This window comes from Lichenostomus cassidix, chromosome 4 (genome assembly GCF_008360975.1).
Source record: "Lichenostomus cassidix isolate B80296 chromosome 4, HeHo_3.0, whole genome shotgun sequence".
In the NCBI taxonomy this organism is placed as follows: Eukaryota; Metazoa; Chordata; class Aves; order Passeriformes; family Meliphagidae; genus Lichenostomus; species Lichenostomus cassidix.
The window spans coordinates 56,520,658-56,664,836 of record NC_139484.1 but is presented as its reverse complement, the minus strand read 5'-3'; the positions used below and the strand labels follow the sequence as shown (position 1 = coordinate 56,664,836).

The following is a 144,179-nucleotide window of genomic DNA, read 5'->3' as shown; positions in this document are numbered from 1 at the left end:
TACTTAGACATAGGTCAGATGCAAATTAAATCACCATTTGAAGGAGACAGGAATTCAATGTAGTAGTCCAAAGTTATAAGACAAATGCAGCAAACCCTCAGCTTTAGTTGCTTGGAGGAAGCAAAGTCTATCTGTACTCTTGCTACACAGTTTGATACAGGGCAGTTGTGTCCCAGCAGAGCTCTGCACTCTGTATACAAACCACACAGGAAACACAGAAAGGTTTATGAACTTTCAAACAGCTTCTTTATGCAGCAAGGCACAGAGAGCAAAGCAAGCAATATCCTTTAAAGAACTGAGAACATGCTGGAGACATTAAAAAAAATCCTTAAAAATATGATTGAATATTTTGAAGAATATGAATATTATAGTAACAGATTATCTGGCAAAGATCTGACAGCCAATTACCTCATGCATCAGGTAGATTTTATACTGCACTTGCAGCAAGTGGTGCCAGTTATTTAGCACAGCACAGTACTTGGTGTCACTGCTGTTTGCAGCCCTGCAAGTGGGAAGATAATTTTCCTTGAGCCTGGTTTACAAAAGAAAGGAGGTCTATGCAATCGCTTGGTTTGCTTGTCTGCTCCTCTATCTGTCAGCCTTTTTTGTTCCCAAATCTTGTGAACTGATTAGCCAATTTCAAACAGAAATTAATGGACTGGGCTGCAGAAATCTTGTTTTTGTTATTTCTATGAATGGAAGCCACAGTATCCTGTTCTGAAGGGATTAACCCTTCCTGATATCTGATACTTAGACTTGAACATATAATGAAGCATTTTGTCATCAGAAATAATCTTAAAGAATTTACAGGAGATGCAAATGTAATTAGAGTAGAAATCAGTGTGAAGTTGCATAAGATCAAGACAATACCACAATGCTAAAGAAGAAAACCAGGTAACATCAACCTGGTGAGCAAAAAGATTTGGGGTCAGGAAGCGAAATCCAGCTTGCTCCACAGACCTAAGGGAGTGCAAGACCCTTGAACTGCCTATTTTACCTCCTTTCAGCCTTCCTCATTCCACTTTATCTTCTGCCCTTGCCTCCCATCCCATTCAGGGAATACTGTTTCATCTCTTCTTTGCTGAGGCACTGTTATTATCTTAATTATGCCTCTCATAGAAATACTCTAGGGCCAGAAAGTTTGCAAGGAGTGATTTCATGCTTGCATTCATGCTGGTAAAGAATCTACCACCTTCTGAAACACTGGGAGTATGTGCTTTTACTGGTTTTTAGTGCTGCCTTCTCAACTCTGCTTGTCCTATTTATTCACCCTGATTGGGCTGCCAAGGCTTGCTGAAAGGAGGCTTGACATTTACTTGTCTTTGACACTCCTTGTGTGGTTCGAGGTGTTACAAAATCAGCAGCAAGGACACCTTCCAGAGCCTCTGAGTCTGCACTCACTTTACTTATTCATTCTGGGTGAATCAATGTCATATCTGAAGAGAAGAAAAAGTTTACACAAATCAGGCTACTGAAAAAATAGCATTTTTTAAAGTTTTAAACCTTTTAATTAACTATTCCATCATTCCGCTCTAAAAGTGACTCTTACACTTACTGAAGCTATGTATCTTCAATACCCAGAGCAAAAAGAGTTCATACAGTGTTGCAGCATAGACTGCTTAGGATAACTAGCTGGTTTTCCCAACATGGTATTTTCTTAGTTAATGAAATGAAAATCACAAGTTTCACATGCAGAAAAATAACCCCAAACCAAAGCCATTAAATTAAAGAGCTTCTCTTGTACTTGTATATAATAAAATATCATACCATTCAGCTGTGAATACCTTGCATTCACACTTACAGGATGGTGAAAATAAAGAACAATCAGTGGAGCCTGTCAAGGTGAAACCCATGTGCTTACTGAAAGGAATATAGGGAAAAACTTCCTTTATGAGCTAATTCTTACTGAACTGTCTTCTACAGATCTTTCTGCACTTTGTGCACCATCAGCAATGTGGACCACAGGGGCCACCAGCAGTGTCAGAAAGAGAGAACACTGTTATCTCTCTTATGAAGATATGATACTATTGTAACCTCTGGCAGCCTGATAGGTCACTTTAAAGCTGAGGTTTCAATTCTGCAAAGTTCACATGATTTCTGGGAAAATGAAATCAGAAAAAAATCATATTTTATGCTTAGCATACCACCTGCCAGTGCAGGCTATGGTCAGAGCACAGGATTTCTCAGGTCTTTCAGAGCTGCCTAGGCCTGGCTGAGATATATCACAAATGTCCTTTCTCACAGTTAATCTATTAAAGACAGATGCTTGGTAAGCAATTGTTAAAAATCTGTCAGTAATTTATAGTTAACATTCTGGCATTGCATAGCTTCTTTTGTTAAGATTTTGGGATTTGAGACTTATTTTAAGTTTTGACTAAGGAAGTAGAATTGCCCTCTTTGGAGAGTACAGTAAGGAACTAACTTCCTTCTTGCAAAGAACAATTAATGCTCCCTTAGATGATTGTGCCTTGTGACAACTAATCCAAGCCTGTGGGCAAGAGAAAGAACTAAAATAACACACTGTGTGTTGATAAACTATGTTTTTATGACTACTGCAAAGCTGATTCTGGTAAGTTGCCTTCTTCCCTCCGGTAAAGTCAGATTAAACGCCTGTCGTTTACAAACAAATTAATTTAGAGCAAACAGAGTGGGGTGGTTTGTATTCATCTTTTACTCACACATTAGACGGAGCATGTCGCTGCAATTATTTGAGCAATGATTCCGGGAGCTTTACAAGTAATTTCCTGGGGTTCATTTGTGTGCGTTATTGCCCGTAACTTCCCGAAGTTTAACTCGGGGAGGTCACGGCAAACTGAGGAACAGAGGGCAAACAGCATCCAGGCTCTCGCCTTCCCTCCCCCAGCCTCGAAAACCCCTCGTTTGGCTCTAAAACCTGCCGAACGGCCGGAGCCGGCGGGGCAGGGGCGCTGGGAAGGGGCAGCGCGGTCCGGACACTGCCCCGCCGGACCCCTTCGGCCACGGGCAGCCCTGGGATCGCCGGACAGCCCAGGGATCCTCGGTCAGCCCAGGGATCCCTGGACAGCCCAGAGATCCTCGGTCAGCCCAGGGTTCCCTGGACAGTCCAGAGATCCTCGGACAGTCCAGAGATCCTCGGACAGCCCAGCGCCCCCCGGACAGCCCAGGGATCCGCGGTCAGCCCCGCGCTCCCCGGACAGCCCCGCGCTCCCCGGACAGACAGTCCCCGCTCGGCGGACGGCGGTGACCCGGGGCGGGCGGGGGTCAGCCCGGCCTCCCGGGCATCCGGCGGGGCGGGGGCGGCGCGGGGTGGCCGCAGAAGCCGCTGTCCCTCGGCGGCCGGAGCAGCTGCCGCCGCCCCTCAGCGCGATGCCGCTGCAGCAGGGCAATGCCCGGACGCGGCAGCGCACGGTCCTCCTGGTGGGGATCGTGGTCCTGCTGGCCGCCCTCGTCCTCGCCGTCGTGCTGGCCTCTCTCCTGACCCACGGAAAGCACGAGGTCAGTCCCCAAATGCTGAAGTGGAAGGATAGGGGGACCACTAAGAACTTGCAAGAAGTCGTCCTGGGAAGATGCTACAACTACATCACGGCGCAGTACCCGGAGCTGGGGTGAGTAGTGGTCTGGGTCATGCCTCAGGTGTCAGGGGAACAGAAGAGATCTACCTCTCACCTCCACCAGTCTGTGACAGCTGGGTTTGCAGTGTCAGGGAGAATTCAGGGGGTTAAGACCTCTGTTTTGTAGAAAAAAGTGCAGACAGAAACTCGGCGCCCCAGTGGTGGCTTTTTAAGGAAACAACCTGCAGAGCCAATAAAAAGTAACACTAAGTCAAAACATAATCATAACTGGATTTTACAACTTCCCTAACGCCGGCTGAAATAAAAGCTGGATTCTAACAGGTTTGAGTACACGGAGGTGAAGCAATCTGCTGTAAAGCTGATCTGCCAAAAATCCTGTAATGTGACACTGCAGTCCTGTAACCAAAACTACATGGGAGGGAGGGAAAGGAGAAGGTTCAACACGGATTTATAGGACAGACAAAAATGTTAGAAGAACGTTGAGAAGTATCTTGGGGTTATCCAAAACAGATGATTTTAGCGTGTGGATAAGACTTCTCATTGAGCCCAGACAACTTGCATGGAGAAACAGAGGTGGGTCACAGTACCAGCTCAGCAGTCCCAGGCAGCATCTTCCCCCAGAGGTGGTCCTGGCTCAGCTCCTCACAGCAGGTAGTGCAACACCCCAAGCAGCCCATCCTTTCTCTCCTGCAGAAGAGATTCCATGGGGCCTGGTCTACAACAGCATCTTAAAGCTGAGAACAGATTTTCTGATCCCCTTCACCGCAGAGAAAGGCAAAGTATGAAATAAGGGGTGCCCCAGGCCCCCCAGTAGGTACTGGGGACAGCCAGACCCTCAGGACAGGATCCAGAGTAGCCAGGGTCTCTCAGCAGGGAGCCATCCATCACTTCTGTGCCACCAGCTGCCCTGTTTTGTGTCTGCAGTGAGCTTCTGGCAGGCTTTTCCAGCACCCTGGGCTGGGTGCTGTGGGGCTGCCCCACACCTTTGCCAGGTGACAGAAACATCCTGTTCTTTGTCCTAGAAAAGGCAATTGCCACCACTTGTTTTCATGACATTGAGCTGATGAGAACAAAGCTGGATATTGTATGCTTACATTTGGGTTTCTTTTAGCTTGGATATCCTGTGCTCTACGAAAAAGCTGATTTGCAGCATTTGAAGGGTCATGTGGAAAATCATGGCCTGAGCATGCACAGACCTGTTCATGCTTTACATTAAATACTTGAGTGGCTTTAGTAAGGGAAAGGAGGATTATTTTACAAATAACATTAAAAAGCTCCTGAAACTTGCAAAATCATTTGCATGTTTCTAAAGTATACATTAATTTATTAAAGAAGTATACACCCAATATTTAAATCTGAAATTATTTTCAAGCCTAATAGCCTTTATTACTTGGGCTCATTTCATTCAAATTGGGATGCTGAAGTTGTGGAAAACACTTTTGTGTTAATATGCATTCAGCCACTGCCACCTATGTTTTCACTGACAGCACAGTCTGAATCTGGACCACAAACATCCCTAGGAATGATTTGTTTAGGCAATTAATTCAAGGACAGTTTTAAAATTTTACAAATCCATGATCACAAGTTTTCTAAAAAGTTTATTATTATAATAATATTTTGTGCTATTCATAATCCAACAGTGTTTAATAGTTTTGTGGCTGTGAGCTCACTTCCTTTCAGATTAAATTACTTCGTACAATAGGACCCTTTTTTGCTTTATTTTATTTAAGAGACAAGTTTTTCCGAGGCAGATAGCACAGAAGAAGGAAAAATATGCTTGTTTATGTAAGTCTGAAATGTTCAGAGGTTTCCTGAATGGAGAATTAAATGTAAGTGCTTTTCTGGGAATCAAACCCAAGACTGCTCATTTCTGATTGTGCTGAGCTCTGTGCAGTTTTTGGTGTAACCAACCACTTCTGTCACTGGCACTTTGTGATAATGACATGGGTGCCTTTGGGACACATCAGAGAGTGGGATCTTTCATCCCTCTCTCTCTCATCATTAATGTAGGCCTTGGATCCTCTGTTGTATGGGATCTGTGGTGCACTTAATCAAAGAGAAGGAGTAGGAACAGGGAACTGCAGAAACATGGACAGGCTTATGAGCTGAGCAAGCTGTGCCCTGTGCTCTGCCAGGACTGTTGCTGCCACTACTTCCCACCAGGGGAACCTTGCTACCTTAGTCAGAAATCTTCTCATTTTCTCACAAATTTTTACATATTCTGTTCTTGCCCTTTTAATCTTACACTGACATGTGCATTTGTTTAAAAATATCTGATCTAGTAGATTCATAGACATTTCCTTCTATTTTTGCTTTTTTCTTTTATATCAGAGTTACTAAGTTCCACCTTTGATTATATTTTCTGAATATAAAATCTATTCACTGTGGTAGTGAGTGTGACATTCACGACATTTTGGAGTGCCATATTTCAAATTGGAATAGCTGGCAGGTTTTGTAAAAAAGGGGGATTGTTGACATATGACTATGGATCTCATACTGTTTCTAGCTATCACAGATGGATTTAACAGAGTTCAAAAGTCTACAGCCCCCATTTAGCTCTGCTTTTGCAACTGTGTGCTGTAAATCACGTGAGAATGCCTCAGACATGTTAGTGCACACCTTCATTATCACAACTCTTTAATCCTTGGGGGTATCTCCTTGTACTGCCCCTCGTGTTATGGAGCCCTAACACCATGCTCAGTCAGCTTGCTCTGGTCGTGCTCCTCTCTTTTCCAATACAATCTTTGGGCTGAACCCAAGCCCAATGAGGCCACTGAATGGCTGCTGCTGTCTGCAATTGAGTTTTGTAAACAGATTTTTTTTCATGCATTTAGATTTTATCCTGTCAATTTGCTTATTCATCAAATGCATCAAAACTCTGCGTTGAACTTGCTCATAAAAGGACATTTCTCTGGCACTGTATTGCAGCATCTACCAGTAATAATTTTGTTTGGCTGCCTGGGTGCAATACAATCCTCAGGTTTCTTTCTGCTGCTGGCTGGCTGACTCTTATCATTGTACTCTTGCAATTTCCTCATTCTTCCTGCATAGAACTGTTGTCGTGACGAAGTTCATGAGGAAGAGGAAGGGAATACCAAACACTTCAATAAAGCATTTTTGATATTAGCCCTATCTTTTGGGAAAAAATATGGATGTTATAGCAGCAGGCTTTAGGGGGTTTGTTCCCTGTGCACAGAGTTGGACACTTACATACTGACAGTAAAGAACAATAATTTTATTTTGGCTTCCCTGGAAAATACTGGCTCCAAAGAAATAGTTTGTTCCAGCTTGGTAGTCTTAGCTTTTTTTTCAACATTAACAGAAGCTAGAAGTTCTGATTTCAGTGGTCTTGTAAAAATCCCGTGTAGCCATTGGTATGTACTGTAGTTTTGGCTGAATAAATCCAAAGGCAGTTTGGTCTGAAGAAACAGTTTGACCTGAAATTACTTTATCCTCTCCTTCCCAGCAATGCGGACTCCCTCTTGTGGCTAACAAACCACAGTATGTCTCACCTCCAGTCTCATGCAATGCCAAATTTCCAAGAATTTATCCCTGGGGCAGTCAGAGCAGGGAGCTGAGCAGGAGCTCAGTGCTGCAGGCTCAGCAGCACAGGTCAGGGCATTCAGCAGATCTCTGCTGACACAGACAGTTGTGGTGACACAATAACTCTCCCATCACTCGGAGGATGCTGCTTGTGATGGTTTGGCACCTCGGTTCCTGCTGGGGGAGAACAAGTGGCAACAGCCACAGCCTAAGTTAACTGGTTTAGGTTTCCTCTTCACCACGTTTGAATTGTCAGACTGAGGTCAGGTACCATCAGCACTTTGTGACCTGGGGAAAGAGTAGAGAAGACACATTATCTAAAAGGTCATAGTCATTAATGCCCAAAGAATAAACGATGCTTTTTTTGGATCTGGAAATAACTGATTTTACATTTGCAGCTAGAGAGGATTTTCATTTCCAGCTAATGACTGCTGGTGCCTCACTTCTGCAGTCACTTCTCAGTCTTCAATTCACAGAGTCACATAATGCCAGAATGGGTCAGGTGGGAAGGGACCTCAGAGGGTCAGCTGGTCCAACCTCCATGCTTAAGCCTGATCATCCTAGAGCACATTGCACAGGGCTGTGTCCAGAGAAACTTGCAAGGACCTACTATTTAAAAATGGTTGAAGTCAAACCAGCTTATTTTTTGTCTAACTTCTGACAGGAAGAGAGCACTAAGGACACAGGCAGGGAGCAATTTCATTAACACATGTGACTGCCAGGCCCAACAATGCTACTGTGCCTGACTAAGCAGTACAAAAAACTAATGATAAAGCTGAAAGTGTAAAATTTCAATACATTTTTCATGCAATTTTGTGTGGACACAGAATGCATTATCCCCTTAAATATAATTAGATCAACCAATGTTGTTTTTATCATTAGTGGCAAATTCTGTTTTAAAAAGATTTAACAGTCTGTAATTCCATTAAATTTAGTAAGAGCTGGTGCATGTCCAGAAGAGCTTTGTCTTCTGACTGCACAATCATGAATGCATTTTGCCTTTCCATTCCTTTGCAGCCTGTGGAGAGGGAGATATATTTTGTCAAAAAGAACATATGGATGATGATTTTGTATGAGATATTATTGCATTCAGAGCATAATTTCTTCCCGAAAGAAATCTGTGGTTTGTTGTATGCTTACCTTTGCATTTTGCCTTCATGCTTTACTAGGCATTTTTAACCTAATTTTCTTGTGTTTCACTGTTTGTTTTGTGTTTCCTTGTTTGTTCACTGATTATTAATGCTTTTGCATCAATGGTACTAAATCAATGGTACTAAATAACCATTATTTGATTCAGTGTCACAAAAATCCTAGCTTTACTTTTTATAGGCCAGGATATTATACTGAAACTTGAGATTTTGTTTTTTCATTGAGAAAACATGCATGAGAGAAACACTACTGAACCAGTCTTCTGAAGAGCATGAGTTACTACCCAATTGTAATGCACTAGACCCTCTTGGAGTGCTCTGCAGATTTCTAAAATTTCCTAATTTGATATCCATCAAACTGCAAAGGATTTAGTGCTGCTTTGTTTTTAAGAATACGCTTTCTAAAAAATATCTGTAATCATTGCTGTGTCATCTGTTTTGGTCCCAGAGCAAACAAAAGGCTTTATTTGCACTGTCTGTGGAAAAGGACACAGGGGGTTGGTGACAAGCTGAACGTGACCCATCAATGTGCCCTTGTGACAGAGGCCAGTGGTGCCTTGGGCTGCATGGGGAGGAGTGAGTGGGAGGGAAAGGATCTTTCCCCTCTGCTCAGCCCTGCTGAGATGTATCTGCAGTGCTGGGTCCAGCTCTGCTCTTGTCACCACAACGGAGGCAGGGACATACCTGGAACACATCTAGTGGAGGACCATGGAGATGATTGAAGTGTCTGAGATATAGAGAGGGGTTGAGAGAGCTGAGACTGTCCAGCCTGGAGAAGGGAAGGCTCAAGGTGGAAAATACCAGATGAGGGGACTAAAGAAGTGACGGTCAAGCTTTTCTCAATGGTATTTAGTTGCAGGACAAGAGGCAATGGGCAATAATTAAAGTACAGAAAATTCTATGAGGGTGATCAAAGAATGAAACAGGTTGACCAGAGACTTTGTGGAAGCTCCATCCTTGGAGATATTCAAAACCAGGCTGGTCTTGGTCCTGAACAACCTTCTCTGAGCCAGAGGTTGAACTAGATTGTAACCAGATGTGCATTCCTTATCTTTCATTTCTTAAGAAATGCTTTTAGACTTGTAAGGGGTTCATTGGAAAATTAGGACAAACAACAATGAAGAAATGTTTTGGCTCATATCTAATGGAAATTGTATGGATATCTTGTTCCTACATCTGGTTTGTCTCTCAGTGTTAAGATGGGCACTGTATCATCATAATAACAAACTGCTTATTAAAATGCCCAAGTCCTAACATTTGTATATGGATGTCAGTGTTCCACTCCCTATTTCATGTGCTTGTGTGCTGACTTTAACACCTTTTGTGTGTAAGCCTTTGTTATATGAAATGTGCAAAGCTCTGCTTTTCATTTCTTCTGTCTTTCAATGTATAAAACAAGGTTTTCTCTTACAATCGTTTTCCCCTAAATTGTATATAAGTGGCTTTGACAGTTGTTGTAATTTCTTGGTAGTGACAATATCATTATAAATATGAGCAATTGTTTGAGTCTTACTTACAAGTACACTTCTATTGAAATATGCTGTACTGAGCTTTACTGGGGAACTGAAATATAATGTTTAGTAGGCACAAATAGACAGTGATTAGTACTTGAGAATATAGAGGCAGGGTTACTGGCTCTATAGTTTGTCCTTCAAAAGAATCCTCATGCTGTTTAAAGCTTGTTTCCATAACTACTCTGGGCTGTAAGATAGGACTGTATTTGGGTTTTATTGTCATCTCTTTCTAAAGGTTGTTCATTAGAAATAATTAATTTTCTTTTTGCAAGAGACAAGTTCATGTCAGTGGGTAGCTATCATTTATTTGTTCTTTTGATAATTAATCAGCAGCATATTTATTTCTGCTCTTCCGGAGTATAAATGCCACTGCTAGGCTGTGGAAGGCCAGCCAGTTCTGTGCAAAGCTCATGCTCAGTTCTGTGCAGAAAATCTGCCCTCCCATGCTGTAACTCCACAGACAGCCCAAGGTCTGAGAGTTCAGCGAATTTAAGGGGGAGATGTCAAAAGATACATTGTCTTTTCTCCATGGCTGACATCCATGTACTGCTAAGATACAGAAATGCTGAGATCTGAACTTATCTCTCACTTTGACAGCCATATGTAAACTTACCTGTCAGGTTTCTAGATTGAGTTCTTATCATATAAAAACTGTTATTAAATGATTCTATATTTCTCATATACTCAAACTTTCCCCATTTATTTTACAATGTTTAGATATTTAATGGTTGTTACTGCAAGATTCCGTAGGATTTCAAATAATTTTTCACACTTGTATTAGTCTACACATATTACATCACTATCTTAAAATATCCTTCCAGTCAAAAGTCTCCTTTAGCTTTAATCCCAAACACTAGAGAGAATATTATTCTGTCTGTACTGACCTTCTACATGTTAATCAGAAGCATTTGCTGATGAAGTACTCTTCAACTTAGTTTTCCACTGTAACTCTTTGCATCTATTTAGTTATACAGTCAGCTGCCTGTTCTTTACCTTCTCTCTTGTTTATTGATTTTATAGAGTTCAGTCTGCAGGCTTGTCTTGTGGCTGTCTAAATTATAGCAACACTCTAGGATTGAAATTATTAAGTGTTTTTAGGAGCTGGTTGCTGAAAAGGGGAACACTGTTCTCTCCCACTTTTCCCTGGTTCAGTTCTCCTATAAGATCTGTAGAGATGTCAGTGAAAACAACCATTCTCAGAGGTCATATCATTCATCTGTCATTGCCAAGGTATGGTTAAAACTCAAGAACAGTTTAACACCTTAGAGCACGACGAGGAAATATAAATCTGCTTATCCACAGGGATAGGAGGAATAGATATTTTTTCCCTCTAGGGTCAAATAAAAGTCAGTCTCAAGTGTCCAAGGATGAAAACATATGCTAAAGATGCATTCTGTCTTCCCAGGAGATGACAACAAAATAAGGAATTATTTTAAGGAATTAGTAAGGAGCTCACTCACAGTTGTACTAAATCCCTGATCTGTTCCCTTGTCTGTGTCCTGCTGGCACAGACCACCTTTGAAGCAGGGACTTCTCCTGAATTACAGCATTTACACCACCTCCCAGCAGCCTTAGTTCTATTAAAATCAAGCAAACAAGCAAAACAAAACCAACCAATGGAGTGAAAATTCATGTTGGGGGTGAAGTGAAGCTCAATTAAGCCATTGAATATTTCCCTGCTGTAACATACTTTAATTGAGATCACTGTTACAGAAGTGTTTTTACAAGTTTAATATTAACATTTAATATTAACATAAGACTCTACTAAAAATACCCTTATTGATAAAGGGATTATAAATTAGCTTAAATTTATTCCCTCTATATCTGCTGATGACATGGCCCTGTCTTGGAAGCTTAAACTATAGAGCAGCTATGACCCTCTGTCAGAATGCAGTCCAGGTGAGCCTTCTGCCCTTCTGGAGGCTCTGTTCCGCTTATAGGGCATCTCTGAACACACCATCTGCTCCAGCAGCTTGTTTTTTCACTCTGTGAGGCTGAAATCCAGGCAGAAAAACAATCTACTGATGTAGATGAACTCTTCTCTGGTCACAGCTGCCACCTCTTGGCTAACCCTTCCGGAAGGGTGATAAGGATTAGTGTTGTCCTGCAGCAGCAATTCCTGACTCACATAAAATACTGTAGGAGCAATAAACCAAAGCCACAAATACTCCTGCCCTTAAAACCTTCCTGTTGCTGCCAAAGGTGAAGGGCTGATGTGACAAGGAGCTATCAGGTCATTCCTTGTACAGGAACATGCAAATCCCTGAGGTGCACCCAGCAGCAATCTCACTTAGTACTTCTTTTTGCAGACCTCCAGGCTCCCCCTCTTTGCCATGCAGAGTTTAATTGCTCTGCCTACAGGCAACCTTTCCAGAAGGCATCTTTCTCTGAGGCAGGGTTCTGGATCTCCATCTCTATCCCCAGTCAGTTCTTCCAATGCTTTCTTTACTGGCTTTTGAACTATTTAATTAGCAGAAAGCAATCCTTAGCAAATCAAGCTGCCAAACAATCAAGCATGTAATTTTCATGTTGACAAGAAGTCTGTTACCAGAAGTGTTACGGTGGCAGACACTTTGCAATAATTGAACTAAATGGGAAATGAGAGCCTTGTGCTTATTGAAGACACTGAGATAGACAGGTTTGATTTTTTTCCTTCATCTTTTTCCTTGCTAATTTCCCCTCTTTCCATTATCCTAATGCTAAAACCAGCAGACAGTAGTGTCCTCAAATCCTCAGCAACGACAGTGTTTTGGCTGACCTCTCTTGATTCACATCTGTCTGATTTTTAGGACAAAGATACCTGATGGGAGGTTTTAGATGCTACAATAATAAGAAGGAGGAAGCTGATTTATTGTATGCATGTCCCCATGTCATAACTCCGTGCTCTGGAGATGGGTCGGGCTGTCATCCAGCATGAAGAACCCACGCTGTGGGGTTGAGCTCAGGCACTGCTTCTGAGGATCTCCTTCTCCCGCCTGATGGCAGTGTTCTCCTTGCTTTTAGCTCCCAGCCCAACCACTCCAGAGACCTCCAGCCACAGCTGCCTGGGCTGTCCTTGGCAGCAGCTCCAAAAAAACTGCTCCAAAGCAGCAGTGAGACACGGCAAGGCTGGAAGTAGGGAAAGAAACGCTGAAGAAATAAAACCTCAGAAGTATTTAGGGCAGAAAAAATTATTTATTTATATAATAAACAAATATAATATTTATTTATATAATAAATTATTTCTTATTTAGGGCAGAATTTTTGAGGGTAGCAAGAGGATTCTGAGTTACAGAGGGCTTCCTCAACACAAGCATGTATGTTAATGTTCCTTGCATAATTTCTGACAACAGAAATACATAGCTACATGTTACAGATTGAATATGGATGTAAAATTGCACTGCTGTTTACAGCAAAGCAGTTTACCAAAATGCAGCAGATAAACTGACAGAGGCAAAGCTGGGTCTGTCAGATGTAGAAATGTTGCTATGTTATTTAGCTCCTTTGATATGCATTTTCCTTCTGAGATATCTGGGCTTTTACAGGTGAACACCATGCGTTCGATCCCCAGAAGAGGGAAAACTGGCTTTGTGCCTATAAGAAGCTATGTTATAAGCACAAACATCTTCCTGACTTTTTCAAGAGTCAGATTTCTGAGTGCTTAGGTTCATCAGTATTTTGGCTAGAGGTGGTAGTAAAGGAGGAGGATTCTCTCACACAAATTGCAGAGTTTGATCACTGCGCAGGTTAGGTACCTGGGCTCAGGGAATTATTTCCAGCTGTAACTTCAGAGCCTCACCACAGGGACACAATTAAGATCTCAGGGTGGCCTGAAGACATTGCAATGTTTTAGAAATGAAATTCTGGACCTTGGAAAATGTGCTATTGATTGCAGAGGAGAGCAGGTCCCATCAGCAGAATGTCTCTGCCTAGAAGAGTGATTTGAAAATGTGGCAGAGTTGATTGGGTTCTCCAGAAGAGAGTCTGGAAGTAATTCTTTTCTTGTAAATTTGAAATGGGTCCCATACTTGAAGGATCTCTTTCAAATTCTTGGGTAGAAAACCAGAGGCAACACAACCCAAGGGAACACTGCCCTTCTTAAAAAGTTTTCAGCATTCGGTGTCAATCCAGTGCTGAACTGAAAGCAAGATGTTGTTCATGGTATAACTGAAATCAGCAGGGATGAAACTTATCCTTCGTATTATACCAATTAAATCAGTTTCAATTGGGGATGAATTTGCTCCGTCATGTCCAGTTAAAGAAAAAAATATAAAATCATAAAACAAAGAAAAAGAAAATCTATAGTGACAGTGATTTACCAGATAGCTCAATGCCATCCCATTCCTTTCAGTAAGGATACTCTTTCAAGGTTAGCCAGACCAGTGTATAGATGTGCAAGAAATAATGATGCAGAAGCTGTCCATTTTCCTAATAATCACATTAAAATTTGGCTGCTGGGACAGATGCTAATGGAAATATTCCTGGCCCCAGCTTTTGCTTGATAGATTAATGTGATATTCATATGCAAGGCAAATGGATAGAAATGCTCAAATTTATCGGAAAATGCAACTTCTACCCCAATGTAAGGACAAATGGAGGATATGCTTTGCAGCATGTATAACATTTGGATTGAATAAGGAAAAGTTTGTTTGTATCCCAGATCTTATTGTATTCTATACTGAGTTCAAAAAGGCCTTAAGGCAAGTTCTTCACTCCTTGTTTCCCAGTAAAAAGTTGCAGTTTTCAAGTTTACAGAAGGTTTCACTGTGTTCTTTCTGTTAGCTATTATTTCACATTTGCCAGCATTTCCAAACTCTATTAATAAAAATAAAATTTGAAAAAATTAAACATAAATTTAGGGTATATTCATGTTACATATCACTGAATTTGGTTTCAATAGCTCAGAGTTTAAAGTAGAATAAAAGGCCTTAAATATTTCAGCATAAACAAAATTAGCCTCAAAGGAAGAAATACATTATGCCTAAAGAGATGATATTATGATATTTGCAGATAGAATGCAGAATTAGTTCTAATACAATCCAAAATACACAAACAAAAACCAGACAAAGAGGGCACCCAAGGCTCACAGCAGTGTGGCACATAAGAATACTCCCCATGGACTCTTGAATTATCTGAATTAGATAAATTTAATTAACTGGTGGAGTGAGAATCTCTTTTGCAGCCTTTCTTTCTTTTGTAAATCCAGAAGGGAAACTAAGTCAACACGATCTATGACTTGGAAGTTGGGAGCAGCCTTAAGAGAAAAGTTTGTTTCTCAGGCATTTTTTGGCAAGGCACATGTTCTTCTTTCACCCTGAAGCTGTTCTTGCTGGAATTTTCAGCATACCACATGCCAGCAAATTTCTCATATGTTTTCAGAAGGCCCAGAGCTACAGCAGGTCTGCCCTCACCTCTGCTCAGTGTGGGTTAAATGCTTCACGGCAGACAAATATTTTCTTTCTGTGCTGGAAAAAGGGTCAGATGAAACTTTATTAACAGAGTCTACCTCAACAGTGAGACTGGAAATTATGGCAGATCTTCCTGGAACTGGGACTTGCAGGTCCTCAAGTCTTCTCAGTGCTTATCATAGGTAAACCAAAATCACAGTTCTATGTGCCTGGTAATCTCTTTAGGATGTAAGACAAAATTTGTGATTCATAGCCAAGAAATAGCTTTCCAGTGGCAAGTCAATGATTTATTATTATTCATTTGTAAAAAAATGCATGTTGATAGGTGAGGACAGCAGAAAGAAAAAGTTGTTTCGCTTTTGTATGCATTTTTTTTACGTTGATGATCTGTATTATTATTTCTAAAACAATGATGAAATTGCCTAGTTTCCATAAAAGCCCATCATTTTGACATACCATTCTTCAGTGTGATACAGCTAACAGTGCCATGCCCATTAGCAGCAGTAGAAGAGCCTCCCCTATCTGCAGGCTAAGTCCTAGCAGCTTCTATGACATTAAACATACAATTTTATGCACAGGGCTGTGCATAGAGACACTTCTCTCAGGTATTGGTGACATTGACACACATCATCCAGTGCTGAGTTTGGTGTTTTGAATTAATAGAACACTGATGCTTTGGATTAGTGACTCAGCAATCTGTCTTGGCATGATCATTAATCTCCTGGATGGTGTTCTTCGTGCCTTTCACGGCCATGACTTGAATCTAGCAGCAGAAATGCTTTATACTGTGTCTATCTCCTACCCCTCTGCTTTGGAAATAAAAAAAAAAAAAATGGGTTTTTTTATGGTTCCTTGAAAAACATTTTGTCTTCTGAGACTAATCTTAAAACTTTGCCATATGAAAGGATAGATCACAGGGTACCCAGCTGTCACCTGTGGCTGTTAACATAAAGCAGATTTTGGGAGTAGCTTTAAAAAAGAGACAAAAAGGTCCTGCCTGGAGGACAAATCATTTGACAAATTAGAAAATGCCAGCCATATAAATGTCTATGAGATATGCCTGTGCTTACGGCCAAACTCAACAAATTATCTTTATGATGCCATTGGCTGTGCAGAGCTAAGAAGACAGCTGCCTACTCTCTAATCTCACCCCTCAATCAGTAGGACCTCTCTCTCTTTTGGATGATTCACTGTGTCCATGTTGGAGTCCTTTGTGGCAGGGAGAAGTATTTACAGCTTCCTAACCCCTAAATGAAGTACCAAAGTTTGGAGCATGGTCTCTGTAGGTTATTTATGCTTTGCAGCCAGAGAAAGGTTTCTTCAGGAGAAAATTTAATACACCCAAGTTAAATCCTGCTAAGTAAAATGTGAATTCTTGCTGACACAAGAGTGCAACAGCCAAACAATGACTGTGCTCCCTGCAGCATATGCAGTTTGGATTTTTATGTCTACAGTGATGTAATTTGCTGAAGATACTCTGCCTTTGTAATGGATCATGTATTTGATGCCTGAGCATAGTTGTAGTTCTTTTAACGTCTGATCCAGAGTGTTTGACCATAACAGAGGGAGAACTTTTTACAGACACAAATACTCATTTATTAACCATGTTTTAATCTTTTGGCAGAGATAAGGATTGCCTAAAAATATGGGAATCATTAAAAGAGGCATTCATTTACAAGAATCCCTGTAATATCACATCAGAAGATTATCAGCCTTTAATGGAGTTAGCAAGTCATCCTATACCCTGCAACAAGGTAACAGCACAATGTGGGGTGGGCATTGGTGGGATGGCAGCTCTGGGCAGTGCTCTGAGCAGTGGGATGTCATCCATAACGATTCTGGGGGTCTGGAGGTTGATTAGGATAGTATTTTGCTTTTGCACTTATTTAAACAGCCCTGCAGTTACACCTTTGGACCCCAGTAACCCTGTCCATACCCTATCACTGGGAATCATCCCTGTGTAAGTATTGCCTCAAGTCTGAGATGATTTACCAGGATCACCTCAGTGAAACAACAGAGATGTCCCTGTCTCTGTAAGGAGCATATCATCATGCTCTTAGAGGGACACTGCTTCCAGAAAGCTGTGCTTCCATGTGCAGCTCAAAAGCAAACAACAAATTTGGTATTTATCCTATGGGAACTAGTCAAAACTTTTCTTTCAAAATCCTTTAAAAGCTGAACGTGTCCCTTTCCAAAAAAAAAGAAACCCACCAAAACCAAAATATTTTGCTAATGAGAGCGTACAAATAAGAACTGACCCTCTAGGGAGAACTTGCTGCATTTCAATAAAATCTAAAACTTCTTCATTATCATGAACTTTGTGGTTTTCTCCAGAAAAATTTTCTGACCAGCTGTAGTATAGCTATCACTTAACAGACATTGTACCTTCCTTCACAGTCACTGTTTTGGAGCAAGACAGGTGACCTCGTTCATCGTTATACAAAATCCAATCAAAATTTCCTTACCTTGGAGGACACCTTGTTGGGTTATATGGCTGATAGAGTTTCGTGGTGTGGAGACCCCTCTGCCCCAGGTAATCTATGCTGAAACACCATCCTTTTCACATTATTTTCTAGTGATTTAGTTTAAAACCTTAACTGTCCAATATTTTGGAAGTCAGAAAATAATAGCTATTTCTCAGGTTAAATTAAAAACCTCAACTTTGGATGTTAACACCAAGCTGTTGCTCGACCTAATGGTCCCATCTAGCCCTCTTTCCCTAGTTTTCTTGCTTCCACCCTCTGACTCCTATTGGACAAACTGCAAAAAAAGGATGTAATTCAAAAAGGACCTGGCCATAGGCCAGTCAAAGTGTTGGGGCAGTGTGCAGGTACTGTGAGTGTATCACTGCCCACATGACTCCTGGGCTGGTGCTCAGAGCTAGAAACCTTTAAACTGGGCTGGAATTACTGAAAATGTTGGGCAATGTTTAATGTTTCAATGCAATCAGACAGTACTTGTCAGGAGCCAACCTGTTTCTCTCATTTTGGGATTGTGTGTTTTCCCTTCTCAGTTTTCTGAGAATTGCTTGTGATACTGCTTGTGTCTGCAGCTCCATCCCTGAAAAGACAGTGAGCAAATGGGAAGACCTTTGAACACATGCAAACTCCTTTTTCTCTTATAGCCCTCTCCTCATGTAGCCCTCTTGCTTTGGTAGAGGAAAAATGGTTTTGCTCACAAAGCCACATAAGCCTTGCAAAAATATTCACTCTAACCTTATAAATATATTTTTTCTCAGGAATCAACTATGAATCTTGTCCAAAAAGAAGTGAATGTGAGAGTAACCCTGGCTCTGTGTTCTGGAAAATGGCATCCAAGATGGTAGGATCTAGAATAAATCTTCCTGAATCCAAAAGCGTGGAAAGGTGCTAAGTTCCTGATGTTGCCAAAATATGATTTTGCAGATTGGACTTAAAACATGGAATAGTAGAAGTTGACAAAAGCTTTAACTCCAGGTGTTAAAAATCATGGTGTTGGAATCCAAGGTCCCGTATTTTATGTACAAGATTTTATGTCCTTGTAGTTCAGGCATTCTTTTCTGGGGACAGAGGCTGAGTGTCAGTGTCCAGAACTTGGCAGAGAGCTGGAGCTCTGCGAGTAATGCTCACAACTATAACAATCACCTTAATTAAATCACAGCACTTAAATTGCTACAGTAAAATATATTTTAGTATGCTAATGTGGAAAGCAGCACCCAAATTGGCACAGAAGTCTTCCAAGAGGCTGAGAATCCCCTTGTACTTCCTGGCATAAACCTGAAGAGCACATCCTCCCACATCGGTGTCTGGCAAGGCTCCTGTGATGTCCCCACCCAGAGGCACATGCCAACTCCCATCACAGGAATGAGATCCTGCTGGTCCCAGTTAAGCAATTAGCCTGGCTTTGTTGAATCAGCACTTTGCAGGAACAAACTGCCAGAAAAAACGCCGATGTCCTTTAATTTTACATATGTCTCAAGACTTCACTCATGGTATGACTATTAGTAGATGACTGCCCAGGTGGAACACTAGCATTCCTGGTATGCTTCAGCTCTCATGTATGTAAGAAAATGTCTACTCACCATAAATAAATTAAAAAATTGGTTTGTGGGTAAACTAGGAGTGCAAATGGTTTCTCTGTTCTCTGGACTCCCCAGTTCCAGAGTCTGGGAGAGATAGAACCACCATACGGGTTTGCTCAGGTTTGCTCAGCTGAAGGCTTCCTAGCCATATAAATTCAAGTTCAACTAAAACTCATGCTTATTACATAAGAAAGTTACACATAATTGAACTTTCTGAAACTTTGCAGCTCTCAAGACATGAATTTGAGCCACATTGTTTAAGAGGACATGAAAGATTTGATAAGTACAGTCACCTGCATTAAGCTTTTTAAGAATTCTTTGTCTTACCAATGGATTATGTATCTAGAGTAGGTACTTTGTAGACCTTAGTAGTCTTTAAATATTTGGACATGTGTTTTAAAGAATAAAAAAGCAGTGATTACATGATCCAGTATATTAAAAGTCAAATCAAACAAAACTCAACAAACAAATCCCAAGCCACAAAAGAACACAGAGCATGAGTCACAAGGAAACAAATATGTGATGGTTTGTATGTCCTTAAACTAGTGGTACCTCTGTCCTGGCTTGTCTTTATTCCCTGAGCTAAAGCAGTCTGAGGATTACTGTGAGATACTGCAGACAGCTGTAGCTGCTGGGGTTCTGGAAAGCCCTACAAAAACTGAAACCAAACAAGTTGCTGCATCAATCCCATGCAGCCTCAGACTGCCAATTCATAGCTCTCTAGTGAGGTTTTATCACAGTTTTGCCATAGCCTTTAGAGGCTTTTTTTTTGCACTGAGATGTTCTGCAAAAATATTGTCCAGATCCTCTGCTTGTATTAGACAGTTCTGAGGACATCAATGAGTTCTACCAGCCCCAAGTCTGACATGGCACTGCATGTAGTGGCAGAGTGTAATGTCCACTGGTTTTATTCAGTTTGCAGAAGCAGCTTGTGGTGTGGTTCAAGTGATGCTCAATGGATCAATAGAAGCTGGAGCTTTCAGAAACAGCAGGTATTCACCCAAAATGCAACAATCCATGTTTCTGTGGGGCTGCATGTGGTGAGTGTATCTGTCTGTGAGTCCCAGAGCAGAAGGGATTTTGGCAAACTCACCACTGGCTGTTGTAAAGCTGATTTTTTAACTCCTTGTATACAGAGACAGTAACTGAAATCCTTCAGAGGGCATGCAGGTGGGGTAGCCTGTGTGCTTTTACTGCACAAAGTAACTTGATTATTACAGTTTCTACAATTTCACCTCACTATATTGTGCATCCTTGGGTTACCTGGCTGGAAGTGCAGTATGAATAATGTCGAACCATGAAGAATATGCTCTCTGGGGAAACAGCCATGGTCATTTCCCTGGCACCAAACCAAATCAATAGCCAGGAAACTGAACAGAAGAGGCACTAAAGATGGCAAAACTTCAGCTTGCTTCTGTCTGCAAACAGTTTCAAAAGTTCTCCTGAAAGTGAAAAATAAGAATGGGGAGAAAACATTCCACCATAAGGCAATTAAATAGTTTATGAAAATACATTGACAAGATAGTGTTCTCTCACAGAGTGTAACAGCAACACTAATAAGCACTATATTTGGGGAACATACTCTCTACATCTCTCTGAGATAACTAAGAGTGTTTTGCTCTTTCATGTTCCATTCTTACAGCATCTTTGGAAGTATTGAAGTCTTTAACCTGAATCCAGATAAAGTCTCTGAAGTGCACATTTGGCTTATGCAAGACATTGGTGGACCTCAAAGGTAAGTCACACCGTGCACAGTGATGAGCAGAGTGTGGAAAGCACAGGGCACAGCTCAGTCTGACAGTGACACTGTCTTAAACTCCAGAAACCTCCATTTACCTTCTAGATGCTTACTTTGCAGGAAAGAATAATGTTTGTACTGTTGTTTGCTCTAGTAGTTTTGTAGGTGCTGCTGAACAGTTATAGCTAAGACACAGAGGCATTTTCCTTGCTTTCAAGAGGTGCCCTGACTTTTAAGTTCCTTTCAATACCACTGAGCTCTACAGACCTTTGCTATGGGTGCAGCACTGAAGTCAGAGACCAGGCTATGTTTGCAAGGATAAACAGCTGGGAAATATGTTTCTCCACTGGAATAGTATAATTATGTTGAGCACAGCCATTTCTGAATGCCAGAACAGGTTGGGGAGTCTCCATCTGTGGACATACTCAAAACCTAACTGGGATCTGGGCAACTTGCTCCAGCTCATTGTGGTTTGACTAGGTGATCTCAAGTAGTCCCTTCTTACCTAAATGTTTCTGTGATTTTTAATAACAAATCTGTTGTTGAAATGCGTACCATGGAATTACTGATACCAGAACAGTGACCTCAAATCACGTCTGAGCCTTTCTGAGTGATCTTTTTCATCCCAATCAGATTAAATTGCAGATCTACCACATTTCAAGCAAAAAGTATGAGGCTCAGTGCCTTTGACCCTTCCTTTCAGAGCCAGTTCTGTGGCTTACATGGTCCTAATGCACTGCCACAGTTTTTCCCATTCTTAAGGATCTCTGTGACAGAAAGAGGAGATTTGGTGCCGTGGATCAGGAAGCAGGCTGTGATGATGCAGTGCAACTCAGGAAGGAGTGTGGACCTTGCTCAGAGAGCCTCACTCTCTGACACAGTTTTGGCTTCAGTGTTGCAGCCTCTCCATTAGCCCAGACACCCGGAATTGTCCCCTTTCCTCATGAGCTGACATATCTGCCATGGTTCACAGGTGTGCATCTGTGCCGTGGTCAGCATAGCAGACTTACTCTTGTGCTCCTTTGCATAAAGATTTGCTGAAGAAAGGGATGTTGAGTAATCTTTACACCAGTTTCCCCAGAAATGACACTGGATCCTTTATTCCATGATTTCCCAGCATCAGAAAAGCCATCATGTTGCCCCTCAACAGCTTCAACAAGACAGTGCCCTGCCAGCCCTCTTGCTGGACACATCCTCCTCCTGTGACAAGTTCATAGCAATTTCCTTTTTATTTTCTACTTCCTTCCAAGGAGAGAGAGGGAGGGTACCTCCAATAGTGTACGTTCCTTTTGTTCTCTGGTTCGTATTCCATGTTGCATCACTTGTAACTTGTCAAGTGAACAAAGAAGAGCTGGCTTTGCTTTCCACTAATGTCATATGTTAGGAACTGGATTTTCCCCCAGTAGTGGATATGTGTTCTATACTCTGGACGAGGATTTTTACCCTGAGGTAACAAGTCTTCCCCAGTGTCTCTGTCTGTGCCTATGACATTTGTCAAACCTCTCACTACAGCTTTGGGGCCCTTGGGCTATTCAAGTAAATTAAACACAGAGATAAAGATCTTGAAGGTATGAGAGTGCTACATGCTCTGTGAAACCTTTATCTGGATGGGAAAGAAATACACAAGTTAGGGGTCCTACCAATGCAAAAGTGGTTGAAACAGCCCCTTGTCAGAACAGATCAGCAGCAGCAGCAGTAGACTGAGTCAAACAGAGAGGAGGTGCTCATAGCCTGCCTCCTCCCATGTTCTCTATCAGTTTCCTCCTATCTTACTTCCTACCTGGGACTCAGCTGCTAGCTTTCATGATTGCCCTTATCACACAGAGGACTTGATCCTTTTGTCCTTTCACAGGTTTCAGTGAGCCTCATATTGTGCTGCTGTGGATGGAAGCCACCAGCAGCAATGGAGCAATTCTAGAGCACCTGAACTGTGAATGGGACATTTCCCACAGATGTCCTGCTGCACGAAGCTCTCATGCAAGAGGCACAGCTGAACATTATGTAGTTTTGACCAGCAAAGGCCCAGTGGTAGCCAAAGCTCCACAAACCCAATGGACTTTACAGCACATTAGCAAACAAGCTTTTAAAGAATCTTACCTATAATAAAGCAGTGACATAGTGTGGAATTTAGGTGAACATTTTGTATGCCCAAAGAGCACAAGTAACTGAAGTCTTCTCTCTCCAGTGAATCCTGCTCAGGTCATTCCATTAAGAGGTTAATAAGCATCTTAGAAGAGCGAAATTTCAAGATCACCTGTGAAGACAATTACAGGTAATTATCCACTCTTATTGGTGACAACTTTGCTAACATAAAACTAATACAGCAGGTTTACAGCAAGCCAGAGCAGATTTCCTCCTCACTGCCATGACATCCCTCCAGGGTGGCTGGGTCCTTCTCAGGGGCTGCCAGCCAGGCTGCAGCCCAGGTGCTGGCTCAGTCTGGCTTGCTCTCTGCCCTATACTTCCCATTGAGCACATGCAGCTGTTCTCAGGGAGGGAGCAATCCAGCTGCCAGATTTTCTTCTGACTGGGCTTTTAGCTAAAATAATCTGAATTAAACAGGCAGCTTTCCTCCCTGTTGCATACAGATAACACAGGATGCCAAGGGTGGGCTTTACTTCCTTCACCATAGTTGGACTGTGCTTTCTGTCCTGCTGCTTTGTCAGAGAGTGAGGCATGAGACAAAATAACATTACTAATTACAATAATTTACCATTGTGAGGAGCAAAAAACAGGAGTCTGGGAAACAGTAGCCCAAGTCCTGACTTGCCTGAAATCACCATCTTCCTGCTGAGGAAATACAAAAGCCTGAAACCCTTTATCCCTCTGTGTGGGTTCAGAGACCTTCACACAGAGCAAAATTGTTCTTTAGAGACGTTAGAAAAACAGCAAACATTCAATATTGCTTATATCTTATCTGTCAGGAACAGCTTTTCAGTGTCAAGGACTCATACTTGGATAAGAACATTTCCAAAGTAAACATACATTTCTATGAACTTCTGAGTTTGTGACAATAGTTTAAGTAAGGAAAAATTGGTCTGCAAAGGAGACAAATGATAGGCCTACAATTCTGAAGGCAGAGCAATATATTTCTCTGAGTATTGCTGAACCTGATTAATGGGTTCTTTGCACTTTGTGAAAATATTAGCACTGGTGTGGTGCATAAATCTGCCAAATCGTGTGCTTGCTTTCTCTTTGGGTAAATGGAACCTTTAACCAATACTCCCAGGACCTGTAAGTAGGCACAGATTATTTCAGCCTGTGATGAAATAAGCTATGAGGTGAGGCAGGAAAGGGAAATATATCGTAAGTTAAACCTCTTGTGGCTTAGCACAGGGGGGAACCTGACACACTCATTGCTGTGTCTCACAGCTCACTTCTGAAGGTAGAGTAACAGGGCTTTTTGTCAAAGCTCAACTAACACATACATAAACAATGGTATTGAGCAACATGGACAATTAATTTTACTATTTTATATGCAGAGCAATAATAAAATAAGAAATTTACAGGTAAAGCCAAACTTCAGGATAGACTATGTAAGTTGGCTTCACTCCCCTGTACTTGTCACAAACAGAACTGTGTGGGTCTGTATCAGCTGAGTATCTGGTTTTTCATGCCATGCAGTAGCTGATGCTGACCATTTTCTCTTGCTTTTTTCCATGCCAACAGTGTCTTCCAGAAGTAGCTCTAAAACTGGATTCACTGGATGCATAAGAAAAAATCTCATCATATCTGACATTCATGGCAACAGCTTTCTGTTGTAGCAGTAGGGGTTACCAGTGAGTAAGCCAGATGGTGAACTTCCAGCATGGCAGCAATTCCACAGTCTGTGCAAGAGATCTTACTTCTTTTTCGTAATTATTTTTTATATTGCAGCATAGCTGACACACTGTGAGGTCAGATCTTACTTTGTTTTGTACCAACTTGTTCTTGTCCCTAAACACACCAAATTTACCTTTCTGTAGCAAGATCAGAAAGAATTACCATAAGAAAAGACATCTTCTTGATAAACAAAGGTGTAACATCCACTTGGACTTTCACATTGCATTCAGGAACTGTGAAGTTATTCTGTTGTACTTGCAAAGTGATTATTAAATATTTGCTTGGTTTTGTGTCTTCTTTCAGACCTGTCCAGCTCCTTCAGTGTGTGCATAACCCTGACCACACAGACTGCAGGCTTTGCACCAACAGCACAGCAATTCCATGAAAGAGTCCTCTGCACTACTGAAGAATTTCGTTACTCGCGTGTAAAGCTGGAAAAGATGTGGCTACATAGCTAAGAGTGATAACAGTAGCATGGTGTGTACTGAGTCCATAACCAGAAATCCTTGCTGTGATACTAACAGCCAAATAGCAGGAGATGATACCTGAGGTGTGAAGCTGTACACACACGCACACAATTCCACTGAGAGCAGCGACTGAAGGCAGGGGCTTTACCCTGCTTTGCTCCCTCCCATACAGCTCTCTACAGACATGGTATAGGGATGTCCTGGGGCATGCACAGAGAAGAAACAGACTTTCCAGGAGAGGCAGAACTTGCCCAGATCAGCACTTGTCTTTCTTCCTGCTGAAAGGCTAGGTAGGAAGTGACCAGGGCATGCTACACTTTCCCTGCATCCCAGTGAAGCATTCCCCAGAGGGGAACATTGCCCAGTGGCACATAGTATAAATCAATGGCTTTCCCAGGTCCTGTGACACTTCTGAGCAGGTAAAGCAAGCAATGGAAGAGGCAGAGTGGTCCTTACCTTTTAATGGGTATCACAGTAAGCAGCTGGTGGGAAGACAGCTGAGCTGAGCCAAGAAAAGATCAGAAACCACTCAGAGGGTTGCCTGCACATGTAGGAACTGCTGAGTGTGCAGCTGGGAGAGAAAATAGTGAGACTGACTCAGATATCTCCATTAAAATCCTACTGGATACATCATTGCTGGTCAGATTACATTTTGTTCTTAATATAGCAGTAAACACCAGCTTTCCAACTTTCACAAAAGGTCCCTCAGGCCACAACTTGGCCATCCACTGGAATAGAAACAAACATCAAATGGTTGCCACAATAAGGAGTCTCTCTTGACCTCAGCTTCTGCAGTGAAAGGTGATGCCTTGAGGTGAATAATGCACGAGCACAGACTCGCCACAGCACACTGAAACAGCAAGTTTCACTGATTCCCTTTGATTTCTGTCTTACTGGTCTCAAGTGCAGTGTTTATAGCAAACAAATACATAGCTCGTGGCCATGGCTGCAGTGCTATTGACACTCAGATAACAGAGCAGGCTTTGCTACAGATGCACTCCTAGGTGCTGAGGTGGCTCTGTCACCAGCAGCTGCCAAGCCATTGGGCAGCCTGGGGTTGCAGCATCCCACAGGGACAAGATTGTAATGCTACACGTTTTGGTGACTACCCAGAGAGCAAAGCAAGCTGGTGTAATTTTGAGCATCTCTAGATAAACCTCATCTCTGTGATAGCAATGGAAGGCCTGCACTGAACCTGGCTGGACCAACCCAAGACCTCACCCATAATGTTTACATTAAGTGAAATGTATTTTTATTTGCAAGCTGTTATGTAACTACGTAGATGCATCAACATAGACACATACCAATGCTTTCAAATAGGTAGTTTCTGACTATCAGTCAAAAGTTTGTCTTCATGCTCACTTTTGTACTTCTCCTGTTGCAATATAAAATATTGACTGTAAAATCAAGATCTATAATAAAATTGCTGATGACAAATGTTGTTAATTCAGTTTCACATTGTACCTAACCTCAGAAAGTTAAGAAAGAAAGATTCTCATAAGGCCAAAATAGGCCACTTCCTGAAAACAGCTCAGAAATCTGTTCAGTGTATGGAACACTGTATGCAACCGCCCAGGAAAGCAGAGAAACACAGCACATCCTCCCCAGGCTGTGTTCTCCATCTGGTACAGAGAAGTCATTGTCTTTGTAGGTGGCTGGAAGTGAAGCATCCTGAGTCTTTATCTTGAACATAGACATATGTACATGCATTGTTCTTGGCCATAACAGTTAAGAAAGATGATTGTTCTTATCAGTGGTTATGTAGTAAGATGCTAAGAAGCAAACTGTGCTTTTGGAAGTTGAGGTGCACAATTAATATGTGCAGCTGTGCTGGAGTCAGTGATGGCTTTGTAATTCAAGTGGCTGGCAAGTCTGGGCTGCTTGGATCACATACATGGCAGAACATGAGCAAGCTCCTTTCCAACAAATATTTTTATTAGGCATGATCACACATCTGAAATGCCGTGCAGACATGCCCTACCAGACTAGTATACTTGCAAATCCTATTGCTCTGCTGAAGATTTATCAACCAAAACCCCCTCCCAAACCAATAGAAAGTGTTGCAAATTCACAGAAAATAAATAAAACGAAAAATAATTATGCATTTTTCCCATTATGTGGAATAAATGTTTCTTAATACAGTTTGGGAAAGGTTGGGTTTTGAAAATATGCTTTTAATCTGATAAAATTAACTCTCATAATTTGTTCAAGGTAAACAGACTGGCTTGTGCCCCAGGCCCACATCAAACACTGCTAAAGAGCACTGCTGAGAAACACGAGAGGAATCTGAGTTACTGTGTGATAAGGTGATATCAATGTTATCACTCCCAGAACCACACAGAGCCAGGAAAGCTACTTCTATGACCTTATCACAACAGCATTGCTGCTCCCCCAGTCTTTGATGCACTTAACCTGATCAGAGCCTGCAATCATTAAACTTATTGGGAAACAAAGGAAATGTAGAAAGATTTGTTCTCCCTGACAGCCAGAACTCGGCGTTATGTTTGATTTCATATACTTATGGAATGGTTTGTGTTGGGAGGGGCCTTAAAGATCATGTAGTTCCAATCCCCCCTAAGAAGAGGTCTAGACAGAGACAAATAATAGATATAAACAAAACTGTAATACAGATAACTCATTCCTTAGGCTAAAATTGCTATTAAAACAGAAAGTAGGAAGACAGGTAGAGTTTTCAAAATTTTTTATCAGATATTCCTGACTTTCATGAGTAATATCAGACATTGCTGATACCTGATACGTGGGGCTGCTTCATGTGGAGAAGTAAAATAATAATACATGGCTTGATAAGTTTAAGTAGGTCCTGGGATGTTTAAATCTTTTTTTTTTCATTGCTCAACTACATTTCTGTTTGAGCTGTGGCTGAATTGAATGTACTGTGTAGATAGGGATTAATTTCTATGGCTGCTAGGGACTTGCTATGGCACACTGGGCAAACAATTTAATCTCCAGATTTGAGACTTCATGCCTGAATGGGTGGTATGATAAGCTGATATTTTACAATTTTAAGGTCATAAGGGTTATCATAATGTCTAAACTCATCTTATGAACATCACAGCTTTTTAGATTCATCCTATGCCATGCCTCCACTGTGTCCTCAAATTGTGCTTTAGGCTGACACAACCTTTGCAGAGTGGCACTGCTCTTGTGCTCTCTGAGGTAGTGAAGCACTCACTTTCCATCACAGGCTGTTCAAGTAATTGCCTGCCACCATCACTGGAAATTAATTTATAATTTGCCTACATTGGCCTGGTTGGATAGAGTTCTGAACAACCTGGCATGGTGAAAGGTGTCCCTGCCCATGGCATGGGAATTGGAACTAGAGGATCATTGAGGTCCCTTCCAATTCAGGCCATTCTATGATTCATTCTGTGATTATACTCAGGTGTTAACAACTTCCTCTTGTATCTGGTGTTAAAGATAATTTCTCCTGTGGGGAAGGGCACCTTTTCCTCCTGATAGGAGTTCTTAACCCAAGAACTTTTTATGCTCTATTCCTGGTGAATTAAAGAGATCAACCTTTGTAAACATTCCAGGGTGATGCATTTGCTAGAACCTGTGTCTATTTTACTTCACCTTCTCCTATTCTTTATTATTCTCTTAGTGCAAACATACATTCATTCATTCATTCATTCATTCATTCATTCATTCATTCCCTGTGGCATGTTGATTGACACAGCTAGACTGAAATTCAGTCCATACTTTTATTGTATTTATCACTAGTGAGATATAATAAAATGATTACAGAAAGTATTCATAAGTTTGCTGGGGCAAAGTTGAGAGACCAATTCTCTATGTTAAACCAACCCAGTTGTTATAACAACCAGCAGATGCAGATGGACATTGTAGTTCAAAATACTCAGCTGCAGGGATGTTTCAAGGCACCTCTCTTTCAAGTATGTCTTTCATTTGATCTATTTCACACATTGTTTTTCATAATGTGACATCATGGCATCAATTAACACATTACAGCATGCAAATTTTTTTTCAAACTTACACCAGAATACTTTCTTATCATTCAGCCATGGTTAATTGATTACAAAATAACCTTTCCTTTTAATTATTAGCCCAAACATTCTTGCTTAACAGAACTATATCAAGCTGATTTTTTTTTCCAATCCAGACCTTTTGTCACTCCAACCTTCTTGAGAAAAAGAATTTTCCACAGTAGTATACCTTCAAGTACAAGTTATATATATCAAGCTTTACTTACTAGCCTTCCTTAAAGCAAAAAAGCTCTCACCAGCATCAACATTTCTCCATCCCAATTAACCAGGAGCAAAACAACAATCCTGGGAAATTAAAGACCTCTTTATCGATGTCTGAGCTATTTGCTCATCTGAATCATAAGCTGAAGCACAGAAAATCAAGGAAACATAGCTGCAGACCTCATGATGCTCTGCAGTCACCTTCAACTTCCCAACCTGCTCAAGTGCCACAGGTGTTCCATTTGGCCATAATTCTACGAATATTTTCCTGTTTATGCCATTTTTACTGAGTCCTCCAGTAAAACGGAGATGTCCATAAGTAAGCTAAATGGAAGGCACAACACATGGACTGTGGGATATAACTGAAGTGACGTCAAAATGAAATGATCTACATTTCAAAGAAAAGGAGAAAGAACGCTTAATATTTGATGTTCTTTTGGTTTGGACTATTTGTGTTCACAGCCTCACAATATTACCTCAAAGTAGCAGAGATAATTTATTGGGAATGACTGGTTTTGATCCTGGGATGTACAGCGTGACAAATTGTGCCAGTGCAAAAGTAATTGCTTTTTAATTACAACGTCAAAAATTATACAGTCCCATAGTAGAATCATACCAGTCTGCCATTCTGAAATTGCCTTTCACTTTCTTCACTGACATAATCTTCAATTAGCTCAGGAAAGGTTACTGTAGTCATGACTTGACATGATAAAGCTTGATGTAGAAAATTAAAAAGGAATAGGACATTATTAATCTATCAGTCCCTGTATTATTTTCATCAGCAGGTGAGTTGTACTGAATATCAGTGCCTGGGCTGTCCCGTGAGCTGACAGGCACCTGCGGTCAATGAACTCACTCCCAGTCTGTTGCAAAACATCCCTCTCCAGAGATAGGAATGTTGTTATTACCTGAAATCAGTTAAAACTGTGGTTGGTATTGATAGGGATATTCCAGTTAATCATTACTGAGACAGAGCCCAGCCTTTGGTGCTGCTTTGTCCCCAGTCCTGAGTCCAGCCAGGACAGAGCCCAGCCCCACACATGTGGAGGGAGCAGCACCTTTAATGTCCTGTTGTCCTAGAGCAGCTCAGCCCATGGCATCCCAAAATTCCTGATGAACACTGCAAAGAGCAGTGCTGACAGGGACAGACTACCTAGAGATGGAGAGCATCAGCCATTCTCAAGCAGCTCAGACCTGAGGAAGAGGAAACAAGAACCACTGCAGGAAAAAAACCCTGTGGCTGGATTGGAGCCCTGTCACTAGAGACACAGCATTTCCCAGAAATAAAAGCTGTAGAAGGAGTGAAGAAATATGATGTATGCTTGGCAGTAGTGAATGTTTCTTCCCTGTGTGATTGCCAGGATTTTTGATTGCTTTAGAAAAGTCAGTGCTTGGTAAAAATGATGAGAGCTTTCACCATGCACCCTGAGGATGAAAGTGCAGCCAGAAGAGAAGGGGATTAGCCAGCTTCTCTGACCACTTTCCCACTCAGCACTCAGCAAAGCCCTCCAAACACCCACATTTTTTGGATGCTCAGCAAACACAGTGAGTTCAAATCAAAATTCATTGCTTTAATGAAATAATACATATTTATTGGTAATATACACACATTACTAACTACGACGGTGGCCTAGCATAATTCAGAACTTTTGATTTTGTACTTAAGTATATCCCTGTCATGGATATAGTATCTTAATACAGGTTTCAACAAAACCACAGCTCTTTTTACCAACTGAAACAGAACAAACTGTTCCCTACAGAAACATTGTTTCATGGGATGTTCCTGCCTGCAAAATTCACAAGATAGCCTCAGGTAAAGGCTCTTTTCTTGGCTATAGTAGTAAGCAAACAAAAGCTGATGAACGTTGGATTTTGACCTGTCAGCTTTGGGTTTAATTTTTTAAATTTTCTGCAATCAGCAAGTTCTGTAGAAAGTATGCTGCTTGCAAGCCATAGGGTTATTTTGGGTAAGTCTTTCAATGAAATAACACAGCAGTAAGAAAAACTCAATCTGTGACCTATAGGACCTTGGACAATGGCACACATCAAAGGCACATGTCTAAACTGCAAGAAGCACAGATAAGATTAGCATTGGTGTCACACACTTCTAGAGCTGCTGCAAGTTTGTCTCTGCTCTCTCTGTTTCATCTAAGAAAAATAACATCCTTTACCGTGGTTGCAGATGGCATGTGAAATGACACAAGTCCATCCAAAATGTATCAATGGACTATTCATGTGCTGTTTTCCCTCAGTTATGTTTAAACTACTAGGTGTCCATAAAGCTGGGTGAATGCTGCAGTCCTCAGAGAAATCCAAGACTGCACTTCTTGATGGAAACATGGACAAAGGTCAGGCAAGGCCATGCACATTGGTCCTACAGTTTATTTCCCCAAAGGAAAATCATGCTGCAATGCATTTCTCTTTCCCCCAATCTCCACAGTTTTTAGTGTAACAGGTTTCTGCTCTGTTACTAGCAAACAAGGTGTTCAACATCCTCAGAGAGCCCATATGTCCTACTTGTTGTTGGACAGATGCATATCCAATCTGCAATAAACCAACCAGGGACAAAAGGAGCATTGGTAATTGTTTTTCTACAATGATTTTCAAAGGAGATTTCTTTTATAACTCCAGTCTGGAGCCCCTGAGGCTCCTGAATGTTCTGCACTGCAATGCACTGTCCAGACTGTGCCTGTTATTTGTTTTCTGTGCACCAGCAGTATGACTTTTTGGTGATTCAGCACCATATGACCAAATGGAACACAGCAGAAAGAGCACTAAACATCCTCCAGCAGAGCTCTGAAGCATAATTCAGCTCCCTCTAGCTCATCAACTGATAGGTCAAACCCAGAGCCACCCAGATTTCCTGAAAATATCTTTTCTTATGGCATTAAGAGTTCAGAGGCCAAGTTTTAGAGCATGTTAATTGACTTCTGAGGACCAGCAGCATTTGGAAACATCAACACCCCAAATAAAAGTGAGAAAATAGGACCATGAAGGGGTCTAGTATAAAAGATTTTGCTTACAAACATCAGATATGTCGTAGTCTCTTGCACACCCTCAGTTGGTGGATGAAGTCTGAGGTGACTATGAAGAGCAGTAACTCATCATAGCTGGTTGCAGTAACAAGAACATTTAAACTAGCGAGAACATGCCTAAAGAAAGCAAACATTTCAGGTGCTGCTGCAAACACTGAAGTTTGTTTCCTTCTGAATGGAAATTAGGAGGAATGCTGTGACAGCAGCCACTGGATTTAGACTACTGCTCACTACCAGTGATCACTTGAATTTTGGGCTGCAAGAGAGTAACACCCTTAAGAATGTCCCATCATCAGCAAAAATCAGGAGCCACCAGCCTAAGAGTGGGAATAACACTCCATGATAACTGGATGGCCCAGACACAAAATTCAGACAGAATGAATAAGTTGGGATATTTTTAGGCAGACAACTGTTCCCTATCCATCAGGTCAGGTACATTCCCTCTAGGTACCAGTGGGGTTGTATCAACTGGAGTGTTTGCTGAACTCCTGCATCAGCTGTGTCTTTTATTCATGAAGAAGCATAAAACACATGGCTTAAAATCCATGACATACAAGAGTATGGAAAGAGAGAGCTGTTGAGAGATAGACATTGATTGTGCCTTTGCTATTTTCTCCTTTGATTCTGTTCTCAGTTTTTTAATTAATTCTATTTGCAAGCACCTGATAATTTGGCCACGTCTGACTTACTCATCAATAGTAAATTACAGTAGCTATTTCAAAGGATAAAATTAATCCTAATGTCAGCCACAGTTACTTCTGAGCAGTACTTATGCAAGTCCAGAGGAGCTTCATCAGCACTGAATAGACATAGGTTCTTGAAAACAGAGTTCTTGTGTAAATGGGTGGAGCTCAGCAGGAAAACCCAAGGCCACTCAAGGAATACAAAAGTAAAGACAAATCAAATTCAACATCCAAGAGATAGGAAGCATGATATGTAGACTGATGCCCTGAGGAAAGTGAGTGAGCTTTAATCTCGAAATACCTTTCTGTGCTTCCAAAGGCTGAAGCCAACATACTAATGGGAATTCAGCTGTACTCTTGCCAGACCTGTCTGCAGGGGCAAGTATGGGGCAAATCCAGATGAGCCATGCAGGTATGAACTGGTATCACAAGCTCTTTACCAGTCTCTGTTTTCTGGGAATTATGCTTTTATTCACCACTAAGCATCACTCCTACATAATCTCATGTGATCATTTCTTAACATTTCTTTTGCAGGTACATTTTCTCTCCTTTTAGTTTGAAAAAGTGAACTCTACAAACGTAATTTATACTAATACTAGTCTGGTATCTCTCCCCTCCCAGTTTAAGCACTCAAAAGTTGTGGATCACCCTTATGACATTAAGTTACAAAGCAATTTTTCAGGTAGTAATAAATAGGGGACTCTTTGTGTTTGTAATTTGGCTTTTGAACTGCTGGTATGGACTTAATTTATGGTTTTTAGCCTTATTCACACTGGGAGGGCAAAGATGCTCACATTTTCATAGGATTCTGTGGATTGTAGTGTAAATGAAACATCAAGCTCAAGGACATTCAAGATAAAAGCACTGGATATGAAGACAACATTTCCAATTGTTAATATTAAATCTGCCTCTCTGAAAACAATTTTTCTGGTTTTATTTTTACACCATCACTTTTAACTTTTTTTTTTTTTAGTGTCTTGTCTCAAAATAACAGTCAGAAATTGCCTTAACAACAGGTCTGCCTTCACACTGGAGTGACTTCAGTAAATATTCTCCCAGTCCCCTGCCCACATTAAACCAGCCACACCAGACTATTAACCAGTCAGAGCACACAGCAGTCTAAGACAGTGAAGAAAGCTGCATCTGATCGAAATTCTGAGAAGAGCTTGGGCAGCACAGTGTAATTACCTCTCTGGACATTGGCCAGGACATCATCAGCTGATGTCCTCACTTGCAATGACAGTGACAGTGGCAGCTCTGGAGACCCTGTACCACAGTGACCCAGATGGGGGCTGTGCATCCCAACACCCCACCTGCAGCAGCTCATGCAGCCCATAATATATTGTGTGATGGTTTCTTTGGAGACATCCAGCATCCCTAGTGCTCCAGCTCTTCTCTGTCTCCAAACTCACCTCTTTAGCTCACTTCCGTGCCATTTGTAAATGTAAATGAGGAATAGAGGATCTCTGAGCATAACACTTGCCTGAAGTCCTCCCTGTTGGGCACTAAGGACTGCAGGCTTTGTAACAAGCAGTAGGACCTGAGTTGCCACAGCACATACATCTGTAGGGATTCAGCTGCTGTGGAGTAGCCCCAAAGCTGTGCAAGATTTGTCAGGGAATCACACCACCTCTAGAGTCACTCTAGAAACCACAGCACCTTCAGGCAAAAGATGTAAAAGTAACTCCTATGATATAAATAATATTCTATTATCTAAGCACACTAATAATGTATTAGTGCACATATTATGGATGTATAGAATATATTCCTGTTACAGACAATGTTGCAATTCCTGAATTTTAAGATTGATTTTAACATCAAGCATTCTGGCTGGCTGGAACAACTCTCCTCTTCCTTGGCATACACAAAGCACCACACAGTATTTATATGTGCACACTGGTGGACAGTTTTGAACATGTTGCAGGCTCTCCTTATATAGCAAAGTGCCTTTGATGTGTCTGTTTGTTGCCTGAAAATCAGTGTGAGAGTTACATGTTCCACTGGGAGCTTCAGGTTAATTAAGTTTATCATTTCTGCGTGGGGTCTGGTATGATCTGTGGCCAAGGCAGACAGGTAACATTGGCTTGATGGGACCTCTTCACTGTTCTTCCACCTACTCATTATCACTTCTTTAAAAACCAGCTATTTCTAGTGGGATTTATAAGCAAGTTTGGAAGAAGTTCTAGTAGCTAAATAAAACACATACTTTACATGGATAGCAGCATGTTTCTGAAGAAATCCCTTACATGTCAATCCTTGTTAAAGAGTTAAGCTGGGCCCTAATGCATCCTTTCCTGCTACAAAGCTCTGCAAACAGGTAAAAAGCTGTATGACATGGCCAGTCCCCTCTCTTCATCTGTGATCATGTATTGTCTCTGTGTAGAAATAGCAATGGAAGGAGCAGGAGAGTCACACAGCTATCCCTCTGAGCCCTGCAGGTGTTCAGTGTCTGATAACCCTAACCTTACCAGGCATCTTGCAGTCTGCCTTCTCTCTCTGGCTCTTTGAAGAGAGGTGATGACTGCAGACAGGGTTCAGAGTTCCCCTGCTTGGTCAAGGAGGGAGCAGAAAGAAGCTCCAGGATTTTAGAACACAGAAATGCCCTAGAATTTGCAGCACTTATGTTGATAACAGGCAGAGGACATGCATGCTCTTGTCAGGAGCATCATCCAAGTGATGAGATTGCAAGGAGACCCTGCACGCTGGAACGTGAAGAATTTCCCATCCTTGAAGCTGGATTTTCCCTTTTGATCAGTTCCTGGTGTGGTATCACTCTTGGAACAGCCTGGGGGAACAAATTATATAATATACTGAATTGGAATGCAAACCCAGCAAAGGTAGGAGTGAGGTGCAGCAGCAACCAGCAAGCGTCAAGCTGCTTTGCTCAGGGCAGCATCAGAAAAAACATAAGGCAAAAGTGGAAAAGGGAATGGAATGTATTATCTATGTTCAGCTCTGTCTACACAGAGTGAGCACGGCAGTGTAAAATGTGTCTTGTCTGAACACAGCCTCTGCTATGGTTGGTCAAACCCAGGTGAGGTGATATCAGGTGGTAGATACCCATTGGCCCCCTCGGGGGAAGAGGAGGGTGGGGAACTCCTGGAAGCAGGAAGGTTGAGTCACTTGGTTCTATTCTCCTTCAAGTAGTCAAGGAACATGTGAGATTAGATATGTAATCTCTCCTATTGCCAAAGTGGTAAATGAGTAAAGGGGGTTGCAAAAGGAACGGAAACTCATTTAAATGAAATTGTGTGTGAAAGTGGGCATAAAATAGACCACAGGAAATAGTAATGAATAAAACTTTGAGGGAGCTGAAATTTTACAGATTCTTAGGTTGTGCTGCACTGCCAGAGCTATTTGCTGGGCATTAGCAATGTCTTCCCATTTCCTAGTGAATACAAAGAAACATGTAACTTTTTCCAGATAAAACCATCATAAGATATGGGGATATATTCCATATTGCAAAAGAAGAGAAACTCCCTAAATCTTCATCTCTGAAGATGAAAAGAGTTTCCTGTCTTAAAATACTCTGTCTTTCTTCCCAAGTAAATATGCAAATTATAATACCCATGGTTGTCTGGAAAACAAACTATAGAAAGTAAGCTAATTTTTCACAAAGATATACTCCTAATAATTTAAAAATAACTAGAAGTTAGCTGGGTATCTTCAAGAACAAATCAATGTAGTTCTTGTGCAGAATGGTCTAATCATGAGGCATGGGAGAAGGGAACCACTGGAACTCCACACCTCTGTCTGGTTGCTGTTCCAGCCACTGATTTTTTTCCTATGATTGTCAAGGTCATCCAGCCTTCCTGTACCTTGTCTCCCCAGGTGTAAAACGGGGCTTATTTTTCTGTAACTCACGTTAACACTAAGAAACTGAGATTGTCATGATTTCAATACGGTAGCACAGAGGACTTTGACTGCACAGTCAGAATTGAAACCCATTCATTGTTTCCCTTCATTGTGGTCCTGCCTGCCCTGCTAGAAAAGGTGTTAGAAGAGTCACAACAATCAGGTTCTTCAAACATGAAGTTCTGACACAATGCCAACTGCTGCACCTGAGACAGAGTCAGAGAATAGAGCTCAGCTGTGAAATTTTTCATAATGAGCAGACGTCCTAAGATGAACAATACAAGGAAAAGGATTTTTTTATGTTAAGTAGCTTGACTGCAGAATCACCAAAGTTATATAGACTTCAGTGACCCCATAAATGCCCCAAAGAGAGAATCATATGGGATTGCTGTCAAGAGATTGCTTTGTGGATGTTGGCTGAAACACAAGGGTTGGCAAGTGCAGTGACATCTTAGATCCTATTAGCCATAGAGTTGTGGTCAGTCTGATTATAGAAAAGGCTGTAATCGAGTCAGACTCCAGATATATTTGCCTCAGACCCTGCTATTCTGAATGCACCCTTCTGAAGAAGAGTCAGAGCTACACACCTGTGGATGTAAAGAATTCTATACTTTGGCTGAGACAAAAGCAAAGAGCCACACCTGAAGATAGAAGTCAGCCCTGAATGGAAACAAGAAGACAAGGCAAAAGAAATATAATGCATCCCTGGAGAGGAACGTGCAACTCCAGCACGTGGGTCCAGGTGCTGACAGTCCTCTACAGGGAGATGTAGCTCACAGCTCTGGAATCCTGGGTTGGAATTTACCCTGGGATATGTCACTGGCCCACTGTGCCTGGCTGGCTGGCTGGCAGCCACAGGGAGAGCAGTGCCTTCTGGCAACTCAGAGCAGAGCAATCGTGCTTCAGGCAACAAAGTCCTCATCATAGTGATCCCAAGAGTAACAGCAGCTAGGGGCAGATAGGATTGGACATTTTCCAAAATATCTGGAGCACGTGAGCCTCTTAAGCCAGGCCTGTCCAGTGCTCTGGTTATAACCTGGAACTAATGGAGAGGTGTTTGTATAGCGGAGCAGACATTAAAAGTTAATTCCTGCAGTGTATGATGGCTTGGGCCAAATAAAGCTCCTAATACTTCCTCTGCACCTTTGACTTTCTTATCTCAGTCATCTCCTAATGTGACGTGGTGTAGGCCAACCCACTAGGTGTCTTGCAGCTGCAACTTACCTGTCCTTACTGTATTTATGTATCTACCTCCATAATAAGGAGCTGCTAGCTGTTTTCCCACCCTGCTTGGCACCAAAATGGCTGTGTCTTCCAACCTCCACAGGTGTTAGTTAGTGTTGATGCCCCTTTCTACTGGAATTTTGCTTTGCTGTGGGCACCACTCCAACCAAATTTATGCTGCACAGCCTAGTGACAGCCAGTGTTTCCACAGGGCATGCAGAGACTGGCACTTCAGTAAGAAGAACCTGCTTCTTTTGTGCTGTTTGTACTTGGAAAAATGCATCTGAATCCTTCTCAAGCACAATTTGCCTGACTAAGAGCAGCATCCCCCATTCAACTCATAACTACTCATCAAAAATATTCTAGCAATGACATATTTACAGAAGGAAATGACTATATTTTCTCAAGAAACAGGAACACTTGTTTAATTTCCCAGAAATTATCAGGGAAATTGTTTTTCATGAAATTTCAAGTGTCTTCAAGTGGACCACTAGAAGAATGCCATACTTCTGTGCTCAGATCCACAAGAAAAGTTTAAGTTGCATTTTACATTTCTTCCAACTGAAGTTTCAAAAATTAGCAAAGATCCCTTGTCATCCCTTGTCCCTTGTCTACATTTTGTGATTTATCTATTCTTAGAATTTTGGGTGGGGTTTTTGTTGTGGGTTTTTGTTTGGTTGGTTGATTTTTTTAATACAGATGAAGTTTAATGAACAGAAAAATATTAGTGTCATCCATACAGAAAGATAAAAAAATATGGAACTTCGAAATAGCATACAGGCAGTGTTGAATATGAGCTCTTTAGCTGTTGAATAAGGGATTCAGTCCTGGGCCCATGTAAAAACCTGTATAACTCATTCAATCCTTGCATCTCTGTTTACCTGCCAGAAATTAGTACAATGTGCTTCACAGGAGAAGCACATCACTCTATAGGAGAATAGAGGGAACTGATGTTTTCAAAGTGTTCTGACATCCTTTGGTGAGATCAAAAAACTGAATATTTGCACACTTATTGAAAAATTGGAAAATCTTGTTGCCCTTCATTACTACAATGATGGCAATCTAATGATAATGTAGCTCGCTGTCAAAAGCTGAAGTCTGCAAAGCTGCAGAAGTATTTTTAAAACTGCTTTATAAACAACATTTCACCTAGATACTCTGCAAGATCATTCTTTGACAAAGGCTCAGCACTTACAGATAAAACACAGAAAGAGAGAGGGAATATTTTTAATGTACTTTGAAGTTTATTTTTCTTAATAATTTTTAGGTCAAAAGCAATAATTTTTAGGTCATTGTACATAACCAAGAAGTGCATGGCACTGAGTTCATCACTTTGGCTAGCACAGCTCAAAGAGGGCCAGGAGATTAGTGATACACTTCTGCACAGAGTATGTAACATCCACTGGTAACACATCCCTTGGGTAGCAATCTGTGGGCACATAACATCGATATAACATCTTCAGCTGTGTTAAGTGTAGTCTGTTGTGTATATACAAAATCAGAAAAATATATTCCTTCTTGCTTATATACACTATATAACATAAGAATAAAATCTGCAATGGCTTGCAGTAACTTAGATGAGACCAGGCTTTCATGCTTCAGAGCTTTAGAAACACCTCCTCAGCATCGTTTGTCTTGGACCATTGTGATAAAAAAGTTGCAGAAAGAAAGCAAGCTTTCTGGACAGTATTCCTCAGCCACCTTTTTCTGGTCAATGTAATCTACGTCTTCGACACAGTCTTGAGGACTGTGTTCTAGCCTGTTTTCAGTCACAGAGGCATCTGCTGGAGTCTGAACTTCTTTTGTGTGATGTATTGTGTTGTCTTTGGCAGGACCCACTGCTGTTAGCAGGCTTGAGCGAGTCAGCCTGAGGTGAGCACTTTGTGGGCCTTTCCTACATAATTTAGATTTTAGTACACTTTTGGGGTCTTGACAGATCTGCTTCTGCTTTTTTAGGGATCGGGAAACTTGTTTCCAGTAGGATCTCTGGTTTGCTGCATACTGTGCACAGCTAGAGGGGTCTCCAGAGAATTCACACCAGAACTCACTGTCACCGTGCTTGCACTGTACATGCACAGTGACAGCATCCGTGTCCATCACTGACCAGGTGCACTCTGCATTTTCTTCGGTTTCAAACTTGCCTTTAGGAGATGATTTTCCTCCTTTTGACTTCTGCCCTTTCTCGTTTCCTTGGTTAGATTCCTTTTGTTTTTTCCCACCATGTTCTATGCCTTGTCTTCCCTTTTTTCTTTCCGTCTGTCTTTCACAGTTAGCTAGTAGCATCTGGGAGACCAGCAGCAACATACAAAGGAGTCCAAAGCTTTTGATCCTCATGGTCTCTGTTCTGCTTGTTATCTGCCTTCAAAACAACAAACAAACAAACAAAAAGATAAAAACATTTTCACTTAATGCTGGATTGCACTTGACAGTTGAAGTTTTTCAGACATGGCGTCGCACTGCTCTTTGATACCTGTAAAAGTGAGGTTATCAGCAAAATTATCTGTCCTTTGTGTAAATAATACCTGGTTTCTAGAACCACTATGAATTATCCTTGTAAGGGGCTGTAGAATATCTTTCAGTTACTTTGTTATCTATGCAATGGGGAACAGAAGAATCACTGCCAGGACATCCTGCTGCCCAGTGACTGAAGTACCTTAATTAAAATCTCTATTGCTGTTGGAGAAGGACTTTGAACCTGGGATTTGTCAATCTCAGATGGGTATCTTAAGTTATAACAATAAAGCAGTTGTTCCCGCAATCTCTTATTTTGTAAAATGATTCATAAGCATTTTTTACTCCAACCTCTGGCTATTCTTCAAAAATACACCAAAGAGAAAGGAAACCACTCGGTTCAATTTGAAGAAAACTATTTTGTAGGCGTCCTGAAAATCATTGTAATTCACTGGTTATGCCAGTATGTCAGATTTCCTCGGAAAAAAAAGTTATGGTCGACTCTCCAGACATCAAAAAGTAAATATTGATGCATTCTTTTGCACCTTGACTGCTAAGCAAACAAAACTACCTTTTTGCTTTTGTAGATAACCTGCAGTGTACTGGACTGTGTTTAAAGCAAAAGAATTCCAGGGATAGATGTGTAACTTCAGTTTTGAAATGTAGCTAGCTAGCAAATTATTATCAAGCTGATCTCTGCATCTGCACAGAGCGTGATTATTTCTGTGGGTGTTGGTCTTTATAAAGCAGTTTTCAGGATCAGAGCAGGGTTTAAATCTGGCATTTTGATAATTAAATCCCTAAATGCATTTTTTTAGACGTTTCCATCACAGTCATTTCTGTATCCAGGTTTTTGGGTTAGAAAGCAGAAATTCATGTGCAGCCACGCCGGTAAGGAATCTATTTGAACATTCAGTTATCTGCAATTATCTTTAGTTACATAAATTTAGAATGTAGAATACATAGGCAGGAGCATATGTGAGCAGGCCCTGTTTAGTTCTTGCTTGACTTGCTTCATGCCTTATACTATACACAGATTTTCACTCCATAAACCCTTCTGTAGGGAATCTCATATGGGATTTACAGTTCTGTTGTAAACACAGCAAATAATAACATTAAAATGAATAAAGATTTGACAGCAACCTTCTGTTGCAAGTGGAACAGTGCAAAAGTAAGATAACTAAAATACATACCTTGCACAGGACTCAGAGATTCCCAAATGCAGCTCCAGATGCAATTCCCCTGTTTCAAAAGAGTCGGAGCTCGCTGGAAGAGCAGCTCGGTGTTTATAAAGGCAGGGACACACCTTCGGGTGTCCAGGAAGACTGTTACAACACAATAGGATACTGCAGTGCCATGTTCACTTACCTCTGACACACCTCCCTGGAAAAGTGCCAGTTCTCATTCTTAAGCACAAAAAAAGCGCCCGGCTATGGGGGTGACAAGGTGTGCTTGTGTAATTTAGGTGTTGCTTTAGCCAAGTCCTTCCCTCCTCATGAACAATGATAAGATCTTTATCAGATCATGAGCTTCTCTAAAATGTCTTTTACCAGCTATTGAGGGATGTATCCTGCAACGCCCTCAACAAGTTGCACTATCATTGTGCAGAATTTGATCATGATAATGAAAAGAATTCCACAAAGCATTTCAAAGTTACCTTTCGAACTTTTTGTTACCCTGTGTCACAAAAACAGTATTGAAGAACTTTAAATACCTAAGATAACTGACTATTTGAGTAGTAAGTAATCCAGCCCAGAGGAGAGCCACGAAGTTGATCAGAGGCAGGAGCACTTCTCCTGTGAACACAGGCTGAGGCAGGCAATTTCAGCCTGGAGAAGTGAGATTTTACAGCAGCCTTTCCATACCTAAAGGGGGGCTACAAGAGAGCCAGAGAGGGACTTGGTACAACGCATGCAGGAAGTGATGGCTTTAAACTGAAAGAGGTTAGGATTAGATTAGATATAAAGAAGAATTTTTTTTTTTGTGATAAGGGTGGTGAGACACTGAATAGGTTGCCTGGAAGGATGTGGACTTCCCATCCCTGGAAGTGTTCAAGGTCAGGCTGGATGGGGCTCTGAGCAAAATGGTCTAGTGGAAATCCAACCCCATGGCAGGGGGTTGGAGCTACATGGTATTTCAGGTCCCTTCCAATCCAAACCATCCCAGGATTCTCTGATTCTTCGACTGCATTTAGGGCAGTGTTCATTATGGTGAGATGGTCATGAGCATGAAACTCAGCAACAAATTCAAGCTCCTGCAGAATTAGTGACAGAGAGGTGTAAGATTCACAGCAATGATCTATGTCCTCCCTTTCTGCCAGATTTTGTGTGTGTAAAGAAGTGGGTTTCATGATGAGTGCTCATTATGGGACCAGATTGAAAGAAAAAGCATTAGACAAATATAGAAACACATTCAGAGCTGGGGATAGGCATCCCTCTTTGTAGCTTGGTTGCTTCAGGTGGTTTTACTGAAGAGATGTGAGGCATTTGTTGTATATACTCAGGAAATACCAGAATAAAAGAGGGATGCAAGAAGAGAGAAAAACAGAAACTGATGTGAGATACAGGCAGATACACCTCTCTGGCTCTTTCCCATCTGATATAGATGGAGTGATAAAAAGGGACAGAGCTATAGGCAAGGCATTTTCTGGAGTGGTTTGGCAATGAGAAGACTGTTAAATTTCTGTAAAAAAAAATCTGAAACCAAAAAAAAGGAAGAAAAAGTGCAATTCTGCAACATGTACAGGAGAGAAATGTGGGGAATGGGATGCATTTACTTGAAATCCAAAGGGTCTGATCTGTGTATCAGGACTATCTCATAATCTTGGTATGCTTTTTGATCCAGTTCAGCAATCAGATCTGCCTTGTGCACTTTTGATTGGCATTAGTATGTATGAAACTATTTGCAACAGTCCACTAAATATGAAAGATTTGTAGTTAACACTGGCAAAGGATAATGAATTAGAGGCAAGGATGAGTCAGGGATCAGAAAATATATAATAATGTTTCAGGTTGGAAGGGAATCAGAGAAGGAGGACAGTGTAAGAGGTAAGTAAGGGAGGCACTATCACGCTCAGGAATCCTAAGCTAATACCCCAGAGCAGGCGCAGTACCATCTGAAGTGTTTAGTGTTTAGCAGGGGTCCTCAGAACTGCACAGCTGCATTAGTGTGGCTCTGTGCTGTAGCTAATGAGCCTCTCATCAGGGCTAATTACCCTGGGGACAGCATAAATCCAAAGGGTTATGCTAACCTCACATTCTGGTACTAATTTAGGTACAACTTTATCATGCCTGATTGCTTGGGTAAACATACTATAAATTGATTTTTGTTTGGCAGATGAGGGTATAGGTTCAGCTATAGGAGTGTTGAGCAATCTGCTCTTTTGGCAAGGAACTGCTGAAGTTAAAAAAATCACCAAACCACCTGGAAATGCCTTCCTACTGCAGCTGAACAATGTCTCCAGACAGGTAAGAGAGGAAGGTTACAAGTGGGTAAGGAGCCACGGGAAATGTGACCAAGCACAAGGTTTACAGGAAGGAGCTCTGTGTTCCTGTCCCAGCTCTTTCTCAGAGATATTCACCAGGAGATGCCAAATGGTCTTCACCTGGAAAGGGAATGTTCTTGTAGATGATGTTGCAATGATTTTTTATTGGTGTTTGCAAAATGCCATTTACTGGTGAAACCAACCACAAGGTATTGAAAATATTTAAGCATTCCACCACCACCACTTCCAAAATTGCCTATTTTTATGGCTTTGACAAGCAAAATAAGTTTCAATGTCAGTCTCAGTTCAGCTGCCCCATTGTCAACAGGACATATCAGCCTAGTCTTACTACTTCATGGAAATGGGGGAGGACAGGCAGAGAAAAGGCTGCACAAGTAAAGATCTGCTTTCTGCTGCTGTGGAACTCCCTCCCCGAGGTTGTGGCAAGCTGGACATGTCAGCTCTTCCTGTCTTTAGCGTGCAGAAACTTCTGTAGAGAATTCTGCAGTCGAATGTTTGTTGATATGGGCGCTGTCATCTTTGAGATAATCTGTCTTGAGCCAGCTGGAGCTCTTGCCTGACCTGCTTAGATGATTTCAAAATCTCAGTAAACCAAGGTTTACATACTTTTTTCTTCCTGTCATGCACATTATTTTAAAATATAACTTAGTGCCCTTTGCTGAGCTGAAATGCTGTTTGCTTGTAAACTGCAGGAACAGTTTTGTCACAGAACAAACAGTGCAGACAATTCATCAAAAGACAATTTGACCCATGCAAAAAATGGCAAACCTGAACAGCTATTTTGGCAAGGTAAAATTTGTGGAGAGCTGTTTATTTATTTATTAAAATAAAAAGGCATAGAAAAAAATTGGCAACACTAGCGAATAAATGTAATAATTGAGAATTACAAACATGGATACCTAAATCCCAGTGTAAATTTTGTGTGGAAAATCTCAGGCCAGAGATACTCCTGTGCCTTTTGACTGAAACTTCAGACAGGTAATTAGCATCTTTAGTTTTTTGTCAGAACTGTTATAGTTAAATCTAGCCAGTGTCTCTCTGCTGTTTAAGCAAAGAGAGGAAGAGATTTTATCCTTATTCCTAGCTACGATTAATTGGTGTGGAAGAAGCATAGTATTTTCTCAGTTAGTTCTTATTGCTGCTTAAATATTATCCATATATACATATATTTTATATAGGAAATTATTATCATTTATATTATTAGTTCCACTGGTGCATTATTTGTAAACTGCAGGTTCTTGTGGTGTCATCTCTGTGACATCATGAGGCTCTTGTCCACTCTTAACTTTTTCCTCACAGAATAAAAACTAAGTTTTATATACAAACAGTAAAATTTTAATTTAATTTATGAGTAGTAAGCGGTTGATTGAACTCCCTTGACCACCTACCAATGTGGCTCCATAGAATAGCAGCTATTTTTCAGTCATACATGTGGATAATAGGATGTTTTCCTCTCTGCAAATGCTCAGGCAGAGTGAATTAAAACAGACCCAGCATCAGTGATGTGAAAAGCCACTTACACTTCAAATTAGGGCCCATGAGTAGTGTCCAGCAGCATTCAGGCAATTTTGGGTGAATAGGTACACACTTTATTAGTATGGAATTCTTACTATAATTAAAACCAAGTGGGCTGTTCATGCACTGCTCACTAATGAAATACAATCAGGCACAGGCTGGGTGTGCATCATTCCAAGGGAACACCTGCTGGGAGACTAGGTGTGTTAACAGATGTGGCAATCACACCTCTCCCTCGCAGTGCAATAACCTTTTTACTGTGACTGTGGGCTGTCCTCTGGCACAACATCCCCATCCCCAGGTAAACAGCTTCAGGCAAGGAACTTGTACCTTGATTTCCTTTATCATTGTGTGTGTCGAAGATTTACAAGAGACAGCAAGCCAACAGCCCTAAGTGCTGCAGGCCTTTTACACAACAACAAAATAGTTGTCACACAGAGAGTGACACCTCTGCCAGCTCTTCTATATCTCACTGCCTCTGCTCAACACTTTGCAAAAATATTCCACAGCCTTTTGGCCTTTCTCTGGAAGAGGCTGGTTAATTTAAAATCTAGTGAGGGTTTCAGGGCACTGACATAATTATTCTACATGGAGGCACAATTATTTGAAAGAAGTCGAGGCAAACTCAGCAGTTAGCAATTTTCAGTTACTTTTGACTGGGGGTTAAATTCATATTAGTTAAATGTAAAAAAAGAAACCAGATTCTCTCTTCACTGAGTCTTTAACACTGTCCAATTATTTCACAAGCTGGCCAAAACTGACAACTGAATTTGGCAGAACAGGATCCCAATGAAAATTATCATGAAACACAAATAAAAAGAAACAAACACTAGTTAATTTAAGCAAGTGTTAACTGTACATGTTAATCTCAGAACAACAGAAACCACACAACTCTTTTATATTTTAAGCTAATGAAAAAAGAGCACTTTGCAAGATTAAATAGTAAGGTTTTTTTACAGCAAGCTCCAGTTCATGCAGAGGCTCACCTTTGCATTTAGGAACTAAATTCCTGGAACATTAGTAAATTGAGTGAACACTGCTGCTTCATTCAGAAGTTATCTCTCACTGAAACAGCTTGATCATTTTATCCATCATTTGCAGGTCTAGTATTACTGTTTACCTTCCTCATCTATGAAGTCAGTAGTTTTTACTTGCAATGTTTCTTTGTTTACTTGCCGCATTATGTTGGCAACATTTTGATTAAAAAAATCCTGAAACTGATTACTGCCAAGGTGTAGTTTCTGTTCAGCAGAGGCTCAGCCCTCCTGGCTCCCAGCCTGTGCATGGCAGTCAGCAGTTGTTAATGTGCCTCTGACCTGCTCACTGAACACATTGTCACCTGCAGCTGGAAAAGGCAGGGTTTGCTTTCAGACCTGCAGAGCCTTGCTTTATCTCTGTAGGCAAGGACAGCAGCATTTCCACAAAAATATAAATGGTTTTGACTGACTCAAGTAGATCCAAGCTCCTGATGGAGCATGACCATTAGGAATGTTTCTGAAGTAATGAGGAAATCCCTCTTCATTAATGAGATGATACAGAGCAAAAACCCACATATGATATAGAAGACCGAAAATTTTGATGCTAAATAGAGTTTACAGTGTTTTGCCGTGACAGGAGGAGGCCTTCTGAATTCAAACAAGGGAAATTTGAGATGTCTCCTCTCCCTTAATTTTATTGTGAAAGTATGTCAGACCAAGCTTAAAGAAAGTTTGCCAAGACCTTGAAACAATTCAGAGAAGTATAAATATTTGCCATTAAATAAACATGATTACCCTCTTCTATACAGGATGTTAAAGGCTGATGCTGTGATAAAAGGGATTGTTATTATACAAGACACAAGAGTTCGTGGTAAACATATCCAAATCCAAGCAGACCCTAAGATTCTGCTTGCTTCTGATAATGCTACAGGACCACCAAATAAGAGATGGTATTTGATAGATAAAAAACCCTCAACTGTTTTTTCTTCTTCTGTAGGATTTCTCTTTCACAGAATACAGGGGATATATTTTAAATGAAAAGAAATCTCAGAAGAAAAATAACATGAAATAAAGGGATACTAGACTGAAATGTGCTTCATAGTGATTTTTTCAATATCAGGGAGAACTTATTCTCAAAACCTGAATTTTTATATTTTCATTTACTGTTGGTTCTAAAAAAAGTTAATCACTTCTTTACCTTAAGCACAGCTAAAGATTCTCCAAGAACAGTCATTTCAAAGTCCTGTGTTTTATTTGAGCAGGCTGGCTGCTAGATTTATAAGCATAGATTCCAGATATTCAGGACATGCTCAAGTTGGTTTGGCAGCCAGGGGAAAAAACTATCGACTAATTGCTGTCTTAGTCTGCTAAGAGTTTAATAGCTTAGAGCAATGCAAGAGCCTCTCTGACTGACCAGAAAAGCTTCAGAAACATAATCAGGCAAAGGAAGGGTCTTTTACAGGGAGACAAAGTGAGTAAAATAAAGAAAAGATGTCATTGTAAATTACTGACTGCCTTGAGTCTGCTCAGGGTAATTGCAAGTCATGCACTACTATGAGAAGGCAGAATTGGACACATTTAATGGAATCATCAGACAGTATCACTAGAACATCAGGGACTGTCTTGCCATAAGCACTGAGCCTGATGCTACAACCTCTTTCAGCACTTCAGGGAAAAATTCCCCATATGCTTTTCCAGAAAAGAAAAATGTTTTTGCATTAAGGCAATACTTGTAGAGTTACTTCAGGAAGATGAAGGTAAGAAATGAGATTCAGCCCTCCTCTGGTTCTAATCCATCTTCTCAAATTTTTTTTAATTGGGAATTTTAAATTAATTAGGCATTTGTTTTAGTTTCTTTTCTGATGTACACATCGGTCAGTACAGAATTACTTTGTGTAGATACAGCAGAAATGCTAATTTATCCTGCCTAGGTGAAGGGAACCGAGATCAGTGAAGGGTTATAGTATGGAACATTTCAAATACTGACTAGATCAGTGGTGAAATTCTTCCGCACTGTGATGTTGTTGCAGAGTGACACAGAATCAACATGAGTGGAATTGAACACAGAGTGTGCACAGGCCAAGATGTGGTATATTAGAAATACATCCTTTCCTAGCTGCTGACTACTTCTTTTGAGGTTGTGTCTGGGCTTCTCTAAACCACATATAATTTGAACCTTTTACTTTCAGAAATCAAAGCAACTTGGATTTCCTTTCTAGTTTTTCTCTAATGCAGTCTTGGTCAAAATACAGGGACTTTCAAAACTCTGGTTTTGCTATCAGTGATAACTCTGGTCTTTGTCTATTCTCATGACCCTTTGCATAAATCTTAAGTATGTAAATAAATTAAGCTGTACCAATAAATATGCATGTGCATGTATATACAGCTGAGAATAGAACAGAATAGAATAGAATAAATCTGTAATAAGCATTGGATAATTTGTTTCTGTCATAGTCATTCATTTCAGTGGTTTTATTTGTCCATGTGTTGAAAAGAACAGTGTGTATTCTACATGGAGGGAGAAGAATGGATGGATCCACCTTGACTAAGAAACACTATAAACTAAGAATCTGTATAAACTCTCATGAGTCTCATCGGATAATTTTGTGAAGTTCAGCACTGGTTCCAAAGTGCAAGACATTTCTTGTACTTGCTATGGAATAAACATTCATTTCATGCACACTTTTAAGGTGCAGTGGGAAAATGGAAACAGGAACCAAGAAATTGTTCCAGGAAAAGGGAAACAGGAAAGAGGAATGGGAAACCAAGGACTTTATGGTGTAGGAGACTGCTGGGTCTGGCTGGGATGTATTTAGCTCTTTATAGCAGCCCATATGGTGCTGTGTTTTAATTTGTGACTAGAACAGTGCTAATAACATACCCATGTTTTAGCTGCTACTAAGCAGCACAAAGGCCTTTTCTGTTTCTCACTGTTCCCCCTCTCCAGCAAGAGGCTGGGGTGTGCCAGAGATGGGAAAGGAACACAGCCAGGACAGGTGACCCCAGCTGACCACAAGGATATTCCATACTCTGTGACATTGCAACAGCAATAGAACTGGGGGTTGTCCTTCTAGTGTAACCCCAGCTTGGAGACTTTCTGGGCACCAGCCTGCTTGGGGGAGGTGTGAAGTAAATGTCTTTGCATCACTTGATGTTGTTTCTCCCCTTTTCCTTTCACTTATTAAGATGTATTTGTCTCTACCCACATTCTTTCTTCTCAATTTCTCTCCCAATTCTCTCCTCCATCCCACAGGAGAGAGGGAGTGAGTGGCTGGTGGGAGGCTTCACTGACACCTGGCGTCACCCACCACTGAGCCTTCAATCCTGCAAATAACTAGCAGGAGTTTTTATTTCAGTGGATTACAGATGAAAAGGAACCAACAGAGAGTGCACTCCCAGAAGCTTTCTGTCACTAAAAATACTGATGTCCAAGCCACACTGACACTGCCTTGGCTCCTGAACCATGGCAGTTATTGAAGGTGCAGTCACAGATGAGACAACTATTTTGCTGAGTTAGATTATTACTTCTTCTTTTGAAAGAAGCTATTTCAGCTACATAGAAAAAGTGGTCTTGGGCTAACACAAGCTATGCCCTCTCCAGGCACATCAGCCCCAAAGTGTGACCTGTCTCCTGATGGGATTAGCCAAAAAGTTTATCCTCCATGATCCTTGGGTTATCCTTGAAACATAGTATAGGCTGTGAGGTTCCAGAGCTCACATCTGGAAGGGGATCTGAAAACTCCTGCTGAAAGTCAGAAAAAAGACTGTAAAGGTCTGCATTTCACAGCTGCTGTGTGGGCTGTCAGCTCTCAGCATTTCTCTGAAGGCACAGAGAAAGGACAAAGGAAATGGACAAATCTTATTTGAAGTCTTATTTGCCATTTTCATCTTACTGATCTCAGGATATTCTGGTATATATTGAATAGAAGCCACTAACAAAGTAAGTAGTTTCCTGATACATCTTTCCAAGTTCTAGTGCAACTTGTTGTGGTTAAAAACAGCTGAAATGATGCACAGACCGCAGCATTTATGATAAGTTTGGGGGTTGCTCAGTTAACCTAGAGAAGATACGATGTCTCTGAAGTGTTTTTTCTTGGATCATTTCTAACTCTACAGCTCCTCCATGTGGAGATCATCAACAGACAAGAAATTAATACTCTTAAACATTAGGTATTAATACTTTTTAAAATGGGTTTGCAGAGAACTAGCAATATTCTGAATATTTAGGACATTTTTAAAAAATGTTCAGTCCTGTTCAGTCAGAACTTTTCTGAAAAAGGGTGAAAAGCAGCAGCAGTGCATCAGAATGTCACTGCTGAAGGTGCAGCATTACAATTCCAATTGTAGTTTAAATTACTGCTTTCCCATCTGACATCACATGTGGTTCACCAAGTAATGTTTTACTAATTTTTAATTCTGTTTGTTCCTCTGTGCCTGTAGAGGAATGTCATGTCTATGTCCTACTTCATGCCATCACGGAATTCAGGGATTTTTCTCCTGTATGAGGGTAAAGGGGACCTAAAGAACAGCCTTCCTATAACCACTTCCCATATGGCCTGTTCACAGCCTTCAGAAACAGAGTCCTAGATTATTTAATGCAATATTTAATTACCAGATAGTGAATATTATCTCTGTGTTATTGATGACACAGTCCAAGTGGCTTCAGGTTCTGCAGAGGGATCTAGACACGCTGAATCAGTGGATTGAGTGTGTGAGGTTCACAAGGCCAAGTGCTGAGTCCTGCCCTTGGGTCACAGCAACCCCAGGCAGTGCTACAGGCTAGGGCAGAGTGGCTGGAAAACTGCTCAGCAGAAATTTCTGCAGGTGCTGTTTGCCAGTGACTGAACTGTGCCAGTGACTGAACTGTGCCAGTGACTGAGCCAGCTGTGCCCAGGTGGTTGAGAAGGCCAATGGCACCTGGCCTGTATCAGCAATAGCGTGGCCAGCAGGAGCAGAGCAATAATTGTCCCTCTGTACTCAGCACTGATGCTGTCACATTTCAAATCCGTGTTCAGGTTTTGGCCCCACTGCGAGAAAAACATTGAGGTGCTGGAGTGTGTCTAGAGAAGGGCAACTGAGCTGGGGAAGGGTCTGGAGAACAAGTGTTGTGAGGGGCAGCTGAGGGAGCTGGGGGTGTTTAGTCTGGAGAAAAGGAAGCTCAGGGAAGACCTTATCACTCTCTACAACCTCCTGAAAGGAGTCTGTAGCCAGGTGGGAGTGACCTCTGCTTCCAGCTAGCAAGTGACAGGAGGAGGTCATGGCCGCAAGTTCTGCCAGAGATTTAGATTGGATATTAGGAAAATATCTTTACTGAAAGGTTGGTCAGGTGTTGGTACAGACTGCCCAGGGAAGTGGTGGAATCACCATCCCTGGAAGTGTTCAAAAGGCATGTGGATGGGGCATTTGGGGATATGGTTTAGTGGTAAACACAGTGGTGCCAGGTCAGGATTTGACCTCAGATCTGAAAACAAATGGAGCTAACCAATTTCTTTTGACAACAGTATTTTACAGTATAGTTGAGCTCAGCAATGTACCCTTAGACCTGCCTCATTTCAGCACCACTGAAAGCCCAAAACTGCTCTGAATTAGGACAAGCTGCTGACTGAAGTGCTCTCTGTAACTATGGTCTACACCAGCAAAGGGCTCAATGGCTTATCCACTGCTGTGGTAAGAGGTGAGATGGGGTGCACTAGACAGGATCAAGAATAAAAATTATAACATTTGGACAGCTTCTGAAAGAACAAAAAGAGATTTTTGAAGGTCAATAAAACCCATGAAATGATCTCACAAAATAATTTCAAACCATAATTTATTTAAGCATTAAATAAAATAGAATAATTACAGAGGGCAAAAGCCACCTTTTTCATTGCTGTCTTCTTGCCATATGGACACTTGTAAATTTTACTTTGGGAATAATCAATGAAACCTTGGCATTACCAAGGGCCCTCTCCTGTTAACCCATCAGTATGTTCTCTGTTGATCCAGCTACCCCAAACCATCTGCTTAGTATTTGCACAAAGCTTTTTTTAAATATAAAAACACCGACTAGGTTTTAAATATTATTTTTGTCCCTCTTCTTATCAGCTTTTTCTCCCATCTCTAAGTCATTGTATTTAAGGTAATGAACAGAAAGTAGTAAAGAGTAATGGTTTTAATAAAGTATAAACATAACTAAACCAGAGAAACACTGCTGCATTCAGATGGGAGATTTACATTAAACCATGTCCTGGCACACACAGGCAAATCTGTATTCACTGGGCACACCATAGATATTAATGGCACACTATATATATTAATCTGCACTTTGCAGCATGACAGATTTATGTTTGGAAGAACAGATATGCAGGCAGATACAATCACAAGCAGCAAGACCTGAGAAAGTGATGGTTTGCAGGGCAGTATTTTATCTGTGTGCATCACACCCTGATGACAGACAGTGAAACCATGGGACAGGCTGGCTCTGCCGGGAGCCCTCACTGCATGTTCCAGGCACTGAGCTGGGCATGTGAGGGACAGACTTTGTTCCCATGTGGATAGTCATCTAGCAGAATTACAAAACTGTGGGTTAATTTTTTGTTTCTGCTTAAATACACACGTAGAACAGTTTAACATCTCAGTTTCTGTTGACACATCTGCTCTCAGAGGCTCCCTTATGTGTCTCTCTTTCCTAACCTTTTAAAGATGGATAATGATACATCTGTGTCACACAGATGCAAGAAGCCACGTTCATTTTTTTTCCCCTAAACATACTGAAATGTACAAATAGAAGGCAATGTGGAATAAAATGTATTACAATTTAAAAGAATGTCTACAACTGAGAAACTTATAGCTGAGAACAGTATTCTCTTGCATTCAGTTTTCCTTGCCAGGTCTATGGGCTAACAGGTGATGCACTCACACAAAGCTGTTGTAGAAAGCACACTAGCAATTAAAATATTACATGTGTCTTTATTATATGGCAAGAATTGTTTTAATAAATTTTATATAATGCAGAAAAAACACAGACATGAAAAATTAATTACCTGAGGATGTCCTTTTCAGGTGGATTTCTTCCTGTCTCAGATATTTAGTGTGTGCCTTTCTTATCACAGATGCTAAAGTCAGTCAGTCTTCTACAGTGCTTTCTAGTCCAAGACAGTTGACTTTTCTTTGCTCAAGTCTTTGACTTTTCTTTGCTCATGTAAATTATGCTGTAGCTGCAAGGCAGTAATATACCACTCTTTGCTATTTGAGTTAAACTAAAATGTAGATGCTTTAAAAGGACTATGATATACCCAGAAGAACAATTTCTCTGGTGGTAAAGATTAAAAGTAATCATTTATTTTGGATCCTGCATTTTTTCAAAGTCAGAAACGCTTATGACACAATCCTCCACCAAAAGAAAAGAAAAAAAAAGAAAGAAGAGAAAAAAAAAGAAAGAAAAAAAAGAGATTAATGGTGAGGAAGAAAAAAACCCGTTTGTTCCTTCAAATCACTGTGGTTGTTTCTATTGTGCTTCAAATGATGTATGTTCCTGCCAAAGAACACTGCTGCTGCCGAGGTGAAATATGTAGAGTTCTACAAAAAGTTTTATAATTCCCTAAGGCAGAGGCAAACAGTGTTTCTGATTTCTTTCAGCTGCTGACTTACCCTGAGCTGAGGGGATGTCCAGATGCCATGTGATCAGTATGAAACAAAACCAAATGCTATGGAATTGATTCCAACTGGGCAAAAGATTTCAGGCCCAAGAAGGCAGGGGAGACACATGACTGCAGGTGATGTTCTGTGTTGCTGTTGTTTAATGGCTCTCACCTTGTCCTGTCTGGTACATTGTGAAAAATACCTCCTGTCCTCCTGGAGTAGCTTACCTTTGTGGCAGACACCATGTGGATTTGTACAGAGGGGCTTTAACAGGAGGTCTTGGAGCATATCTCTGCTGAGAGAAAGTGGCGTGGGATGGGTCATGGGGGACAGCAGTATTTGGGGAATGTCCTGGGGAAAGGCAGATATCTTGTTCTGAAAAACCACATCCCCACCTGCTCTTGCACCCTCCTTTGGGGCAAACCCATGGCCCAAGCTCACCAACATGACTTGAAAGACATCTGTGCTCCTCCTGACGTGGCTCCCACCCTCCAGCAGGGTCCTGCCAGCCACCCCTCCCCTGCTGGCCTTGCAGAACAGCCAGAATCCAGCATCTGGCAGCAAACCCCATCTTCAGCACATTCAGCACCCAGAGGCACAGCCCAGCCCAGCATCCCAGCAGGGACAGCTCCCAGGGCTGGCACAACCCCTCACCCTGGGCCAGGCAGCTCTGGAGGGATCCTCCTGGAGGCCAGGTGAATTCCCTCTGTGCAAAAACAGGTGCTGCTCAAACTCTTGGGCTTCAGCCTAATGTGTACCATCTGAGGCCCCAGACAGCCACGACAGGCTCAGGTAATGTTTGCTGCTCACAGAAAGCCCTGCTGCATGGTCCTACTCCTGTCACCATCCCACACTGACCAGCTCTCCCACATTATTCCGAGGGCATCCGATAACCTTCCCCAGCTGCTAACATGCATTTGGGGGTTCCCATGGTAAATTTCTGGAGCACAGAAGACAGCGGGACATCTCCATACCCCGGTGAGAGCACCCATGTGCTCTGCATGTGCCTTGGAGCAGCCCAGAGGGGAGGAAGGGGACAGAAATCCTGCCCTCCTGCTGGGCTCTTTGGCAGAGGAAATGGAGAGGTCAGAGTCTGAATTTTGCTCACCATTTCCTTTGCTGGGAAGCTTCTAGTCCTCTTCAATTCCTAGGCACATTCTTCACTTTATTACAGCTGCATTTGTTGGAGGGCCCCCATGTTACACCAACAAGACAAATAAAGGGGCAACCACTGTCACCACTGGCACATTAATTTTTACAGGGCACAGCAGCAGTGACAGAGCAGTGCAGGCTTTTTTACATCTGCAGCCATCAGAGTCTAAAAGGACACCTCTGTTTCCCCTCCTGACTTCAATCTTTGTGAGCCCCAGGCAGCAGGAGGCACCATGGGAGGGTTATGCAAACAGTTTTATAACCTGCTGAGGAGGCCAGCGGGAGGGGAACACGAACTTCCGCTGCAAATGAGACATCCGCTGAGTTTTATTCTCCCTCTGTACATACTGTAGCACAGCTACTCTGGAAATCCACACCTGCCCTCCTGCCTATCGTTCAAGCAGTTTAATTTATATTCAAGATGGGAAAGTGGACAACATATCCAAGAGAAAACACCAGTGTCTCGACATCTACTGACTGCACCTCCTCCGCTTTGAGGTCTTACTCCTGCTCTTGTGCATGTATCACATATTTTTTGTCACTGTAAAATGACCTGTGAAGTCTGATTAGAACAATCCTCATTTGTAAGGGGAAAAGCAGAGAGCTCCAAAAAAAAATCTCCTGTGCTGCGTCTGACTCCTCTTCCTAGAAGAAAGCAGAGACTGGGAAAGGCAACAGCAAGAGAAATGGAAAAAGAAAATGACAACCATAAAACTTCTACAGAAGCAGGAATGGCAGTTGGGCAGGTTTAGGAAATTTTAGTTTTTTCTTTGTCCTTTTATTTTTGTAGGAAATCCCTGTCCTGAAAATCCATGCCATATTAACTATGACATCTGAAAAATCAAGAATGCAAAAAAATTAAGTCTGCAAGCGATGCAAGAATGACCAGAGAAGACACCTAAACAATTCTCTCAGAAAACACCAGAGTGCACTACTGCATAGCTGAGATGATTTACAGGCACTCTGAGCAATACTGTGGAGGTGTGGATTTCGCCTACCTTGGCAGAAATAACCTACACACTGCAAACAGCAATTTTCTTAGTTTTGGCTATTTGATTTTAAGTCAAGCAGATGTGATATTTGGTGTTCCTTAACACCTGACCTTCTTAGTGATTTTCTCTGCTGTCAAAACCAGGTTAAATCAAAATATATACCATAAGTCAGAGGCACTGAGCACAAAGCTAACCCAGATGATGCATCTGACTTAATAATCAGATCTGCCATCAGCAAGTACTTTAGAAAATAATCTCTCCTGTTCAGTTTGGCAGAATGGCTGATCCAAGAGCATTCTTTGGACTTTAAGGATATACAGATACTAAGATAGGTGTTCATTACTGAATAACCAGAACTTTTACATTTTCCTCTGTATTCCCATTGTAAATCATAGAAACATTCAGGACAGAAGACCCCTTAGGAGGGCTGTAGTAGTCTTCTCCTTAAAGCACAGTCACAGTCAATTCTGACAATGTTGCTTTAAACTTTGTCCAGTTGGTCTTGAAAAGCCCCACAGATGTAGATTCCAGAGCTGCTCTGGGGAACTCACTCCTGTGTTTATCCTCCTAAATGAGAATGTTTTTCCTTTCACTTAGTCAGAACCTCACCTCTATCAATTTGTGACCAGGATCTCTTTTTCTCCCATCACACGAGTCAGTGAAGAGCCTGGCTCTGTATTCTCTATAGCTTTCACATATGGATTGAGGATCAGCTGTTAGGTTCCCTCCCCAAGTCTTCTCCAGGCTGAACAAAATCTGTTCCCTTGGCCTCTTCACACAGGAGAATACTCCAGTCCTGACCATACTGATAGCTCTCCATCAGACTTGCTCCAGTCTTTCTTGGATCTTAACTATGCATGTTAAACACACATCCTTTCATACACAGGCTCTCCAAATGTTTAATTTTGCTCTTCTTGGAGGCTTCCCTTATCAAAGTAGCAAATACTTGTGATGCTTCTATGGAAACCTAAACATGAGGGTTCTGAGGCAGGTGGACACCTCACACTGCACTGAATTAGCAGCAGAAGTATCAGGCCTGGGCATCAATTGTCTCCCTGCCTGTAGGAATCCAGACAAACTCTTTTATCTGCTGTTCCTCTGTCAGGAAAATAAATACAAATTCCACCTCCACTTGAACGGATTTCCTGAAGTACTTACCTATACTGGGACCAATTAGTTCACCCAAAATGAATGAAACAGCACATTTCATTCACTCATGAAGTACCCAAAGATTGCACTAAACTCACCACAAACACTTCTCAATTCATCCTTTCATTAATGAATAGCACTTTCATACCTAGAAGGAAACTGAAATGTCTATGGCTAACGTCATGGCTATATGTTGTGCTAAACACAATTAAACACATCACTACAAATGGTGATGTAGCCCATGCAGTCACAGTGGCATTATACTGAAGTGGGGCACTTCAGTTAACACCCAATTTTTAAACATTTTGAAAGCAAGATCATTTTAGTTAACTGACTTGCTGAGGGTGCATAGTGTTACCTAATGAAATGCAATACATGCCATGCACCACCAAAATCTCCAGCTCTTTCTAAACTGTGGTGCTTAACTATTATCCTGACTATGTTACAAAAAGCATTTCATGAAAGAGGAGCCTTTGGTGCAAGACTTTGATTTCTGCTTTCAACAGTGAAACTTCAGGTGGTTGATCCAGGCAGCACAGTACAGGGAACCCTTTGCAGCAGAGCTCTGCTCTACTGAAATGAGACACGAGCTCCCTGGGAAGCAGCATCTTGGCGTGTGTGACATTTGTCCTCTGCTGAGCAGAATTAGTGATAGCCAGGAATTTTAGACTGTATCAAGAGTTCTACAATGAGTCAGACAGTTCTGCTGCCTCCTGAGCTCACTGCACATACACAGAAGATGGCATAAAGGGGAAAATGTTCTTCTGGTGAACTGATGAAACCTCTTTTCTCCTGCTAGGAGTATGGTGGGTGACCGATCCTCCCAGACATTTTCCAATGCAAGTAATTGTCTCATTTTGAGATAGTTACTGTTTTAGTGGATATTACTGCATAATATTCACTCTGCAGAGTGGATTTTGCATCATAAGTAACAGGAGTTTTAAAACATTTTGAAGCACACGTCAAGAAAACCCACAACCTCCCCTTAACACTGCAAACAGTTTCCTAGTATCACTTTGATGCATTGTGCATATTTGCAAATCAGACAATTATATTAATTTCTATGACAGAATTAGGTGAGCAGGTGTACTACTGCATTTTTTACTCAGAGCACAAGAGCCTGGCAATGGTAATTGAAATCACAAAAGAAAATTAACCACATTGGATTCATGGCAGAGAAAAATACAGCTTCCAAGCTTTACAGCTTGGAAATGTATCAGCATTCAAACAATATTTCTGCCTTGTACACACAACCTTCTGCACCAGTCTCCTGTGTTCATGACTTGCAGTTCTTTTCCATATATTTCAGGAGATTTGGAGAAAGAAAATTATTTCAAGTTTTTTGGTACAAGGCACAAAGTTTAATGATTGGACAGTTATGATCTGTAATTGTGTAGTGAGAATTACCAATCTGTGAGTAAAGCTTGAGAAATACTCCAGTGAACAATACCTTGCAGAAACTTTGCAATGGCAAACACAGAGCACTATTAAATTCTACAGTATGAAGTTTTTCCAGTTACATCCCAGCTGCAAAGCTCACTTGAGAACAAAAGGGATCATTGTTAAATAATAATCTACATATGATTGTGTTGTAATGTGACAACAGGCCATTAGGTCTTGTTTGGTGTTTTGAGGAGATTTAGGCAAGTGCCCAAGTTGCCAAGTGAGTACTTTTCAAAGTATCTACTGAAACCAAACATTAATATTACCACTAACAGGTCCTGGTAACACTGAACTCTGCAGATGCATCACTGACAAGCACTGCTGATCTGCTATGCTCAGAAATGTATTCTTACATTACTCTCTTATTTCTACAATTTTTTTTCCTGCTGGCTGAAACTCATTATTGTAATATAAGCCTCTTAACATTGAAAATATTAATGAAAACTTGTTTACAGTGGGAAAGCAATGACTCAGACCTGTAACTTCTTTTACACATTCCATGGACAATCTCTTTAAGAAACAAGTGTAAAATACCATGACTTTACACAAATAGCACCAGGTAAAATTTCAAGAAAGCACACCAAGTACATTTTCAAAAACCTAGTTTTTATTTTGTCTATACTAATTGTATCATCATTAAAAGCTTTCAACTCTAACAAACTGAAGCAAGTCAGTACACACAAAAACCTATGCAAGGTCAAGCAGATCCCTGGTTACATAAATGCAGTATACCTTGATGTGTAACAAGCCCAGGGACAGTTAGTTCATCCTAACACTTTAAGCACAGTCACTCCAGTTTCATGCACTTTTCAGAGCTGTTAAAAAGTTTCATTTTTTTTCTTTAAAGAGTAAACAGCTGCAAGATTTATAGAAATTACTCATTTTTAAACCAAAATTCTTATGTCTAAATTACTAAACTGCAGCAAGGACACTTCTTCAGCTGTAACAACTTTGCTCTGCAAACAAAAAAAAAAGGGAAAAAGAATTAGTCACTTTGCTGTATTAGGCATAAATTATCATTAGCAGCCTAAACACTTGCCAGCTCATGCTATATATGCTCCCATTGCTTTCAAAAGTTTGCCAGGTTCACTCACCAGCTCCTGGCTTTCTCTCTGAGCTGGAACAGAAGTGGGTATAAAACTAGTCATTTCTGCAACAAAGGGCTTTGCATGTTTAAATGCTGGCTGAAAAACTGAGATTTACCAGATTTAAGTGCCTGCATGTGATCCCCTATAGTCCCTACAGTAACAGACATGAACCAGGACAGCCCACCTGGGTTTACTCATTTCATGCAAGTGGTTTACTAACTAATTTTAAAAATTACAATAGTTATTTACTAGCAGTTTTGATGAATGAATTTTATTCTCTCCGTTTCTGAATGCAGTTTGCTCTAGCTGATGCATTTGTTACTGGATCTGATGCATTTGTTATTTATCTTAATCCCCTGGTGTAAATCCAGAAGCCAGCACAAGAGGGAAGAAGTGACAGAAGGTGAAAAATTAGCCCAATTCAAATAGAACTGAAATACCACAGGATTAACAGATAGGGCAAACATCTCAGTACATTCTGAACACCTCACAGGAGGCTATAAGGGAGTCCTGGACCAACACAGATCATGGAAATTTAAGCTGCCCAGCCCCTCAAAAACCACAAAATGGGCTTTGTAATGCTAGATTTTAGCAAGCAAGCTTAGAACTTCCCAGTCCACATCCCTCAGAGACCCCCAAAATCAAAATAAAAGTACAATAGAATTACCCTTAGGTATATTTTACTGTGCTTCCAGATTAGTTTACCTGAAGCAAATCCTTAACCCCTGAAGATGCCAATGATGTAGGAGCAGACACCATGCAGGGATTCCCAGCAATGTTCCCGAGCCAGTTTCATTGCTTCTGTTTCATATTCAGATCTCTGACCATGTTGGGTCAGGTCAGAGTTTTGCCCTGCTTCTCTCATAGGAATGAAAGCTTTCTGGACTGATTCTTCCTCATCTGCTAGATCTTCAGGCTCCACACCAGCAGCTATTTGCTTCATGAGAGCCTCTGGGTGAGCCCTTTGGCACATGGTGATCTTCAACACTTCTGTGGATTCACAAGCATGCGGGATCTTTCTGAGTTCCATGGCGATCTGATTCCAGTAAATCTTTGGATTATTTCTGAAAGCACGACAGACAGATGGCTTGCCAGTGAATTCACACCAGTAGGACATGCCTTGGCTTTTGCATTCAATTCTAAGTCTCATCTCCTTGTCATCCCCACTCCAGCTCATAGTGCAAACATCTTTGGTTTTAGTCCGAAATTTGATTTCTTCACCATTGCTTCTTTTCTTTGGCTTCAGCTTCTGTCCCAATCCTCCCATGCCACAGACCACAAGGAAAAGGAGAGCAAAACTCTTCATGGTGAGAAGAGTTGACCGAGATCCTTGACCAACACAATCCAAAGAAGTGAAAGAACTAAGTAAATGGCTGCTCACAATTTAAAGTCTTGGTGCACAAAGAAGCCTCTTTCCAGCAAAACATGGGGGTGTAAGGGTTGGGCTTTTTTATAAAAATAATAAATCACACTTCAGTAGGCATATGCCCATAATTTATAGCCTGAGGGAGTGTCGAATAACCTTGGGAGTGTGAACTCCCAAGAAGGTAACAAGACAAGTCTTGTAAATGCAGTTAAATACAGAACTATAGTTGTATAACTGAGAAGCACATTCCTATCCAGGATGAACATGTCATATTTGATTTTTAACAGGTATTTTACATTTTCCAGCTGCTTTACAGCTATCTTCATGCTAGAGCTTGTAAGACCATATGAAATTTAAAAAATATAGAAGTGCCAAAGCAGTATCTGCAGCTGCACCTGGATGATCATAAATGTCCTGGTAAAAAAAGGCTGACTTGTGGAATGGGTTTTCTATGCATTTTCACAATAAGGATACAACTCTAGCATTTATTTTTCTCAGCACGTGACAAGCAGCGGGGATGCATAGAAGGATCAACTCCACATTCTTTGAGCCATGAAAGATTTTTACACTTCCAATATGTAAGCAAGATAAGAAATAAAACTTGAACAAAATAAGGTGTTACAACGCCTAAACATACACCAAACATTTGGAAGTCTTATCATCATTGTCACACCATGAGTTACTTTCAGGCAACAGAGCAAGACAGCAGAACTAACTTATCACAGGTCTCAGCAGCAGGAAACAGACCACAGAGCCTGTCAGACAGATAGTGGTGCTTTATCACCTGTTTTGTTTTTTTTTTAATATAGATGTTTTCCTCCTCATAACAAGTGAGCTCTAAAAATCCCATAAAACAAAGGCAAGAGAACAGAGATATTTTAGTGCAGAATCCTGTTACAGTAACTAAAAACAGAGATAAGGAAAAATCGCTGTAACTCCCTTGGCATTCAGGTCACAAGGAAAAATCCCTCCTGTGCTGTGGCAAGCCACAATACTTTCCTATTTAGTAAGACCCCCACTTCTTCCAAAGTATATGCTGCAGCCAGCCTGACCTGATCAGCTCCTGGAAAGGGCTGTTGTACTGTTTAGCTATGCTTCAGTAACGGTGGGGTGCTAGAACCCCTGGGTGTAAGACTGGCCATACATACTGGGACAGAATAGCATTTTGTGAATTCAGTCACTCACTAGGCAGTGCTAAAGAAAATACCAAGGCAAAAACATTGCTTTAACACAGTCAGCAAGGCAGAACAACAACAAAAGCTTCTTTGCTAGAAGAGGGACAAGAGTCCCTCGCTGCTGTGGCAGCCCAGCTAACCTGGAAGCTGCCTGCTTGAAGATGGAGCCACCTAAATAGCCATTCTGGGTTATCCTGAACCTTGTTCTTCCAGTCCATGTGCCATCAAGTTCCCCAGGACTAAATATCATCTGACATGGAGAACAACCTTGTTTTCGTCCCCTTTCTAAGGCTATTTTAACAACATTTTAAGCACAAACCTCATCTCTAGTTTCTTGCCATTAGTTCCTCCTGTCTCTTCAGTGGTGTGGCTTCAGCCACGATAGAACAATGGCATAAGCCTACTTAAGACTTACAATTCACTTCCTCTGTTGTTTTCTGGGAAGTCTTCTCACCCTTCATCCAGCCAGATGGAAGAATCTTCTTGCCCACCTCACACGTAATTTCAAGGATTTCAAATCCCTACTGCAAGCACACAAATACCCATTCTGACAAACAAATGTAATGTTTACACTCTGTTATGCACAACAGCACTGAGAGTTCCTAGATTAGAAACTAAAGACATCTGTCTCTCCAGGTGTAATAATTGCTAAGTCCAGAACAATTTAATTTATACCAGTTTCAGATCTCTTGTTCTCAAAGTTTTTCAAGTCTAATAATGAAAACAAATAAACTACAAGGATAAGGAGAAATACCAAAGCTTGGACTCAAATATATTTCTGTATTACAGTTACTTTGCTACCACCAAGTGTTTGACTCCCATCTGACATTTCAGTCCTGCGTCTGCCTGTGCTCCAGATTAAAGTTTGCTGTCTCTCATACCAGTGGAAACCAACTGTCCTTTAGCAAGGTAAGGTAGGATGCCAGTAGTGAACTATGGGAGCTGAAGAACTAGCAAATGTTTAATTCTGCTGTCAGTGCTACTGGAACAGGTCAAATGGATATCCTCCACAACTCATGAGCTTGAATCCTACATCTTTGCCTAATTCACATCCTTGGTGGAAGCTGGAAGCTCCTTCACCCTGAGTCAAAGCTCTTTCAGTCCTTCCTGCTCCAAAAGTGAAAGTCAAATACAGCAAAAATTTTTAATCAGGGTAAAAAAAATTCACTCTCATAAGATTTTAACTTTGAGCAACTCCTCTGAGAGATGTCTGTGCAACAAAACAAGAGAGAACCAAACATAAGGTAGTTAAGCAAGTTCTTTTTTATTTAAATGAACTGGGAACATTTTCTCAAATTAAAAATAGAAACTTTTAAAAATCTGCAGTTCTGAACATTACATATACACATATGCTACATACTGTCAATTAGAAATGTTTCCATTTATGACATAAAAATTAAAAATTTAAGGTTATTCTGGATTAAAGACTGGTATTACTTTTCAGCATTTCTTTAAAATTGTATTAATGATTTACAGGATTATCCCTACTTCAAGACAACGAATTTTGAAACAAAGTTAACAATACTGAAATAGAAAGAGATACTATTTTAGATCAATATATTCACTACTTCACCTGCTGGAAGGTTTTACACTGGTAACATAGTTTTGGCCTTGTTGATAACTTCTGTTGTTAACTAATTCCGCAATTCAACCATATGCCTAAGCTCAAGGAAATAAGTCTAACAGTACAAGTGTTAACTCCAATTGCTAAACAGATTTGAATTTCAACATTGTAAATCACAGTTTAAAAGTATTTAGCAAAAATACTATCACTGCCTCCAATAGAGCCACAGTGATACTATTAAGGACATTACAGAAGTGGGAGTGAAAGAACAAAAGAAAGACAGAGAATGTAAAGCATTCTAAAGATCGCCAACACAGGACATCCCTCATGCTCTTTTTGAGTACTACTGAACTCTAGAAAGCTTTGCTTTTTCACTATATTATGCATCCCACACTCCCAACCCTCCCACCCAAAGTTTAAAAACAAACTTCTCCAAAATGCCCCTTTCAGATTTATACAGCAAAACCCACTAAATATTAAATAATTAAAAAAAAAAAAGAGGGAGACAACGAAACTGCAACTGAACTTCTCAGACACACAAAGAGACACTGTGGATCCCATTACAATTATAATTTAGTCCAATGTAGTCATTCAAGAGCACCAAATAGCAACACTGATCATGCTGGTAAATTCATTTGTGAAGAGTATTATACAATATTAAAATCTTAACTAAACACTTAGAAGTTTTAAGAAAAATGTATATACAAAAGTCTCTGTATACAAAATGTATTTTTATGTAAACGTGTATGTACTGTATTTAACACAAATCAACAATTTAAGATAAGACCTTGCACAATTGTCAGAGAATTGCTAGGCAAAGGCTGTTAATCTAATTAATTTATATACTATGATGTAAGATAGAAAGCCCAGTGTAAAAAAGTAAAAAACCAAAAAAACATTTTAATTCAAGCCTTGAACAGTGGTATTTGAGAGGCAGTGCCCTGATCACAGAATATTCTGTACAGTAGTTTATGGCATAACATTCAATAGTACATTTGAGATTTACAGTACAGCTGACATAAAACAAGTGGCTCAGGATTTGTCAGATGAATGGAAATGCCAATACACTTGGAAGAATAACGATGTACTCCCATAGAAGAGTCTTGAGCCTCATTTATATAGCCTGGAAATAATAACAAAAACAATTCAGGAAAAAAATTTCAAGAAGACAGAATTTCAATGTTACTTAAACAGAATGAAGGGATAGATTTTCATACGAACATCAATATCACTGAATAATTTTTTTTTATTTTTAGACCTTACACCACTCACATTGCAGAAATCAGAGCAGCCTTCCTAAAAATAGTAAAGTAGTAATAGACCTAGAATTGAGTTAAGCTTATTACTTACCCCTTAACATTTCCAGTATGTGTTACCACTGTTCCACAGAGCTGCACAAGGAAAAAAAACACAAACCCATCATTTTCTTTTGCCCACAAATGGAACAGAAATACTGTGTCTAACTTAGGTGAGATAAGCTCAGCTGGCATAAGCTATTCTCAATCTTTTACTCATTTATCAAGCATGTTTCAAACAAGAGGAAATAGATTCATGGTTTTCTCCACCAACCTTTCAGGTTATCTTTGTTTCATGACAGAAATAAATACTCGGATTGCCTATTCAACACTCCTCTTTTGTGAATTTGATCCAGCCTCACATTTTGCTCTCACAAAAATGGAGGCTGCATTTGAGGTTACTTGTATCTTTGACATGTATATTAAAACACCTGTGTGAGACACATATACCTCATATGGCTCTCACTTGTACTTACATACCTCAGTGTTATGAAAATATTTTCCCCTCTTTCCAGCAAAATTATTCTGCTGAACTTGGAGGATTAAAAAACCCCAAACCCAACCCTACAGGACTCTTTAAACCTGCAAAATTAATGTGTATCTATTCAAAGTGATATCTCACAAAGTATCTCCAAAAATAATTTTCAGGAAATGAGAAAAATCAAGGATAGCATAAAAGCAAAGAGTATGATGAAATGAAAATTAAAATCAAGATTTTATTCATATGGGAATGCCATATGGAGAAATTCAAAGCATGTATGCCATAGTTAGCCATTTTTCAAATTATCTCAGCACATCAGAAGACTGCACTGCTTCAAACTGAACCTTTAAATTTTATCATGGAAGCCCATTTTGAGTAACTTAGAATTTAGGAAAAGTAAGTCAGGATTGAACTAGTGGATCATTGTGTAAATGATTATTTTATGCTAGTTATTCTTAGGTTGTTCAACAACACTGAATTAAACTATTTATAAATGACTGAAATATCACAATAAAACATGCTATGAACCTCAAGAGTATTAACAGTCATATTAAAGATTCAAAGATCAGAAAAGGACTTCTAAGGCCTGAGAAACTATTCATTTTCTCTTACATAAAATACTTAAGGTCCTTAAAACTGAGAGTCCTTTGGTATGTCAGTGGAGAGTATTTTGGAATTAAACTCCTTGTCAGTTAATTTGGGAGTAAGCACCCTTAAGTTGCAGAACAGATCACAGCAATTGTGATCTTAAATACCACTAAAAACATTGTTATATAAAGATTTCCTTCAGAAGGAGATACAGAATGAAGATTTGGTCAGCAAATAATTATTGTAAAATACAGTTCTAAATAACAATATTAACTACCATCATCAAAATGTAACCATAAACTCTGTCAAGATCCAAACTTTGAGCTCTCAGTATTTTCCTGTTATTTAAAGCATAATGGTACCTTCCCTGCAAATACTCAACCTACACATTCAGTCATGAAGTTGCAAGGTAAGGCACAGTGAGCTACAGATTTCAATCATAACTTCAATCCTTCCTTAAGCAACTTGCAAATTTTGCAAACCCAAATAATGAGATTGTGGGACATCCTGTATTATCCCTCTGGAAACTGAGTCTTACAACTAGTTAATGTTTTACAGCACAGAGCTGTAGAAGCACAAAAGAAACCCAATTTCCTCCTTTTTTTAAACGTAACTTGAGCATCTTGTTTTGTGATGCTACATTCTAGTCCTTCCTATGCAAAACCACCAGTTTTCTATATTCATGCTTTCTGTATACCTGGATCACTTGCCTTTTGTACAGGAGCTCTTGTCTCACTACTTAGAAAATAAAACTACTCAAGACTACAAATGCATCTCATCCTATCACTTTCATGTACTATCAGAGCATTTTAATAGATTTGTCAGTTTAGGACCACCCACTGTGCTAACTAAATACCTGATAACCTGGATTTTAAGATCAAATTTAGGCAACTGTTAAGTGGCAGGAAATTACTACTATATCTGCTGTTATGTAAGGAATATTTGAGAAATATGCATCATACAGCATTTTCTATAGTGAATAATCATGCAAAAAAAACCAAACAGAGAATTAAGAGATTCACTTTAAAGAATGAAGAAAATTGAACAGGTGATTGAAAGGGAAGCTGGAGTAAGAACACATGAAGGCATGCAGTTTCAGACTTGGTTTACCTTGTAAAAACAGGATTGTGTATACCATATAAATGCTCTTTATGATAACCATTATTACCATTTTCTGTACTGTAATAAAATAAATACACCAAGAAAGACCATGTTAACTATGAGATGCACTATGTACAGTATGGCTTCTAAGACATGTACATGGATGATGCCATCATATGCAAAGATAAACTGTGTCTGTACAATAGAATATAACTTTTCCTTTATAACATTCAAGAGTTATGGTATAATTATAATTTTACATTTTATAGTATTTTTATATTCTCCAAAAATCAATTCATGATTTTTTTATTCTTGTTGAGTTGGAGACTCTAATATAATATATCAAGTCTGGTGAAACAGAACACGTTACCTCTTTTAAAGTAACAAGTTACATTAAAAATATAAACCCTCCTACATTAATAAAATAATTTTTAAAAATATCAGCAAAAATGTCTTACGTTTTCATGGATATATTTTCAACACTAAAAAACACAGAAAAGGAGGAGTAATTAACTATTCACTAATAAGTGAGTAATTTCAGCTGTACATGCCTGTTTCTGCTCTGCTGATTTGTGAATGTGCAATGGAAAACAACCACTGTGAAATGTGAGAAATGCAGTGCACAGGCTAACTGAACAATGAGCAAAACAAAGAGTAGAAAAGAAAACAGTAAAAAAAATTGATAGGAAAATACGTAAGAATAGTTATCATAAAGTAAAATGCCAAGTCCCTGAGACAGAGGAACTGCAATTGAAAAAGGAAAGACTGGTTAGGAATAACTAAAACAGCAAGAAGCAAATAATTAATTCAAGGAGGTTACAAATCAGGCATAACTCACCTTGAAAGGTTACTTAGCAAAGCTAATAACTTGCACATTTGGAACTTTTTAATATAAATGCTGCTCACAAAGCTCTGAACACCTCCTTGTGACATAAGTTTCTCAAAGCCAGAGCCAGCATTATCTGCAGTCATGGCAAGCCAGGGCTGCCAAAGGCCACCTGCAGGAAGCACTTTGCAGGCACTGACCCAAACCTGCAGCATTCCACACAAACATGCAGTTCTAATCTGGCAGCACAGGTTTAAGGATTATAGAGCCTTCAAGTGAAACACTAGAAAAAACATTTTAATCCATTTGCCATTTAGCTTATTTTGGAATATATATACTTACTCATCATACACATCCTCTGTATCCATTCTACGATAGTATTTAGAGAGTTTTACAGCAAAAATTATGGCAGGAATTAGAAACATTGAAGAGCCTCCCAAACCAAACCAGAAGGTATTCTGAAAGAAAAGCAAAAGCAAAATCAAGGAAAAAAAGGGTCACAGAGAAAACTAATCAGAAAGGTACTGAACCCTTGCTTGATATTCTAACCATTGTTACAAGAAGAACATAGCAGAAATTAGTTCTTGCAGTTCTTATCAAAATATGAGTTTCCAGCACTTTCTCAAGGCACTTTATAACTTGCTAACTGCAGCCCTGTTTGTGTAACTAATTTCATTATTACACAGTTGAACTGAGTTATCACCTGATGTCAAAATGATGATTTTTCAAATTTGATTTGCATTGGCTGGAGGCATTTTGACTTTCATGTGACTCAGCTAAGTTCTACCATCAGGAAAATCATGGTGTGTCTCTCACCAGATGGTTAATGGCTCCACAATGGAGAACAGAAGCTATGTAATGTATGAGCTAATCAGTGAGTACAACAGAGGTTAGGAGGTTTTCATGGTTAAGCATTATCAAGATTAAACATTTCATGGTTAAGCATTTATCAGGGTTAGAGAGCTTTGACTTTGACTGATTACATGTATTACTGGTAGTATCATTAGGATCTGGCTAAAAATGCCATAAAGCTAAGTAATATCTAGGAAGTGTTTTAGGTACTTTCCAGGCACATGGTGTCTTACTTTAGTACATGCTGTTCTCTTTCCAAGCTCTTTTGGCAAGATGAAAAAGCCCTTATATCCTGCAACAAGTCATGCTCAAAGTCTCCAACATACAGAAATTAATCAAGATCTGTCTGCTACAAGTCAAGTGATAAAACCTCATTCAGGTTTTCTAGAGTTCAGGAAAGATACTTGAAAAAGTTCTCCCTTGGTCTTTTCCACTTGCTGGCTGCCCACACCTCAACCGTGTAAGTTAGCAACAGTTACAGATGAAACTTCAGATCTTTCTGCTTTTTCCATTTTTCATTTCAAGGTGGCTCAGAACCAGTTAATTTTACAGAACTCTTGCTAACAGAAGCTGAAGTTTAGCAAAAACCTGTAAAGTCCAGCACTGGTTTATCTTTGGACTTGATCCAGATCAGAACATATTATTTGCATAACTTTGTATGTGATACTTTATTATCTCACTTCAGAATAGTCCAGCCAGAATAATTAAATGCAGATGTATGTTGAAACAATTTTCCACTTGATGCCCCAAATCTGAGAAACAAAATATTTCTTACCACAGAATCAGTTATGTAGCTGCATAAAAAAATATCTACTGCTGTATCTATCACATTGGCAATAGGCTTGCATGCTGCTACTTCCATGGCAATCTAAAAGAAAGATTAAAAAAATACAGTTTGAAGTATCTAACAGAATAAAATAATAATCTCTAAACTTGCTTACAGTAATAGATTACTAAATTGTTTTTTCTTACCCTATCCAAATTCAAAATGAATACCAGTAGGATATGCTATCAACTGAAGTCTTTTAAACATCAGCTTACTTTTTCAAAGGCGGCAGCTGAAGAGAGTAAAATTAAACTAGATGCTAATTACGTGACTTTGAACTATGCAGGGTCGGGTTCAGTGCAGTATTAGCACAAATGGTAGATTTCAGGCTAGCCCTGAAAATGATACTGTTAAATCTGCACTGCATTCCAATCAACACAACTCATCATTTCCATTCTGCAAACCCAACAAAACTATAGAAGACTGATTTTCCCACTCACAGGAAGTATAAATGGATTAAAACCTGAAACTACAAAACACACTATCAAAGTAACATCATTATTATTATTATTATTATTATTACTACTACTACTATTGCTGCTACTACTACTACTACAACTGTTTGGCTTTCTTATTTGTTTTAAATGTAGTTTCTCTTAATGAAGTAAATGCACCTTACCGACTCCTTGACCCACTCAGTGTATTGCTCAAAGTAGCCAACTATGGTATCCATATACTTTTTTGTCTCCTAGAATCAGACAAAAGAGAACAAAAGCAAGTTAACCTCTATCTCCATGACATCATACATTAATGTATTTTGATCAAATAGAGCTTACCTGGACAATAACTTGAGAAGCATTGTTATTTATGAGATTCTGGGCAGCATTAACAGCACCAACGACATTTTTCACCTTAACCTGGAGAGGAAAAGATGGTATTTAATATAAACAAATCCCCTTATGGCTGTTGCAGTGGCTCTACAGCAACTGCCAGGAACCTATTCTCTTGATAAACCAGTGTCACTGTCTTGTCAAAACCTGACAAAAATGTAATTCCAGGCAGAACAAGAGCCTGCGTAATGATTCGTGATCATCTCAATATTCTCTCATTCTGAAAAAGGATGTATCAGTGGTTACAACCTGGTATCTTTTCCTGGAACCTACATAACTAATTTATATACCAAGATCAGTTTAATCTCCCACTCCCTTAAGTGTAGAAATACTCAAATCAATGTCTATATATACACTACAGACACACACAGTGCACAGGAAAAAAGCAGTGGGCCATATACTATCACAACAACTCTTGATGACTAAAGTAGGATTCTGTACAGAAAGAATATGCCCCTAATCAATATCCTGAAGGACTGAGATGCTTTTCCAATGTATGTACAACCCCATAAAGTCTCTCATAGAACACACACAAAGGATAGTGTACACAGAACCTGAAAATGTAAAGATGTTTCTTAAATATACTTCAGAGTCAAACATCATCCCTTTCTTATCAACCTTATTTCATGGCTTCTTCCCTCCTGACCCAGTTTCAAATCACAGATTCTAACAGATATCTAGCTGCTCTGCTGCAGTGGATGGGTGAAAACTGCAATGGGAAGCCTTAAGGTAGGTATGGTCCATAAAGTTGTTTAACTATGACTGTGCCACTAGTGTGGCTGGATTCTTGCTACCAGAGCCAAGGCAGGCTGCTGGCAACAGAAAGCTCTGCTTCCAGGAAAGGAACCATCCTGTTGCTCACTCTGTGGCAGAGTGAAGCCAGCTGGTCTGACTGTGGTGCAGGCACTACCTAGAGGGGACACATGGGCTGCCCTGAGAAAGCCTCTGTACAGATGCAGCATCCCAGAGCAAGACTGATGGTGCAGAACCAGGAAGGTAATGAGTACGACTTGAAGAAAGAGATCCCAGTGGGAGCTGGGCATAGAACAAGAGGTGGTTAAGGATGGGAATCACAAAGCTCTCTTGTGTCAGTAACATTTTCACATTGAGTTTCATTGTTGTTCCCCCCAGGTTTTGTATTCAATGATTCTATAAGAAAACCCCTACATTTTGAAGAAAATGACTAACACACTATAACAGAATGATACTGAAGCCTATTTTATCATCTGACAATTCAGTTTAAAATTCGTACTCCCAAAAACATCCCGAACATTTTTTTTCTCTTTTTGCAGAAGAGAGATCTAAATCCTTGTTACTACCTCAATGCAGTGCAATCTCTTGCAATAACAGAAGAGCTAGTAAACAGTACTGAAAATATATGCCCTGCACATTTGGCAGAAGGATTTAAAACACAAAAATGCTCCTGTTGGCAGAAAGAAAAGCTTACCATCAGTTCAGATGATGTCCTCTTCAGCAGCCTAATGCTCTGATTTAAAGTGCTCTATTGGAAAGAAGGGAGAAAAAAAGCTTGAAGTCATTCCCACAGGTAAGAGCCCACCTGTTTTAAACTTACATTCATGCTTTGATCTTCCACAGATTATTTTGTTATTAATACTACATACCACATATTATACAACAGTAGCAACAACTGCATTAAAATCAATACATTGTGGGTTTAATCATCGAATCAGTACTTCACCAAGAGCACTGATTTAACTAAAGTTAGAAGCAATGAACTGAGTAAGATTTATTTGGAGGGCAGACAGAACAGTTAAAATCAGACCCAAGTGTTCAGAAAATTCTGTACTGTGCAATTTCTGAAGGGAAAAAGCACTTACCCTAGCTTTAACATATTTCTTGACAGTCAGTTTTGTAAAAGAAAAAAGAGATGAGAATAATTAGGAGTTAATTAGGAAAGAACAGTATAGAATCAGAGTGGACCAGAAGACGTAATACTTTTCTATAAGTGGACTTTATAGGGGCAGAAATACTGTATCAGATGGGAGGATAAACTAAAATTCTTCATGTTATGCAGAGGAAAAAGCAACACCTAACACGCAGGAGATTCACAGCTGGATACTATACAAGTCCATGTCCGGCAAAATCAGGCAGAAGCCCTTTCTCATCCCTCATAGCATCAATAAAAAAGACTTTGGCTCTAAATATTACTCTCAGAGTTTCCAATTCCAATACTGTTAGGTGACTGCTCACTCCAAGAAAGAAAATGTCAAAGTGATAATGGCTTTTATTACTGGAGACAAACCACAAGCAAAAAACAAAATGAGTGATTTAAGGGGTTTTAGGGTTAGAGTTTTGTGAAGTTCTCCCCTGCTGCTTCTTCTATTCATATATAATCACAAATAGCTGTAGAAAAAAATGGGGAAGAAAAAGACCATTATTTTAGACAGCATTATAAAACAGTAGTATTAAAGTAGGAAAACTATTTCTTAAACACATACTTTAGCCAGATTACTCTTCATTGACATGATCTGTGCTAACAGAAGTCCAGCTTTCTAACCCCTTTAAGAGATTTAGAGATTCATATTTTCTACAAGTACATTTCAGTATTGCTTTAATGTTTTACCATAGCTTGCTCCAGTGGAACGACTTGCTGGTTATGAATCATTCGAATGTTGTTTGCGTGTCCTTTTAAGGCATTTTCCAGTGCTCCTTTTGGCTGCAAAAAATGCAATTATGCAGTATTGTTCAGTAACCTCAAAGCTTTCCAATAAAGCAAAAAACAATGAAAGTTACACATCCACTCCAGAACAGCTCATGCTAAAAATGGAATATGGCAAACTGAATTCCTCAACATGAGGAGGGGAAAGAAGCACTGTATTAGTAATTCAAACCTCAGCAACTAAACTAGATATATCACCTTGCTTTTCTGGTTATAGCATTATCAGGACAGATTTAACTGAAGAGCATTTTCACATGGTGCACTAAGTTATTTTAAACACAGAAGAGTGAGCACATCCCCCTCACACTTGCCACAAGCCAAACTTCACTGCAAGAACCCTGCAGCACTGCACCCCAGCTGGGACAAGCATCTCCCAGTCATGGATACTTGCTTTTGTTTTGCCAATGTGGACATCACCCTGAGGCATCCTCTGCTTTCTGAGTGGCACAGAATTTTAAGTAATTTCACTTGGAAAGGTGCCTGTGAAAGGTATATTCTATTTTTGTGGTTCCCACCTTTCAGTCAGAAGACACGAGTTTCTGCTCTGATTTTCAAGTCCAAATGCCTGTCTGGAGCTCATGCCCATTGCAAAATCCTATAAAATTTGGTTATACTCTCAGATATAAATTTATTTTACATTTCCTTTTGGTAGCAAAACCACATGGCTCTCTGCATACACTCTGCTAACTCCATTTTGGATGTGTAATAATGGCAGACCTCAGCACTCAGAGATGTGTTTGCTTCCTGTGAAGTGTTCATGAAAGCACTCAGCTGGGTCACTGAGCAGTTTCAGGATGCTTCATCTCCTGCACTGACAAGGTGAATTAATTTACCTAACAACACATATTGGTACTATTGCTCTCTCCTCCATACCCTGACACCTTGGTTTGATGCAAATTTATTATTTATTATTTGCTCTTTCCATGTAAAAACCTATGTTCAATATTGTGCAAGGTGCCAAAAGATGGAAACTAGATACCCAAAATTAATTAATTCCAAATGTTTTTAGTTTATTTTTTAATTGATGGTTCTAAGAGCTATCACTAACAACAAAGTGAGATTATAAAATATCCTTGGAAGCCAGTACCATTTTTTCAACAATCTAACTTTTGTAATACCTTATCTTATTGGGGTTTGGGCCTCTTTTTTTAGCCATTTCATAGATAACACTAACTAGCATCACAAGAAAGAAAAAAAACCACACACTGTAACAGTGAACAAACAGTGAACACACAAGACAATTATTCTGTCTGATCTATTCTCAATTTTGATGCTTCCTTAAGCATCTTCTAACTGAAAAAAAATCATTCAAATAATCTTTTCCATAATTTTCCACCGATTTTTCTTTCATCTGGGACCTTAAAATGTAAACACCATAATAGGAAATACTCAAATGGAGCATTCTGCTCATTTCCCAAGCAAATGGTGCAATTTAAGAAAATACACTTTCAAAGCAGAAAATGTACAAGAGTATACAAAAATCAGTAATTAGCAACCCTTAAAATACAGGTTATATGCAACATTGCTCCTCAGTGTTTTTCCTTACATGTGAGTGCACCATGAATGTAAATATCTGAAGTACAAAAATTCTGCCATATGAAATCAATTTTGCCATATATTTATACTTATATGGTATAAAAATTATATGTGTTATGTATTATTGTATTACTGAATTGAACTTACCAGCTGGTCTGCTCTTGCTTCTAAATCATTAGCAAATGAGAGAAGATCAACTTTGGTAACACTTTTATTGATCTGAAAGATGTGAGCAGTAAGAAAAGGAGTATGTTGTTATTACATTTAGAGACAGTTTGCACTTAACTACACAACCTACTCTGTCTACTCTTTATTATTTTTAGTATTTACTGACCTTAACTTCTGAAGGTTTTTTCCCTACTGTTATGATCCTCCAAAACATGGTGTTTCACACAAAAGCAGATTTTTCTGGTTTGCCCATTGTTAAAGAAACACTTTATTTTACACTTCATCCCAGACATGTCTGTAGTTGACTACAGTCTCACCTCTGTCAAATATGCTGAAAAGTCTATCCCATCTATTCCTGATGCGCTGAAATTCAGAAGATTCTCCTTCCCAATTTCATCCAGCAGAATGATTTTGCTGAGGTCTATCTGAATATGCTCAATTTTAAGTGCTACATCATCTGTATACTGAGAGACACAAAAGAGAGCACAAAAGCAGTTTGCAGCCAGCACATATTCTGCTATAGCCCCTGCCCAAAGCACCATGCTTTTGCTGACTCCTCATTTCCAGGAAGAGGCACACATTGATTTTTGCTCACATCAGTTTAATTCAGTTAACAGAATCTAGCAGGCAATGCTGGTGGTAATGTTCTTCCCTTCCCTGCAGTACCCACAGTATCTAGCCATGCCATGTTCTAACCTGCCTTTGTCTCTTTTATACCAATGGACTACTTGCCTTCTATTCTATTTTAACCCATATCCCTCCAGGAAATGTTATCCTTAAGGATGTTAAGTTCTACCCCTGGTCCTAAGAAAGGAAACCTTGAAAAGTCAGTATCTCAGTTGTGGCCAGGACTCTTTGCCACAGGACAGGACAAGACTCCCCTAAATACCATTATTGGTGACTGAAGATGACTTGGTTATTTTCACCTGAACTCTTCCTGCACTGCACCCAAACTACGTTACCTGCAGAGCTGTAGTTGAGGAATCTGAAAATCTGGCTTCCTTCACAGCCTCCTGCATTAGTCCATGGTGGAAAATCAAACTAATTTTCCCTCTTAGTGAATCTACCTTGGTAATTTTCATTGTATATTATCTGGGGCAGAGACTGTATGTATTAAGTGGGTACAGTGCCTGGCAGAAGGGAACTTATCCCCAAGGGGTTGCTGTAATGAAGACAGGTATTACAGGCAACCCCAAAATTAGCGCAGACCTGTAATGGCAGTGCAGTCATGTATCACTGCAGCTTAACTGAAAAGACAGTTTTATCCCAACTACTTCAAACCAAACCCAGAACCATTCTCAGAACCAAGGTAAATCATGCTGGATCAACATGAATCTGACTGGAATCAGAGGAGAACACACCAAGACAGGCATTTATATAAAAAGAAGGCTGTCATTGAACACCGTCAGCAGCCTTTGGAAGATGTTAAACTTCAACCTTCCATTCAAGTTTCAAAGTTAAAAAAACCCATAATTATCAGTGCATAAAAAAAAGCATGTCAGAAAATCTTCCATGGCTCATTGAGACTGGTAAAAAAAAAATCTTATTTGTAAATAGAATTCTTTCTTTCACATTAGCTTGGACAGCTCTTGCCTCCCTGCAGGATGTTTTGTCTATAAAAAAGAAAATCCCAACTAAAACCCAGATATGCTATATGGTTTTTTAAGAGCCAACATCCTTCAGAAACAATCATGCACTCACTCACAGTTTCTTTACTTACCATACTAATATTCAAAAGCTCATTGATGTTGAACAGGTATTCTAGGTGTAGGGAAGTATAAATTCCCTTGTTTTCCTTGCAATCACTGAAAAAATACAAACACAGATCAGCCTAAAAACCACCTTGAGGACCAAGTATTAAGAGCATGATTAAAAATGTTTTCTTCTTCAAAGAAAATAAGTACTTTTGAAAAAAATACTGAATATATTTTTTAAAGCCCAGTCTGTAAGAGAAGTGGTTAACAGTTTCTGAAAGATGCTAAGTATTTTATCAAATAGCTTGACTAGTATTGTCATACAGTATTATGCTGGCTATCCCTAATAACTCATATATAGGAAAAAACTACTTTTGCTTCTGAATCACTAGAAATTCAGAATGTCTTCTGGAAAATGCGCAATTTTTGGATGTGTCTGAAATATGAAGCATAGAAGACACCACAAAACCAGTATGTATAAACTGAACAAAATAAAAAGGAATTAAATACAAACTGAATTAAATCTTAATCATAACTCTAATACCTGTACACCTTTTCAAAAGTCAAGTTAACATTTGGATTTTTAAAGATGATGCCAGCAAGATAGTTTTTCCAGTGCTGATTTAGTAAGTAAGGTGTATCCAAAATCTAGAAAACAAAAATCAGTAATGTTACTATAATTCCAAGTTTCTTTATGTATTTATTCATATATGGTCTTTTGACACATAATCACATCTATGCTTATCACACACTAATGAAAATACAAGCAAAACAGCAAATTCAAACTCTCTGGTGCAGAAAGTGGATATTAAAGCTCCCCATCACCAAGGAACACTGAATCAGAAAAATCTGTCTCCAAAGGAAGACAGGCGCGCAGTATTAACACTGCAAAGCAAATTAAACCAAGAAAGGATGAATGTCTCTATTTGGTTTGTAAGCAGAAAATAAAACCAGATCCGAACTCACTTGAAGTGTCCAATAAAAATGATATACCATACAGAACTGACAAGACCATTGGGACTCATGGGGATTCTGTTAATTGTTTAACAACATGAATAACCTCACCTTGAATAAATTTTTATCTTCAAAGGGCTCACAGACCAATTTTTCTACATTTCCACCTGTGACAAAAGTGAGCACCACTACAACCATCAGCACCCAGGAGAAAAGAAAACTGAATCCAACACCACTGAAAAAGAAGTAAGTTGAATAAGTTTTTTCTTTACAGGAATATAGTGTACACGTATACATATATATATATATTTACATACATACACACATACTTGGGGCATTAGTGAAGCCAACAGTTAGCAGCTATAGCAGATATGAAAAATGATAGATGGTTGAAATACTTCTGTTTTCCAAATATATTCTTGCCCTCTGAATCATCTTAAATGTTTCAGCCCTCTAAAATATTTAGCTAAAATGCATTTAAAAGCTTGCATTTGCATTGAGCGTGCAAACTGTTTTAAGAATTACCTTTAAGGGCCAAAAACCACACAATTTTCTTTTTTAAATTCAACTCTCTAGCCTTGTGCTTTCAAAAAAGTTTTAGACAGGTTTCACATATAATCTTCTGTACCCAGCAGAAACTACATTAAACTACTACTATGCACTTTTCAACTCCAAACTCCAGAAACACTCTCAGAAGGTCAAGTGCTTCTCGTCTTCTTGCATGGCTTTTTTAAAATTTCGAGCAAATGTTCAAGTCTACTAAAAAGCTATGAATTTTTGCTCACATTATTTGCCAGTACTTGCCTTGTAATGGTAGATGCAGAGGTTTTATCTTTCAGCTGTGATCCTCAGTGAAAGAACAACCCCAAATCTGCAAGTCCCTCAGTGTAAGTATGTGAAATCAATATTTACTTCTATTCTTTTCTCAGTAGATATACATAGGCAACAAACCAAATTCTTTTCACATCTATGTCCTTTAAAAATTCAACCAAACCAACCTTCTACAGGTACCTTTATTTACTTTTTCACTCGTAAGTGAAACTTACGCCATAAGAAAGTTCCCTCCAGTGTTGGAGATACAGCCTCTGGTTGTTGGAGAAGCATGTTTGTCATAACCACAGGTGCCACATAGCAAACCAAGATAGTAAAAGACCAGAATCAGGACCAACATGCAGCACAGAATGAGACAACCCAGCCACCTAGGGAATAAAGGATAAAGTTCTTTGTTATTTTCACACCAAGAACACGCTGGAGACCTTCAGGAGACATCATGCAATATTATATTCCCAAATGGCTCACTCGTGGTTCTGTTTGAGCAAGCAGTGTCAGCAAAGATAAAAATATTTGCTACATTAGCATGCATTTTGGCCCAGCACACAGTCACTGATGGATTTCAGTCAGCTGGTACTGAAGAACTGGGGAACAAACACCAGAGGAACAAGATGTTCCCAAGCTCAGTTACTGCAGGTGGCCTCTGCTGAAGCATCAAGGTGCTCCACGTGGAGCAAACAATTACTCAGAGGAAGCAGATGCTCAAACACCTGTTCAAAAGTTATTCAAGAATCAATGGAGAAATTTAGGAATGTGGACTGACCATTGCTGATGAAGTACATAGTTGCTCTTACTGGGAGGCTTACTAGCGTTTTGCACACTCTGTTAGGCTTGTCATTGAAAGTAACTGTATTTAAGGCTGTAAAAACCTAGGCTTCATGTGTCTGTGCTGTACTTCTTTCAATGAATGGAACAGCTAATGGAACTTGATCAGGAGAAAAATCTTGGATAGGAAAAGAACTTTCATATTTTTTAATTACATCACGTAACAGTTCTATCTGTACAGGTAGTTGGAGCATATCCATTTATTCACACATTACATAGCTATCTTTCATCCTCTCCCAATTCACTCTGCACTTCTTTTTTCCTTCTGTCGTCACTTCTGTCAGCTTTTATTTTTAAAGTTCCCTTTTCTCCTCCCTGTACTTTTGTAGAGAAAAATCTGTAGAAGAAATATTGTAATGAACATGCACAGCCAATAAAAAGAAAAACATGAATGCTGACAGGCATATTTTGAAAAGGAAATTTATTAAGAACAAATAATGCACCTGTAATTAAGAAAGGAATAGATAGAAACTAGGCTTATTGGTTTCATTTGTACTTGAAGTACTGTTAGGTTAGGTTTGACAAAAACAGGCATTTAAGTGCCATGTAGATGAGATACGTTCTCTTGTTGCAGAATAAAATAATATATTTATTTGATTAAATGCAATATTATCTTCAAAGAAAATATCAATAAATTTGTGAAATTAAGGCTCACCACAAGAACTGTCAGATAGAAATGGGCTAAAGGCTCTAACTTTTAGAGCCTTCTAAGCAAGGCTCTAAAAGTTCAGTCTTCTGTTCACTTTTATTTATCACTTCATTAAAGCCTGCAACACACATTCTGCAGCAGTGAAACTGATTATGACACAAACACAGAGACAAATATTAGTTATAAAATCGACTGAAGTATCCAACAAAATGTCAGAGAGAGTTTGATGAGCTTAAAGACAGAAATCTCTAATCTGGACAAAGATAAGATGGTATGAAATGAAAAGCTTTACACTTCAAAATATGAGGTTATTCAACTATAAGAGACACAAAAGTCTCAAGGAATATGTTTTTCTCGAGGTACAATCAACCACAAGGACAAGTAGGAGCAAGCATGGGTGCACAAAGAGTTACAAGGTGTGAAGCAGATTCCCTGCTGCTCCTCCTCAGCAGCACAAAAGGTGCAGTAACAAGGGATTGGCTTCAAGGTCTCTTTGAAGCCAATTTACCAGCACGATTTACCAGCAACTCAATGAAAACAAGGCCTAGATAAAGGTCACCCTGGCATTATGAAACAATCAGTTCCTTTTTGTGTTACATCTTTGACATCGACCTGTATCTATCCTTCCTTTCTGAAAAAGATCTGAAGGTCTACAGAGTAGAAACCACCTCTTGCTCTGTGGTGAAACGGCACCCAGTTATTGATTAGCTGCGTTTTTGGCTTCTGCCAAAATGCCAGTACCAAACAGCCACTTGGTAGCATTTTCTTTCACTGTGTTCATCATTAATAGTTTACTTGCCTTTACAGAACACTAAAATATTTCAAAATATTACCAACAGATAGATCCTTCAGTACAGCCTTATTTCTTGTACATACCTGTAGAAATCATACTGCTCCACTAGAGGAAAATAATCTTGAACATATGCCTCACTCTGCGTAAGGTACACCATCAAATCTGCTAAAATCTTCTGAACAGGGAGCGCTTTTGTGAAAGTAGTAATATTTGAACCAATGGATTCCAATACGCCTTTGATATCTAAAAGAACAAACGTATTTCACTGTTACAAATCCACAGAGGAAACTTACATCTCATGTATGCATTATAAAATGCTATAAAGCCATTTGCCACATGGAACAAGCAAGCCATGAAGACAAGTGTGAGGAAGACAAAAGCAGGCAACAAAAGCATCAAGCTTCCAAGTAGCACAATGGCATTTCAAAATGCACACTTTGTTTTTAGCATTCAGTTTAATGATGAAAGATGTAGACGTTGAGCCAGAGCTCTTCCTCTTTCCTCTCACTATAATGAATGTGTCACTTTTTATCTAGCCAACTTAAATCTTGCTTTTCATGCAATATTGCAAATGGCAACACTGAGCAAGACAATTAGCCACTACATTTACAAAGGAGAATAACAAAATCTACTTAAACTCCATGCCTTGGGAATACAACACTGTGAGAGAAATTAGACTGCCTATATTGAGAATCTATACTAGTTATTTTCTACCTTATTAAAAGAGATTACCTAAATGAACTCATTCCAATTAGTTAGCAACACTCCTGAGGTAACAATCCATTAAGCCATTTTCCCCTCAGATTATGATCAAACATGATACCCTCCACTTACAGGTTAGACAGACACTACTTAGATACACAAAGCCATGATTAATTCACTTATTATACATATGGTCTACGTGTAAAATGCAGTTTCTCTATACTCTTCCCTTCTTTCAACTGGAAACATACTTGAAAGAGTAGGGTATGTAACTACATGTTGTAATTTGGTAGTAGGCAACACTTCCTCCTTTCTCAAAAAACAACTGGACAAGTTTTTGTCTGTTTTGATGATTACGCCTCAAATTCAACCAGGTAACAAATCACACTTTTTTTTTAAGTTTAGAGATAAATGCAATTTTTTTCTAGTAAACCTATTTATTTTATTTGCTTTTGTAACTCAAACCCAGTTGTTATACAAACAAAGCCCCAACAATTTATAAACAGATAAATTGTTTTGTTTGTGTTTTACATTTCAGATATGGAAAATGAGTAGATCTGCTCTAGATTTCTTAATGAAAAGCGTAATATCAGTTTTAGAAAACTGGCTCATTATAGGCAAATTCACACAGTACACTATGCTTATATCCATACTGTGTTTTATTTTGCCCTGGAGGGGAAGAAAACAAAACAACAAACCAGAAAAACTTACAAGGAACAGCTGCTTATATATAATGCAGAACAGGTCCACAATGCAAGAACAAAAATTAAAACAGATTAGTGTGCATATGCTATACTACCACACAGGTACAGTCAAAGAGCAAAAAATGTAAAGCCCAAGTAACAAAACAACTGAGACAGCCATTTAAATTATCCTTAAGGCATATTTTGACTTTCACTTCACCATCCACCATATTTTAACATAGCAGCAGGGATATTCAGTTTTTCTAACATCCCACTCCTAAATATGTCATAAACACATCGGTCAAAGAAAATTAGTTTTTCAACCGAATAAAGCATCAGTGTGAAGTGAGGATCACAAGATTTCTCATTACTTGAGCAGTAAAAAGCCTAACAGATAAAACTCCTTCATAAAATACCATATGGTCTGTTTTTAGATTTAATTTAGGGTCCTCATCAAGATACAGTTGCTTTCCACGTTGTTTTTTTTCTCTACACCAAATTAGAAAAAAAGTTAAGTTTTATATTTCCATTTTTAATGATATTTAGCCAAGAAAATATATTACCAATAAAAGAAAACAAAACCATTAATCAATCAAAGTGAAAAGCTAGTTTGTCCTCACCCGCTAAAATGTTCCTGGTTTGATTCACCACCAAGTCTGGAGTATCATTAAATGCTGCATAACCCTAAGAATAAAAGATGGAAAAATTATGGACTGTTTCTCATTGCCAAATTGTTTGCAGCTTTTTTCCCTTTTAGGATCAAAAGTACACACATACTAAAATGTATCTGGTAATACTAAGAAAAATATGGTTTTATCACTGCATATTAGAAAAAGTGAAAGCAAAATAGGAACTCTAAGTATATTTCAGATTCAGTTTTATCCAGAATATTCCTTGGGGGAAAAAAAAAATCTATATTTAAACACACATGAATCAGTCACAATCATCTCAAACTTTGCTGCCTGTCAGATCTATCTCATCTAAGAGCCAGAACACACATATGAAGATTCACAAAGCAAAAGGAGCTTCTGTGCCCCAGCCTAACACCTCCTGTTTGCAAGTCTATGCCTTCCAAACATGAAATGCATATTACAAACAATGAAACCCAACTGCTCTAGAGACATTGCAATGCCTCTTCAGTGAGACTGGGAAAGGAGTCCATACTAAGGGGACCTCAGTAGCTCAGCTGGACAGAAGGGAGAAGCCATTGCAGCGGATGCTTAAAACCTTACTCCCCACAAGCCCGAATACTTCAGAAGCAGGAAGGGGTTTAAACCCCTACCCCCAGCCTTTGGTTTCAGTAAGTGCCTTCTGTTCCTAGCACACATTTTCAGATTCCTAGATTTTTCAACTGCTCAAACTAATCCACCATTTTTCTAGGTGAAAATTGTAGTGTTTTTTGTAAAGTCTTGCAAAAAATACTAATAGCAATTACACTTGGTCCATTGCACCCAATTTAATATTAAATATGTACATAATGAATTTGAATAAGTATTTCAAAATAGCTGGAATACAACAGAACTAATTAGGAAACCATGGATTTTTTATTTCTGTAGTTTGAACCAAAAAGCAGAGAGCATGCTACTGGATCCACATTTCTGCCTTTTCGTTTTTTAGGGACTGTTCTTTCAAGCAGACAACTTGCAATGCATTTTTGATCTCTAGTATCCTGGAGATATAAAGCTCTACATTCATACTCTCAAGTGTTAAATCTTGGCCCAACAATGAGAGATATCCACCATGAAGCAGGCTGAGGTGGGAACAAAAGGATTCTGCTTGAGAAACCAAGGGAAAGCAAGTGATACACATCCCAGTTTATTAATTAACAGTTTACAAGTCTGTCAAGAAACATACCTTTTGAACCAGACTAGAAAGGTCTATTTTAAGGACATCATTGACCTTTGCAAGCTGTGAGCTCACGCCTGGCAACTAGGAAAAAAAAAACCACCTGAGTCACATCAAAGTAGCAGGTTTGCTAATTCAGTAAATATTCTGAAGTTAAGAGAGAGGGTAAAGAAACTAGTGATCGGTAGTAGAATCTTCCCAATACTCATAAAACCTCTGCTGTACAAAAGGAAAGCTTAACCCTCAGCGTTTTTGGGATGGCAGGTTATTTCACTGCCCAGAGCAGCACTTAACAAAGCTGCTTGACACACATTTTATCCTTTTCTACACAGAAGAGGAAAACAGTGACTGGAATTACCCAGAAACCCAGAAAAAGGGAAGGTCACTTATCTCACAAGTGACAGCACACACCAAGCCACTGAATTGCAGAAATACTACTGGGCTTATTCAAGGCAATCACACTCTAAGAGTCTGAAAAGTACCATTAAAAGATCTTACCCCACTAAAATTGGCATTGATGCTCAGCTGACTTAATGAATTCCTGATGATATTGCAAGTTGAGGCAGCCTGAGCTGCATTGCACGCAGAGTCATTGAGGGTGTTGCTTAGGTGCATTTTAACATCTGTCAGGTTTGCATGAAGTCTCTCTGTTCCCTCCTGCAATACCTCTACAGAGACACTCACATTTTCCAGTGCTTCCTTTGTCTCTCTGATGGCTGCAAGGATGTGAATTTTTTTAAAAAACAAGTGTTAGAAAGCATCAATGATATGGTATTCTTAACAATACTGATGCAATTACTGCCTATCTCCCAGAAAAACCCTCTAGCACAGGATATGTAATTATTGCACACAAAAATACATCACTCAGGCTTGCCTGCAAAGAAATTAATGCGCTGAGGTTACTTTTATTAAGATTCTATCCACTTTTACTAAGATTCTATCCACTTCCCATTTTTCTACCTTTTCCCTACCTCTCCTTTCTCAGTGGTTTCAGTAAAGAACTTTAACACTTGATCATTAGAAACTAAAAGCCCATATCAAATTGTATTTTCAGTCTTTTGCTTATAATCCAACTCACAAATCATGTAGCTGCAAGATGAAAAGTTAGGAGATCATGTTGCATCTGCCAAGCATTAATGAGCGTTCCACACTGTCTGGCTCTAGATTTCATTCCAATCCCACCAAACAAACAAAAGAACCTCAAACACTGAACAGGTGTTTAATAGACAAAGAACCACACAAACACAACTAAAAGTACACAAGTTACAAAAATAAAGTGCACTTCACACAACACAAGGTTCTATCCACAACCACAAGGTGGTTTTTACCTTTGATAGCCCTTTCCACTTTGACTTCAAGACAAATAAGAGAAATAAAGCAAAAAAAGGACAATGATGACAAGTGATTAAAAAAAAAAAAACAAAATCAAAGTGACTCAAGTTCATGGGTGTCTTCCCTTTGCTCTGTAAGCTGTACCTGATTACTGAAAAAAAGAAGCCTTAAATGAAAAATATAATAAAGGAGTATTTCCTCTAAAGGGAGAGAGAACTAAGAATGAGCAATGACAAACTCAAAGATACAATGAAGAAATGCTGATTAGCACTCTCATAATAAGCTGGGCAGGAAATTCAGATTTTCAACCCTCTTCAATGACTGTTGAAACTAAGTATCAAAAATACCACGTAAATCTTCATTTAGTTTTTAAATGTATTTATAAATCTTAAGATGTTTGAAATCTTCAGTTTAAACGAAACATCAAGGCATGTAGAAAAATGGTAAGTTGACTCATGGCACTGCATAAAGCTATCCCATGCTGTGCCTGTTTTACTATGGCAACAGAACACTATACATCAACATGTACATCTCACCTCCTGCCATTGTCAGAGCTGCATCGAGTGCAGGACGTACTTCTTTTCCCAGCTGTTCTTGAACTCTGGCTCCAAGCACAGGTCCAACATCTGTTGTATGGAGAGATAAAAAAAACCCCCCACATTATACACTAGTACAATTTAAACTGTCTCTTAAACTACATGCTGTCAGTTAAACTACATGCTGTCAGACGCTTATTTAACAAATACATATATTACGTATATATTCATATGTATGTATATATTATATATATATGCATACATACGTATAATTTGATATACATATACATATGAATACATATATTAAAATTTTTCTAAGGCCTGACACTCAGAACTTAAGTGACAGTAGGTAATGCAGGGACAGAGTTCTGATTTAGCTAGCTATAGGCCTATAAATTAAAGAAGTAAATCAAAATATGTTGGAAAATATTCACTATCACTTGATCACATAGGTAAAGACACACAAGAGTTTCAACAAACTCTACACAATGTATTTCACTGCATTTACTACTTTTCTTGGGAACAGGATTTTTTCCACAATCCTAAAGAAGTCCAGCATCTGGACAGGAGTTTTGTGGCATACTCATTCACTGCACACTATGTTTTCACAGTGCAAGAGAAACTAAAAAGTAGATTCTTTTCCTTTCTCCTGTTCCTCGTGTATCCAGCAACACCAAGGTCACCCACAAGCCAGACCTGCCAGTCAGCTCTGCTGAAATCCCTTAAGCATGTTAAGCCCCTGAACCCTCAGGCAGTACATCCAGCACAGATCCTCACAGCCACAGCTATCCCCACCTCCAAACCCTCCAGCCTCACTGCCCACAAACAGAGATGAACCTCAGCTCAGCAGAGTGACACAGAAACACTGAGCAGGGTTGGGTGAAGCACTTTAATGTGACATATCCTTTAGATAATCACTGGGTCCTCTCCCTTTTCGGATCACAGTAAACAGATTTTCAGTTGTTTTCCTTTTGATGAGATGGGAATATTGAATAGTACAGAAGAGTCCCTTACTGTCAGCACTGCCATGTCTGGCTTGGGATGAGAATTTTTACCAATCAGAAAACACTTTTCAGCATTTCCTTAGGGTGGGCAAACTGAACTCATCTACAGTTCTCTAGGGATTTCTGCTACAGTTGATTCCCTTAGAAAAAATCCTTCTGTACCCAGATGTCACACACTTAATTCTGGTATTTCAAGAAAATAAAAGCTATCTTTATTTGATGATTGCTTTCATCACAGATCCACCTAGGTTCTGTTAACTAACATCATAAATTTGCCTTGAGAACAAATAAACAATTAATTTGAAATTTCAGTTTGGAGTGGCTATTTTCAAGCTAATACTTGACATGCAAATGTCAATTTTTTTATTATTGTCATTATTATCATAGACTTAAAGATTACATCTATTTTTTTAGACCAGAGCGTTCCTGCTGATAATTAAGTAGGAAGAGTACCCAAGTACTGCTTTTACGACTTTCACAAATATATTCAGTGTGCAATAAAACCTCACACAGACAAGACACATTAACCTTGAGGTATGCCAAGTTGGCTGCATTGAAAACTACCTTTAAAATACATTTTAAACCTACACAGAAGCAGAGATTCTGGGCATGAGAAGTCAATTTATTATAAGGGGCACAATGCCACAGTTCACTGTTTGATCCCAGCAACAATCCTTCAATCCAACAACACAAACCTGTATGCATTTATTAACCTGCTAACAATGCACCTTGAATCATAATGTATACTGACTATACTTGGCCCTTTCTATTTGTAATTTTGGAAAGTGGATCTTAAATTAAAACAAAATCAGTTTTCTGGTTGTTTTTGTTTACTGAGAGCTTTAAAAGTGATGCCTCATATTGTAACTGTGCTGAAGTGGAAAGTGCAGCAGTTCTACTTCAAGTTTTATTTCCTGCTCGTCAACTGCTCATTCTGAAATGGCAAATACATTAAGCAGCTTTAGAAAGGACATAAGCTTATACCTCAACTCCTAGCTGAACAGAGGACAAAGGCAGAACAAGAAAAATAAACAGATCTCTCTCATTGGAACTAGCATAAGTGCTAGTAGCTCTGTTCCCTGATTTTTGGCATCCATTTCAAAACTGAGGAACAATATTCCAAAAAATGCTACAAGTACTAGTGCTTACTGATTTATAAAAATGGGAATAAAATATTACCCTGGCTTATTGTATAATAATTTAATAAATTAATTTTATTTTGGGAAATACTATGCATTATATCAGCTGAGACATTTTATGTGAAAAGGATTTTAGTCTCATTTACCACTGAGAACAGCACTTCTATTTGAAAACCGTGTTCTCATAAATAAAATTTCACTTTGCACTACAAGCTAATTACATTATCTTATTGAAGCTTTTAAATACATATTGCTAACCCCCTTTAAATAAAAGTACTTACTATTTAGGTCAGAGAGTGCTTTATCCTTAGCTGTGTTGTACTGGCTCACCAAGTAGTCAATTTGCTGAGAAGAAGATGATTAAAAAAACTATTAGAAGAACTGAAAAAAAGTAGAGCTTTTGAATGTGTCAAACTGTCACTTTGAAACAATCAAAATATTTGTGCAACCCCTCCACATGCTAGCTTTCTACTGTTTTCCATTAGCCAAGTATTATATTTGCTTAGCAGAACTGCACAAAAAAGAGGTGTTTAATTGGGACATCTACTTAATTGGAACATCTCTCTGGTAAATGATTGAGTTCAAAAATATTAAGTAGCAGGAACTGCAGGCTTATGAAGGCTTCAAATCAGTCAGGCAAATAAGGTTTTCCATGTCTTCAACTCTCTTACTTCATTTTCTAGTGGCATTAGTTCCTCCTTCATGCAAAGATCTGGCATTGAAGTGGTGGCAATTTTGAAACAGTTCATCAACCAGACTGACTTGTATCTGGGCAGCCTTTAAGAGATTCTCTTGTTGAAAGGAGTTGGCTGCTCTGTCTTAATACAAACAGTTGTTCTTACCCCCAAGTCAATTTGGCCCAGTCTCAACCTGAGCTCTACCAAGAAACCATAACAACAGAAACCAGCAACTCAGTTACCACCAAATCCTGGGTATGGTCAAAAGGCTAATAAAGAACCAAGTGGAAATCTTACACTAATTTTGAAAAGACATTATGTAACCTTTATTGATTTCTTCATGTTTAAAACAACGCACTATGAATTTTTCTCCAAAGAAGTTAAAGTGGTGGAAAAGTTAACACACTTGACAAATGGATTTCCAATTTTAAGCATGATTCAAATGTGTACCAAGGTGCATCTGGCTTGCTGTCTCAAACTTTCTGTGAAACAAGAAAAGAAGACAAAAACCCCACCCTCCAAACGACCTACTGATCACACAGCAGTGAATGCAATTAAATGACAAGGTATGAAGTGGACTTCCTTTTTATAAAACAGGAGAATAAAAAAATGAGAGTTTCTTACTAAGAAAGCTGTGGGTCTATTTTTGTTTATTTTCTTTTTTCTTCTGCCTAGGCTAACCAAAGGATTAAAATTCTGCAGCGTTACAGGTTTTACATTGTCTCCAGCAATGTCACAGACAAAAGGCGACTCCGTATAACTAATAGTGTTACTCCTCAATACTCATAGTCTGCAAATCTCCTGTGACATGAACTCCTAACACAGGACTTCTTTTTCAAATCCTCTTATATGCTGTACACACCTCATACTGATGAGTCAAGGACATCAGTTCAAATTTCAGAGCTTTATAGCCGATTAGTTGGATACTAGAACTTTTGCAAAAAACTGAAGTCCTTCTCCTTTCTGCAAGAAATTCTCACAAACGTTGTGTGTATACATTATACTCATGCACTTTATCTGACAAAATGACTCAGGAGATACAGCTGATGACTGCATCAGCATCAAGTCTAAAAAATAAAAAGTAATAATCCCACACTGAAACTAAAGAACTACTAAGTGAGACTTTGAGTAACCTCTGCCAAAAGTGATGAAGTCTTGACACTCTTAATAATTCAGTGTTTTTATTAATATTTTAGCCACTGTCTATTTTTTTTCTCTATTAAGGTAGATTACAGATTTTCTCCTCTGATGTTTCTGATTGTTGGAACCCAGCACACTGTCAAGGGGATTCTGGTTTCTGATGTGACTGGATTGATCCTCCGGTGCCCAGCATCAGCTCCAGACTGACCAAACACACTGTTTCTAGAAAGATTATTGGCATGACCTCCACTTCTTGCCATATACCTCTACTACCATCTGTCACAACACCATGTGCACACAAATTTGGGGAACAACTCCAGATAGGAGAACATTTGATGGCATCATCCCCCAGGAGTCTCCTGCTCTCACACAGCCCTGGCCAGCAGAAAGGCAGCCCAGAGTTACTGCGACTGGGATGTTACCACACTTGTGGATTTCACAATCAAACTGCGTGAATTCCACCTATTTCTAATTTATCAGCCTTGTGGAAGTAAAAAAGATTAATAAAATTGAATTAAAATAATTAAAACTAATGAAAGCCAAGGTAACAGAACTGTCAAGACTTTTTTTCCCCGCCCCTATAAATTTACAAAGAATTGAAACTGCACATTGTCTACATGTCCTCCTAACTAGCACTTCCTCATTTTTTTTCCCTGAACACAAAACAAGATATGGAGAGGACACTGCTTATGGGACTCTAAGAAAAATTTGAAAGGAACACATCTTTCCTGTTCTGTACAGAACAGTGTGACTCTGGTTGACAGAAAAACAGTCAAAAATATTCCTGGGAAAGAAGTTATTGTGGCTCTGTCCCAGAGCACATAGAAGTACGCCCAAAATGCAAAGAAACAGGAAAGCGCAACAAGGAATCCCAGTTTTCATTTCATTTCATTCAGTAATAAAATTATATATTTTCCTTTTATAACCTTATTTTTCCAAATTATTTTTCTTCTGCTTGTGATCTACACTAGTTCAGCAGGAGGAAAAGGGCCTACAAGCATCAGAGCAGCATACCCCCACAGTACAGCTCAGTTGTTGTTCAAGGAATGCTGATCCATCAGGATAAGTCCCAAGCACTTACTGCTGCGTGAAAACATCTTACCTTGCACTGTTTATTCTACTTAGTGAGGCAGACAAAGAATACACAAAATAATGCAAGTGTGATTTGTACCAAACTGAAAGAATTCTTTTCTGCAATATTTCTTATTTACACCTCTTCCCTCCCACCATCATTCCCTATAAAGAAAAAATTCTTTACCGCTGGAGTGTCGTTAAGGAAAATTTTCATATCTTTAAAATTACTGTTAACCAGTTTCTTTGCTCCTCGGACTTGGTTAGTTAAATGCTGGTTGGCAGCATATGCACAGAGCACTCCAACACTACAAAAAATACAGATAACAGATATTTGTTAATGTAAGTGCACATTTTAACATAAAACAGAATTAAAAAATTATAGCCAAAAAAAAAGTCAACATTATCAAAAGAAAGAAAGGTCTCCATAAATTTACAAATTCTCTTTTTCTTACTACAGGTTCTCACATGCACCATGAGGCAGGCTACAAGACTGAGCCAAAAGGGCTAATATTGGACTACTAATTCAAATAAAAGAAAGGAAAAGCAATGTTAACCTCAAGTCTTCTGAAGCTACTAATGTACAAGTGCTAATTCATTTGCATGGGTACTGTCAGAAAATGAGTAAAGCCTAGGTAAATTGTATGAGACAGAAACATTAGGCTCTTTTACAAGTATCATTAACCTTGACACAGCTACAAGCAAATGCTCCCAAGTTAACTGTGAAAAAGAGCATTTTTCATCTGATAACTTCAGCAAGATTTATTCATAATGGTACAATTTATTTATATAGTTGCAGGGATCTTTCAAAAGCACATGAATAGTTCCTATTAAGGCTAAAATAATAAGCATTTCCTGATACTGAAACAAAAGGTGGAAAGTGAGCTAGACTTCCTGTCAGCACTGCTGATGATTGTTTTCTATTTGATCACTCCTCACTGTAAACTTCTCAGTATGGCATGGCAGCTCTGCAAAAACAGTAAGTAAAAAGGCAATTAAAGGTCCCATGAGAGATTTCAAAGCTCTCTTATCACACATGAACCTTAGTTTTCTGTTTAGCTTAGGTGTAAAACAGACTTCAAGAGAAGGATGACTTTTGTTTTTAAACACCTCATATTCACAACAGCTAACCTTGCAGACCAGAAAAGACAAGAGTAACCACCAGAGTGGTGACAGCTTCAAAATCAGGCTGACTACAAACCCATCTAATGGGCTAAGCCCTAACTCTGAGATTTAAACAGCAGAAAGCTGAATTCCACTCACCACAGGCAGGACATATCCCTAAAGGGCAGACACTGCCTTGAGACTGCAGTCAGGTGCATTTCAGGCAATTCCTGGACGGCACACTTGTTCAGTCTCTTACTTTGTTCTGCAATTCAACAGCCCAGTACTAGAGAGGCAGCACCCTGAAAGGCCAGTATGGACATCCAAACACAGGAGAAGGGAATCACTAACACAAATGGTACTGCACTCCTTTCAGACTGTCAAACTTCCTAAACTTGGGTGCCAAGAAGACTGACAGTACTATTTTTAAATAAGACTTAAAAAACCCCCAATCCAGGCTTTCTATGGGGAAAAAGACACATGGTAAGTACAACTCTTGTTTCAAAGAATATAAATTCAAAGGAAGACATAATACAGCCACATAAATGAGATGATGGAGAGCCAACAGGTACCTAAAATGGCATGACTTCTGTATCCCAGCAAGACAGGAGCAAACACCCTGACTCATGATGCTCATCTCGTCCTTCAGTGCATCAAAACCAAACCTTCATCTTTATTTTGCTTTTGCTACTTCAGCTTTTCCAAACAATGTAAAGGCTTGTTCTACTCTTTAAACAGGTCTCAAGTACTAGAATTTCTGTTGCTCTGAAAAATACTGTCTGAAGGAAAATTCTGATTTCAAAGCATGTTACAGGGAGAGATGGCAAAACTCTATGCTACAGGTTGTGCCTTTTACGATTCCTTCACTAACATTTTCCTCTATGTCCAAAAATATTCGTAACAGGATGACAGTTTGACACAAAGAGGTTGCTTCTCTACCCAAAATTTCACAACTGTGTCTTCAAAACTGGTCATTAATTAACCTCCAGAAGTCACTATGAAACAAAAGGACACACACATTTATGCTCCTACTTAACCTACAGCAAATAGAATAGTTTTATTTATACTATGACCAACACTCAAGCAGCCACTACCATCAGCTAGCACCCAAGTACGAGAACTCAGAATGCCTAAATACAAAGGAACTGAGTAACTTGCAACTTAAACCATTCTCTAATTCTACAACAAGCAGAAAAAACAATTTAATTTTGGATATAGGCAATATATTATTTCTTTTCACTCTACTGTGATGGCAATTGCTATCAAAACTTTTCTACCTTTTCTTTGTTAATCAGAAGACAAATTATCTCAAGCGATCAGGAAAAGCAAACATTTGTATATTGCTCCAAGACTTAAGAGTTTATAACCACATCCTTGTTCTTTAGACAAGACAGCATTTTATGTCCTTTCAATGCTATGCTCAGAGATCAGAAAGGTCAATCGGAAGCTAACAAAACACTACTTTCTAAGTCCTGAGCACAACCATCTTTCCCTTCAGCTTCCTAAATGGAAGGAATGGGAGGAAACAGGATAATGGAGATACTTCAAGCAGCCAAGGTACTCAGCATAACTGTGACTATACTCTGAATGTAACTAAAAAAACACACAACCTGAGAAGAAAAATCTATTTATTATGTAACTGAGCCTTGAGTCAACATTCAGTAAGCAGCTAAAAGGAGAAAGTCATAAAAGCAGGAATAAAAAGGACATGCTTCTTCTGTAACAGGTTAAGAAAACTGTCTGAACAATTCTTCAGGAGTCCAATATTCCACACAAAAGTTTCTTGTCAGGTTTCACAGGTGGATATTAACTGGCATTGCAAGAGAGATGGAGGAAGATGAAGAGCATACACTTAGGTGGTAATCCTGAAGAAGTCCATCCCCTTAGAAATCCTTCCCAGTCCCTCCAGCAGCTGTTTACATGTATGTTCCACAGTAGCGCCTTTAAAACAAAGCTCTGTTAGCAGAGGTGGGAGTTCAGGGTACTCTGAGGGATGCCAGCCTTGCTAAATGCATCTTCTGAAGTAGCACAGCTCTGGGTGAAGGAGTCTGTGACATTCCAGTCACTTGGCAGGGGTTTGGGAGACCTGCTCCCAAAGAAGGCCTCCAGTGCTGCATGAACTTAAAATTATACCCAAACAATGACTAAACCCACCTCAGTAATTTCATAGCACATCTCAATGTAACCCTGTATTGGTGGAGATCATTCAAGTTTTCATTCTTTTTGCTCTGTCTGCAAGTAGCCATAAGCATTTCACTCACCCAGGACTAAACCCTTTTGGTTATTGTCACAGCTTACGTATTCAGCTCTGGCTCAGTGCTTCAGAAGTGTGATTTTGGGAAGACCTACACGTAAACTTAAACTGAAGTTACATAGGAACTTGGAGGAAAAGCAGATAATAAATCCACAAGGAGACTTTTTGAGTACTGTACAAGACATGTAGAAACAGTTTTAAATAAACCTCAGGCTTCCTCCAGTACTTTCTGTTGGGGCAATGGCTACCAGTAGGACTGTCCTTTTGTGTTACAGCACAGCAGTAAGCAACCTGACGAGTGCTTAAATAGATCCAGGCATGGCATCTTCTCCTCCCTTGTGAAAGGAGATCCAGGAAGGGCAAGAGAATCTCTCTGTGTACAGAGGCATACTGGAGACATGAGCCTTCAGTCAGTCTGAGATCAGCAATATCAGCCTTGTAAAGTTCTATCTCCCCCTGTACATCACTCACAGCATTAGATTTAACCAGGGAGTCATATGAGATTATCTCCACTCAACCTGCAGACTGAGCTCAACCCCTGCCTTAGGGTAAGCATCTGATACTCCTCATGTCTCACACAAAAGAAAAAAAAAAAAAGAAAAAAAAAAGAGAAATTAAAGAGTCAATTTCCTTAGTTCTGGAAAGCATGTTACTAGGGATCACTGATCTGCCAGTCATGACCTGGAAAGAAGAAGTATTTGCCAGTGCTGGGTATGCTGAATCCCACAAGGATAGCTGGCAGCAAATGCACAAGTTAAAGAGACCAACAAGGGGGCAATCTCTTGATTTCTCTACTAACAGGCAACATTCCTCAGCCATAATAGCCAGAAAGAAGCATCCTGCAACACAGCTTCCTGCAATGTGGTGGAAAGACAGCTGGCAAGACTCTGTGACCTACCTCCAGTTTCGACATGCTGAATGGTAATTTAATAACTTACTGTCTTCAAGGCACCCTTGAACCATGAAGAATTTTTGTCCTGTCATCATGGCAGGGATGCATCTGTCACCTACACCACTTAGTTTTTGAGTCATTAAACTGTTGAGAGTCATGCTTGCCACTGATGTCTGGGAGAAAAGAGCATGTTCCCATATCTGATATCAGCCTGTCCTCTATTCCAGCATAAGCAAGGTCACCATTTGTCATACAACACACAGTAGTAGAAAAAGAAATAATTTTAGATTACAGTGAAGTGACAAAGTACATCCCACCTGACTAAACTGTCACACAGTATAGATGAAAAGAGTTTTTTTCTCTTTTAATATAATCACAAAATAAAGATAATAGGGAGGTGAAAAGATGAAGTTGTTACAGGAAAACAGAAAGCCTGACAGCAAACAACATCTTTTGAAAGCAGGGAAAAGTCTTGATTGTAGCTCCTCATCATCCATTACAAACCCAGCACAGGATTATGCTCCTAACACTAACACTGCAAAAATGTCTCCAAACCCCAGGATTCACAGGGAGTGCATGCATTGTTTAAACAACTCAGGACCCAGAAGAAACCCACTGTTTCAAACTAGTAAGAACACCTGGAGTACAGCAAATACTGAAGGAAGTCACCTAATTGCTTTTCTCACCACCACACCACTACCAAGAACAAAGCAGTATGTGGTATCTCAGGTTCTCTGTGGGATGGGAACTGAACACAGGACACAGTCTCTGGTGTTCACAAGTTTAATGTAACATTCTGCAACCGCCCTTTTGAGACTGGCAAAAATGTTATTTGCAAATGCAAACATAATTTTTTGTTTGTTTCACACATACATTCTGCTCAAGTAAGTATGTAATGGCCTGTAGATAGCAACGGTAGCAGCATTTTCATAATGCAGTTACATCTTTAATAAGCAATAATATTACTTAGTCTAATAAAATAATTTCTGCACCTGTAGACTAATACAGTAATATTATTTGTCACATGACACTGCAAAGTAACTGCTATACCAAGGTTTATATTGTTCTCTTTATCACACTTGCCTTATTATTAAAGAAGCAACAAAAAGAAATGTTGCAAAACAGCTCCTCTGACAGTCAGCATTTTTCTTCTGTCTTTGATGCATTTCCCCACCACAGTTGTCACAGCAACGACACATACAGAAGCAAAGTCCCACAAGAGGCAGTAACAAAATAAATAGCAATCCCAAGGCTGCGGAGACTATAAAACCGATTTCATAGTAGATGGCCTGTAATTCAGACAAAAATAGTGGTAATAGCAGATATCACACAGTAACTGCAATCAGTATAGAGCAAGTAATTAAAAATCACACTACAGACTAAACCATCTACTAAGTTACTGAGGTTATGGACTTGGTATATTTTGTCAATAATGGACAACTTTTCTAACAAAAAGATACATAACATTGTAGATACTGATAGCTAAGAATTACTTGGCTAGAGTATTAGCTAAGCAAACTACAAGACTAAGCACTAAGAGAAAAGTAGGCTCACAAGAAATAAATGTGAATCAATGCAATGGAAACAGGTTAAAAATGAACACATCTGAATTCCCAGACCACAAATTTACTGTTTCTCACATCTGTTTCCAAAAAGGCTCCACAAATGTCAGCAAGGCAAGCTAGAGCAACACCTCATCAGGTGGAAAAGGAGGCTTAGCTTTTTCTCCTTTTTATCAGTTAAGAGTAGAAAAATTCGTATGAACCACAAAGGGAAGTATTTCACTGGATGATCGATTACAATGGCAGAGGTTTCTCCAAACTGCTGAATTTAAAACTGCTTAGGGACTGGAAAACATGAAGAAGCAGACAGATTTTAAGATCTCTCAGGTAAATACATTTATTCTGCTGCCAAACAGCAAAGCAGCAGCAACTAAAAAGGATGCTTTCTAAAGCTGGCAGGAGCAAAAGGTGGTAATGCAATACCCTGACCTGCTTTCACACTGCAAGAGCCCAGGGACCAAGAAGCTGGGCCAGGCAGCCCTGGCACAGCCTCACACGAGGCAATGTGGCTCCCAGGGGACAAGCTGTGAGCTGGCTGTGCTGCTTCTACCCGAAACAGGACCAGGGAGGTGTCTGCACACAGAGACAGACAGCACAGCGTGGGCATGCCCCAGGGGTCCTTCTTCCCTGATAAATCTCTCTTCTGCTTTCCTTTCCCAATCTTAGGAGAACTAATTCCCACACTAGTACTTTGAGTCCTCTTCTGTTTTATAGATCCACCAGCTCAAGGGCAAGGTGGCAGCACAAGGATGAAATTGAGGCTGTGGAACTGTCCTGCACAATAAGTTGTAATTTCTCACAAGATATCAATCATGCTCTAGTTCCAGCTTTGCTGATGCCCTTCCTCTCAATCCCTAATTACCAACTGAGCCAAATACAGCAACTACCACCATTAGCAGAGTTGCAAATTTCTGCCCTAATTACCAATTCTAGGATGAAAACTATTTTTTTAATTATTATTATTAACTGCTAATTAAAACCCATGCTTCCTTCTTAAGCGTATGAACTAGGTGCTTTAAAGAAGAATTTGGGCAGATTTTGCAAAAGAATTACTGTTTTCTTTTCTAGCTAGCTGAACGCTTCAAAAATTTTGACAGCATACAATATTTTAAGATTGGTTACATGGAAAAACAGTATTTAAAGTAACATTAAAAATAGTTATGGATGTTTTAACAGAAGTAGTGCAGACATGGTTAGTTTCTTTTCAAAGCTGTACATCTACCATAAGGCATTACCTGAAGAGTCAGGACAACATTTTCTGGCTGTGGAAGTCAAAACAAATGGAGAGTGTGTATAATACACAGGCAGCATGCACAAAAAACAAATCCCGTGAATAATGAATAATTAACCATGACTAGACCACAACAATTAACGACACAGAAACAATAACAAACAAGCCACTAAAGTAAAATAATGCACAGAAGCACCATTAAATAATTATGGGAAAATATTTACAATAAAATATATAGCAGCTATTTTCTGGTTTCCTTGGTGAGTGAAAGGAATCTAGGATTTGCCCAACAAATACTTCCGTCTTAAAACAATGACTAGTTACTTCCACACTGAGCATCTATTTCATATAATTCCCAACATATCTCACAGAATGCCAGAGATCACATTATTTTGCAGTTTGGTGATTTCTTCATGAATTCCACCTGTCATAACTGATATGATATTCTTGACTAACTTTTTCTTTTCAGTGCTTATTTTATTTTAGTAGCTCCAGCAGCAGTTTTAGGATCTTAACACATTACACACAAAATTCAACCTCACTTGTAATTAACCACGTAAAGGTTTAATTTAAATTGTTCATAAGAAAACAAGACAAGGCATTCAAGAAAGACTGAAGAAATCTATTTAACAGTTCTTACCTATTTTCTTATCTGTAAAACCTGAAAAACACTGAAAACTAAATATTCAATGACAGGAATTACAGGGGAACCCAATTTCCCCTTTGTTTCCACAATGGAAAATTAATTTCTTGTATTTTTCCCTTCATCTCTGCATGACAAGTTCACAGCTGATAGTGTGAGCTTTCTCCTTTCTCCTAACTGGAAGAGAAGTAGACAAGCTAAAGATGGCAAGACCCCTCAGCCCAAAGTCTGATGCATGAGAATCAGAAATGTTCGAGTTTTAGTGATCTTTTTTCAGCATCACAAATACCCTTTTGAAACCCCTACTGTACAGTGATACTTAGAATGCTCAAAATCGTATTTTGGACATATTAACACATTTTGTCCTGTATTAAAGGGAGGATAACTAACCTCCCTTATGAATCTGCTACCAAATATGATTTTGAACGTTTCAAGCAAGCAGCCTCACAGCAGAAGTGAAGCAATGGCAGCAGCAGTGAGTTGGCTCCCCTGAGCAGGCACAGCTCAGCTGCTGGGCTGTCCTGGCAGACTGCTGCCCCTGCCAGGGCATGGGGAGATGTTCATGGTTAGAGTCCAACTGGGAATATTAGGACACACTGCACAGAAGTGGGAAGAGTCTCCCGGGTCACTAACGCATTCTATAAATAGGTTTAAATAAATTATACAGAGGAATGACAGCAGAAATTTAACAGGATAAATAGAAGAAGCAGATTTCCTGCTCCTGCTACTGAAGGTCTGCTCTCAGTGCTTGGTGAGCAAGTCTCACATGTCCATTTCAGCCCCCATGCTTCTGTGCTAGCACTATCTTTTGCCCAAGAAGCAGAACCTTTTTGCTAGTGCTTCCTCTCCATATATATATTTTAAAAGAGTAATCACACCTCTTAACTCTTTTCCTAAGCTAAGCAAACTCTTCCAGTTTCCTCTGAAGACACACAGGTTCCCTAGATCATCCTAATGGACACTTGGCTGAACTCATCCTAGTCTGAATTCATTTACCCTGAATTTCAGTGATCAAAACCATAGCCAAACATTTCTAACTATTTATCCACACCCTTCAACAACAACATTCACACTTCTCTACTTCAACTGTAAAGTTCTCCAGGGGCACATCTGGCTGGCTGGCCATGCTGGCTGCTCCACAGCTGACTCACTGATACTTCTGTCTTCTGAAGGACATTCCACTTGTTCTGCTATATTTTCCTTTTCCAAATTTGTTTTGAAGTTTTACACTGTATTCAGGTCAGAATTTGGACTGATAAATGGCCTGTATGTGTTCTACTGCTTAAGCACTGCTAATATTTTAGCTGCCACCCTATAATCACATCCCCTACAAAGGACTAGTCTCAGATTTCTCATGACTTAATACTATGCTTGTGGTCATGGGTACCACCTATGGTCTATGGGTTTTCTCCCAAGACTCTCCCATCCAAGGCCTACCTTCCATTCTTTCCTGGGTGTGCAGGAACATTTGTGATGCACCACTCCCTAGAGCCCCACCAAACAAGCAGATGGGATCAGCAAGAGTCACTTGATGCAGCATAACAACAATATCCACACACCTGCATGTCATGCAGAACTGATCAAGCTACTGGAGAAACAGGCTTGTGTCTGGAAGACAGGGAAGCACCAGTGAGGCCATCCTGATTCATGGCAATAGCTCAGTGTCTGTGTGCAAGTACCATACTCATCCTCCTGATGGGTACACTTACTGCAGGGACCAGAAGCAAGTAGCTCATATGAAGTAACTTGTCCACTGCCTGGGCACAGTTAAATTCCTACTGCAGAAACTCAACTCCTTCAAAACTGTTTCAAAAGCCGAAGGCTGTGCTCCACAACAGCCTAAAGATCAGACACACATTCTGTTCCATTTTCTTGCTAATATATAAATAATATATTTTTAATACAAATTTGTCTTTTTGAAACAGTATTTGAAGCTTACATTAAAGATAAGCAGTAATGGTTCTAAGTTTTTTTTAAATAAAAGCAGTATTTTTCAATGCAAAGAGCCTTCAATCTTTGTGCAACAATCACATTCAAGCTGGAGTTTACAAGTCAGTCTTAACTGTAAGTAGCTTCTTTACAGTGGCTTGTGGAATTTTCTTTGTAATTGGTTCCATATTTTCATGAAAATATCATACTTGTTATTCAAAAAATTCATATTTGTATCCTATTCATATAGTTTTAAAACACCAATTCCTGGTTTAGAAACAAAACTGAATTTCGAAGTCATAATTTTCATTATTTTATGCAGATACACATAGACAATTTACCTTTTGATAATCGCCCTGTGTATTTCCAAACTGCTGCTGTGCTAGTTTTCTGATGAGATCTGAAAATAAGCAAGAATATTCCAGAGTTTTAAACAACATAATTTATAAAAGCAGAGGAAAGAGAATAGTATGAATTCTACTTTTAGGTAGGCAAGATGAAATTAAGAACAGAAATCAACAGCATAGGCAAGCATTTAAGTGTCCCCATAAATCTGTCAAGTAACAACATTTTTAATCAACTGTGTGTTTTATGAGCTCACAGGAATATAGCCAGGTTGTCTATCAATGAATCAGTTACCACTGAAATACAGTGAAGGTTTTTCCGAGGTCATCCTCTGTACCATAAAATCGTAATTAAAAGTTCATCACACATGTATCAATTACTTGGGCAATGTTTTGGGTATCAGCTTTGCTTTATGTTTATGCCAAGTACATACATACATAAATTAATATACATACACGCAGCATTAGATACATAATGTGCAAAACAAGCATGTGAATGATGACTTCTTGACTGAAGGGTACGAAGAAGAAGACCCTTATCTTGCCAACATTATCTAATCTTTTTTTCCCTTTTTATTTTTATATTTTCTTTTTTGATCTCTGGACCAACAGTGAGTATGTAACACCATCAAAACAAATCAGAAAGCCTAGCATATTACTATTTACTGTGCATCGATCCAACATTCACTCTAACTTATCCACAACATTAAAAAAATACAGCAATCACAAAAAAACCCACAAAGTAGGAATTTAACACAACTAGTGCCACCTTCAGTAAACCCTGGCAGCTGCAAGAGATGGATCCCTTTTTTGAGACCTCACTGGCCTACCATTACCGAGGTTTTGACAACCTCAAGGGAACTAAGGTGGGAACTGTGGGTCCCTCTCAGTCACTTGTGTGGCACCCTGGACTTGAAGGAGAGGAGCACCATCAGCTCTGCAGACCCTCAGAGAAGCACCAGTGGCTCTGGGTGTGCTCCTCGCTACGCTGTGTAAAAGGAACAGTGTTCGGATGTCTGGGAGAAATAATTGACTGAACTTCTGGTCTCTGATGAAGAGGAAGCACATTAGGAAGGAGCACATTACACCTCAAAGAGCTCAAGGAGGAACTCTACCCCCCATGTTATAGAGAGCTGGCCTTCATCCTACTATTGCCCTGTTTTTGTCTCCCCATTTGCAAATGAACATAGCTGATAAAAACCTCCAATAAATTACCTAACCTGGGGATCAATAAAGGACCTGAAGGTGTGAAACTGACCGTTCACCCCCCAAAACTCCAAGGCTTCTCAGAATTTATTTTAGCACTTGTGAAATACGTTCAGGGAGGCCAGAGAGGCTGTGATCTTCCTCCTCTCTCACTCCACACGTGGCTCAGGAAAACAAATTCCCAAGCAAGCAATGCCCACAATTCTCCCTCCTCAACACCCCACAGTGGGAACATGGACTCAACTATCACAAATTGAACAGATCCTGAAGAGTTCCTCATAGAAAACTGTCCAAGGAAAGAAAACACACAACAGCAAGGCACCAACAGCAAAGCACCAACTGCTGGTTTAAGGCAGGAAATCCCAGCAAGGAAGCTGCAGCCAGCAAGACTGTCAATTAAAAAATAAGAATCTGTTAATGCATCACTGAAGTGCCAAGCCACAAATCATTCCTTGGACAGGGAGTACATTCCAAAACACTCAGAGAGTGCTGGTAGTAGGTAAGCAAGGACTTTTTGCTGAGGCAACCTCCTTTTGCAAAAACCATACCTAAAATACGAGATAAGGCTGAATTGCACACTAAGAGCAACGCAAGCAAAATGTGTAGAATAAGCACCTGGGAAGCATAAAAGGGTTATGAATCCCTGCAATTCCTTTCAAGCTCTGCATCTTGGCAGTCACGAGACTGCTGAAGGAAAGGGCACACACTACTGTATGGGCAACACACAATTGATCTACTGCAGCAACTCTGAAACACCTCACACACTGGGAGCAGCAGAATCCTCCCTGAAAAGACCACCCCAGGCAGCGCTGGTGTTTCTCCAAAAGTTTCAGCAACAAGGAGATACAAAGCTAAGTGAGGTAAAACTGCACAAACCCCAAAGGTGTAATTCACACTGGTTGCTAGACAGTTTTGTCTTTTTCAGCAGAGGTAACATTTCTTTCTTCCTGTTGATATCTATACTATATAAATAAATTTAAGAAATATTGCTGCATAAAATAATAAATACAATAATTTTTTTTTCTTTTACAGCTAGATGGCTTTCAGCATACAGGGAAAGAGCTAAAACAACTCTCCTGTTTACATATTGATTCACTATTTAGCATTGTGTGACAGCCACTGACGAGAAACTTTGACCAGCTTAACTGGAATGTGATAGGAAGGAATAAAAAGGGATTTTTGCAATCCTCAGCGCAAGAAGCAGCACAGACTATCTGTGTGCAGGTGATCAGATGCAGGAGCCAACTGCCCAGGATGCTGTGCCATCACTCTCCTTGATGCTACTCTGAAGGCAACCAGAAGAGCCCCCAGCAACCTGCTCTCACTTCCAGGCTGCTCCCAACTTTGAGGTTCATCTTGCTTTGGAAAATAGTTGGATTTGATGTCTGAAGATCCCTTCCAATGTGAACTGTTCCAAAATTATCCTGCAATCATGATGACTTTCTGTTATAAATTATTTAGTGCAGTAGTGAAAACACTGCCAGAAAGCATGTAAGAAAGCAAGATTTTATTATTGACAAAAATGTCCTTTGATACATTTCCAACTGTTGCCAGTTGGTACAAGAAAATCTTACAAACATTAGTTTTTCCCGTTAAATAAAAATTGAAGGCATCTACCCATTCTCCTAGCTGAGTGCTTGTCCCCATTGTAAGTTAAACATTAAAAAAACCTCAAACATGTCACATGAAGTTTTACATACTTGTATAAAAACACACACACGCACACATTTATTTATGGACCTCTGTAGGCATACACTATGCATATGAAAGTAACTACTCAAGAGAAACAGAATGGTTGAGACTGGAAGGGAGCCCTCGAGATCATCCAGTCCAGCCTCCCAGCTCTGGCCACAGTGACCCTCCACAGGTTACCCAGGGCCATGTCTGGTCAGGTTTTGAGTATATCCAAGGAGAAGAGACAATACTTTAAAAAAACCAAACCAACCCAATCCAAAACTTGCCCTGATTCCTTGTGATATGCTTGTATTGCTCAGAGTGCTCCTGATGCACAGTTTTATTTATATTGTTTCCATATTTTACAGCCTGTGAGTAAAAAAAAAATGGCAGTAGTCAACGTGAATACACTATGACAAAATTATGCAGAAAATAACACTTCATACTTTTTTTTTTTAATTTGAAGACTCTAAAGCTTGTCCATCAGAAAGTAAAACTGCTTTAGGTTTAATAATAAAGAAGAAAGCCTGAAAATAGGTACAAAAGGTTCCCATATTAATTGAATAAGTTTAATGGTAAGAACAATACAGGTTTCACACACAACACAGTGATTGCTACACAGCCCATTTTTGCCCCTTAATTTCACAGAATGTGGGATTATCCTGTTGAATAAAGATTCCCTACTTAGATTACTTTGCAATGATTTTTCAGCAGTAACATGATGCTTCAGGGTGTTTTTCTAACCAGGCAGCACACAGTGATTGACCAGTCATTACCATGAATTTATTATTTCAATAGGTTTCAGTATTAACAGGATTAGACATATCCCCAGTTGATTAATTTCAAATGAAATGTGGAAGTTGTATATATTCCCATAAAAATATTTTTTGCTAGAACTGAATGTGAGATTACCTGCAGTTACATATCTGTAGGCACAAACAGGCCTTGGTGAATTCACAGCACCAAAAACCTCCCTGCTCATTGCAGGAGGGTTGGACTAGGTGATCTTTTAAGGTCCCTTCCAGCCCAAACCATTGTGATTCTATAGGTTTTACTGCATGGTAATCACAGTTACTACTGCAGAGCTTAAGGGTTAAGTGGGGGAACATCCTGTGCCAGGTACTGCGTAAACAGGAGCTGCATATGGCTACACTGCTCACTGCAGCACAATGAAAAGACAGCTCACATTTTATCCAGCCAGGGATTTTGGTCTGCTTTTATGAAGCACCTTTCCTCCCTTGCTAGAACACCTCAACTTTAGCATTCAAATAAGCTTTTATTTACAACTGAATTCAGGTAACTCCACACAACTCACTTGCATTACTGGCTAAGTGCCATCTTGAGGCTGATTTCTGTTTCAAATATAAAAGTGTTAGGAAGGTGTGAGAAAAAGTGGTGTCCTTTATTTTCAAATTAACTGGATTACTTCTGAAATCTTGGCTTGACCAGCTGTTCACATTGTTTCACAGGACCAGTAATCCACAGCTTTAGCACAGAACACATTTTATCATTGGGGCTAAAGAGATTTACCTTGTGAGGCTCATTTACACAGCTAATTACATTACTGCTTTGCTGACTCCTTCCTGCTCTCATCACACATGCAAAATGCCATCTGCTCTAGTAAATCTAACTAGCCAGATGAACTGTTAATTTACCAATGCAATTTGTGAAGAAATAGTAAGTACCTCTGAGGATCTCCAGTTAAGAAAACATAATCACTAACTCCTGCACTGCAAGAGTACTGCATATACACACTCAATATCTCATTACTCTGGCAAGAAAATGAGGTTATCACTAAGTGTGCTTCTTAGAACTGCTCTACAGAAAGGGATAGCAAAAATAATACAGATTTAAAAATAAGCTGTCTAGCTATTAAGTACCAACATAAATTAATTAAAAATTCTGTTGCCAAGGAAGCTTTTCAAATGTAGGTGACAGGAAAATAGTTGGGAGTAAAACCTTTGGGAATGCAATGCTTCCACTCCACTCAAAAAATTCCACTGAGCCAGTTCAGCTGTAGTGCAATTCCAGCATTAATCAAATTATGCCAGAAATTAATGTCTTTTTATGCATAATATATTAGGTTTCTATTCCAAAAGGTCTTCTTCAAACAAGCCAGTAAGAACCATGACTGAAGCATTCACATCACACAAAATGGAGACTTTTCTGAACAACAGGGGAGAATTACATAGATAACACAAATGATCAATTAATAACTACTTTATTGCAATCTCATTTTCATGTATGAAACAGTATTTCAGTCCATTCCTGTTCATCTATAATAGACAGACTCAATGGACTACACTGAACAGTTCAGAACCTCTCTGAATATAGGTCAGTTAGTCAGAAATTAATGATCTAAAATTACTTCAGACTTGTTTTTTTTTTTTTCCTAGTTATGAGTCACACTAATGAGTATCTCCTGCAAGGCCAAGAAAACCAGGAAAGCCTTTTGGACTAATCAGACACAAAAACCTTCCAGGAATCTTATAGCAAGTTTTATGGCAAGTTCAGTTCATTGCTTTGACTTGAGTGGGGCTTTGGTTGTTTCCCCAAAGCCTCAAGCCAACAGCCTCTACCATGGTCAGATTCAGTCCCACTGAGGAGGTCTCCTTCATAAGGTAACCCAAGGTTACCTTTGCTCCCCTTTACTGTCACTACCTCCATCATGGCTCTGCTCACTCTTGCTGTTCCCTAATCCCACAGCACTGCTTCCCTCTGGCTGCACTGCAGAGCAAGGTGAGAGCTCAGGAATGCTGATGGCTGAAGAATCCAGCATGCACAGTTGGTGACTGCAGAGAGGGAGGGCTCTGACACACTGCTAACCCTGTAAACACTGTCTGCTCTGCAGAGCAGGAAGGAAACTCTGTAGGACAAGTGGGAAGTCTCATAGGAGACAAGGAGAAGACAAGATGTTCCCAATTCCCATACAATAAGAGATCACTTTGGTCCACAATAAGGAATCTAATCCAGGCATTCAGTCTAGACCATTCCTTTCCAAATTCAGATTGAAAAGCTGCACTCTCCTCTTCACAGTATCTTCCTCAGACACACCTAGGACATAGCCCTTAAACTAAGAAAAAAGTCTCAGCCTCCTTAGATAATTTCTCCCCCTTCTTTTTAGACAAGGTCTCTGTCTCTCTACAATTCACGGGGTTTTTTTCCTCTGACTTACTGTGAACATCTGGTTGATCCAGCTTCCACCCTCCTGTTCTACACAAGAGGCCATTCCAACCCTCTTCCCCTTCAAGCACAGCCCCTGAACAACACACTGACCTTCCCTTGCTTCTGTAGCCCACACACAACATCACCTGCTTCCACTACACAGGTGGTGAAAGGAAATTCTCTGTTTAACCGTCTATTCACGTGCATTAAAGAAATAATGAGCAAAAAAATCACCATGCCTTTTGGACAAGAAAAGAAGGCAAGAAAGAACGGAACTTTGCTACCGTACGTCACTACTAGCAAAACAAAGCCCTAGAACCTGTTATTCCACAATGCCCAGAACAATTTCATCGAATGGAGGACAAAACCCAACAAATACATACTAAATTGCTAAAGCATTTTAACCTCTTATCTGCTATGGCAATCTGTCCTGTCACCCTCTTCTGCCTTCAGTATGCAATTTGCTCTCATCAACATGATGATTGTCCTCTCCTATTCTTTGACTCTGCACTCTTTAATTACATGTTGTTATCCTACAGCACTTTGGCTGGCAGAAAATCCAAAAACACACAATACACACAAGCAAAAACACAGTAAATACATTTTTAACGTCTTGGCAGACTTGTAAAGCATGTGCTTCTTCATTCATAATTGAAAGGACAAGCCACCAGACCACCTAGAAATGCACCTTAGCTCACACTGCATGCAGTGAGGGGCAATGCGAGAGAGAGCAGGGAGTAGAGATGCAATATGAAGTAGGTAATGAAGAGATGAACAGCTATGTGCAGGATTGAAACTGTAGGATGGCCTAACAGGGAGACAGAACACAGGTAGGACTAAGCATGGTGGAACTGCTGAAGACAAGGAACTGCAGGGCAGCAACAGCTTCTGAGGTAACTAGAATGTGAAATTAAAGAGACTCCCTTTACACCCTTCCTGACAGAAAATAACATTGCTCCACTGAAGAAATAAATTATACAGAAGTGGATCAGCTAAAAATAACAGTCAACAAACTTTGTTCATGCACACAAAAAGGCTCCCAATTTCCCAAAAATGGAAGTTATTAGTCAGGAAGACCAAAGAGGTAATTTAAGTCTTCCACAGGAAATCCTCACACCTTAGAGCTGCCCCAAACTTGAGGTTATTTACTTGAAGTTATTCTTTAGTGCAGTCACACTTTCTCTTCAGGCACATTGTGCTTTCCACTGACATGCACAGACAACATTAAAGAGCCTGGCCAAGGAAAAAGTTTGAAGAAAAAAAAAAAAAAGCCACAATATCAACCATTATAGGACACATAGAATGAAAGATTTCTCCTTTGAAAATAACCTTTGCAGGGGCTTTCTGGTTGTTCCTTGCTACAAAGAAAGTTCTGTTCTTGCTGAAGTTTTGGAAGAAGAAAAAAGAGAGAGAAACCTTTAGAAAAATCCTTCCTTAGGAGGCTGCAATGAATTTGCATGCATCACGCAGACACAAAATGAAGTCGAAAGCTTTGAAGAAGTATTCCACACAGAAACTGCATTCTCTCTTTTTCTGAAGGCAACCAAAGTTCTGTAGCACACTGTTTGTGCCACGACAGCTATTTTTTGCCACTTGCTTTGTTTGCAGTGGCTACCTCAAATTCTCCCTAGGCCACCATCTGGTAAGGATTTACAGCAGATTACGGGCAAAGATTTAACTTGGTGCACTGTACATGTTTGTCTGGTTTAGCACACTGCACAGGCCAGGCAACTTCTTGATAGGTTGGGTTGTGTAGACATACTGGACTTGTCACTTTGATCAAAGTAGCAAATATTTACACTGTATGAACATCATTTTTCCTCTTTATCTCCTCAGGAGTTGCTGTAAACTGAGGAAAGCCCAGAAAATCCTCTCTTGCATAACTTGGATTATTGGAAATATGAACACAGATAATTAATTGGGAATGACATGCTGGAGCCCTGCTGACCAGATTACCTCAGTGACTGGCATTCTGGCAGCTTCCCTGAGACTCCTCAGCATTCCTTTTCTCTGCTTCCCCATTTCTGCAAGGGCCACAACTTTCCATGTACATTTGATAAGCAGGGCATACATATTGGTTCAAAGTGCTACAGAGACCATTACTTCACTTAAAAATCAAAGCAAAAGTAAAGATTGCCCCTTTGAAAGGAGCTAATTATGCTTGATGCTTGGATTTATTCGGTACAGGTACAGGCAGGAAACTTTCAGCTGAGTTCAACAGCCAAAGCAATACTTAACTGTAGCAACAATATTCACATTCACAATTGTAATCACATTTTAAATGTGATTTAATGTAAATTATTTTTCAATAAAATAATTTGGTATATTTTTTGTCAAAAGAAAGAGCTTGACTATGTTAGGATGCAATACGATTTATAATTTATTCACACAAGTGGTTTTAGATAAGAAATCTATCTGCTTATTGAAAAAATGTCAAAGTAGGTTTGTGGGGCTTTTTTGTAACTGGCAGGCTTACACTAAGATGTATATACTGATAGATTAGTCAGCTTAATCTACAGTGGCTGACATTTGTGGCAGCTGGTTTCCCTTCTAACATGAAGATAACTCACTTTTGGAAAAAGAAGTATACTCAAACTCTTTAATACCTATGTGGAAAAATTTAATACTGTTAAAAGAATTACAAAACCCACTAAAATTAATACTTTGCATTTATTTTGCTCTAGCAACTTTTAAATAGCGCATATTTGCTTGGAAAATGCACCACTTTGGTTAAGATCTGAAAGTTACCCAGACTGTCTTGAGAAGCAAAAACAATAGTGAGAAAAAGGGAGAGGAAAAAATACCGGAGGGAAAAAAAGCCCAACCCACTTGCCAAAGATGTTCCCACAGACAGAGAGCATATAGCCATCTCATTTGGAAGGGGGAGAAGGCAGTTTGAATTTGGGAAATATGAGCTGTCTTAATACCACACAGCTGTACGCCTATTTAATTTTTTATTATTATTATTATTAGACTCCCGAGAGGCATTGCTGTTTGAGGTACCCTGCAGGAATTACCACAGCCATATGTGCTAATGCCACATTGAAGTACCCTTCCCAAGGAAAGTAACCCAATGCCCTCAAACTCTACCTGAGGTTTGTGTTTGTTAGTTTCTCCCTTCTGTCCTAACAGTGTTGAACTTGTAACACTGAACTGCTGTTTTCCAATTGCTGTCAAAGCATATTTTTTCTCCTAGGCACAGCTGGCAGGCAGTATTATACCAGATCAGGACAAGCACTGAGGATACTGCAGAGAAGGGATTCCAGATGGGCATAAAGAGCAAGAATTTCAGGTGATCAGCTATGCTACACTGATTAAAATATTACTTCCATATCTTCCATACAGTACCTGTCTGAAAAAGAAATTCTTTGTTTACAGAATCCAGAGGAAGTGGGCGGGAAGACCTCAGAGAAGCCTTAACATTTGCAACTGTAGTTTTCTGTGGTAGCCTCTAGTAGATAATCTGTATAAGCTTCCCCTCCTAAAACCTCTGTCTCCTCCCTGCCCACTGAAAGTCCTTTTGACAAGCAATCTGTTAGTCTGCTGTTCTGAATAGTTCAGAGGGAAAAGAATTACTCCTCTGATGCCTAAGAAAATTAAACAGCCAGCCTTAAATCTGCTTCAGAAATGTTCTCAGATTGCTCCTCATTTACATGGGCACGTCACCAAGCCGAACAGCTCTCAACTTCCCAACATGAAATGAGCAGTGTTTTTTTTAAACACTATTTCCTTAAATGCATATGAGTGGGCAGAGAAAAGAAGAGGCTAAATTATCTTGTATCTTCCTGCTGCTCCATCTTCCCCAGTATTTCCAACATTACACACAAGAAATTTCTTTCAATATATACCTTATTACCAAATAAAGGAGCAGTGCTGTCATCCCAGTTCCCCACAAATGGCACCACCACTCCTTGCTGTGTACAACACCTGTCACTGCATTTTGCAGTGCACCTGTCACACCTGCATTTTTGACACACACACTTAAGCCACTATTCTAAATTCACACCACAGCTCTACTCACAGCTGTGGAAAAAAAGCAGAGGGATGTGGTGAAGGCACAGACTGCCACTTGACAACAGAACATAGCTAATCTAACAAGCCAATCTGACAGCTAATTTACTACAGGGCAGCTATTGCTCTTGCCCTTTTCTCAGTTCCTGCACAAGCAGTTCCACCTGTGCTCCCAACCCAGCTCCAGGATGAAAGCTGTGAGAAAATTAACCCACCTGCACAGACAGGTAGCTATCAAACCCTAGCTCAAAAATGTAGTGTATCACGTCCAAACTAAAACTGAGACTTCAAACAACTGGAAAAACAGATGTCCTAATTTAAGTTTTCATGAAACATCCTAATGGCTATGGGTACCTGTGCAAAATTCTGTAGTGCTGGACTGCAGCATCTGCAGAGTCAGAGCCACAGCACAGTCCTTTCACCTTGTGCAGACATGCCCAACATTCCTGGGGAAGTCTTAAGTTTAAAACTAAAAGGGGACTACCAATTACACATAACAGAGCTTAGCTCCAACATCCAGACACGTGCATTTGTTTTTGTAGGGAAGCTCTGGAAGACTTATTACTAACAGGAGGCAAAACTAACATAAAAATGAGCTTTGAAGAATTAGTTACAAAAGGCAGAAAAGCCAGTTTGACACACACACAAAATAATTCTGCCTTATCGAGTTTAACTGAGGGGATGATAAAGTGTTTTGATTACTTGCTTTAGAACCTCACACTCAACACAGCCAATAGATTAACAAAGTCACTATCCTAGGAGCTCATCAAACCTACCCAAAATAACAGGGGTTTGCATATGCATTTTCTATTACATTTTCTATACTAGCTACACATACAGTTTATTTTCACATCAAGTTACATGTTTCCTCTCTATAAAATATTAAAATAATTTAATTGCTGAACACACTCATGATTTATTACCAAGATAACACAAGAATAACTTGCTCAACTTTGCAATCTGCAGCTGCTTTAAAGTCTGACTAGAGGAGGAGAAAGAAAGACAAAAAGGAGTCAGACAAAGGACCTGACATTAAAATATTTAAGTTCTGATCCTCAGTCTGATTCTCAAACTCTCAAGCAAGGTTCCACAGTCAGAAAGAATTGAAAGGTGTAGTCCAGGTCTAAAAATCAGCTTGTTCGCGTTCCCCACAGACAAACAGTGCATTTAACTCTTTATGCTATCTATTGCTTAGAAAGTACCTGCATTCAACAGTTGACTTTTATATTAAAGTTGTATTCCTGCTTCAGCAGAAATGCTTACTTAGAATACAAGTCAGAAGCTGGAGCAAAGCAGCTTGAAGTTAACTGGTAAAGTTGTTCTGCTACAGTTCAGTATGTTCAGCTACAGTAGGGTAAGGTAAATAGTCTTGCAAGATTTTGTCTTATTTCACCTAAAAATAGGAGCAGGAGCTTTATTCCCAGCTTCTTTCCTTTGTGAACTCTTTGTATTTTTGTTACAAGTCTCAAACTGTGAAGCCAAAGATTTGTTGGGCACATCCTGCTGGCAACTGGAATCTCAGATTAACATCCTCTTATTGCAACTAACAACTGTTTCCATGGGAACAAAGACAAAACTTTGATAATTCACAGCAGCCACAGCATCATACTGACCATGCCCTGTCTATACCAAGTTCACATCTGAAGCTTTCCAACACAACAGACAACATGTAGTCTAGTCTCACAACCATGAACTGACATCTTTATTAATAAATGAATGCTGCAGTTCAGGACTACTTCTACCTAAGAGAAAAACTGACGATTCCCTTTGGTGGATGTCCTCTCTCTTAGCTAAGTGACAGAAGCAATTCGCAATTTTCCTATTATCATCTGTTTATTTTAAGTGGTATTGTTAACAAGAAAGAAAATCATCTATCTTAAACAGACTATCTTAAACAGCCCTCAACAAAAGGAGCAGTGGCACAATCATAACCATGCAGGAACAAAGGCATACTGAGATTAAAGTGACCTGCTGAGCCTCAGGTAGCAAACCAGTGATCACACAGTGTTTTCCACTGGAGTGCATCATTAACTCAAAGTGGAGGCTGCTTTCCTGACTACCAGTTCACACTTAAGTAAATTCACTCCCATTTACAGCAGTACATCATCTGGTAGTAAGTACAAAAGTATTTGGTGGAGTTGAAAGCAGAATATATTCAGACTCACTGAAGCACTGCAATCAAATATCCTAATTCACTTCTTTTGAGCTAGTCTCTTGAATATCCGAAGAGCACAGTGCTGGTTGTAAGAGTCAGCACTTTCAAAAAACTTAAGGCATCCTTGCCCTGGTTCTGTTACTGTACTTTACATGAGAACTATATTTAATCCAATTAATAACTTACTTATTAAATCTGAACTTAAATTAAAGTTGTATTTACACAAACTTGATGGCATGAACAAATTTAGAAGGGAATAAATAATTACAAACTGGAGTTAACTCTTCTGAAGCACCAGTCCCATCAGAATGGCAAAGTTTGAAATAGAAACATCAAAAGGCTTGCTTTCTGTGCCCATTTGTCATTATGTTTATTTTCATCTCTGAATCAGAATTAATTCTATTTCAAGATGGAATTTAAAAAAAAAACAAACAAAACAAAACAACCATTTTAAGTATGTAACTACACCATTAATACACTGAATGTGAAAATAGAACAGCATATGGCAAAAGAGATTATGGGGATTAGCCAATTAAATAGTATGACTCAAACTGACATGATCCTTCAAATCTGTATTTTGCAGTGAAGTATGTGGGGCCATGGGAACATGACTTCACCTAATGCAAATAACAAAGCCAAAGTTCTGAAAATAACTGATTTGGCAGAAAGTATCTTCAAGGAAGGAAGGAGAAGTATGAGATGTTCAAAGTTTACAAGCAAAGAACAAATTATTTACTTCTGGATGTCTTTTTTAATGCTGGAATTAACAACACCTTCTTGATGCAAAACTTATTACAACCAGTCCCACGGGACAATAACTTTGATTATAAATTCTATACTCACTAATTGTTCACATGCTTAGGACACCAGGTATTAATTCTGACATAAAAGATTACAGACCAAATTCTTGGTAATATAAAAACACACTAAATGTCTCAGTGAAATCAAGTTTCCACAATTGTAAGAGAACAGTATCTTCAAGCAGGGCTTTAGGCAGAATGGAGGCCTGTGTCTAGGAGCTGAATGCAGATGGCAATCTTCACCATTAGGTCTCACAGAGACACAAATAGTTCACCTGTATACGTAACAGAAGGAAAGAGGCAAAAGAAGCAGAGGTATCTGGAAACAGTGCTTCCCAAAGGTGAGATTACTGTCACCTTCATGCAACTGCCCTCATTATACCTTCTGCAAGATCTGTTCAAAAGAAAGATCCTGCAGGAAAACAGGCCAGGATATTATACTGTAGGTTAACCCCTGGGACTCTGAGCACTCGTCTAAATAGAATTCATTCATTCAAGTTCATTTGAGCTCATTCTTCTACAGTTATGTCAGAGATGCATGCAGAAATGGCAAAAATCCAAGCAAACAGCAGTTCACAGACACCATACACATATGTGACCAAGTAGACAACAGAATTTAAGGCTTTATATTACTAAAAGTTTAAATGTATAAATTGAAAGCTGCATTACAAAAAAATATAAACACCTTTTATACACAGCTGCAGCTAAACCACCATAAGGAATTAGTTACAAACCAAAGTAATTCTTAGATTTTATTAAAGGTTCACCTCAATATAATTTTAAATGCCAGTATTATACAAACACATTAGCACTTTTAAGAGCTAAATGAAACAAAAAGTATGCTGAAAAGTTGATACAACTACCACATCCACTAAAACACCATTTCCCAAAGCACCTTTTAAATCAATGCAACCTCAACAAGCACACAGTTCTCCAACATGTTAAGTTATCCTTTAGAAGGGACAACTTAGGAAAGGAATGGAAAAAAAGTCTTACTAAAACAAATGCAGTTTCAAGTCTTAATTTGACAGCTTTCAAAGGAACAAGAACCTATACATGGCTGTGTAATGGAACTGCCCTTATATAAAATTTGACCATGGATGAACAGATATGGAAACAAATGAAATTCATTTCAAATTTTCCATTTCCTGGGCTAAATATTATAATATTATAACCACCTGACTGTTTATCATAATATACAAAACTCAGAAAGTTGTCTCTTATGGATTTGATGTTAAATACAAAGCAGCTTATCCTCTACATCTGTCTCATGTTGTTTCAGTTAAGAAAACAAGTCTCAAATGCATCAATGACAGCCTTCAGATATGTAAGCAAAGTTCTGCAGAATTTCACCAGCATTTCATTTTCATTAACAACCTCCTCTCCATTATGCTTAGCAGAAAAATGTTCTTCTATACAAAACTGTACATATTTCCAAGCCATAACACGTGCTACTTACAAAACCCTTCATATAATTTACTTCCTGATTAAGGCCTTGGTATCTACTATAGGGTGAACACATCAATAACGAATCTGTATTTAAAAATAAAAAAGTAGTTTATCTGCTTACCTTGAGGAAAAGAATTTGGCTGCACTAAGTAGAGGAATGTATGTACTATTTTAAACAAAATTCCTATTGCCCCAGGTTCATGGTATGCACCTGTATCATAGGTCTTGGCTGGTACAAATCCAAAATCCAAAGTTCCAGGAGGTGGTTTGTATATAGGCTGTACTTCTGAAATAGTACTTCCACAAAACAGCAGCAGCAGCAAACAGAGTTCCACAGCCATAGCGAGCAGTATTCATAAAATTGGAGGTAGAGATATTCGTCCAAGGAAGTCTAGAAATCTTCAATACATTCACTTGGGGGGTAGCTTTCTAGCCAGGAGAATGCTGGTGCACTCTCACACCTTCAATTCTTAAATGTATTCTTACTTCAGGAGCCTTACTACAGCAGCCTCTCGTGGAAATGACTCAGCGCACCATCTCTGGCAAAAAAAAGAAACAGCTCATTAAGGTGTGTGCAAATAGGAAAGTGCAAGACAGCCTGCAATCTTCTGTGGAAACTGAACATATCAACAGTTGCAAAAGTGAGCCAGATAAGACAGGGAAGAAAAAAAATTGAGTTATGCGAATATTATACTACATACACTGTAGTTGGAAGAGGTGGAAAAAACAATTATGCACAGTTCCAGGTCAGTGAGTTTTCAAAAACAAAGCAGAATGTTGGTACAGCTCCAAGGGAAACAAAACGAAAGGAGCAGTGTATGAATTGCGCTTCTGACTAAGTACAATATGTCATGTCACAACAATTACACAATACATTTAATTACCACCTGATGGTTTTGTAGTTGATGACAATTATTACAAGTCATATTCTGTATTTTTTTAATCTAAACCTTTCAACAAAACCTTCAATGCCAGCTACTCCTGTCTTCCAAGACTGAGGAAAAAAATTATGCATTACTGAAAAGTTACCAAAACAAACCCTTAAACCAACAAAATGTCAACCTCTTGACAGATGACAATGGGTGACAACAATTACTTTCTATTAATTCAAACTATCTCAACGCTCTCCCTAGGAATTGGAGAAGTCAACTATTTTTATTCACAGCTTGCTAAAGTCGAGTGTCACTAAGATGAGTTTGGAGGGCTATACATGTTTAAGAACATTCTGAATCTACGAAATTATAGCAGCTTAATCTACCACTGCTTAAGAAATGTAAACAAAAACAACCCAGGTTTCCAACAAATCAAGTGCGCACATCTTGATCTACATGAAGCCAGGTAAGACTCTGTAACTTCAGCAACAGCAGGCTCTGAGGAAACACATCAAACTCAACCAAATAAAAGGCAACAGAGAAACTGCTGCCCTTCTCTGATTTTGGAAGCTGCACATACTTGCTGAGTGTGCCAGTGAGCAGCAAGCTGACCTTCCCACCCATCAGTCCAGCTTCTCTTAAGATGCCTTTGGTGATCCCCCAGAGTGCCACTGGTGGGGCCATGTGGGAACACAGTGCTCATGACTAGACATCTACTCCCAGCTGGGCAGCACCCAGCATTAAGTGCCCTCCCCAAGCACAGCTGGGCCTCTGCTGCCTTTTTCAGCAGCACTACCCAAGAGAAACACTCTCAGTCTCCACCTCGGTGGTCAGACCATTCACCAGCAAGAATGACAGCAAAATAACACAAACACCTCATGGCTTCAGTCCGCCCAATGCTATACCAATACCTTGACTTCCAAGGTACTTCCAGGTCAAAGAGATGCTGAAGACTGAAGACTTAAATCTGTAGTAAGGTGAGACTTAAATCTCTCCCATGCTTTACAGTCTGGTAAAACACCAGCTACCTTTCTGAAAACCAGTACTTTGCAAGGAGTCAAAATCACATTGCAAGCTTGTTTAGTAGTCCATGCTGCCATCAAAGCATAGATCAAGATAAAGAAAAATAAGGAACAAAGGAACACAAGATCACATCAAAGACCTAAAATCAGTTTTGTTTCTCCACTGTTGAAAGGAGTTAAGAGGGAATGCTCAAACCTATCTTTTCTCCTTATGGTTTATGAAAACCAATAAGAAGGAACAGTAATAATTCTATGATTAGCACAGTTATACTATCCTCATTCAAAAAGGTGATGTTAGCAACCACTAAAATATGATGCTCAACACAAGCACTCAGTAATTTAGAACACATAACACCATGAGTATTCTCCTATCTAGAAAAGAATGTTCTGTTAAAGATTAATGAAATAGAAAAAAAGTTCAGATCCAAAATATTAATTTTCCTCCCTTAATTTTTTACTGAGACTAGTTTTCTTCAGCCTGAAAGATATTTTTAGTGAAATTTTATCATATGTATGTCTTACTCTAGGGCTGAACATAGAAATGGTCAGAAAGTGAAAACTGCTTAGGCTGCAGTTTATTATCAAATCTCCAGAAACTCTACAGGACAAAATACCACAAGACTTGACTACTTCAGAAAAATTTATTTTGCGTTTGTTAGAAAACAGTGAAAATTGTGCAAGTTTGATATATTACCGTTCAATGTGGTGTTCTTAAAAAAAGGTTTGAACAATTTTTCTACATCAGGCTTAGTTTTCTGGAGATTTCTCAAGTACAGTTGCAACACTTCAGTGAGTCAGGAGAAAAAGCTAACACAGGGTAACTGAGCGTTGATACCAAAAGTTAAGGAAACGGATGTTACAGCATCCATTTCAGGGAAATGCCAGGTGTGGTTGTGAAAGATGAAATTGAGAAGATGACCTCTCTAACTGGTGTCTTAAGGCAAAGCTAGAAGACAGGGCATGCTCTACGTACTTTGTTCTGCTACACTAGGGAGGCCAGAAGAAGATAAAGTAAACACAACTTTTTTTTTTTAAGATTTTAGATTAAAGACAATTTAAAGTCTATCTAATTGCACTAACAAAACACTGTTAAAATGTTCTCCCAATATAAGAAAACAATCACTACACCCATTAGAAATACACAGTCATATATTAACCAAGACAAAGTGGGCAGTTTTAAGACAAGGACACTATTGAAATCGTAAAAACAACTTCCTGTACTGTGAAAACTAACAATATTCTGCTAAGTGGAGAAACGTAAGTCTCCAAATCTACATAGTTTTCAGTCAAGATTTTATAAAATTCAGGTGAGTTTCCTCCAAATCAAAGAATCTGCAGAACTCTGACCATATGCTTTTCAGCTCCCTGTGCTGGCAAATACATCACAGTTAAACATGGTACATGCAATCTAACTGTGCAGTTCTTCCAGACTGATACCAGTTCTTCTCTACTCTACATAAAACACTAATACTTTCAAGATCACATTAATAATAATCAGGAACTTGCAGAAACACTAATAAACCTATAAGTTAAGATGCCTCTGAGCATCTAATATGTATTCAACCTACTTAAAAATAACTCCGATGTAAAAAGCTCCCAGCAGTTCTCCTTTTCTTGATATCTATAAGAAACTTAGCTGGGAGCATATTAGTAGTTAAATATGCTAGACAAACAGCATTAAAGAGGAAAAATCTATCCATGAAATCTGTAATTGTGAGAACTGCAAGAATGACATACACAGGAGTGACACAAATAAAGAGAACTGAATAGCAGTTTATGCTAATCTTCATTGCAGCATGTGGCCATCTCATTTCCTCAGACACAGTGTGGCATCACTGCAGTCAATGAGTTACAGGAACTGCCAGTACAACTCTCCCCAAGTTCAAGTAAACACTGAATAAAAAGAAGCTGTGTGAAACTTTGAAATGCTTACAGTAATTATCAAATAAGCTACCAATTTCATTACTACACACCCTGTGAAGTACTTAACAAGTTAAATTAAAAGTTTTCATTACTATATGTGTGCGGTTTGCAAACATCCATTTTTAGAAGACTCAAGCTTTTGCATTTTATTCTGTGGTTGACACTAATATTCTATATGCACAAGTCACTAAGTGTAACTCCTGGAGTTTTAAACACTACCTGTGGAGAACACCATCACCCAAATATGCAGCAGCATTGTCATCTCAGATATATCCTATCCTATCTGTTATCAAAAGTGTTTGCCAAAACCACCCTCTGCTTTAAGTATAACATGGGAAGAGGAGACAGAACTAGATGCTTTGGTTCAGCAAGTGCTTCCATGATAGATCAACTCTGAATAACAGAGCTCAGAGGCAGCATGATGTCCAGCTCTTTGTTCCAACGGGACTGGCCTCCTTCTGTTTAACACTGCAATCCATGCAAATACAACACTGCAGTGCAGTGATGCAACGATGATTAACCCCGGGAACTGAAATTCAATCAACCAGGGGCTAGACTGCTGAAGCTCAATGGGGGATCCTGCTGGCACTGAACCAGGATGGGCTGGGATGGTGGTAAATGCAGTTGTCCATAGAAGTCCCCACAAAAGTTCTGAGTACATTTGTTACATATTTTTAAATACACATTTGAAAACCCAAGTCCACAATCCCCTTGGCACAAGTGCCAGTAATCACCAGAAGTGACATTAAAACAGACACAAAATAGATAGTTACAGGCAGACTAAAACTCCTAAGTATGTATTAAAGAAAACAAACCCACACCACCACCTTCCCATTCCAGAGACCCAGTACAGCAAGCCAAGTTAGATACTGGCAGGTTAAAAAGGCATAGTTTTCTATTACAAAATCTGCCCTAAGCTTACCAACAATTACAACCTGTTGCCACAGGAGGATTAAGAAGCAAATAAACCTAAAAAGCACTAGGGACTGCAGAATAGAGCTTGGTAGCAGTGAGAAAAACTAAACAAACAGCATCTTCCACACAAGGCAGCCTTGGTACCTACCTGACTTGCCTGCTATATGTTCAAAACAAGTGAGTGCTCAGGTCAGGAAAAAATGGATATTCAGAATCCAGTTTGCTTTGAGCAGCTTCTTAATAATGTCAAAATTAATAAACTAAAAAGACTAAAAAACATTAAAAAATCCTTCTGCTTTACAAGTCATAGCCATTTGCAAGCAGAAACATATCTGTAAAAATTCCAGGTGAGAATATCTTCCCCCAAGTATAAGCAGGTCTGATTTTCAGCTGAATGCCTAAATATCTCAAGTACATTTTCACTAAACAAACAAAATATATTTAGCATGATTTTAAATGGCGCATTTACCCCTGTATTCATAGAGCATTCCTTGTGAAATTATTTTTCAGCATCGCATAGAAAATTTTATAACACAGTGAGTCCAGCCCACATACAGGCAGTTTTTGGCAAATGTGAACTGATGAGAGCTGTGTACCTGTCCCAACACTAAGGTACTGCAACACGACCTACATGTTTCCCACTAGCAGCTGGGACCAAGCCTTTCCTTCACCTTCTTTCCAATTACTTAAACTGTAGAGACCTCTTCCTCTGAGGCGCTGCCTAGTCCTTGATCTGCAAACTGCAGAGGAGCGCGGGTACCGCAGCTCTGCCTCTGCCGGAATACCGACCGACGTGGTAGTTTCTTCAGCGGCTCCTCTGCATGTGTGTGCAGAAGACACAGCCCATGTTTACGACCGCAACTGCCCCATCTCCCCGGCTCACTGCAGAGCTCACCTCCGCCGAGGCGGGCTGGCGCGGTCTGCCCAGGTGCACAGCGAGCGGCCGCCGGCAGCAGCGCCTCAGGAGCTCCTCCGAGGCGGGCGGCATCCGCCGCAGCGCTGCCGTGCCGAGCGGGGAGCCGGCAGGAGCGCACGGGCCCTCTCCCCGCTCGCATCCACCGCAGAGCCCAGGCTGGGATTCGCCTCCCTGCCCCCTCCCGCCCCTGACGAGCCGATTTCGAGCACAGCACAGCCCCGTCCCCGTCCGCCTCCCCAAGACCGCTCAGGCCCCACCGCCCGCCTCCCTCCTCCTCGCCCCGGGCAGGTGTCCTCAGCGGCCGTCCTCCTCCTCCTCCTCCCCGTGGAGCGGCTCCCCCTCTCCCCGGAGATCTCCGGGGCTCTCCCGCCCAGCTCCCACCGCTCCTCTCTGTTCATGTGCCGGTGGCTCCCAGCAGTCCCCGACCTCTCCCCAGCCGCCGCTGCCACACTCGGCCCCTGGAGAGGGAACACTCACCCCGCGCCCGCCGCCCCGCTCTGCTGGGCGGGCAGACCCGCCCCGGCTCCCCGCGGACCGGCCGCATCCCCGCGCCGTGCCGCAGCCCCCTCCCCGCGGCCAAACCCGTCCCTCCCGCCATCCCTCTCCCCGGCCCCACTCCCTCGGCACGGACCTGCCCGCCGGCCGCCGCTCTGCCCCCGCCTCACCCCGCGCTCTCAGGGCGCCTCCATCCCGCCGCTCCCACAGGTCGCTCTCCCAGCCCCTGCTGAGCCCCCCGGGATCCCTTCCCACGGGCAGCCCCATTCCCTCGGGCACCCGCCTCCCTCGACAGCCACCCGCCCCCTTCACCCGGCTTCCCACGGAGCTCCCCCGCCCGCCGACCCTCTCCTCCCCGCCAGGGAAGGGGCCGCGCTCTCCCAGCCAGGACCTTCTCTCTCCCGCACCGGGAAAGGCGGAGGAGCCTCATCCCCGCCTGCTGCCCCTCACGGCCCCGGCGGAGCTGCCCCGGGACCCCTCCTCACATACCCCCCTCCCACAGCACTCACCGGTGGAGCGGGGACAGCGAGCCGGAGGCGGCGGGGCACGGCCAGCGCAGCACAGCCCGCTCCGCTCCGCCTCAGAGCGCCGCGGCAGCCGTGGTGGCGGAGCCGCCCGCGCATGGATTACGGAGGGCGGGCTCTGCCCCGGGCCGGGGCTGCAGGACCACCCCGACAGAGCGGGATGGAGGGGGGAGGAAGAGGAGGAGCGTGACGGGTTTAACCCTGGCGGGATGTGCCGGGCGAGCGGAGCTGGGATGTGGAAGGGCTGCGTGCCGCGGCTGGTCCAACGCGGCGGAGCGGGTCAGGCTGAACCCGCAGCCCTGCGAGTACGCAGCGATCGGCGACCTGTTGCGTCCCGGGCTGGCTCCTGCTCTGCTCCCGGGCGGGAAGGTGCTCCTAGCCGGGACCCGGGCCGGGCTCCGCCCAGGCACATCCCGCCGCGCCGTGCCAGACGTGGCCGTGCCGTGTCCCCTTGACGATACCCTCTGGGGCTTGGTTCGAGGTCAGGCGGTTTCCTTTCCCCGTCAAGATGACTTACCCCATCAGCTTTTGAAAAAAAAGAAATCTTCTTTTGCTCCTCTCGAGAGCTGTCCTTATTTCCTGATGGGTTTAGCATTTTCTTTAGGGCTGTTCTCTATGTTCCTAAGTGTTCTCTGTTCCTGAGGGCCAGTGATTTATTGGTAAAATTAGACGTGTTTTTCTTACAGGTTGCAATACAGTAACATACACTGTCAAAGGCTGCTGTGGTTTCCTTCTGCCTTGTGCTGATTTTTTGTGCTTGTGAATTTTATTTGCAACTTTCGTATATTGATATGATTCCTCTATTGCAATATTAAAATATGAACATGATTCTTGCCTCTGTTACTAGACACTCTTATTCAGCATCACAAATGCATAGCAAGACGTTTTTGCTGGACATCCAAGGTTATGCTGGTTCCTTGGAAATCTGTAGAATAACTGATGAAGAAGGCAGTTATTCTCCTATTTGCAGGCAGAAACAAATCAAGGCTACAGCTATGGCAGCACTCTGCATTGCTAATTCAAGGCTGGCCAAACATCGAACAGTTTTCCCACAGGTGGTATTTGGTCTTTCTGAAGTCTACCTGTGTTTCAACCCTGGGCATCTGCCAGCAATGTACATCAAACAACAAGCTACCACACTGGCTGCACATAGAAAGGGCAATTATCCTGACCAGAGCTAATTTTGTCTTGTTCAGCAGGAGAGCATGTAAAGGCATAACCCAAAATGGAGTGGTGCAGAGCTCAAATAAAGGCTTTTGTCCAGGTTCTTGTTATAGTTGTCATGTGCACCCTAAGGCATGTGTCAGAGAGGAGCAACACGGTAGCCTTGGGGAAAACAGAATACCCTGACAGATGGACAAATGTGTTAAATTAGTGGGATAGTCTGAAAAAGAGAATTACAGTTCCTGTTTTAAGCTTTGGATGAAACTTGTTCTAAATACAAGAAAATATTCCTTCCTAATAATGGGTTGTGAGTGCCCAACACTATTAGTGAGACAATATGGTGAGTTTGATTCCCCTGCTTCCATTCAGGGTTAAACCAGAAAGGTCAAGTCTTACTGACCTCCGTGACTCATTGGCTGATTTTAAAATGCAGAGTGAAGGCATGTGGCTACAGTGACAGATAACTGCAAGGGTGGAATAGTCTGTAGGAACTTGAAGAGGATGTGGGAATGCAGAGGAGAAGAGTGTGGAATGCAGCTGCAGAAAATCCTGACTTGCTGGAGCCAAAGACATTTAGATTTTCTCTCGGGTTACTAATGTATACAAGCTATAGGTTTTCTACCATTTATGGCAGGCTACCACAGTACTTCTGGATGAGAAATTTTTGTAGTTCACATAAACTAGGACATGAAACTAGAGTTACAGGAAAAAGATACTAGCTTTCACAGAAAAATTAAACCTGAATCAAGGCCAACACTACTAATGGAGGCATTTCTACAGCAGACTAAGCCAACACCTATTTTGTGATTAGTATTATCCATGTATGACAGATCTCCTGTTTATTTTCCTGGACGTTGCTATCAATATAAAAAAGCCTTCCAATCATATCTGAGTTTCTTTGTACTATTGGTGTCTAGCCTGAAATAAAGAACTTGCCTAAAGTGTCTGGAAGTGACTGAGTTAAGATAATTTATATTGTATTAAGTACTGAAAATGTGTTGTCTGAGTAGCACCTTGTTAAAATGTCAGAGTTTGTCACTGTGAGATGGTAAATGGAAGCATGACCTCTTCAGCTGCCTCCTATTACATTGCTGGCAATCCCAAGCATGTGTCTGACCTGAAACTGCTCTGAGCAGCTGGTGACCTTTCCTTGATGTTTCTTCTCCACTAACTGCACATCAGGTAGATGCAGACAACTGTAAAGTGGGAAATACTGCACCAGTTTGCAGCCCTTTCCCTGGCTCCTTGTCTCCCTGCCATCCAAATCCCAGCTGTGCCTGGGCTTGCTTAGCTGCACACTCCTGTGGGCACAGCAAAGGATATTCTGGTCTGTGGTTTGCCTGTATGTGGAACACAGACACAGTAGAGAGGTGGAATGTGGAAAACAGTGTGGAGTCTTAGCAAGCTCAGAGAGCATCAAGAAAACTTGTCCTTGAGGGAATGCATCATCTTCTATCTGTGGTCCTTTGTGCCTTATTAGGGTGATTGGGCTAAATTTAATCAGGATGCCTTCTAACTCTGTTTTTTATGGCCAAAATTTTTAAATTATTTCAGCACTCAGAGCTGTGGTCAGGTTCCCAAGGCAGCTGAACCCCTAATGGCTCACCTAATTGAGGAAGCAGTCTTTCAAACCGTAGCACAGTAGGTGATCAGGCCTCTGAAAACCTGCTATATAAGCATCCAAAACAGGAACAGCTGGATGAAAAAACCTGGCCTGTACTCTGTAGTGAGCATTTGAAAATCTGGCTGCATATCAATCATCTCGGTTATCTCAGAGGAAAATCCTCAGATAACAGGAAGATACATGAGATTTAGAGCTTAACTATAATGGTTGTATCACGTAATTGATTTTTAAGTAGAGCTTGTGATTAAAGGTCTATTAGATAAATAGCCTTTTTCATTAGTTGGAGTCAAGCTAGGCACAGTGTTGCCTGAAGAGATTTAAAATCATAACTCCAAACTTTCCACCCCCCAGAAAGAAAAAGGACAAGGTAGAAAACCTCTTATATTGTGTTGAGTCATCCTCTGGATGTTTGTTTAGGGAGAGAAGGGTGCCTAGAAGTGGGAGAGGAGCAGCATGCCTTCCCTGCACCAGGGCTGTGGAGAAAATCGATTTACATACACCTTTTGCCAAGAACATGGGAAAGAGTGACAGCATTCAGCATTCTCCCAGCATCCCAAAATCAAACCAGTCTACCTATTCCTCTTGCCAGCTCTACTCTTGAGCCTGATGCCTGCCCACTTTGCTCTGCTTTCTGTGGGTTACAACCCCTGAGTCCTTCCCTGTCCTCTGCCCCCACGCACCCTGCCTAGCTCTGCCCTCCCAGCTGCCATTCAATGCCACCTTCCCTTCAGGCCTGGCTTAGCCCTTTGGATTCTCCAGCCCTCCCAGTTAGCGAATGCTGCCCAGCAGCACGCACCAGCTACCTGCATAGCCCACACCCTCCTTCTGCTCAGCTCTCCATCATCACCGTTTCTCCCATCTCCGACATCCACAGCTGCAGCCTTCCTCATCCTTAATGCTTCTGTGGGATGCAAGGCTTAAAGGATTACAGGCTCTATGAGTTCACAACCTGAACTCCAAGCTGTGAACTCTTCAAGGCTGGAGCCAGGCTCACCCAGGCGCTGCAGGCTCTCTGGGAGCAGAGAACTGCTGTTAGAGCAAACAGGAGGAACACGTTGCTCTATTAGACGCAAAGCATATAAAATTGAAAATAATTATTGGAATCCATAAAAACTGTGGGAAACAGTACAATTTCTGTGTGCTATGTATACTCTGACATATATTTGCTTAATTTCTTACTCCCAAGGAAAAATAAAAAAATGAAATAGACAATGTTACTCACATTAATTCTCAAGCTTAGAAAATAATGTGACATTTCATTTCAGACCATTGATTCATGCCAGTTTGGGAGATTATTTCAGTAAGGATTGCCTTCATTTGAATGGAGGATTTATATCACTTTAGGATGCCTTCAGAGAGTTGATGTTTTGTCAGCTACACGACTCTTTCCATTACACTCTGTTGTGCCCCTTTCTTGTGACTGTGATAGATCTGCATGTCAACTAGTCAGGGAACTTAAAAATTATATTCATTGTTTTTCATCTGAGGAAACAAACCAGTAGTAGTTGCTATAACAGATTTCACAGCTAAATAAAGATACAAAATGACAGGGATTATGTGATACGTGTACTTGGAGCTTGTAGCTTCGTTTATGAGTTCCCCCCCCCCCCCACACACTCTTTTTTTCCATCATTTCCATGTTTTATTTCTCCTTGCAAGCTTTGACTCTTGGCATCCTGATAAACTACAAAGTCAGGAATGCCTGAAACAAAAATGGGAAAGGCACATGTCTTTTTGCCACTGAAACAAAATTAGTAACCAGAAGGAAAATCTAAATGTCTTTGGTTCCAACAAGTCAAGATTTTCTGCAACTTCATTCCATGGTCTTCCACTCTGTATTTTGTATTTCCACATTCTCTTCAAACTCCTGACTTGGTTCTGATGCTGTTTGGTAACAGGGTGGGGAGCAATAGCCATCTACTGCTCCAGATTTTTGTTCCAGCTCCAGCACCTTACGCTTCTCAGGCGACAGAAGGATCCTGGTCAGCCTCTCCAAGGTTCTTTCTGTTGTCTGATAGAGGACATGGCCATATCAGCAAGGGGTTTTCAGTTTGTTTAAAAGCAACTTTTGGCTTGAGTAAACACTTTCAGATGAAGTCCTGAAAACCTCCTGCATATGTGTAATTTCACTTGACAGAAAAAGAGATTTTTAATAAGGATTTATAAAAATTTATAATCCTTTTTACCAAACTTGAATACACAGTTTGGTACCTTCCCCTTCAGAAATGAGGGTGCTACCATGGGACACGTCTGTTCTCAATACTGGTAATTCCTTGCTTGTGACCAGTTAAGCACTGGCAACCAGTACAGCTGTTTCTTGTGATGTCCTGGTATCTTGTGGGGGACATACAGGCTTCAGCTGGGCAGGGTCCCACAGGCACAGTCACAGTCACAAAGTTGAGTCCTGGCTAACAAAGTCATGATGCAAGTGGCCAGCAGCTGTATGTGGGACAGCAGGAGCCTAGACAGCGGTCTCACCTCAGGCTACAGTCATGGATACCTGGAGATGAGAACTGATAGATTCTTCTTCTCTCTTGTGGTTTATTCATTTGGGTTTTTTTTAATGAATGCATTTATAAATTTCTTTTGAAAGCCAGGACCTGAGATGGACTTCTTGGACAGAGACAAAAGAGGCTGTAATATATGGTTTACACAAACTGTGAATCCTATAAATGTATCTGTATGTCAGTAGAACAGAACACTACAGAAATATTTTATCAGCCAAACCAAGTACACACATGAAAGCTATCACAGAAGCAAAGTCATTGATCTGGATAGTCACTTGTCAGAGAAAAAAAAAATCAGTTTTCATCTCTGTTTGCTATCCTATGACAAGCAGAAGCCCCCTCAGCACAGGGTGACTATCCCATGCTTTCCACAAAATGTAATCCTACCTCAGGAGCTTAGCTGCTGCAGTGACCTTCTTTTGTCTGCTTGCTCTGTAGTAGATTCTGTCTGACATGAGTAAAGAAGATTGGAAGAAGGTTATTTTTAATATCAGTATAAAATAATCTGTAGCACAACAAAACATGAGGAAGGAAGGCATCCGTTCATTATGTTTTCAGGAAGAATGACACCACCACCTACAACATCTTGTAGGAAGCTCATAAACAACCTACGTTGCAGGATTACCCTGACAGGGCCCCTTCGCTCTAGTTTCTATTATTAGCTTTACACCTAGTGCAAGTCTCCTCAGATGAACTATATCAGGTATAACAATTTATCTAATGCAGACTACACCTCAGCTGAAAATTTATTAGCAGGATAGTAAAGGCCTGGGTTTTATAAGCCCTTCACAGGTATGTGCTGGGTACCTTATCCCTAAGGTTCTTACAGTATGGGTAGAGAGCAATTTTTATCTTTGCACAGGTTTTATGGTCTAGGTGATGAACTTTCTCCTCCCTCTCCTCATGTTCAGCTCCACACTTAAAAATCCTGCCAACATTTCTGTCCTTCCCCATCCCAAGCTCCCAGTTTTCACTGAACGGTTGGGATAGCAGCCTACTACCCACAAGCTGTTATCACACAAAACAGAAGTGCAACTTCTCCCCCTTGCCACCTCACAGCTCCAGCTCCCTCCTTGGTCCTCTCAAGTTTGATACAAAACCATCCATTATGGCTGAGCAAAAGACTGCAGCCCTGATGATAACATGACTCAAATAAAATGACTTTTTTTTCATGTAATAATTTTTTTTCAAGGAAGATATTTTCAGAATTTTGTGAAGATTGGCTCTTTATTTCCCTAATGTTCTCATTAATTATTATTTTCTGTATTTTACCTTCCTGCTGATAATCTATAAGAGACCAAGAAATTGTGAAGTATTTCTACCGTTGAAGCACGAGACATAAAAAAGAAAAGCTGACCTTTAACCCTGTTCCTTCATCATTTTGCATGCCAGAATATCAAATTGTTTTCTTATTATTAGTATTTCATGGCAACATTAAGCCTTTGAGAACAGAAAACACATACGTTGGAGGACACCTGAGGTTTGTTGCTTTAAAGTTAATCTGTAATCTTAAAATGTAGCCTGAGTAAGAGGTGGCACCCAGCTGTATTTGTGCAGGCAGCAGAGCAAGAATCAGCCTCATGCTCCAAGAGCCACAGAGTGCCTCTTGGTTCTGCCCTGCTGCAGGCTACAGCTTCCCTCCCTCTCTGCTTGAGTTCACAGTCGAGCTGATGAGAACACTAGGGGTGTATCCATGCTGTTATGCTTTGTGCCCTTTGCTCAGGTTTCCAGTCTCTGGCTCCATAAGTATTGGTTCACACGTAGTCTCCAGACTGGTACAGTTCAAGGAATAGTGAGGTCTGGGGCTGCAGGTCATTCACCTGAGTGCATCCTGCAGTCTGCAGCCTTGGCCTGGGAATGGAGGCCCACACAGGCACAGAAAACAGGCATTGCACACATAGTCTGAGCAAAAAAACAGACAAACTTTCATCAAGGTTGCTCATCACCTGCTTTCATATGCACAACATATGCACAGCCAGGAAGACTCATACTGGTTTCAATATTCAGCTAGCAGGTGTGGCAGACTCCTGGGAAGAGGTACCTGGGTTTCAGATAACAGTAGACTTTGGTGTACTGTGAGATGTCTGAATGGACATATTTTCTCAGTAATGACTAAAATTTTAGCCTTCACCTCAGTAACCTAGTTTAATTTTCCAGTTTCTTTCTCCCTCTTTCAAACAGCCTTGTCATAGTGATGACAAGTATAGTGGCTTTACTGTACCAAGCAATACCAAAAAATTAGGTGTGGTGCCACTCAGTGGTAATAGTAAGTCTTCAAGTCTAGCCTCTACATCTTGGCCCAACACTGTTTGGTGCCATTTGACCTTCATGAGATTATTTTAGTCTTTTCCTTTGACAAACTGAAGATATTATGATATGGTACCACCACTCTTGAATCTTGCCAGGTAGAACTTCTATGCTTTTCTGTTTCTTGAATTATGTATTAGAAAAAAACATGTTAAATGATAAAACAAGTTTTAAAAAAGAGGGTCTGTTCTTGGAACAGGGAGTGGTCTAAAGTGGACCTGACAGATAAAAGACTGGGATTTTTGTACCAATTCCAACTAGAAGGCAGCAGTATTCTCTTCACCATATGAACCCTGCAAATCCTACACAGTTGCTAAGGTAGAAAAGGCCTTTTGACAAATCTGGAAGCCATTATTTACTATTATTATTATTACTATTATTTATCTATAAATATGAGCCTCACTCATATTGTGGCAATCTTTCTGGTCTTTAATTCCCTGGACATTGAATTACATATATTCGAAGATCTGAGATCTAATAGCTTAGAGCTTAGATGGCAAACTCCTGTTCCCATTTCTCTCTCTAAATGGACACTTCATTAAATTCCTCTGCATTTCATTCTGCCCATTTGACGAGGCAGTCAGAGAAAGGCCTTACAAGGGAATTAGGGGCATAGTCCTAAAGACAGTGATTTTCACCATATTTTGCTTAAGCTTTCTCTGTTTCTGTTGCACCTTACTCATCCTAGCATTTGCCTCTGTAGGGGTTGAATATTTGCTTTTGCAGATTTGTAGTCGTTACCCTCTGCTATTTGTAGTAAGGAAATAAAAAAAATTCCCAATTTGTGCTGTAGTTGTAGAAGCAATCATCCTATAAAAAGTAATCCACAATTCACTGCAGTAAAATGTATTAGTTTATATATTCTGTATGAGCTGAGAGTTGGTACAGTAAAGGCATGTAATTAAAAAGTGCACATGAGATGTATTTTGAGCTTTCCTTAGCAGCTGTTTCATATTATGAAACATGCACAGTGCAGTGGTTTTGTAATTGGATTTAAGTAGATTGCAGAATATCTCAATACACAGAGCAAAACCCAGCAAAATGTTATAAAAAAGTGTGAATAGTAATTCCGCCCAAGAGTTGCCAAAGAAAGAGCAGAGATCAATACAAAAATATTTCCTGCCTCTGTGAATCCATGAAAATTCCCAGGAATACTGGGAAACATTCCCTGGGATGGGAATGAATACAGTTTACACTGAACTCAGCAAGAGGAGATATATATGTGTTTTGCTGTCAGCCAAATTTGAATTCTAGTATACATCAAATGTTATTAGTTTGTATTTAATGACACAGCATACCACATACACTTGAAAAATTCTTCTATTTGGATTTCCATCCTAAGTTACTTTAGATTATAGCCATTTTGATATTTATTTTCTGTAAGTATCTTGTATTTTGATTTTGACTGAGAATTTCAATTTCTTTTTTAACATTGAGGTTCTTCTGTGAGGGAAGAGGGGAGAAAGTATTTTAGAATTGGAAGCTTAAATCACAGAATCATAGAATACCAGGCTGGAAGGAACCTCAAGGATCATCTGGTCCAAATTTCTTGGCAGAAGCACTTAAAGATTGAAAGTATGTATTTTCTTTCTTTCTTTAAGAGGGAAAAGAAAAATCTAAGATATTTTTGCTGCTGAAGCAGGATTTGCAATACTACCAGGGACTGCTGTTCTATTTGTGAGCTAAGATTACTCTCAGTGAAATGGCTCAGCTCCCTGAGGTTCTCAAAATTCCTGTGATGCCTTTGCCAGATTCACAATACTCTCGCATTTGTTATTTCACTAAAAATTATGTGTTTGGCTGAAATAAAAAGGAGAAATGTGCATAGCTGAAAAGCTTCAAAAGCATCTCCATGGAGCAACTGTGTGCTGAAGAGCAGTAAGGATCATTTACTGCTTAACCAGGGGCTGTCCATCCCAGGGCTTGGGACAACAGACGTGGGGATGGACATTGGGAATCTAAAGACCCTCCCTATGAATCTGTCTGTCCCGCTGTTTCTCACCTTGAGGAAAACACTGCACTTGCTGCAGTTCACTTTACTGACTGGAAAATGGTTATAATAAAACCTGCCTTTTCTCACAGCTTTCTGCCCACATATATTTCAGCAGTGCTTCTGGAGCCCTTTTTGAAGAGACCTGTATGGTACAGTACAGTGTCTTGGGAAATCAGACAGATAAACACCACGTTTAGAAATTATTTTTCTGCTAAATGAGATCATAACTGGTTAAATTGCTGGGTAGGCAAGGAATTCTTGCTCTTCTTACTAGATAAACAGACTTTTATTGCAAACAGTTCTTGTCTTTCTAAATCAGTTCCAGGAAACCCTATAATGTCAGTCACTATTAGCATTTGGAATAGCATTAAGAGCTTTATACAAGCTCATATTAATCTGTCTAGGTTAACCTTTGTATCCAGGCTGCCTCAGTTGCTGTATTTCAAATCTGCAGAATGTCATTTCTTCTTGGTGGGCAGGAAGAGGTTTAGCACAGATTTAGCAGTGCTTTGATCATAGTATGAAGTAATTTTGAACTTGTGGCCAAAATAATTCCTCTGGAGCACTTTTATTCAGTCTTATCTATTGAGTTGTTTAATCAATTGGAACAAACTTATAGCCTCTCTTTTTTGCTCCACAAGCTGCTACAAAGAGCAGGGGACTATGAACACAGAGAGTAGTGTCAAGAATATTGCATTTTATTGGGACAGTGGATCTCACAACAGGAGAAATGCTACATGGGTAGAGAAACAGAGTGGGAAGGGTCCCCAGTTTCCCCTCCCAGCTGCAAAGACTTCCCAGAACATCCTGAGGCACTTGCCCATCCTGCATTCCTGCACCTCCTTTGAAGGCAGCACCACAGACTGTGTCCCTCAGGCAGTCTGGTCCAACACTTAATTATGCTCATAATAAGAAAGTTTTCCTAATATTTAACCTAAATATTCTTTGCTGAAAATTAGGTTAATTTCTGCTCATCCTTCTCTCAGTGGACATGGGGAACAATTGATTGTCATTTTTGTAACAGTGTTTAAAATAATGAAACATGCACTGGAACGTGTTTTCATGTCCTTTTCCTGATCTTCTGGTTTCAGGATCAAAGCCCAGTTCTTCAAAACTATCCTAAGAGTCATGTTGTCATTTCTGTCTTGTAACCTCTCTCCAATTTGCATGTGTCCTTTAAAACATACAGCTCCCCTGTGTAAACATGCTACGCCAGCTGAGAGCTCCATTCCTGTGGAAAGCAACTGAACAACATCTCACACCATAAAGAGCTTCTTCTTCGTGCCCTGATGAATCTGCCTTCTTGGTAGGCACACACTCAGTGTGTGTGTTGGTCCCTGCAATATCCAGAATCTCGTATGCAATACTGCTGCTAAGGCATGTATTTTTGGGTTTGGGGTTTTTTTGGTGTGTTTGATTTTTGTGTGTTTGATTTTTTCCTCCCTTTCACTTTGCTTTATTTTATTTTGTAGATTTGTTTTAGAACTTTCCCAGTTTCTAAAGACTATTTTGAATAATTCTGTCTCCAAAATTTCTACTGTTATCTCTCAAATTTGCATCGGCTGCATATTTAATAATGCACTCCTTTATTTGTATCATTGAGGAAAGTTTTGGAGGGCACAGAATTGGGCCCCCAAAAACTCTGCTTGAAACAAATTCAAATATTGTCACTGAACCATTGGTACTAAACATCCTGTTGTGTACAATGAAAAGAATAACACACCATCAGTATTCTTGGTTGCACGCAGGGCAGGATTAAATGTGGTTTTGTGGGAAATAGCACAAAACTAGGAGTTGGAGGGGTTTGATTTTGTTGGTTTGTTTGTCCCCAGCTTCTAATACACATAATACACATAGCAGAAAGTTATTATAACCTCTCTTTTCACTGATTTCCTCGTCTTTAAAAGCAAAACAAAGATGCTTGTGAAGCGCTTGGTTCCTCAGGGGAAGATGCTGTTTCAGCACAGGATGTCAGTGGTTGTGCTCTGGCCCTGTCATCACTCACAGTTGAAACAAGCAGTGCTGAGCCCAGTGAAGCTGTAGGATGTCCCATGTTGGTGTCAGAAGCCAGGCCTGTCCTGTGCCCTCCTCTGCTCAGGACCCTTTGCTTCCATCTCCCCTGCTGGAGCCTGGCAGTGCAATGCATGTTTGTGCTTGGCTGGCACTGGCTCTGTGAAACGTGGCTGGAAGCAAATTCTAATTGCAATTCCTTGCGTGCACCTGGCACAAACTTCAGCTCTGCTAAAATGTACCAGGCACGAGAGAAAAAAAGGGGGTGGGACGACATTGTGTTCACGGTTGTTGCTATGATTTTGTAATTCATATTAAAGTAGTTGTCTTCTTTCCTTTCTGCTTTTAAGCTTCCTGATAGTAATGCAAGCTAGGTTTTTAAAGCTTATTTGCAGAAAAAGGTTGTGACAATACAACAGCTTGAAGCCACAGTGAGATTCAGAGTCATGGGGGTAAACAAAACTTGTTCCGAATGAAAATGTGCTGAAATGCTTGCTTGGTGCCACAAAGAGCACTGGGTAACCATCGGAGGAGAAGGAGCACAGCCCCAGCCCTGCAGCCCATGCAGGGGATGCACTGCTGTGCCAGGACCCTGGGGCTCAGCCCTGAGGGGCTCTGGGCTCTGCTCCCAAACCCCTGCAGCACAGCCTGTCAGACCCTGCCTGGCTTCTCCCCGCTCTGGGGCACTGGCTTCACTGGGATGGTGAGCCTTTGAGGGGCAAAGAAGAAATGTGGATGGTCCTGGAGGAATGATAAAAAAAAATTATGTTTATGACTGGCTGCCTGCTTGCTATTTAAACATGCAGGGAGACATTTGATAAATATTTAAGTAGCACCAATTTATCTAGTGCTGTACATGTTTAACAAGATGAATACTAAAGAGGATAAATAGATTAAGATTTCCAAAATGATTGTGCCAAATGTTTCTTTTTACTTAAGGCCTCTGTGTAGCAGGGATGTTTCCACCAGTGTAACTGTCTCTTAATATATTAATAAACCGTGTGCTTTGAAACCCCAACAAGCATAGCCTGCTGCAAGGTAGCCATGCTGAACTAAGCAGTATTTTGTGCTCCTGCAATGCTTCAATGGTGTATCTGTATCAACAAAACATCTTCAGGTCAGACCAGGCTGGGGATTCTGTGCCTCTGCTCTGGCTGTCACCTTGAACATCTTTATTCTCACCTTGAAAGGCTTTGCTTTGAAAAAGGATGGTTTTAATGTTTAATATTTCCCTTGCACACATGCACACTTGTCTCAGCAAACTCACATGTAAATAGATGTGTATATACATGAAATGTGTGACCTCTGTGTTTTTTTCTCTCAGTCACATGTGGTGAGGAGTAAGTTTGAGTGTGGAAGATTAGCTTGAGTACTTTGTATGACACAAAGCCTCTGTGAATCTCTCTTGATTAGTTCTCCTATCCTGACCCTAATACAGAGGTAAAAATATTTAATGGCCTGCACTAAATTAAGTAACACAAGACTGTGACTCAAGTATGCATGACTAAATCTAGTTTAGTGATCCTTATGCTTGAAGTGTGTCATCAAGCTGCCCCCAGAAGAGAATGGCTTAGGTAAATACACTATGGGATCAGCTTGCAAAGGAAGAATCACATCTGAATACTTGTTTATGTTAGTCAAAACCACACAAGAGCCCCCAAGCAGTGCTGGGCTTTTTCTTCAGATGGTAGAATACCCATTAGAAATGAAATTACAGTGCCAAGATTGAGAGCTGTTCCCTTTTATTGTGTTTTGATTGAGAAAAAGCCTTCCTTCAGCCTGGCACCATGCAGAAATCATGGCCATTAGCATGAGGGCAGAAGATTCCAAATATATTTGAGCCCCTTTTTCATGTTTTTATCTGCTGCCTCCACCACACCAGGGAAGCTCAGCTGAGACCAGAGTGCCATGTTAGAAACACAGGCTCATCCTCCACAGAGGTTCAGCTTCACACAGGTCAGGACAGGACAAGACTGGAGCAAGTCTTCTTGACAGAGCAGAAAGAGCTGAACTTCTGTTTCTTCACAGTGAACATCTCCTGATACAGCTCCCACTGAGGAATGGGGCAGAGCTGCTTCTGCCCTTCCACCAGAGCAGCTCTGCACCACACAGCCAAAATCCTTACCACCAGCAGCAATTCCTCTTCTTGCAGGCAAAGGAGGCAGTGGCTGCCTCTTGTGGGGTTTTTGCTGTCCCCATCAGGCTTCTGCCTTCAGCTGCTGACTGTTTTGCCCATGTATTAAGCCACTTAAAGGAAGGGGAGAGTTTCCACATGATCTGGTGAATTCTCTTTTGAGCAGAACTGGAGCTATAAAAACCTTAAAAATGCTCTGGAAATCACACCACCATGTATGAGAAATATAGCCTATACATCCATATATAAAACAGGATTTCATATTAAATGCATTTATCCTCATTCTGTCACCCATGGAAAGTTATTTTCACCACTAAAATTATGCATTACAACTTGTTTATCCATTCTGAATGCACTGGACAGGAGCTAGTTTTCCATATTCAAAAGCAAAGATACATCACCTTCAAACAAAAATATCACATATATTTAAGGTGCTTCCTGGAAGATTTAATTCCTTTATCAAGTTTGTTAGATGGCATGTCAGACAGGGACAAAGCTCTGTGTTTTGTATTGTGGAAAGATCTCCTTTGGTCTTATTAACACACAGTAAGAGAGAGGCTGTTGAAGCTCTGTCCACAAACAGCAAGGAAAGGACACTTCACCACTGAGGCAATAAAAAGCCTAATGGGAGTCTACCAAAGCCACAGCATTATTTAGTTTGGGAGTGACTTGCCAGGAAAGCAGGAGTCCTGGTGGCTCAGAGGCTAGGGGCTGAAATAAAGACCAAAACAATGGTGCCAACTGGAGAGAGACCCAGGTGTTCAACTACATGGCCCCCAGTTGATCTGTGGAAATCAAAGAGAAGGTGGAGGGGTTTTCTTGTCCTCTGTAATTGGAAAAATATGCAGATGATTTATTTTCTCCAAATTTCACAAGATCTGTTTACTTTTACTTACCTGAACAAGAAGGTCTGAAGAAGAACTCCCCAGCTTGGAGACAACATGATTTTTCATCCTCCTACTAGGCATGAAAAAGAGTTACGTGGGTTTGCCTCCACTGTCAACACCATGGCAATTACCAGAGCAGAGAGGCAGTAGATAAAATGTGGAAAACACTAGTTGACTACTGGCTTCTGTGTTTACATTTGCTTTGCCCCAAACACAAACACTGTGGTTTATTGCAAAGAGCCATTTAAGGATGTGGAAGCAGAGAAAGAGCTCAGGGTAAATTTGTGCTGCTTTTGAGTGAAGTTTCAGTAGCATACAAACACTGGCAATGCTCAGCCTCTTGCTGTGAATATCTTTTTTCCCTAGTCCTGGGGTGAATTGCAGTATGAGATACAGCCTTTAGAAAAACATTAATTAGTATTTCAATCCACAGCATCTAGCTTGAGCCAGCTGTTCTTTTAGATTCATCTACAGCAGCACATGCCCATTTCTGAGATTTTATAAATAAATTATACTGTGTATGAACTTGTTTTCAGTAGCACACAAAGAGGACACACATTTCATGTGAATTTTCCCTCCAGCAACTGAAAAGTTCAGTATTTGAACATCCTGCAATGGAGGCCCTCATCCACAGACTTGCAAAAAGCCCCTTGTGATGAGTGAGGACAGCAGAGGTGAAGGAATCATCAAAATACCATTCCCAAATTGTCATAGTGTCTTTGTAATGGCTGCTGGGAGCTGTACGTGTCCATTTAGAGACTTATTTTGAGCATTATTGTCAGGCTCTTCCTGGCACATTCTCCTCTGTTTCATAAGTAACAGGTCAGAGCTACTAAGTGATTGTGCATTATTTACACATCAGTGCTCTGCAATTTCTGTCATCCACCTACAGAAACCATCCAAATTCAACTGCACGCTTACCTATTCATTATGCATAATTTCCCAAGTCTCAGTTACACACTTCAGGCCATGCTTTCCTACATTTTTTCCCCTATTTACTAATTTACTCCTCCTTTGCCCTACAAATATATGTAATTAGTTCTGAATATTTTATGCAAAATGCAATACTAATGGGATTTGAGTTTTGCTGATAAGGATTCAGGTTCCCTAACTGGTATTCATACAAAACTTAGTCTCTAGGTTTCAAAATAGATGTGATCCACAGTGCAAAGCTGCTTAAAGACACAAAAATAACAATGCTTAAAAGAAAAAAAAAAAAAAAAAAAAAGAAGTGTCACTTATGCAATTTCTCAAGATTTCTTCCTGAGCAGGAAGAACTACTTCTTCCTCAAGAAAATGGCAATGCTGAAACCTCTCCCATTACCTGTTTGGAAGAAGATTAAAAAAAGGAAAAGTCAATCCTGAAGCTGACAACTGGTTCATGCTGCAGTAGTCTTGTTTTTCAATGTTCGTTGTATTCACCATTGGGTCGGGCAGCTTAAAGGCAGAAGATGACACCCTCCCTCTTCTGTTTTGGAGTAACAGGCACCCTGAAGTCATTAAAAAAAACCCAAACCACCAAACAATTATTTTAATTTCCAGTTGCAAAGAAACAGAGATACTTTTGTTCAACCTGGAGCCTTCTCTCAGTATTTTCTGGGTGCACTCAGTTATGCTGTGTAAAAAGAAAGATTTTAGCTGTTTGGTGTTTCATCCTCTATGGTTTCTTCTTTCTCACTACCTGCAATTTGGTTGACTGGGGGAATTTGAGTTTTATTTGCACTCATATGGTATTTCCACTCCATGTCATAGTCCATATCATACCATGCCCTCATCACTCAGCATCCCTGTTACCCCTACAGGGTGAATTTTTGATCAGGGAGATCTTCATGCTCTCAAAACCAAACAAACCATTTCTTTTTACACTATTATATTCTACATAATGGGTTTTTTTTTGTTCAGTTGGACAAGAACTCCAAGCCTATTGATGCTAATAGCCAAAGCAAAAGTATTGACACCTCTAAGCAAGAATGAAGCTGGGGTGACCCTTTATTTGACAGCACACATCATAAGGAAGATCCACAGGAAGAAGGGATGTCTGATGTCCAAAAATTGCAAGCCCAATGCTCCACCTGTATGTTTGTCAAGCATCTATAAGAGCCAGTGCTTGTGCTGCCTTCACCTGTGCAGGACTACAGTCCCTGTTACATGAAGGAATCCAAGACTCTAATTCACACACTTGTGCCTGTGCAGAGTTTTGCAGAAATCATCTGTATGGGAACTGCAGCTTGTAAACAGACAAATTACCTGCCAGAAAATTATATATCCCAGATGCAAAGACTCGATTTTTTTCAGGACATAATACTTATATAAACATTGAGAATTGACTGGGCTTCTTGTCGAAATAGCATACAAGAAGTTTGATTTGTTTTCTGAGTAACTTGCCTTATTTTATTTTATTTTTTTTAGTAGAGACTTCAGAGGAAATAGTGATCCTACAAGAAGTATTTTTCAGATATTCATCAAAAGAATTTCTGGTGACAATGGCGTTTTGTATTTCTGAGTTGGACGTCAAACAAGTACTGGATAGAGCAGCACATAAACCTGGAAAATTTCTCACTGGAGTCCTTTACAGATATCAAATTCCAGCTCAGTCTCTCAATTGTTGAAAATCTGTGGGGATTATATGAGCTACTCTTGCTTGTGTGTGTGCAAATATCTTTCCTGATTGTTAGAGCTATGAGGAATATTATTGAGTCTGGGAAGCAGACACAGGCAAGTCCAGCAGGATGAGTCCAAAGGAACCTCCTCTGGCAGAACTCCAGCAGCTCCACTCAAACACTGCAACAGCTTGTGCAGCACTGACTGAGTCTCCCTTCAGAGCTCAGATTTCCAACATATGGTGGTCATAAAAGAGCAAAACCAACATGCATTAATTGTGCAAGAGATAAATAAGCAGTAAAAAACATTGGAAGAGCAAAGATGGAGAGCTGATTAGTATCAATGGTAGATGTTCTGGAAAAAGTGGTCCTGACTGGAAATGAGACATTCTTGACAACCCAGTTTGTACACTAATTCACAGTTGCATTCATCTCCATCTCTTCACTACTGCCAGTGAAACAGAGTCTTGTTTGGAGAAGCAGCTGCTGTTTGGTGTGCTAGGGCACTGTCCTTGTCTCTGATGACCTCACTCTTCCATGTGGGCTCTTCTGTAAACCCACAGTGGGAACCACCAGGTTAAATAAGACACCATTAGGTTAAATGAGATTATTCAGGTGTTAGAAGGGCCCTGTAGCAGGAAATAAACAGAGAGGAGAGGCTGGATGTTAAAAGGAGGGTCACAGTTTAGGGAGGAAAATGTGTGTGAAGCCCCACAGCAAGCGTTGGCAGTCTAATTGAAACTCATTTCTTTCCAGCATTTACCAGGATTTACCATATTGAAAGCATGCCCACAAGGGATGAGGACTGCTGTAGTAAAGTGGATGTGTGTCCCAGTTTGGCTAGGACAGGGTTAATCGGTACCATCCCTGAAAGGTGTGGGAATAAGGGACTCCTGCTCTCTTTCAGGGCAGGAGTCCACTGGTGGTGGGGAAGAGCTGGTTGGTATTTTGTCGTGGTTTTTCTGTGGAAATTACTTCTTTGTCTTACACCTTTTACTATTAATATTGTTGCCGTTACTTTCATTTTCTTTTCTCATTGTTCTTTCCAATAAATTGTTCTTATCTCACTTGTAATCTCTGCTTTTTGTCTCCCACAGGATGAGGGGAGGAAGGGGAGCACCATCTGGTTTGGGAGACTGTCGGTGAAGGGAGAGGTCACTAGCTCAGGGAGTGCCATTCCTAACCCCTCAGCAGTGTGTTTTCAGAAGAGGCACCGATTTCCAGAGGAAAGCTATGAATCTTGCCAAGCACAAGGCTGAGCCACAAAGCTCACTTGGGTATTGCTTAAGTAGGTATGAGCACAAGAGAAGGAAGAAGAACTCACAGGAGGCCAGCAGGGACTGCCATGGGGACTGCAGCTGCAAAATCACAAGTAACAGAACCCTGAAAGAAAGTCTGTAAAGACAGGACTTTGGGCTGTAAGGCTGATGCAAGGTTAGAAAGGACACCATCCTGTTTGGTGTTTTTCAGGCTCTGCCAAACAGTGCCAGAGGTTTTGCTGACAAGCAGCGTCCCATTAAAGATTCATCCATGTTCAGTTTCCTCCTGCAGTTAAAACAGCCTGAAAGAACTTTCTGATCTTTCCCTGTCTGGTTCAGTTGTGGAGCAATCCAGAGTGAAACCTGTGAAGATGTTAAAAAATTCCCTGTGTTACAATTAAATCTGTACAATGATCTGCATTGCTTTTGGGCTTGTCCTTGCATTACCAGGGACAAGAAAATGAAGATGAGTATTATATTGCTTTCAGACTCTTGTAAGAAAGCCTCCAAATAAAGCTCTCTGAAACTAAGGGAATGTTTAGTGTTTGCATTGAGGAATATGTGAAAAACAGCATTTGTTTCAAACAGTGTTAGTACATCTTTGATCAGTTCTATAAGATAGAGATATGTTTGGATTTTGAGACAGAAGTGTTTGATTTGCATTTAATGATTTTTCTTGAAAACAAATAAATATGAACTACGACTTGCTCAAAGAGTTTGTTGAAGAAAATTGGTCTGTCAAAATGCCTGAACAGACAAAAACTGCCTTCTTTTAGCACAAGGGAATTGCTGTACTGTTATATTTCCCGGCTCCCATTCAACTTCTGCAGGTGAATACTGCTAGAAACAAACTGTACTCAGCCAAGTCAAGTTTTCAGATCATCACTTATTGTCCTCAAGTGTCCACACAGCTCTGGTCATTCCCAACATACTTTTGCAGCTCCCTTAAAAGTGTAGCATGGAGGTTGACCTCGACTCAGTACAGCTGTAGTCACCAGATAACAAATTCTGCAGCTAGTGAGGGAAATGCCTTCAGAGCATATCCCCAAGCACGTAACCACTGCTGAATTTCATTCATTTTAAAGAACCATTTCGAGGCTGGGACTGAGAACAGACACACACATGGATGTGTTTTGGAGAATGTTGCTCAAATGAAATGAAAATAGAGGAAAAGATGCTTTTCCCGTAGTTATCCAGCTTGAATTCTACTACTGTTTGCTATCTTCTGCAGCAATGACACCTGCCAGATGAACAGAGGAGCTGCAGGAGAGCACAGCTGCCAGTCAGATATGACATATAACTGGTAGATATGACAATTGTGTACTTTACCTCACCAAAGTGGTATAATTGTTTTGACATTGCCATACTAAATTTGGTCCAGTGGCACATCAGATCTGGAACAGACCTGCCGTGTCACTTCTAATTGTACCATTCAAAGACACGAGGAGGTCAGGACAGAGGAAGACATTCTTTAAACTTAGATTTCTGAATTCTTAGATATGCATTAAAGAAGGAAAGAGAAAAAGTGTTCACTGTGTTATCAGATTATTGTTAGCTCCAGAGAGCAGTGTGTGACTGTAAACTCAACAACCTGTGACAACAGTTCAGTCAAAGTAAATTGTTCTGCAAGCCATATGTCAGCTAACCCTGCTCACAAATAGGGCTGCTCTAATTGCTGCCTTGAAAGCAAGCTGCACACAGCTGAGGGGACTCACTAACGTGCTCATTACAGAGATGGGAATTTGGAGTTGTTCAGTTCTTACCATGATTGCTCTTAATAAGCCCATATAATTATATGATAATATGATGTGAAATTTCTTCTGTGGGTTCTCTGCACTGAAGGAGCATTTCACCCTGGGAGAAAATGTTGAGTTAAGGTGGCAAGCCTCATTTTCTCACTGCACTCCTGCCACTCTCACAACACTCCTGCTTGCCATATTTCCTAAGGCTGGAACTCCTGGGGCCATCTGATTGTACAATAATCTGCAATTTATGTGTTTATTTTAGAGAAAAAGTCTCTAGTTCTTCGGGTTACAGACAAAAGCCTCCATGTAATTACTACTAATAAAAAAGATGTCCTGGAGGTCCAAGAAAAGAAAGTGGCATCCAAAGCTTTTTGGTTTTCAAATTTCATGGTGTGTATCAATCATGGTGGTTCAGACAGGGATGAAGCTGCCCTAAATTTTTTCCACAGAGAATGAAACCTGGTCTTGAAATCCCCTTGCACATTGCCTTGATGAAGCCAAACACAATGAGTAAACCAAAAGTAAATCAAAGAGCTTCTTTGCTTCAGGCAAGTGCTGTTCTTTAGGATAGACCAGCACTATAGGTCCTCCTGGCCTTGTTCCTTATTCTGAGACAGATTTTGGGTCAGTGAGCTAGATTGCCTGTTCTTCATTTCATTTCATGGATTTCTTAAGCAGAAATAGTTTTCTATGTCCCACTGTGAGAGAACGTGCTGCTGTAAGGCTTAACTGAGATTTGTTGTTTTTGAGATTATTGGCTAAAATGTGAAAGCATGATATTACATTTGCACAGGGATTTATTGCACATTTCAGAAAGCAGAAAGCATTGTGGCTTAGGTGAAAGCTATTACAGAATTTGGGGTGTATGTTTTCATAAGTCTATCACTTTCAAGCAGACACAAGCTTTTAGTAGTGCCAGCTGTTTGCTGGGGCAGTGACCCAGGAGGGTCTGTAGTATATTTCCTAATTAATTACTTCAGATTAAAGGTATCTTTAAATGTTACTGCATTGAAGGGCAAGCTACAGTGGTGCTTTCAACTTGCAACCTAGAAATTACTAATTGAATTTGTTTTAATTAGGAAAAGTCAGTTACAAGTGAGGAGCTGCCCCTCATGATTCTGAAGATTTTTGTAAATTGCAATGCCCTGGAAATTGCTACCATTTCCTGATAGCAAGAGTGTGGGGTGGCTTTTGTGGGGTTTTGGGTTTGTTTTGGGCTTTTGGTTTTTGTGGAGTTTTTTTTGTTTGTTCATTTTTGTGGAGTTTGTTGGTTGTTGGGGATTTTTAACAAGTATTTGACTTCCATTTTTTTCATTGGATGTTATAGACATGATTGAGGTCTTTACACTAAATTAGCACTGCATAAAAATACATTGCACAGAAAACCTATCAGGGTGAAGTATGTCTCTGATTTTTCGTGCTCTGCTGGTATTGCACTGAGAATACAGGCTCATGGACTTAACTTCATGCCTGAAGTATTTTATTTCACTTCTCATCCAAAAATATAACATCCAAATATTTGACACCTCGCTGGAAGTGTAAATGTAAAGATTAT

General features: G+C 40.1%; 4 protein-coding genes and 1 long non-coding RNA gene across 18 annotated transcripts; 1 reads left to right on the top strand and 4 right to left on the bottom strand.

The window, feature by feature from the left end:
- The first annotated feature begins 2,715 nt into the window (after positions 1-2,715).
- On the top strand, positions 2,716-26,676 carry LOC146438535 (uncharacterized). Of its 2 annotated transcripts, XM_085059310.1 has the most exons (8): positions 2,716-3,584; positions 16,768-16,897; positions 17,541-17,676; positions 18,382-18,464; positions 20,119-20,195; positions 20,846-20,938; positions 23,127-23,213; positions 25,067-26,676. In XM_085059310.1, exons 1-8 carry the CDS (start codon positions 2,716-2,718, stop codon positions 25,146-25,148), a joined length of 1,557 nt encoding a protein of 518 aa, XP_084915436.1. In that variant the 3' UTR covers positions 25,149-26,676. The 2 variants fall into 2 exon arrangements, with proteins under 2 accessions (XP_084915436.1, XP_084915437.1); XM_085059311.1 differs by lacking the exons at positions 23,127-23,213; positions 25,067-26,676 and having other exon boundaries at positions 18,382-18,508; positions 20,846-20,888.
- On the bottom strand, positions 2,738-4,684 carry LOC146438536 (uncharacterized). The gene is made up of 2 exons (XR_014851811.1): positions 3,646-4,684; positions 2,738-3,489 (listed from the first exon to the last, which is right to left on the bottom strand). It is a non-coding gene; the product is annotated as an uncharacterized LOC146438536 (long non-coding RNA).
- Positions 26,677-39,475: 12,799 nt separating the features above from the next.
- Positions 39,476-42,006, bottom strand: FGFBP1 (fibroblast growth factor binding protein 1). Of its 2 annotated transcripts, none has more exons than XM_085059307.1 (2): positions 41,898-42,006; positions 39,476-40,612 (listed from the first exon to the last, which is right to left on the bottom strand). In XM_085059307.1, exon 2 carries the CDS (start codon positions 40,585-40,587, stop codon positions 39,874-39,876), a length of 714 nt encoding a protein of 237 aa, XP_084915433.1. In that variant the 5' UTR covers positions 40,588-40,612; positions 41,898-42,006; the 3' UTR covers positions 39,476-39,873. The 2 variants fall into 2 exon arrangements, with proteins under 2 accessions (XP_084915433.1, XP_084915435.1); XM_085059309.1 differs by having other exon boundaries at positions 39,476-40,608; positions 41,898-41,959.
- Positions 42,007-59,614: 17,608 nt separating this feature from the next.
- FGFBP2 (fibroblast growth factor binding protein 2) lies at positions 59,615-63,796 on the bottom strand. The gene is made up of 2 exons (XM_085059306.1): positions 60,851-63,796; positions 59,615-60,013 (listed from the first exon to the last, which is right to left on the bottom strand). Exon 1 carries the CDS (start codon positions 61,449-61,451, stop codon positions 60,864-60,866), a length of 588 nt encoding a protein of 195 aa, XP_084915432.1. The 5' UTR covers positions 61,452-63,796; the 3' UTR covers positions 59,615-60,013; positions 60,851-60,863.
- Positions 63,797-63,926: 130 nt separating this feature from the next.
- On the bottom strand, positions 63,927-122,518 carry PROM1 (prominin 1). Of its 12 annotated transcripts, none has more exons than XM_085059294.1 (28): positions 122,380-122,518; positions 115,849-116,266; positions 101,265-101,323; positions 98,356-98,382; positions 96,642-96,847; positions 91,496-91,616; positions 88,702-88,765; positions 86,278-86,367; positions 84,908-85,125; positions 84,419-84,493; positions 83,185-83,248; positions 81,263-81,422; positions 79,128-79,280; positions 78,193-78,316; positions 77,672-77,775; positions 77,154-77,238; positions 75,751-75,897; positions 75,413-75,484; positions 73,634-73,726; positions 72,888-72,905; positions 72,497-72,550; positions 70,996-71,076; positions 70,839-70,907; positions 70,169-70,261; positions 68,884-68,999; positions 67,725-67,793; positions 65,601-65,641; positions 63,927-65,373 (listed from the first exon to the last, which is right to left on the bottom strand). In XM_085059294.1, exons 2-27 carry the CDS (start codon positions 116,066-116,068, stop codon positions 65,623-65,625), a joined length of 2,601 nt encoding a protein of 866 aa, XP_084915420.1. In that variant the 5' UTR covers positions 116,069-116,266; positions 122,380-122,518; the 3' UTR covers positions 63,927-65,373; positions 65,601-65,622. The 12 variants fall into 12 exon arrangements, with proteins under 12 accessions (XP_084915420.1, XP_084915423.1, XP_084915422.1 ...); XM_085059297.1 differs by having other exon boundaries at positions 122,360-122,494; XM_085059296.1 differs by lacking the exon at positions 122,380-122,518 and adding an exon at positions 122,041-122,118.
- Between the last annotated feature and the right edge of the window lie 21,661 nt (positions 122,519-144,179).

Excerpts from the sequence above, each read along its gene's own strand:
- FGFBP1 (XM_085059307.1), bottom strand. The coding sequence starts at position 40,587 with ATGAGGATCAAAAGCTTTGGACTCCTTTGTATGTTGCTGCTGGTCTCC.
- FGFBP2 (XM_085059306.1), bottom strand. The coding sequence starts at position 61,451 with ATGAAGAGTTTTGCTCTCCTTTTCCTTGTGGTCTGTGGCATGGGAGGA.
- PROM1 (XM_085059294.1), bottom strand. The coding sequence starts at position 116,068 with ATGGCTGTGGAACTCTGTTTGCTGCTGCTGCTGTTTTGTGGAAGTACT. Across the intron at positions 84,494-84,907 it reads TCAATGCCAATTTTAGTGGG|TTGCCAGGCGTGAGCTCACA; the intron begins GTAAGATCTTTT and ends TTTTTTTCCTAG. Across the intron at positions 75,898-77,153 it reads AGCTTTTGAATATTAGTATG|TATACAGATGATGTAGCACT; the intron begins GTAAGTAAAGAA and ends TGTGTCTCTCAG.
- LOC146438535 (XM_085059310.1), top strand. The coding sequence starts at position 2,716 with ATGATTCCGGGAGCTTTACAAGTAATTTCCTGGGGTTCATTTGTGTGC. Across the intron at positions 3,585-16,767 it reads GCGCAGTACCCGGAGCTGGG|AGATAAGGATTGCCTAAAAA; the intron begins GTGAGTAGTGGT and ends ATCTTTTGGCAG. Across the intron at positions 17,677-18,381 it reads TGGAGACCCCTCTGCCCCAG|GAATCAACTATGAATCTTGT; the intron begins GTAATCTATGCT and ends ATTTTTTCTCAG.